Raw genomic sequence first — 118,719 nt, forward strand, 5'->3', positions numbered from 1 at the left:
GGGGCAGAGGCTTACATGAATGACAGAGGGGCGAAGCACCACACACACACACACACACACACCAATACATGGACGTGCACATGCACACACAAGCCTGCAACATCTCTGCTTTAGTGGAGGACAAACATGTCCCCACAGACAGCCAATAAGAGCAGATGCTGGATTAATCAGTCAGATCTGCCAACAACAATAAAACTATCTATAGGGATGAGAACTGATGCTTCATATTAACTCCATTGTTCTACTGAAGGTCTGCTTTCATCAACATGGCTTTCAACAACGGCATAAATTTTAAACATGGTTTTATTTCAAAAGTACACAAACAGGACCAATATTGTTCAATAAGGCAAAGCTCAAATATTAACAACCACTCACATCAGAGGACTCAAAATCTCATAGTCACAGTTTATGGGTACCACTTGCAAATCATAAATAAAACTCTTTTTTTTGTCATATATAGATTAGAACTTGTTATTTTTTTCTCATCATGAAAAAAAGATCATTAGACAAACATTTCAACACAACCCCAGCCACATATAATCTTCAGTATTATTATTATTTTTTTTTATCCTCAGAATCATTATTGTCCATGAAACGTCAGAGTGGGCCAGGGGAAGGTGCACCTGTCTTTCTCCACATGGGTGTTACGTGGCTCTAATGCCCAGTTCCAAGCCCAGCTACAGAGCCCAGCCCTTAGCTGCTACCTGAAAGGACTGAACGTAGTGGTGTGAGCGTCAGTGGGTTTTACTGGACCACTTGTGCAGTTTTTAAGCTACTATGTGCATTGTTAGCATTATTACTATGTTCAAAACTTTGTATCTCCCTAAAAATCTCTCTGTGCAGCTCACGTGATATTGATAAAGCACCTTAATGGTAACTACTTAGCAGCTGCTAACCATTATCAATCCTTTCAAATAAGTGCCTTGTAGGGAGGTACCTCAGGGCTAGGGGCTTTGCAGGTGGTGAGTTGGAATTGGGCGCAGTTTTGCATGGGGCAAAAGTGTTTTCTTCTGTGGCATCTTCGCGATTCTTTTGCATGCCGAGCCAAGCCGATCCAAGTCAAGTGCTGGATGGAGAGGCGTGGCCAGCTCTGGTCACCTAGGGAACAGCGCCAGGAGGACGCAGAGCAGTGTCGCTGCGAGAGATGGGGCGAGACCCTCAGCTCCTCCGCACTCCATTGAGTTCTCCTAGAGGGGGGGGGGGGGGAGCAAGATCCGGACAGATGTGGAACATTAAAATAAAGCACAAAAGCAGAAATAGTGAGGGGTGTATTATGACAGAAAGTACGACAATAGTGAGGGTGTGTGTGTGTGTGTGTGTGTGTGTGTGTGTGTGTGTGTGTGTGTGTTTGTGTTCGTGGAGCGGATACCTCTGGGTGAAAAGGGTGACAGGTATCGGGGCGCCTCCTGTCCTTTTGCATCTTCAACCTCTCGCACTTGAGAGATTCATTATGTGCAGCTGAAGTTAAGGCAATAACAGACTGTGTACCCTCTGCAGGGTGTTTTCCTGCTGGAGTGCACTTCTTGTTTATAATGGCAAGGAACGCGTGTTTATGAGCGCACCACGGAAAGAGGCTCTTGTGGATGCAGCGATGCTTTCGGGCACAGCGCGGTGTGCAAAAAGAAAAGGAAAGCAGACTCTGAGCGATGTTTGATGAGTTTTCTTTGGTCGCGTAGCAACAGGCTAGCAGGCTTTATGCTACAGTGAGCACTCAACAACAAAATAAACAGTGGTGGACATGTATATACAGTGTGACTGTGCTGCATGAAATCTCAGAGAAATGCACATTGCAGGAGAGCCCAGCTCGGCAATGTGGTGACGAGCTAAGTTCTTTCGGTCTGACTCCACTGTGAGCTGTGTCTGCTATTGATCAGGATCCCGTCACAGCGTGGGATGTTGTGTAACACAGTCCAAACACAGACACACACACACACAAGCACACACACATCCACACACACAGCACTGTGAAACAGACTTCTAGTAGAGTGTTGTCTCAAGGCCTCTGCTTCAGATCTTGTCCCTTGCAAAGCTCTCATGCCTTTCATCTACCAGAGGGGTAGAGAGCAAATAAACACCTCGAGGCTGCCCCACAAATTAAATATTCTGTTTCCTGCATCCCTCTAACATCGACGGACACGCACTGGTTGTAACTACAGTATTGTGATACCAGGAACAGAATAAATTCTCCATTAAAAAACATAAGCAAGTAATGGTTTGATTTTTCTCAGTGGGGGGGAAAGAGCCCAACTGGAAAGACTGCAGCAGACCAGCTGTTTAACACATTAAAGTTGCCCTCAAAAGCCATTCATTCATTTATTCATTCATCTTCTTCTGAGTCAGTTTATTGCTAAATTCATCTTTCACTTGAAATTGAGCTGTGACAATTGTTATTAGTTTTAGTGGCTTTTAATCAAGTTTTCTGTCAAGGTTTTCTGGAGCTGTTGCTTTTATTCGTCTTCACATCCCTGTCAAATCATCCTTCCCTCTCATTCAGGACACCAAGAGACAGGAATCCGCACACTGTGCTCAATCACCCCCACCTCTCCAGTTCTTGGCCAGCGAAGGATATACATGATTTCGATGGGGTCCATGGTGATTGGCTCAAACATGCTGCAGTCACACTTGTTGTCCACCACCACCATGAAGAGATTACTGCTGGGGATCTGCTGGATCACAAAGGACCTGCCAATCACAGCGCAGACAGCCAGAGACAGAAAAAGATGAGGAAGGAAGAGGGGAGAGGGAGCAAGGGACGAGTGAGAGTTGGATTGGCAAGGAGACAAGGCGCATGGGTATGATGTAAATTTCCATGTGTGTCAGAGGATTTGTGTTATGAGTGTTCACATTCTCCCCTGGCGGAGGGGAGATGCACTGAGGAGACTCCACTGGATGCATGTCAAGAAGATGACTTGCCTCACCGCCAGCTGTCAATAAACACACAGAGACACAGACAGACTCACACCAGCAGACACACATATATAGCATACACACATACTTCTCTAACTCACTCCATCCCCTCCTCTTCCTCTGTCTCTTCCCTTCCTTCTCTTTTGTCTTTGTTATGTCCTATCCAAGGCGAGCACCAATGAAGTGTTGCCGAATATAAAACACTCCAAAGGGAGACAAATGGGAACCACACTTTTGTGCTCATAGCTTCCCATGGCTGTGTTTTACTGGCCTGAGAGATCAGGCCTTGCCTCGGCCTCCTGGCCAGTGATTTACGACCGTGGATAAGCTTTATGAAGAAGAGAGGTCGTAAAGATGATCTCTTCTTTCTGTCACCCTTTCTTTCTTTATCTCTTGCTTCTCTCCCTCCCTCTCTCTTGCCGCAGCTGGATGATTTATCGAGTTCACTGTGAGGCATTTATCAGACACGTATGAGAACATGCACGTGTGACTGAGTGAACACACACCCATGCAGAAATCTTGCATACACGCACACACTTTCTCAACCCGTGCAAACGAGGAACTGAGACAAAGCGGGCGAGATCTGATGGGTCAAAATAGAACTGGTATCAAGAACATCTCCATCCGTACTAATTCAATACTATGACCAATTTAATCTGACCACAAACAGCCTCCAATCCCTGAGTAGCACCAATCCACCGCACACTAATACAGTTATCCCACCGTGACCAACCAAACCCAACCAAACCAGCCCAGCAAATAGGCCAAGCCAGTTCCAATCAGGGAGAATAGGATCTGCTGATGTTTAATAATCCGTGCTCACCCCTGCACAGCGCCGGGCCGGCTCAGCTCAGCCCGCTGATAGAAAGCAGAGCAAGTGTTCTTGGAGAAAAGACTTAAACACATCCTGACAGCACAGCTGCTGGCCTTGAACATACCCAGCGCTGGGAAGGGGAGCACTACACCGCATATGAATGCACACAAATACACACTTAGACACACAAAAGGATGTGCACAATACGCACGAGACAGACACTCGTGCACACACAAACACACACAGACGCTATAGACTGTGTCTTCCTCTTGACATGGCCTCCTAGTACTGTGGCTTTGGCCAGCAGAGAAACGGACTACAAAGACAGCCAAAATGTTTCTCTGAGAAAAGATAGAGAACGACAGGGAGAGACAGTGAGTGACACAGAGAGCCACAGAACGAAAGATAAGGCAGCAAAAGCGAAAGGGTGAGATAGATGTGGAGTATAAAGCTGCCGTGCTGCAGGAAAAGATAAAGACACACAGAGAGAAGTGGTGACAGAACGTGTCTTCGTTTCAAGGTTCTGACAAAACATATCACACAATCTGCAGTTGAAGCTGATAAAAATTAGCACAGCTTATCAACACGATTCGATCATGAAGGAAGACGTTTTATCTTTCCAGTGTCAGCTGTGCAGAAGCTCATTTCAGGGGGTCGAGCTAAGCTGATAATATTTCAGAACGCGTTCGACTTTACACGTGCTTTGCTTCTGATGCAGAACAGTAGCAATTTTTTTTTCTACCATTCATGGTAAAATCATTCTCTGCTCAGTTTTGGGGAGATGAAATAGTTTTGTGAGTCCTGTAGTGAATGTTCACATTTTTCCAATGATTTAATCATTGCATAACTAGCCATAACCATAACTGCACGCACTGTATGGTTTTCAGAAATATCTGTCATCACAGTTGGGAAATTTGACCAGTAATTACTGTGTGTGTAATTTAACAATTACTAATTCAATGAGTTGACATTGCTCCAATAAAATCTCAACAAACAGACTGGCGAGAGCAATGCTGTCATATTATTTCCACTTCTCTTATTACTTTTGGGGAAAATGGGCACCATGATCCCAGTATTCTCTTTTTAAGCCCTTTTACACACTTTACATGATTCCAGCATGCAGTATGTTCAGGGGGGACTCTGTCTGAAACGTTCCCTCATCTGCAAATTGCAGATACAAGGTTATAACAAAAGGTCCTGGTTGAGCAAAATGAGCCAGGAAAAAACCTGAAAATATAAACACGCAGTTAAAAAAAATGGAAAATGGCATCAAAAATCATCAAAAGGGCACTCTTTACCTTGAAAAGTTAGAAAGAAAAGGGGACAGAATAATTAGAATTTAATTTAAAAATCAACACTCAGCACTTAAAATACCCAAATAACATGACTGGTATTAAGATACAAATGTACATTAGTGAGTCCTGGTTCCATAAAGGTTAATACACCGGTTCTGTTTTCGTTGTCACACACTGTATAGTCTAAAAAGCACTTCTCTTCTGCAGCAGAAGCATTAAAATCTGTTTAAAAAGCTGCCTTACAGCACATTGGGAGTGACTTCATCCCAACATGCCCCATTATCTTAACAACACTATGATTATTAGTGTGACCCGGAGTGAAAAGATGTATAAAAAGACGTATTTCTAGAATCTCAGGAGAACAGATGAAACCACGTCTACATGTCTGACTGTAGTGCTTAAAATGCAGCTTAATGCAGCTTTGAAGCCTCTCTTTTCGGGACATTGCTGGTCTGGGACGGTCGAGAGAAAGAAAAAGAGCATGTGGAGAGGCTGGATATATGGCCGCGAGTATTGTCGCTAATAGTCCCCTTGAAGACCTTCTCTGGTTAGAGACATGACACACTCTTTGTCCTAACTCTCATGTTACAGTCTGGAGAAGTTGGCAACGCATTAATGGAGATTAAATCATCCTATAGGGCCACTTAAACTATTATATCATTCGCTATTATATCATTCACTAGATTTCATTGTTTCTTGTGCTCTGTCAGTCTATCTCACCCGTCAGGAAGTAATGGACAAATAGAAATACCAATATTACACACACACACACACACACACACACACACGCACACACAGTCATAATATAGTAAAGAAAGGTTTAACAGGCAAGAGCTTAGGGTATATTTCCTAGAGCATAAAGCACACACACACGTGGCCCGATGAAAATATGAGAGAAAGGCCTCAGTCAGCCTGTAACGTGAAACAGATGTTTATCACCAATATCCTCTATTACTAATATGAGCTATAAAATTCCACATTACTGAAATAAAAACTCCATTTTACTTTGTCAAATTCATTGTGCTTTAAAAAAGATTTATTTGAAGGCGACATGTTGCTCAGAGAGCAAAGCCCTGCCCGCTAATCCCGGTTCTGGTGTCATCATGGGAGATGAGGCCATTCTTCTCTGATGCACGCTTCTCTCATGTGTGTACGGGTGGGTGCTGTGAATGTGTGTGTGTGTGTGTATGCAGTATGTGTGTTTGGGGTCTGACTGCATCCCCAACCGCATTTCACTCCTAGCACCCAGGGCAGTGGTTACCCTGCTGACCTTGTGGGGCTGTACCGGCAGCAGACACACAAGGAAAACACACACACGCACACACACACATGCGCGCACACACACACACGGTTCTGAGCTTCCCTGGCAGTTCCACAGCTGGGAGCAATGAAGGGCCCATTGGAGGGATCCAGAGAACACCCCACAATTGCCTGACAGAAAAGCCCAAATTGTTAATGGGGACCACACTCATTTTCCCATTTTTAAAGGAAGCCTTTTTTTCCACCTCTCTCCCTCATCTCTAAATGCCTCGTATTTCAAACTGCCAGGGAAGAGAGTGAGTGTCTGTGTGTCTCTGATGGACTGCCGGGATAAAAGTGTTTTCAACAGACAACAAATGAGTTAAATGTGCTCCTCATTATCGTGGATTACAGAGATAAGAATATTTCACCAAGATGAGATTTAACGGGCTAATTCGCTGTTAGCATGCTTTATGGAGCGCAGGGTCCAGGTGATAGAAAAGATGTTTGATTTAGCATATATTTATACTGTTGTTGTTGTTATTAATGTGTGTTCACATGTGTCTGCATGTGTGTGGCTCATACTTGATGCAGCCGTCACAGTCAAGGTTGCCCGTGTTCTCTTTGATGGTTCTCTCGGAGATGAAGGCTGGGTACTCTGTGTCACATGGTACCTGCATGCTCCGACCCATCCTCTGAGCTGGAGGGAGGAAGTGAAGAGAGAAAGAAAGAAAGAAAGAAAGAAAGAAAGAAAGAAAGAAAGAAAGGAAGAAAGAGAAAAAATGAGTGAGAAAGTCATGGAACATCCACTTCAAAGTTAAATATATATTTAAAATACTTATGCAAATAAATTGTAAGCAAACACACCACATCCTTGCAAATATACAAGTTTGATAGAAAGCAGCATTTCTGAACCAGAGCTGCCTCTTGGATATTTCCAGTGTAAATCTAGGCCAGCCGTTTGTGCAGCATTGCTTGAACTCTCCTGCCACCCAGAGGTTTGAAACAGCTCTGCAGAATGGGTAGGACTGGTGGAGGAGGCAAAATCCTCCATTTGGGTCAATATTTTTTTAACGCAGGCTAATTAAAGAAGGGGCAACTGTAATCCACATTTGCATATTAAATATTAACATTTAGAGACATTTTATTTTTTATCAGGGTGACGTTCACACACTTTTTACAACAGATGTCTAAAGATGTGCGTGATTTGAATGGAGTGGTTTAATTATCGGGTCTCAGCAGTGCAGCATGAAAATGTGTGTGTGTGTGTGTGTGTGTATGTATGTGTGTGTGTGCGGTTGTATATAAACTATATGCATGTGAGAAACACAGCCTACATGTATAAACGTCTGGGATTAGTTCAGGTTGAGAGGCTGTGTAGATTGGGTTACAGGCTGCTAAATTGGGGTGTTTCAGCTGTGTGTCACAGGCCTGTGTCTCTATTGTAAAAAGATATAGAAAGTAATGCTAAGACCTGAGGCTAGCCAGCTGTGAAATTGTCTCGACTGCTTGGCGAGCAGCGATTCCCAGCTTCACTTCATTCGGGATAAGAGTGTGCAAGGAAAGCGTTTTATAGACTTTCATTTTGTGGTTCTTTCTCTCTGCCTCTCCCCGCTCTCACGTTCACATACGAAACATTTTTATATTAGTATTGGCGAGAATTAATACTACAATACGAAGCTGCTTAGCGAGGCTTTAATTTCAGACAGGCAAACAGCATTCAACACTCCATAAAGCATAAGACATCACAGCATTCGCAGCTTTGGCGGTAAGCATATGAGAATGTGCGTGCGTTTGTGGAAGAAAGTGAGACAGAAAAAGGAAGGAAGGACATAAAACCAGAGAGGGGTGGAAGGAGAGATAGACAGAGTGAGAAAAGAGAGAGAGAGCGGAGCCTTTTTTCTCCTGTTACAAAGCGGATATTGCTTCCCACCACTTCCAATATGACACACATCCTTACAGTTCATAAAACCATCAAGTATAACCCCCTCTGGACACACAAACAAATACAAATGTGCAGACACACGCACACACCCTCTCTTAAACTGAGGTCACTTGAGGTAATCTTGTGTTCTGCCGTTTTTACGTTTAGGGTTTGGATTGTGCCTCTTTATTCTGTTTTTCCAGTGGTCACACTGACTCAGACCAAGAGGAAATGAGAGGGGAGAGGGCGACGATGAAGACAGAAGGTCAGCGCCGAGGACGCTGCTGCTTTCTTCTGCCTTCCGTGTGACCTCAAGCATTAGGGTCAGCGTGTGGTTTGTCTTTAGATTCTTCATTTAGAAATAAAAATCCAAATATCAAAAATACATTTTGGTCGGTATTTTAAAAGATGTTAATGTTTCTAAGGGTGGATGTAAAACTGAAGGATGATTTCCTTTCTTCTTTGTGAGACAGGAAGGAAAAAAACCTTATCAAAACTATAAAACTACTACTTTAAAAAAAAAGAAAAAAAGGAAAATGAGGCCTTATTCATGGGACTCAATTTATTAAGTTAAAAACAATTAAGTTCACTTCATTTTGTTTTCCAAGAAAATAGTTTTATTTATTTCTTTTGTTTTACAAAGGAGAAGATCTGTTTCTGTCAATGAAAAAAAAAGTTTTGGACTTCAAATGAAAAACCTTTCGTTTTTCTTTTTTTATTTAAATAAACAAATGAAAAACATCGAGACTTTTTTCACATGTAATTACAGCCTGTAATGGATGCTGCTGGTGAGCAAAAATAAGCTTTTCAGTTGTGAAAAAAATGCATTTGTAAAAAATGAATTTCAACTTTCAATAAATTTCTATATTTAATAATAATAACTTCTATGTTATCTCTATTTTTTCAATAAGCTTGAACAAAGTTTTGTAGAAATTACACAAATGTGCAGCGAGAATGATCCTGAATCTTTTCCAAGATGTATCAGAATTATTGACAGAAATTATTATTTGTGGATCCGAATTATTTTTTCACTTTATTCATCTAATGTAACATCTGGGACTATTTTCAACTTCGGCAAAGATTTGAAATGAAATCTGATGAGCAGCATTTATAGTACATATAAACAGTGCTGCGTGCAAGCACCAACAGTATTAGGCGAGTACATAAACAATGATGCTTGTGTATAAACTGGTACTACAATTAGAGTATAAGCTGTATAGTTTTAGCGTGAGCATGTGTGAGTTTGCTTTTAACAGAGAACAAGCAGATCACCACAGAGCGCGTTCTTACCTTTAGCTGTGAGGTCAGAGTTCCACCAGCTGTACAAGTTAAACTCCACCAGGAATCTGCATGTGGAGAAAACATCGGCCATAACAATACACTCCGACACACGCTTATGAGATACATACTGTAACAGTCTCTGCTGCATTCCAACCATTTTTTACACACACGATAAAGGTTTCTCACCCATTACAGCAGAGGAAATAGTTTATTTTAAATCAACGCGGCACAGATATGAATCTTTGCTCATTGCCAGTTATCCCAGTTACGACCCCTTCGTGTTTATGCTTCTTAGATGCCTGAGAGTCTTTTAATTAAATCAACCATGAAAACTTTTTTCAAAAAGTGAGCGTTAAATATCGGGAGACAGGTTTGTGCTGAATCGGACTCTTTTTCTGACTAAAGTGGTAAATTATTACAATAACCATCTCAAATCTTTTTTTTAAACTTCAGTCTTGAACTTGACTTGCTGGTAAAACAGGTTGTTTATCTCATAAATCACATTGTGTGTACAGATGATTTGGTCAGATTTTCTCCCAGCAGTTCTCAGACAGACAATAAATAAATGCTCAATATGATGCTGAACTTGAAAAGTTCAAGTAGAAAAGTAAATTTGCCTTTTCCTAATTACACTAAATAGACGATCATAATGCTCCCATTATTTAGAGCTTACGATAGTGATAACTTACAGTACAGTCTGTGTGTGCTTTTTGTGAGTTGTACTACATGTGATTTATATTTAATGTGGCTGTTCACGAAGTTGTGAACTGTTCTAACTTTCACACGAGCCCACTCACTCATAGTATGTGATCATTTCTATTTTAAATTGATAAAGTGCAGCACACATGGAAAATGAAACACATTAATCAAAAGATCGCTGATATTTCGAAGACAAAAAAATGATCCACACCGCGCGACAGGCTGTAAAAATTAGCACAGACAACTCAATCCTCCCATGATGCACTGTGGCGACAACAGACCACCCAGGAAGACTCCGCAACCACAACATGGCATCGCAGGAGCACCCGCGCAACAGGAAACATCAGGTAGCCATTACTGTTCATGATCGCTGATGATCATGCCGACATACATGTGGAGGGACTCGTAAACAAACATACAGTTGACCTATAGTCACAAACACACAGTTAACCTCATCTGACAGGAGAGGCCACCGTACTAGTCCTCAAAAGCACGCGTATGCAGCGAGCGACAAACAGACAAAAGACACTCACATACACAGAAGTCTTACATGACAAGCTCAGTCAGGATCCACTTCATGGCTGAGAAGAAAGCAAAGTAAGGCTACAGAAAGGAAAAATGAGAGAGAAGATATCGATCGAACGTTAGAAAACACATAACACACACAGTCCCAGCTTTGCATCTCGTGGAGTGCAAACGAGGTTGAACAGAGTGACAAAATGCAGCACTCACATCCAACAGTCTGTGTCCGCTGTCACTGCTCTCAGAATAAACCCAGCACAGAGCCTGGTAGTCATACAGAGTGACCCTGAGTACATGAAGATGGCAAAGAGAGGACAGGGAGGGAGACGGACACATCAGAAAAATAGATAAAACGAGGTAAAGATAGATAGAATGTTTTTACAGATTCGACTTTAATAAGTAATGCATTAGTCAGGAAGACAGAGCCCACATAAGCCTTGATTCACACATTATCTCTGCTATTACATGCCCGCGGGGTCTTTTGGACTGCTGTGTGAGAGCAGGAAGGAAAGATCACACCTCTGCTATAAGTGCCGCTTTACCTGCGGATAATATATTGGATGGATGTGGCAGGAATGGGAAAAGGAAAGCAAGTGAAAGCCGAGAGCTTCCCGAGAGGTTCCTCAAAGTGATGTAGGAAGGTGGGTGTGTGTGTGTGGAGATGATTTGGGGATATTGAGGGGATATCAGAGGATTTAAGGGCTTAGTAGCCCCTGAGGGTGTGAGGTCTGGGTCCGTCTGGGAGATGTTATTGAAGGGGTTCCTAACACACACGTGCACACACACCTGCACACTGGACACTCTTTCTCACAGCCTGTGGATAAGTTGCTATGTACTTGACAATACTTTGTGTGTGAATGTGTGTGTGAGCATGTGTGTGATGAGTGGGCCCGGTCTATCCGCAGCCCTGGGCGATGTTCAAACCTCAGTCACAGTACCGGTGACACACAGCTCCAGCACACCGCCAGGAACCAATTAGCAGTAAGCCAGGCCACATAATGGTGTTAGCAGCAAACTCAGAGCAATGTAATATCTGTGCATGAGTGTGTGTTTGCATGCGTGTGTGATTACTGTAAGTGCGTGTGGGTGCTCTCCATTTGCTTTGCATGGGAGCACAATCTCGCTTTCGACCTCTTTAGTCATTTCTCTTTCTACTGCTTGTCTGAAAAAGGCGGCTAAACCAAAAGTAATTCAAAATAATTTGCGGACATTTGTCTTAATCAGCAGCCTTGATGCTGATCGGTAAATCCAAGCTGGCAGCTTGTGTCAACTTTAAGTGGTGCACTTTTAAAACGTCTTTAATGTTTTTTAATCAAGACAAAAACTGCGCTGCAACTTAGCACATTAATTCTCTGCAGATGGCACTGGGTTAAGACAGATCGCGCTGGATTCATTAGTGTTAAGATCCATAAGCTCCATTACTCATCATGCTAATGCTTCACCGACACAAGTCGCATTATTCATTCATCATATGTCGTCCCTGATTTTAAACGATCCCTCATCATCCGACATTAAAGATTCAGTGAAAGCACTTGTAGGCCTCTTTGTTTTTATGAGTGGGGCTGTAAACCACTCGCTGTCAGCTTTTTGAGGTTCATCCGTATGATAAACAGGCGTGGTTGTCTACTTGTGCGATGATTTGTCACCCGTGATTTTTATGCACTGAGACAGCATGGCTAAAATCTCCTCACCCACATCCCGAAGGCAGGACTGGATGCTGGGTACGGTCCTGGTGCCATGTTGGAAATGTGGTTATAAGCTCCTGTCCAAACGTAAATTTAACGTGCAAAATTCTCTAAAAATCCCACAAACGTTTGACCAAACAAGTCTGACTCCACAGTCAAACGACAATATGTGTCTGTCTGTGCCTGCTCCTCTGTATTTCTGCTCTCTAATGCTGGGAAAGTTATCCTCCTGGGTTAACTTTCCAAATTAATTGCAGAAAGTCACCACCCACTGCTGCTGGCGTTTTCCAGGAGACACAACTCTACAACAAGCACTATACGCGCAAATGTGTCTACGTGTGTGTGTGTGTGACTTCAAGTTTCTCCTAATTCCTTCGTTTCAGGAAAAGATTTTGCCGTAATCCCCTAACGGAGAACTCTGCTGAGCGAGGGGTCGGAGTTCAGCGCTGAATAGCTCAACACGATTGGCCAAGTTAAGAGCTGTCAGCGCAAGGGGAGACATGCTCTCATTCTGTGGCCTGTCTGATATTATGCACATACATTTACACACATGCATACACTCAAACATGCACTTGTGCTGGCACGTATGAGTACACACTCATACGCCCACACACACACATGCTGTTTGAAATACTTACCTCTTGAAAGAGCCCATCTGTAGAAGCTTACTCATTACAGCTCCCTCTGCTTCTCCAAAAAATTTCCCTGTCTGAGAAAGAAGGGAAAGAGATTTGATTTAATAAAACAAGTCATAACAAAATGTAAATGTTAAACAAACATAAACTTAAAGCTATGTGTTAATCATGCTCGAAGCTCTTGCAGACAGAAGTTGACACTTGCAAAGTCCAGATCAGACTGGATGAGAGACACAAGCCGAAAGCATGCAGACACCATCCCTCTCACATTGCTCAATGGTCTGTGGGGTCCTTCCTTCTGTTCTGCCAAATGACCAAGTGGCAATGGCCAAAGAGAAACATCAGTGATACAAACACACTGACTGCCTTTTTACGGACTGAACTGACATCTGCCATACATGAAGCCTCCCACAGCCATTTCCAAGTAACTCGCTCACATTGCATAAACACATGGCAAGCAGTTTCTGATTTTCTGCAATAAGAACAACCATCCTGTCTTTTAGCTGATCAAGCCCCCCTGCACTCCCCTCCCTCCCCACATTTCCTGTCCGTATCTAAAAAAGGACCCCGTTGAAGACCACAAGCCGAGGCGTGTCAAACTATGAATACATTTTTTCTTTATTCTACGTGAGTCGTGGCAGTGTTTGAACTTTTGAGACTCCCTCTCTTCTCTATGCACCTTGGAAGAAGGTGAAGTTGTGCCAGGAATCCCCAATCAAACCTAAGAAAGGCACATTTTCCTGACCACAGGGTGACATCTTCAAAGGTTTTGTTTTACCTGACCATCAGTCATTTACAATGACGCAGATCTTAGCATTCGAGAAGCTTGATAAAATACATGACATTACACAGTCGCTTCACTTCCTGTCTGTCCAAACTGCTCGAGGCAGGTGATGACACAGGGACAGGGCTATCAGACTGTTAGCATGCATTAGCCATATCAAACACAGGGCTGAGAGCTACACCCTCCATCCCTCCACATCCTAATTTTCTTGACATTTGGGAGGCAGAGAATCCTGACTGCTGCATCGCGCCCCTGAAACTTCTTCCAAAAAACAGCGTGAAATTGGCTGAAATGCCTGGTGGTTCTTCCAGCTCACCTCAGCAGACCTACTCAAGGCCCCTCACACGTTTAATGCAACGTTTTGCCAGACCACATTAATGTTACCTTGTTAAGTTGGTGGCAGTTACACAACATTACAATGAGTTAAACAGCTTGACAAGTGGAACCCTAAATGCTCCGTCACCTCCAAATTAAGACTGGATAACGTACAAGGAGCCAGCGAGTGAGAGACACGTGAAAAGAACATGCAGACGAGAGGAAGGGCAGTGACAGCCAGCGGACTGGCTTCTGGATGAGCCAAAGCCAGAGTGACAGCATGTCTGGTGACAGCTAAGCAGAGGGTACATGCTAGGGCAGCACCATGTCTCCTTGAGAGTCTAAACAACAATATGCATGAGATGCAGGAAAAACATTATGAAACAGGAAAACAAAAGCCGTAGATGGGCACCGTCGATTAAAATTTGGACTCCACACGTTCAGCCATCTATACCTGACTTAATGTAAACTATATATTTGCACTTTGCACTTGGGCTAATAGCTCCTCTTGACTTAAAATTACAACAAGTTTCCCACTTGTTTCCCAGTTGCACAAAAACCAAATATAAATGTGTTTATTACAACTATGACTACTTTAAAACAGACTATTATACAATTTGTTCTTGCCTTATTTGACTCTATGTGTGTATGTTTGTCTCTCTCTGTAGTGATGCCTTACCAAAGTATAATCCTCTGCTACCAGAATGAAGCCATTGTTGTCAATGAGGTAGCAGTTAATGTTCTGTTAAATAGAAAACAAAGTGTTAAAGCAGCTGGACGAAGTAAAAGTGACAAAATCATGGATGGTTGACAGAAAAAAAGAAGGCTGACCGACCTCGTCATCACAGCTTATGGAGCATTTCCCATCTAATGCTGCACACTGTAGGATAAAAAACAAAAGAAAAGATAGTTGCATGAAAAAAAAACCTTCACTGACTTTCAAAATCATGAAAGTGATTGATGACCTTCATGTGTTAAAAGTTCTACCAAAAGATGCAAACAACTTTCATGGGTCCTCAAGTCATTAAATAATTAAATCTATAGCATGTAGAAAAATGCCAAGTTGTTATTAAAGTACAGAAATATGATAAAACAAAGTAAATTAAATATGCTCACAACCAAGCAGTCAAAGATATCAAAATTGGTTTATTTATTTTTTTAATTTACTTGCCCTTGTCTTTAAATTATATGGATTTTAAACTACTCCAGCAGGTAGTGTAGTTGGTAGATACACTTTCAATATGCAAACATGCAGGATGTGTGTTTATGCGTGTGTACCTGTCTGCTGGCTGTCCAGAATTTCTTCTGAAAGAACTCCAGTTTCATCTGGATGCCCACAGCTGAAAGAGGGACAACACAGTCACTGAGACGCAGCAGCGGGACAGGATGTGTGTTATGTGTGTCGAAGTGCAAGCGCACTGTGATCTGTATCAGAGCAGAAGTCATCCTACAGGCAAGAGAGACATTATTAACATACACACAGAGTCAAAGTGCATCTTCCATTAACCCCAATGGAGGGAACACTTCCACTGCGGCAAACCCCTGCTGGACAAAAAGGGCCAAAAAGGGAATTACACCCTGCATCATACATGTGTCAGCTTTTTTTTTCTGGAAGGCTTAGTGTATGTGTATGTGTATGTGTGTGTGTGTGTGTGTGTTTGTGCAAGTAATACTGTACTATCTGCACACATGTTCACAAATGCCACTAACCACACTCAAAATGCAGTTTCACATGATTCTGAACCAGACCCCTCTCTCTGTGCCCACATGAAATCCATCTCATTTCTCAGTCTGCCTCCCTGTTGTTATGCCGACAGACATTTCCAGAGTTGGTATACAGAGCTGCTCTCACGTCCATAAGCCTCATCCCAGCAGGTCCCTAAATGCACAGATCTGACCAGAATTCCTTGCCTGGAAAAAAACAGTGGCTGACATTAAATGTGTCAGCTTTTTCAGAGTTGGCTGAGGAAAGATTGACACATTCACCACAGGGTTTAACTTCCCTCCACTCCTCCTCATCCTCCTCTCCCTCTACCCCCTGCTACTAAGACTCAGAGGACCCTCGCTTTCTCTCAGTGAGGGTTTGCCATGCATTTGGGGTCTGCAAGTCTTTCCAGGAGCAAAATGTAAAGCTTCATCCAAAAGGCAGAATAGTAGCAGGTAATAAACTGAACGAAAGAGAAAGTGGCATTCAGGTATAAGCCTATTGTTGTATACAGAGTAAATGATAAAAACTGCCATGCAACTATTGTTTGCTATATACTTTTTAGCTGTGTGAAGGTACGCTAAAAGAAGGAAAGAAGGAGTTGTGTAAACCAAAAGCATAACAAAAAGATAATGCACAAAATGTGAAATAGATGCATACATACATACATGCAATAACCTCCAAAAAAGAGGCATTGCTCTGGTCAAAAGTGCCTTCACACTGCAATGAAATAAAGTTGGTAACTCGGTAACAATGAAAGTCATGAAACCCCCTTTTCTGTAGCTGAAAACATGACGTTTTGACTCTTAAAGGTGGGGTGAGCCATTCTGGAGAAGGAGTGTTGAAAGTGCCATCTCTCTCCATACGATTACACACTAGCATGCCAGATTTACCATCCCTCTCGCTCCCCCTCGCTCCTCCTCCTCCCCTTCCCCTTGTCCTGTGCATGAGTACAACGCCACCTGTTGCTGATTGGCTGGAATAGTGTTGTGTGGCTCAGTCTGAGCCCCTTTGTTTGCTTCCCATTTACAGAGCCAGTGCTGTGTGCAAAAAACAGATCTTCTTTCAGTGCACATGTGGAACCAACAGCGCGCACATTGAGAGGAGATATTCACCGAATTTCAAATTCAGCAAAAATCAACACTCTTTCTCCAGAATGACTCACTTCACCTTTAAAAGGGAATCTCAGTCCTGGCTACACACTGCCAAACACACATTTCATTTTCAAACTGGATGTCCCACATGTGTACAAGTAAATTCCTCTGAAACACACACACACACACACACACACACACACACACACACACACACACACAAATAAATAATTAAACTATAATTATGTTGCACAAATGGTGATTCTATACACAGCTACACAAATAACTCATCATATTATTACAATATAGTGCATTTGCATTTTGGAATAATCATTAGCATTATCATGCTGTTGGTCATTAACAGTAGTATATATACTACAGTAGTTGCAGTGGAAGCAGTAATTGTAAACTGGTTAACATCCTAATGCGGTGCTTGCATAGAGGCACATTTGTGTGACTGTGTTGTTTCTATGATACCGCATGCAGAGAAACAGTAATGAGTTACTGAAAAAAATGAGGAGGGCACGGAGACGTGATCCAAATACGAATTAAAAAAATAAAAATACAGTACGCTTCACTGCATGTCAACACGATGATGACAACAAATATTCCATTGGTTTGCACTCCTTTCAGTGCATTTGCGTGATTGTTGCAGTGCAGTGGGGTGCTGCTGTGGCCTGTTTTAGCCCTTGCCCAGAGGAACAGGTGCAGATTATCCCGTCATAAGCTTTGCCAGATCCTTTCAGCAGCCCACCATTTCTACACCCACATGGAAAACCCAGGAGGAGAGGCTAATTTAAGATGCTGGGCAACAGCAATGGAAACACACATGGTCTAAAACCAGGGAGAACCTAGACCATTAAGCCAATAAAAGATATCATACTCAAAAAAGCTGTAAAAACAAAGGAAATAGTGACTGAGAAGGAAAGAAGATAAGGAGGTATAATTAAGCTGTCAGACAAAAACTGTGAATTCTGAAACATGAACCCTTCAAATAATTTAAAGATGTGAAAACACAATTCATTTAGAACATGATATAGTCCATATGACAATGTAAAGTGAATAAAACAATATTTTAAATAGTGTTAGATATAGAGGATGGCATATCTGTTGAGCAAGGAAAATAATTCATGGTACCATAAATCCAATATGAGCAGTACGTGGGGTCTGTGAAATTGTATTAGGGGTTAAAAGTGCACTGATGTTGGCTGCTACCTGGAAGTCGGCTCAGAACAAAAAGACAAAAGCCCAAATCTGTCTCTCTAATGCTCAGGAATTTTCTGCACTATGGGGGAACATTTAATTTCCCTAGGTATGATTTAAGAACTCGGGGCTGTTTATGCCCTGAGCTGGGTTTATAAGTCCAAAGATGAAGAGACATAAAATCCTCTCCAAATCCATCCCATCACCAATCTCCTATCAGTACAATCCCAGGCAGGGAGAGATGACAACCCGTTTAAATCCTACAGGTATTTGGGATTCTAATAAGGATCATGTAAAAGTGTACTTCCATCAGCGCAAGGGTGCATCTGAGTGTGCAGATACGTGCTCATGTATGTACTACAGCACACAGCATAAGTGTTTAGTGTGTAGGTGTGTTTCTTTTTGAGTGTCTATGCATCAATTCACATCCCAGTGACAGCAAAAACACCACTGGGACAAGCATAAGCTCACATGCAAATGTCACAAACACACAGAGCTGTTACAGAGAATTTGGCAAATCTGGTGGTGAATTCCATGGCTGCTGCACAGAGCAGGGGCGGATCATGTCAAGACGCTGAGCAACATTCAGAGAATGAGATGAACAAGAGGCTGTTGTTAAGGATGCCGGGCGTCTGCAGGACTTAGGCTCCACTGGCCCCTCCTGTGGAAGACTTGACAAACTGGTGTTGCAAATACAGCAAAAATATTCAGATTTTTTTAAAAATTATCAGGCAATTCAGTGCTTTAACTTGAAAAACTCAAGTAAAAAATCTGTAATGGCCAAATCTCAAACAGCTCTCTGAAACAGCCAGAAGATTGAATAAAAACTCCCACGCAAACCATCTCTGTAGTTTGCCCTTCAGGCCTTAATGCCACGTGCATTGAATGCATCACAGGAGATTCGCATGGTGATAATATATGACAATCTACAGAGAAGGAATAGTGCGCCATGTTTATTTTTTTCTCTCCATCTTTTTAATTTTTTGTAGCTTGATGCTGAACATTTTTAGACGTTGCAGCACAAACACAACAGACCGTCTGTACACATCATCATGGGCTTTTAGCAAATACAAAGGTGTCATCACACATTTGAGGGTGCATTTGCTTATGTATCACTAAAGTGTGTGTGTGAGCGTGGATGCAAATGAGTGTGTGTGTGTGTGTGTGTGTGTGTGTGTGTGCGCGCACGCAGGTGCATGGCCCTATATGTGCATTAATGCGTGCATTAATTGCTCAAGGCTGGTATCTTAACACATTTACCACTAAAAATGAACTAAATATAAGCTGGAGACACATATTGACTTCAGTTTTTACTGTAGATGACAGAATGGAAATAATTGTCATGCCCTTCAGCAGAAGAACAGATATAAATATGGATGGACAGCAGGGGAAATGCAAGGGAGGGCACTACAAGCCAAGGTCAGCTTGTAAGCTTAATCATATTCATCGTTAAAAATGATTTGATCATTAATCTCTTCCTGTCTCTTCCTTTGTTCATTTTTCGCTTCTCCTTCAAGTGACCCATAAGCTCGTATAAGCTTACCAGTCAATCCATTTATGTGTCACAAAAAAAAAAAAAAAGAAATCCATGTAAAATTACTGCAACAGCTTAATATCCTGCTGTGTGCGTGTGTGTATGTGTATGTGTGCATTCGTGCGTTTTGTGTTGCTGTGCTGGGGGCGTGTTCTGCCAGCCCTTCTGCCCACGGCTCGCGCATAATATCATCAGAGCGTGCCACAGCAACGGGCATCCTCCGACTGTGTTCACTGTGTGTAGAAGTGTTTGAGTATTTGTGTAGACACAACGCAATGCAGGTCTAATTCTGTCTAGCTCAACTCTTGCCAGAGCAATAGGAGGTAACGTGAATGTCAGCGTACGTGTGTGCACTGTGATTTAAGAGGCACAGCTGTCCGCTGGGAGATGACACACCGTCACACTCACCAATACAACTGGGGACGGGGGAGAGCGAGCAAGCAAAACAGAAATAGAGAGAGAGAGAGACACTCACAAACAGAAATGTCAGAGTGTTGATTTGGATTCAACAGAGGAGCAGAAATAAAATCTAATCAAGCAAGAGAAAAGGGAAAATACAAACAAAGGCAGAATAAAACAGCATGAAGAAAAATACAAGAGACAGACAGAAAGGCTGAGAGAGAGGCTGAGAGAGAGAGAGAGAGAGAGAGAGAGAGAGAGAGAGAGAGAGAGAGAGAGAGAGAGAGAGAGAGAGAGAGAGAGGCAGAGCTTCCTAACTCCAGTGATTCCCAGACTGGCTGGCTGCTGGCAGTAAGCTCTGTGCTCTGATCTGCCGGCTCTGATGGGGTTTCATGCCCGTGCAGGCAGTGCTGGGGATCCTGAGGGCAACACAGGTTTCTGCTGTTGATCTTGGCCTCTTTAATTCCTCCCTATTGACCATATCAGCGCGCACAGAAGATAGTCATGGACAGCTAATCCCAACTTTACTGATGGCTAATGGATCATCAACCAATGACAATCAATAGAATCCAAAAAGGGAGCTAAAAGACGATCGAACGCAAGAGGCCCAAGGACGACTGGCAGATATGAGAGGTAGGGGCTCCATCACCGGGAAGAAGATCAACAGAGATGCATTTGTGTATATGTGTATAATTGTACTGTATATGTGCATGGCAAGGTCGGCTGCTGAGACTAGTATGTTGTGTAAACTGTTGTATAACTGAGTGGATGCAACACACATGGCAGCTTTACATTCACACTTTTATGCTCATAGCTGTGCATTAGCATTGCCTCTGAGCGTCTCCTGTTGCAAACAGGCATTGACACTGGCACCAAGCTGATTTAAAGTGATACTTGTGGGCTCTGTGTGCATGTCATTGCAAGCTTCTCCGTGTGTACTTTGGGCTGGAGGGACACATCAGAGCGAAGAGCCATTCTCCTGTGATGACCTCATTCCAGAGCTGCTGTTAACAACACTCCACTGAGCTGATGCTGTTTATGCATGTCCATGTATGCATTGTATGCGTATGAGTCTGTTTATGAGTAAGTGCACACATGTGTAAGCACATGTGATCGAATGCATTCTTGCATACACACACTCTCATTTCACTTGCAAAGACGCAATTAACTCTGGGCTGTAGTGCAACTACAGCGCGCTAAATCTCAACCCAGCCATGATCTGACGGGTTGTGTTGAAGCAAGTAACATCATATCATAACAACACACTGCCATCGTACCAAACTAAAACCTGAGGTTAGACCTGGGAACACCTGCGCCTGGATATTTCTAAACCCATAAATCACAATCCACTGCAAGAAGTGCAACAGCCAGGCAAAGACAAAATGATGATTACATGCTTGTGAATGGGACACTGTCTGTCTAATTAGTAGACTGCAGTATGTTACAATAGTGTTTATTCAAAGAACGGGGAAGCAGTGGAACAACGGCTTTTGTATTTTTCCAAGTGATATTGCTGGTTAACTGCTGAATGTTAAATAACAGCACTGCTGCACAGTGTTTCCTAATATGATTGTGGAAATAGGTTTCAGTGATATGAGACTCACAGCTGCCTCATCACAAAGGCATAATTTAAGCAAAGATACAAGCAGGAGTTTCCGCCTGATACAGGAGGAAATGAGATAATTCTCATTTGTGAAAACACTCCTAATTAGGAAAATGGCTGCTGACCTGCTCAGAAGAACACTTTAACTGCTGTGCTTATGAGGATGAACATGGTGCAGCTGATCTATCTGTTCAGGATCTATGAGTGTAACTTGTGAGCTAGTTGCATGCCCGGGCTTGGGTCTGAGATTCATTTCATCAAGCCTCGAGCTAGTCCAGCCAGTGCTATAAATACTGCCGTAATGTTCCACAAGAAATGGACATGTGAAGTCATCTCAAAGGGAATCAGTCACCCAATATCTGCTGTGTATGGATTTGTGTGTGGGCGGAGTGTGGGTGAAGGGTTATGAGGCTTTGGTAAAGTCACCAAGGGCCACTGTCTAAGGGAGGGTGGGAGGTGGATGTTGGCATATTAGTAATAAGTGTACTTTTTTGTTTATCAGACAAACAACAGCAGTATCTGAGTGAAGACAAAGTAAACTGCATTCTTTCCTGAAGAATTCATTTTCAACTGTATTTATATGTACATTTCATATATTTCCGCCAAATCAAAATATCAAACTTGGAATTTATTTTAAGCGTCTTCTGTGGCATTTATGTACTTCAGGGAAGGTGATCATTTAAGTCAACCTAGAAAATAACTTTTAAAATACACATGCACCTCAATTTTTTTCAAATTCAGCTGCAAATACACAGATGTTTAATCCAATATTCCCCTGCCTCCACAGTGGTACTGGTGTGTGCCCTCCTCTCCCTCCTGTCTTTGTCACATGCCTGTCCAAAGGAGTGTAGCTGCAACAGCAACACCAAAGTAGTGGACTGCCGGGGGCGAGGCCTGTATGACATCCCCCGACGACTGCATCCAGACACCCAAGAACTGTATCTTCAAGACAACCGTATCAGGGGGCTGGGATCGATGGCTTTCCGAGAAATACCGCTTGTCCGCATTCTCGATCTATCTAATAACTCTATAACATCTGTTTCACCGACTGCTCTGCTGGGTCTCAGAACTCTACAGCGCCTCAGCCTGGCCCACAACAGCCTGAGAGAGCTTGACAAGCGGTTGCTTGGACCTATCCGCTCGCTTTCACACCTCGACCTCTCGCACAACAGGTTAAGCAACAAAACTGGAACAGATCTAATCTGTTATTCATCCTTTGCCAAACAATGCACACTGTAAACTTGATCGCACATAACTCATTGTATCCCATCTTGTTTCCTTGCCACGTCCCTCCCTCCAGCCTGTGGGGTTTCCCTGGAGCCATGGGGGACAGTTTGAGGAACCTTAGCCACCTGGGGCTAGCGCACAACAGGCTAACACGAATGGACCGCTCCCTGTTGGAGGCCCTAACCCACCTGGACAGCCTCACACTACGAGGCAACCCCTGGAGGTGTGACTGCCAGCTCATAGGCCTCAAACTCTGGCTGGAGACCTACCTCTTCAAAGGTTAGACCACGAGTAGCTTTTGGCCGTAGCTGGGGAATGTCTGCAATGTTTCCGGCATTCATTCATCTCAACGCCTTTTCTGCTTGGCACAGTAGAAATGATGGTAATATAACATTGAGAAATATTGAGAAAAGGATCCTGAAACTGTTGGTGTACTAGAAAAGAAAGAGAGTGGAGAGCCTCTTTCAGGGATTAAAACAGACAAACCCCAAATAGACATAATGTTTATATATTTTGTCCTTGGAGAGATTGACACAGTGGAGTTAAGACCAGGCTAAAAGCTCTGTCCAGTTATTAAAGATGGTGGAATGAGTGCGTGTGTGTGTGTGTGTGTGTGTGTGTCTTGTTGTTTGGGATGTAGCTGTGGAAGGAATTTAGATTGTTTTGGCTTTTACTCTATTATTAACATCCAATGAGTACTGTGTACTGTCCCCTGTTGGGTGATGTTATGGTGACGATTTACAACATTTATAGTGGAGTCTTTTTAATGACTGTTGGTTCACTCACTTTGCTGGATCTTAAAGCCTTGCAAAAAGTGCCCTGCAGCAATAAGAATCTCCTGAATAATGCTGTGATATCAGGCACTCTGTGCAGCAGCCCCTATAAGCGCGGTGGTTATCTCTACAGCCAGAGATAGAGCCTATATCTGTGATTAAGAGTTAAATTGCAGACTACATTATTTTCCATGGTAGACCAACCCCAGCATGCATTAGATAACAAAATAACCACTGTACAGTGAAAGCTAGGCTCGCTTGGAGTTGGCTGACCCGCCTACATGCCTACATTACCCTGACACAGCTTTCGTCTTACAGGCTGAAAATTCTAATTACCGCAGAACAGAACAATGGACTCAGATACAAGGATGTGTGCTTAATAGAAAGCCAGTGGTTAATCAAGCAGGCGGAGAGGAAGTGTGTGACCGAGCATGCTTGACATGGATACTGAGAGAGAAGAATAATAAAGAGATTTACGGGACAAACAGGGCAGCTGATGAAGTCCTAACTCAACCTGTGCCTTCTCCAACAGACTCCATTAATTCGGCTAAAGTGGTTGAAGTGTTAATCATATCACACTTGTTAATATGGGCCATTAAAGTCAGCCATTACACCCCAGATTAATAAATATTTGAAGTAATGGGCTGGTTCAGACTCAGCTATGATGATGAGGATTGGGTCCTTCTCTGTAGTAAACTGCCAAAAAGGAAATTAAGAGCAGGTAATGTGCTTATAACACACAGCTGACTGATGCATGCCTCCTTCTTCTTCCCTGCCCCTCTGTCTGTCTTTTAGCATCCCTCTCTGCTCTAACTATTTAACTCTGATCCCAAGGTGGAGTGGTGGATGAGGTGATTTGCTCTCAGCCAGAAGACATGAGGGACAGAGACCTGCAGAAAGTCCCCTATCAGCTCTTCCACACCTGCATGACCACAAGCTACCACTACCTGTTCGCTAACATACACCACCTGGAGTCTGAGAGGTTACTGCGAGGCCACACCCATGGCAACCACGCTCATCCCTCTAGCCACGCTCTCCACGTCCCCATGGCAATGGGGGAGGGCTTTGGCGGTGGGGGAGGAGGAGGAGGAGGAGGGGGAGGGAGTCTTCCAGAGTGTGAAGCTAAGCAGAGGCAGCGGCCTGTCAACTTGCGCCACGCAATTGCCACAGTGATCATCACCGGCGTAGTGTGTGGGATCGTGTGTCTGATGATGCTGGCTGCAGCAGTGTATGGCTGTGCCTACGCTGCTATCATGGCCAAATATCAACGGGAGCTAAAGAAGAACGAGGAGTTGGCAGCGGCGCAGGGGGCAGATCATGCCACAGCAGATGAAAAGGAACCACTGGAGAATGCTATCGCCTAGGATATGATAACATGAACCCTGGACTTCAAACTCGGGCCTCAACCCTTTAACCTAATCCTTTCTGGATGCCATGTACGTGTTAGTGCATGTGTGCTTGTGAGAAAAAAAGAGAGGGAGATTCTTCGTGTGTGTGTCTGTGTGTGTGTGTGCGTGTGTATGTTCACCTCCTTCCTGAGACTTGGGTAGCTAAATTCCACAGGTATTTGACTATGCACTGATGAGGAGAGTATCTTCTTCTGTATGCGGGTTTGAGGGGCAGGCCAAAGAATCCAAAAGGAATCAATTCCATTTTGTCTGAGAAATCGCTATATATTTATAATTGTGTATTTGTAGGTATAATAGTAAAGCTCTGGTATTTAAAAATATGGATTTCAGAGTTTGGTTGTCTTTTGGTTGTTGTTTTTGAGTCTGATTTTTGAGGTAATTTTGAAAACTCATAGTAGGCAGCTGCTGTCAGATAGGTTCTGATCTAAGTTGTCTGTATCTTTGGTGTGAGAGTATGAGCGAGTGAGCGTTTGTGTCAGTGTTTCATTTGTGCTTGAGTGTGTGAGTGCGGAGATGTACACTGTATGCACATATTTATAGAGGATTTAAGAGTTTGTGCCTAATAACGTGATGTAGTTTTAAGGAAGAAATGCGCTTTCGTAAAGGATATTTTTCTGACGACTGAAGTGAAGATTCGTTGAAGCAATAATGAAACAAACTAAAACGAAAACAACAAAACCTGGACTCAGCCTCGTTGTTTTTCTATGACTTCATGGGTTCATAAGTCTGAATACAGTCACACACAGTCACACCCACAAACATACAAACTTTTAGATCTCCAGTTTTTGACAATGGTTGAGTGTTTGTGAGTTGATGCTGACATAAATAATGGTAGTCGTGTCCTTCAGTATGTATTATATAAAATAAAGGGAAACATTTTACCTGATTGCTGTATGTATACTGGCAACTAGTTTGAGAAAGCGTGCATCCTTAAAAGGAGAAAGCATCTTTAAAAGAGGGGTATTTTGCAAAAAGAGTGGGAAGATAGTAAAACTAATTCATCAAAAAAGCAGGAAAATAACCCCACTTTTAAGGAGTTACAATGAAATAAGAAGACACTGCATGGGAGGGTTTATGCCCCTCAGTTTAATGTGTTGCTGGAACAGTAACATTATCTTTTTTTTATTCTTTCAGTTAATGAAGATTCTGTTGAATCATTATTATGTCAAATAACCTGACAAGAGACAATGTTCAAACGCACACGCATATTTCTATGAAATTACTGTGGATTGTTCTCGATGTATTAATTATTTCCCACTTGTAAGAGATTAATGTGAATATATGTTTCTATCTATGACATTATATTTCCCTTCAGGATATTTCTTCTTTTTCTTTTTCTGATGGAGTTCACTGCTACGGTCACAAGGGAATCTGAAAATATTACATAATCCAATGTCAGGGTCATTGGGAAATCGGATTTCTGTGTCTGTTTCTCTTAGAGGATATTCAGGCAATGTTTTTAGATTCTATTAAAAAAAACCTAGCTTTGTGTATACATTACAAACATCCATTATTATATTATCTATATACATCGATAACGCGCCATCAGCAGTGATTTTTAGCCTGCTCAGTGCAATGTGGAGGCGCATGAATGTACACAGATGCCTTTGGTCTTAACGCCTGACCTGAGTTTCATGGCTCTGTATATTATGGCAGCAGACTCACAGCACGTGGCTCAGGATGTGACCACAAATACTGAGACACGCGCGCGCACACACACGCACGCGCCGGCATACACACGTGTGTATGTATGCACACGGTAACATTGTGACTCAAGCGATGTCTGCAGGGCCCGTGGTGTGTGATGTCATCAGCCTGTCCTGTTAAGTTAGTGTATTAGCGTATTCACAAGTCTACAGCTCAGTGGAGCGCAGGGCAGTGAAAACTGGCCCTAACCGGCCCACGCTAAATTTGCATTCTAGCCTACATCTCTCCTCCCATCTGACTCTCTTATATAAAATCATCCTTACAGACATCCCCCGATCTGACAAGCATGATCGTCATCACTGTATATCAGCATCCAACGTAACAATAGGGTATTCATGAGACCTCTTTACTGATTAGTCATTTGGATTGCCGCTTAACGGGATTTGAGAGAACGATGCTGATCCTAAAACAATAGTGATCAAGTTGACAGGGTCAAATAATGCTGTGGGCTGGTGTAAACTGTGGGCTGCTTGTGTACCACTCTGCTAGAAATCTGATGCATGTTCTGTGTGCATGTGCGCTGTGGCACCGCACAGACTCTCCCATCTTTGTCCTTCTGCTCCAGTGGTTTCCCCCAGGCCAAGGGTACCCACAATGCACTTCTTTCATGTCAACGCATTCAGGCACCGTGAAATAATTTTCTCTTTCTCTGCCCTTTTATTTCTTCTCTTATCTCTGCATTTCCAAAAGATTTTCCTCTTTCTCCTCTCTTCAGTATTTTTTTCTTTCCTCTGTCCAGATCTCTTTCTGTGATTCCTCTGTTGACATTAATGGCCCTCATCTGTTGACAGGAGACTTTACATAGACAATCATCAGAGGAAGTTTTTAATATGAGGCAAAAGCTATGCTCCACATTGGTCCGTGCAACATATGTTGGGCGGTGGAAAGAATTACAATACTCCACATATTACGCACTGTATTTGAATAGAATAACTTGTTTATTCATGAGATTTGTACTGTGTGATCACTAAAGCTCTCAATGTAAAACAGGACTTCCAAGAGGCCTGCAGAGGAAAAACATAAAGAAAGTTGGAGGCACCATCCTACAAGCATAGCTGCTTGAGGAATAGCACTGAGCCAGAAACACATCATCTACTATTTGCGTGTTTTAGCAACTTTGTATGTATTTTGCTCAATGTGTCTGAAGCTGTAATAAAGACTCTCATTTTGGCAAAAAAGGTGCTTCCAAATTTCTTCATGTTAATTACTTGCAAAGAAAAATATAAGTCTGCCTCCAAACTTGTCGTCTGCACGATATAGCACCACAGTGAAAACGCTGCATTAATTACAAGACACAAAACACTGACACCTTGTGCCACTGGGGAGAGGTGGGTAATGAACGATGTCATATCACAACTGTCCCAAAGATAAAAGCATAACTTCTATGAAACCATGCGTCTACATCCACCACCCTTCTACCAATTTCTTGGATTTAATCTACAGTTCCTTTCCTCTTTAACCAAGTTGATGGCACACAGAACAAGGGCCACACTTCATACCACCATCTTGCTGATTGCACCAAGTTGCATTACATGGGAGTGACATTGTGGGCTTTCTGAGTCACCGGGACGTGAGATGAGGCCGACCACAATGAAATCCTCTCGGCCACAATATGCCTTAAATAAGCACAGGGGCAAACGAACGAAGGCGCAAAAGGCATTTATGAAACTGGTTTCTATTAATATATTTAGGTATAAATACTCCTGGATGCAAACATCTGTCCTATGTAGCACTCTCGCCTTCTTATGAGCATACATTCATGCAGGGGCAAGCGCACGGCCAGAAAAAGCAGCACAGTCAGAATGTGTGGGCAGTGAGTGTTTCAACTCAAAAAGGAGGAAAAGAGGTAAGGGTAGACAAGTGTAGACCAGGAAAACAAAGTCTAAATAGCAGTGTAAGGAAGAGTATTGCAGCCTCCGTCAATGCAGAAGTGTGTGAGAAAGAAAGAGCCACTTGAGTCCCCACTTACCCGCAGCTATGGGTGATTTCCTCTCATCCAGAAGCTGAATGGCAGTGCTGGCCAATACAACACTCTTGTTTTCTGATCCTACGCCACGCACATAAAAACACATACACACACACACACACACAAAAACACAACACACACACACACACACACACACACACACACACACACACAGAGTTCACGTTAGAGTCATATCATAATTCCCTCTATTAGTTCTGAACTGACCACAGGGTGATTGGAGAGAGAAACACTGAACATAAATACCACAAAGTACTATTTCATGGCTACAGCTAACTGCCACAGTCCTGAGAGGAAGAGTGCATCCAAGGCAAGTCCGGCGAGTAAATAAGGGGCTTTCAGATCACTTGTATTAGCTGGCACTAATGGAAAGCCTGAGGCTGAGGACAGATGAGAACACATTCTCCCTTTGGAGGAGAAACCATTTCATAGAGACATAGTCAAACTACATATGCGTGAGGTGCCTGTGTGTGTGTGTGTGTGTGTGTGTGCGTGCGTGCATGCGTGTGCCTTTTTTGTGAGTGTGTGTTTGTGTGTGTGTATTCTGGCCAAGTCAGTATGGAAAGGGCTGAACCTCTTCGTAACATATCTTATTTCAACCCACAGCAATCAGTCCTGTCCACAAGAACACAGCCCAGAATTAATAAGAGAGGAAGGGGAGGTAGAGCTGCATGGCGAGAGAAAACGACCAAATATGGGTGAAAGAGGAAAGAGGGGATAGAGGAAATCTGAAAAAAGGTTGTTCTAATACGAGTGAGTGTACAGTTATATATGTGCATTTGGCAAAATGTAAACGTCTTTTGATTTACCTTATAATGTGTCTTATAACTCTTGCACACTTCATTTTCAGTGAACCTCCAGACAATTGGTGGTTTGTTTCATTATATCAACTGAGTAATGGCTACTGTGTAGGACTAAAAAGGAATTTAAGCTATAACTTCATTATCTCTTGAAAATTCACATTCATAACTAACCTGTGTTGAAAGGTAGAGAGTAGACAAAGGTACCAGGAACTTGTTCTGCTGCTCTCTTGTACCACAGGGGGAAGTGATCGGCGTTGAACACCCCCTCTTTGTCTTCAGCTGTCAGGAAGTCTCTTGAAGCAGACAGGACAGAGAGGTGACGATGATACAGAGGGTGCACACACAACACATAATACTGCATATAGTCAAAGAAATGACAAACAAAGAGACAATCAACATGTGCACTCCAACGCTCATATCTGTGTATACACACATAGAGACTGAATGCATACTTACTGGTTTGTAAGTTCGTCAGGCACTACAAACAGGTTGATTCTGGACAGGCCCGTTCTTGTGCCCAGGTAGGCTATCTCCACCCCTTTGTCAGAGTTCCTGTGTCATGTGACAAACACATACATTAACCTGCGTTTGTGCAAAACTGTAAGTTTGCAATCAGCATCATTAAAACAGAACAGAGGCTTTTAACAAGTGCCTTAGATCCAAGTAATAATTACATATTGTCTGTGGCATCATCACTAAAATTATCACTTTCAGTTTGAATTTTTTTCCAGTTTGTGTTGAGTCTATACAGACACATTTTCAATCAGAACATGGAAAAACAAGAGTGGAGTGAGTGACACACTCAGACTTATTGAGCACGAGACTGGTCCAGTATGCCTCCAAAGGGGCGGTCACCACCGCGTCAAAGAGAACCTCCTGAATCAGCTCCTTGTCACCTAACAAGGCAAATATGTATACATTTTATACATCACAAAGGGCCACTGATCATGAGAACTAATTCTAAGAGCAGAGAGAGGAATGGAGGGTTTGCAGTTTATCAACCAACATTGGAGGTGGGGTTCATGTCCACTGAGGTAGAGTTTGATTGCCTCTATTTGGGACAGGTAGCGGTGCTCTGGGTGCTCGTCTGTGTTGCAGTATGTCCTACAATATAACAAGAACACACAATAGGGACGTTAGTTATAATACCATGTAAAACAATCATAACTGGTACCAGCTATTTGAAAACCGAGTGTTCAGATGACTCAGATTATAATCACAACTCAAGATCCATCATGTAATCTCATTGCTCTCAGTTGCTCTTTCATTGCTACAACTACAGCGTGATGAATAAAATGTGAAGTAAAACAAAGACGGTTTTCCCATTTACAAGCATTAGTTTGAAAAGCATTTACTGTAATTTGTTTAGATGTTGGTTCCCGATCCTGGTGACCACAAGTCATCTAGTGACACAAACCATCAAGTCAAAGTCCTGCAGATCCAAACGCTGTTATATAACTCTTGTATTGTAGTAAGATTACAGATTTCCTTGGTTTAATAATAGGGAGTTATTTTGGATATAGTCCAATCACAATGTCATTTGAGTAAGACATGAGGATGTCAGAGTGGAAACATACAGTGGTGTTGATATACTCTTACCATTCGTCTGCCAGTGCTACATCTGGATGCTCCAGGTCATGAAGCCCTGTAACAAAATAAGAACTATCGTATATATCTCAAACTAAATCAGCAAAAGCACTCAACTCATAATAATAGGGGTAGGCATCTACACCCCAAATGCACACACACCCCTAAACACACACACACACCAGAGGTGAAAAATGTGTTTTTTGAATGGATGTGACAGGTCTGATTAGATCAGGAAGAGCCAAGTCATGCTCAGAGGGCTCCGCATGATGGACATGTTTAGAGAAACACACAGACACAGACACACACACCACCACCACCACATGAATATTAACGTGCATGAGGCTGGACATGAAAATAGACACAGAGAGGCACACATAGGCAGGGGCAGACATGGACAAGTACAACACACCTAAGGAGCCACTAAAGAAATATTTAACTTCCTGACCAATCGTGGGTTTTTATTTAATTTCATTATCATTATATTACTGGTGATTGTGTGCGTGTGTGCGTGTGTGTGTGTGTGTGTGTGAGAGAGAGAGAGAGAGAGAGAGAGAGAGAGAGAGAGAGAGAGAGAGAGAGAGAGAGAGCTTTTGAACATTTTACTTTTCCACATTTATAATATTTCAAAGCTACAGTGACACAATACTTTGTAGATTTTACATAAATATGATCTTATGAAATAATCGTTCTGAATCAAACTGTTCGACATTATAAAAAGTAGATAAAGTTACCTCCACCTCAAGCAGCTACAACACCGAAATGCTGTTTACATGTTAATCCATCTGTTATAACAATCTTATAATATTACAAAGATCTGAAAAAGGGGCATTCTGCATGAGTATATTTACTTTGAATACTTGAGCAATATTAGCGTGGCGTCATCTATTTCCTGAAAATGCCCTCTTAAGCTTTGGAAAAAAACTCCTGGTCCATGCTCTTCGTTTCAAAAGTCTACTGCAAAAACTTTCATCATTAAAACATTTAAAAAATGAAACATAGTAACACAATAAACAAGTTAAATACTGCAAGTACATGAGAGACTGGTGAGGTCGCCTTGTCTCTATGGTTCTGATGAAACTAACAAACAACATGTCATTAATTAATTAATTAATTAGGCTGCAATCATTACTCAGTGACTGCAGTCATTAATTAAGCATTCTGCACTGAAACTCTAGAGCTACTTATCCTTAGAAAATTAAACACTGTAAAATATGAATTATATAAAACAAATATTTCTCTTTTCTATGAACGGCTCTAAAAAGTACAGTCTTCTGATAATACTTTTGTATTTTTACTTCAGTAAAATTGTGACAGCAGGACTTTTACTTGCAATGAAGTATTAATATATATCACATGGTATTATATGTAGAATGTGGTATTGCTGTATTCTTCCTCAGTAGAGATGTGAAAACCTCCACCACTGCAGCTGAGTGAGAAACGGAGACACGAGGACAATGAAAGAGTAAAAGTGAGGATAGCAGAGAAGGAAAAGGGAGGATTTCCTACCTTCCTCCACTGTGACATTCCCTCTGAAGAAAAACTTCCCGTGGCCTCTGGAAAGAGCTACCCCTAGGCTAAAAATAAGAATGCTTTCTAAAAAGACAGCTCACCACCAGCTCTTTGTTGTGCAAAGAAAACTGCGAATAGTGATGGTTCAGTCACTTCAAACTTTGTTCACTGCTCATAGAAATGTCTCCAGCTGTATTACCTGAAAGGAGTCCCCTTGATGTCTGTGTAGTAGTAATCATTATGCAACACCAGCACACGTTTCTGAAATAAAAGAGATTAATACGCTCCATTATACGCTACAGTAAACAGTAGGCAGTGCGATGGCAGTAATCTGATGTGATTCCCTGCAGTCTGGCTCCATCTAGTGGTGCAGAGAGTGCATGCCGTGGTTGGCAGTCTACCACATGACCTGTTACTCTGCAGGCGGATGTGTTTTTTTTTTTTTTTTTTTTTTTCAGTATTTCGATAGGGATTGTGAATATGCATGTGTGTGTACATTTGAGTGTGTGCGTATTCGTGTGTGCAGATATGTATTTACATATTGAATGCTTAATAATCAAGCTAATGTATAATGCTCTTTACCGAGCTTTGAAAATGCAAAGTGCACGCGTGCACAGACACACACAGACGCACACAATCACACACACCTGAGTGCCTCTCTCTCTCTCTCTCTCTCTCTCTCTCTCTCTCTCTCAGACAGGCAAGTAGCAAAAGAGAATCATTGGGCTGCTGTCTCTCCTGTATTCAGCAACATGTGCTCGGTGGAGATAAGGGGCTCACACACAGACACACACACACACACACACCCGTGCATGCAGAGCACACAAAATCTGAAACAAAATCCCCAAGTCAATCCTGTACATCACTGTGCCAAGTGTAACCACCCCTTGGCAGAGTGGATTCTCCCTGCTGCGTATTTTCTCTGGCACACCCTTTGGGACCATCAGAAAAGTGCTTGTTTGTCTGTGTGTGTTTGTGCATTTCTGAATTTTGGATTCCTCACCCCTTTGTCAACACTCTTCTTCACCTCCATGGAGAAGGTCCCTGTCTTCCTGTTGACCATGGCATTCCTCAGCTGGCAGCACAAAGCACACACCAAATCTCAAAGTTCAGATTTTTATGGAGAGGGGTACCGTGATGATGCTCAGCGTAGATTCACCACAAGTGTCTCACCGTGTCATCCTTATCCTCCCATTCCACCTCGGACAGATCCACACTGCTGTAGTTGGGCTTCCTTCGCTTCTTGCCATCTCCGTACTGAGCACACAGGCCCATGTAAACACACACGCATGCACAGACAGAGATGCACTGCACCGTACAATAGGGCTGCACTTAATCATTATTTTCACAATCTATAAATTATTTTTTTTTATTACAAATCATCATCATCATCATCATCATCATCATCATCATAATTATTACATTAATGTAAAATCCCTATCACAACCGCCCAAGGTGATGTTCTCAAATGGTTTGGTTTGTTCAAACCCAGTGATTCAAGTCTCAATAATATAAACCAGGTGAAAGCAGCATCTGAGAACCTGAAAGCAGCAAATAAATGACAAATGATAGTGCACATTAATAATTTACTTTCTGTCAGGACAGGAAACAGGAGACAGTTAGATTTGCATGAAGACTGGAAGCAGGGGGAAACAGCCTGACTCTGTCTAACCCCACCAGCAGCCTGAAAGCTCACTATTAAGATGTCATATCTCATCTACTTAATTAGTACACAAACAGAGGAGATGTACTTTTACACAGAGTTAGGTGCTGGCAGTGGCTTCCTGGAGTCTCGTTATCGCTGTGAGGTAACCAGGCTGAGCTGGCCTTGCTGCCTTCACATTTAAGGGACATGCATGGCGGTGGCATTGAATTTATGTACTCCCCAAAATGTCAAACTATTCCTTTAACTGACCCCGTCCCTGTCGGGTTACTTGCATGAGCCTGTTTGATATGGACATTAAATAAGGATGATAGAGGCCAGACTATTGAGTTTATTAATGAGTACGATATGTGTTTGTGCATCTGCTGCATGTGTGTACTTGTGAGTCCTCATCTCCATTCATCTGTCAATGAGGGCAGCGTCCCACCCCTCATTAGTTGTTAAACACCCTTCATTAACATCTTTAATTAGACCACTATTAAACCATCTGTCTGTCTGTCTCACTGTCTGTTAACTCTTCTCCTCCACGGCTGCTCTCCTCTCATCCCTCCATATCTCTGCATTTTCATCCAGTGTTGCATCCCGCTTTGTCGCCCTGCACCTATTCTCACGTTGAGCAGGTTCCTTGCTCTCCTCAGTCTCCCTCCCCTCCCTCTCTGCACTCTCTTCCCTCATCCTCTTGTGAGAGGAGTGAGTGAGTACAATGGAGTTAATCACAGCCATTCAAAAGCTGTATCTCTGTCTATTCACAGCACAGCGGAGGCCTGGAACACACTCTCCTCATCTACATACCACCACGCAGCCAAAACACACGCACGGCACATAGAGCACCCACACAACTACACACTAATTTTCTATGTCAATCGGCATCTTGATGTGACAGCGAAATCTGTAATTGACTTGACATGAACTCAAGAGTTAGTATTCCTCAGTCGCGTGTACAAAATAAATTAATACATTTGAACTTCAATCTCTATGCCCTAAAAGGGATTGTTACGATAATAAGGTTCATACTCGGTTAACTTGTTACGGAGCATTTGAATGGCGCTGGAGGTGATACTCACAAGTGGCCGCAGATCTGGATGGGTGAGGATGTAGCCGTTGTTGGTGATTGCAAAGGCGTAGCCGTGAATGCCCAGCTAGGACACACACACACACACACACACACACACACACACACAAAGCAGTGAATGGATGCATGACAAATCTACCTTATTGTACATCTTAGCTAATCAAGCTCTTTGTGATTTTTACTGGTAGAACCATTGTCTTTGTAGGGAAACTCAATTGCGCAATACAAGAGGATGGTGATATTCATCCACGCCTAGACAAATAACACACTTTCAAATGTCAAAATCTTAGCTACGCTCAACCAGGCTCCAGATCTAGTGAGTAAAAGTGATCAGCACAGGGGATGTGGCGGTGGACACTATCAGAAAGCCTTAGTATGCAGAGTGTATAATTTTATTATTATTGGATTTGAGGAAGGCGTGATGAATAATCAGGGTCAAAACATGAACAAAACCTAAAAAAAAATCTAAATTGTTTAACTTGTTTTAGGTCTTTTGGTTGTGATTAGTGAAGGTGTGATGATTGATCTCATATCCTTTGAGATCTATAATTTCTAGGAATAACTAAACGATGTTGGGACTTGTACCTTATACTTGGGGATGGTCTTGAGCAGCTCAGAGACAGGCACATCAGTCCCAACCACGCCTAGCAGGATGCCACGGTTTCTCTGGAAGCACACACATTACAAATATTCTTAACTTGCATTCGAAAGGTTACTTCCATAACACGGCCTTTTTCAGATCCGCTTTTCATGATATTAAAGATTCAATGTGTAATATATAATCAATTAGTGATGCTCTACTGTATTCTAATTTACAGACTCCAATCAAACTGAAATTAGTGCCCATCAAATACAAACATAATTAACCATTATTTCACAATTTGTATCTATTGTCAGAAAGCCTAATTCCGTGCGAGTTATGCAATAAGCAGTCGCACAGTTTTTCAATTAAACTGCAAATTACTGGAGAAAACAAGTTGGGGAAACATAATGGCAGTGACAGTGAATGTGCTATTGGTGCTGGTGCTCTGTTTCCACTTACAGTCTCGTTCTTGGTACTGAACACTGGCATTGCAACTGTGGTCATTAGAACCGGACCTTGACCATCATCCAACTGAGTGAGCCATGAGAGAAGAACAGTGAAAGACAGCGGTTGAGAGGGTGAGAAAGAGAGAGGGTGACAGAGGGAGGGAGAAGAGGGAAGCTAATGATGAAACATTATACAAAAGAAATGCAACTGCACAGCACATTGCACGGTATCATGCACATTATATGAATCATCTTGCTTAGTGACACTCAGTGAGTGATTATCTCAAGCTGCATAACACTCGTTCCTTAAGTAGTGAACCTGATAGGAATTCTGCAGCAGACCTAGTCACATTATCTTCTTGAGGGACCTACAAAACTTCCATGACATGTTTTATTCATGTTTATTATTTGCCTTAAAATGTGTTCAATCACAGTCTGCCTTTGATCTCTTGCAGAATAAGCTTATCCAAAGGCAGTGCTTCTAGTTTGGATGTGGGTATCTTCCCTCCCTAAAGACTGCTGGAATAATTATGATATTTATCTTTCCAGCGGCTGACTGTATCTGACGATGATCCATTAGAGATGAAAGCTTGGCACTGTTATGAAGATACTGGAGGAAGGCTTCGCACTCGGTAGAACATTGGTCTGACCTTGTCCGCTGTGAAATGTCGATGCTGTCTAAATGTCAGTCACTCACGCAGTTTATGTTCAAGCCACCCCAAGTAATTGGTCCATTAAGCGCAATATGGATCCCAGAACAAAATCCGCAATTGTGTTAAGTTAGATGGGGTGGCAAAAAACATAAATCATGTTGCACATGATCTGTTTCTGCTGCAGCAATCAATAGAGCATTATTCTGTTAGACTGTCTTGAATATCAGATCCCAGCATAGTACTTTTCTTAGGGAACCACCCCATTTAACCAATCCTCTTAACTGAACATTAAATGCCCCCTGTACACTCTCTTTCCCCTCGCGCTCCCCCCCTTTACCTCCAGTAATAATAGGTAATGACAGGAAACTGCCAGCATCCATTCTGTCTCCCTCAGACACTCAGGGAAGGGGAATTGGTGACCTGAGCTCAGACAGCTGGTAATAGCAATCCAGGACGCAGTATTAGACATCAAAGACAGAACAAAGCACACCTAAGTACAGCTGCTGTAACAATGGACAGCCATGCTGCTGAAGCACGAGATCGATCAAAGGACAGGAAAAACGAACAGAGGCTCATCTAAAAATACAAAATCTATTTCCAAGATCTATTGGATCATATATCACCGGTCTGAAAACGTATGGACTGCCATTTATTCTGCATCCCCGTGAACTGTTGCTGGGCAGCCTCATGAAATGTGTACCATTTGTACTTCAACGCCACTCTGAAATGTTTTTTTTTTTTGTATATGTGCATTCGGTGAAAATCAAGCTTGTCCAGCTGCTGTGGGAAATGACATACTGTAATTAAGCAGATAACAAGAGCTGCACAGAGAAAGGCAGCCAGCAACTGCATCTGTTGGATTCAAAGCCAACAGCACAGCTACAGAGGATTCGCACTCGCCCTACCCAGAGGAGGGAGGACCTTTAAACCTGTGCTTCATCAACCTGACCCACGAGAGGAAACTTCCTTGAACCCTAAATGTTGTCCTCCAACACGAGTCCCAAAGGGAGTGCTCTGTATCTAGAATCTGACTTTTCATACATAACCTGCAACCTGGAACACAAGGGCAGAACTCAACGCACACATTTGGGCCAAATCTGCATCATCATTGCCTCTGTGGCTTCATCTGTATCAGTCAGAGCAAATGGTGTGTGCGAGTCCTTTCCTCCGTTGTGGGTCAGAGAATGAAAAAGAACGCCTCTGTGCTCTAATACACTCGCTCCCCACTGACACAAATACCCACACACTTCCACCCCTCAGAGGGCTCAGATACACACCCCTGCCTCCTGTTTGTGTCTCACAGGACACCTCGTAATCTAGGTTGCTGTGACAAATTGCGTTCTGGTGGACGAGGTGACCCTTGTTTCCTTGGGGACCAGGTTTAATGATGTTGGTGTGTGTAAACCCTGAAGCCAAAGCTCCCTGTAGGCTCCTGGGGGAAAAGAGTGTGTGTTAGACATCCCCAACGGAGGGCAGAGCTGGCAGCGAACTTAGCACACGTTTTTAATGCACAGGTGTTTTGAGATATATTTATGAACTCTCAATTACCTCAATCAATATTAGCACTTCTGCTTTGAAATAGCGGAGCTTATATTAATCCGTCATAACATTTTAAACAGCTTACTGCTTCAATTCGTCATCAAGGTAATCAGCTGCTTCCAGCTTTCCCATTTGTCTGTCTTCATGCTTGACCAAGTATCAGTCTTGTTGTTTGAACTTCGGTGCAAAACCTTCTTCTCAACCCCACATCCTTCTTTTACATCCTTTGCATTTTCTTCAAAACTTTCACTGATATCCTTTCTCTTCAAATCTTTCTCTTCCTTCCTCAAACTTCTATCCGCCTCCCCACCCGCTCCTGACACATTCCTCTCACCTCCACCTCCCTCCCATCATCCCTGAGCTCCAGTGTCAGTTCATCCGACAGAGTGGGAAACAAAGCCAAATGAGCCAGAGAATGATGGATGAAGCTGGTGAGACGAAGGATAGGAGGGGGAGAGAGGGGAACAGGAGAGGAGGGGAGAGCACAGGTGGAGGGGGGGCGCTGGAGAGGGAGACGCGAAATGAAACAGAGGAAGAAAGGGGAGAAATGCTGGGCTAGAAAGATTATTGGGTAGCACTGAGAGGGATGGAGGAGGAGAGGAGAAAGATAGGATGAAGGGTACATCTGGAAAGATGATAAACATCAGCCCTGGAACACAAATACCAGATGCTCATCACTTTCCTAACACTGAGCCAATCCCAGGAGTTTTGCTAACTTCTTATCAGACACTATCACCACGCAGGGTGTGTGTGTGTGTCTTTCTGTCACCGTCTGTTTTACTATCAGGGGACTGTTGTCTGTGCGGGCTCCTAGCACCCAGGCCTGAGCTGTGCTGGAGTGATTACATGCAAAGAAACAGTGCAGATTCCTTGCTAATCCCAATTATCATGTCTGACAATGTGATATCTATTTCGGTTTTCTGCTGAGCCGCTTGGATGTCAATAAGCTTGGGTCTATCACACTAACAGTACTATGTCAGACATATGGCCTGCCAGCTGTCTAATGGGACTGCTCTGTGCTCAGCTCATGCTGATGGGGGGCAGAGCACTCTTCTGTTCTGCAATCATCATTGTTATGATTATAGAGCTGCTTATCTCAACCCACATATGATTCATAAAACACTGAAAAATAAAACACTGAAAATGCTTAAAAAAAAAAAGAAAAAAAGAAAAAAAAAGCATCAGAACAGATCATCCCGCCAGTCATTATAGGCCATTGGATTTTCACCCAGAAGATGACAAAACAGCTCATTCTGGAGAATTCTACCAAAACAAATAACACAGGCAATCTTGTTTTCACACCAAAATCACAGGCAAAAGAACAAAATGTAGCCTCACATTTACACACAAGGCCACACTGCCAGCCCTGAAGATACTGGCAAAGCACAGCCAACACAGCATCACCAATGATCAATGAGTGCGAGCGTGTGCACAGACGTGTGCGTGTGCTTCACTGGGCGTGCAGAAGAGAGTGATCAACTGAACCGATGACAACCACGATGCATGGTTTGAATCAGGAGGTTGTGGAGCGACATACGACACTGACACACAATAAAATGCCATGGGTCAGTATGGTAGTTAGTTCACCCAAGTTATGCCGTCATTTCGCAGAGACCAGAGACCAAAACGCACATGCACATGAAATGCACATGAACACACACCGGGCCTGAACACAGTACAATACAGCGATGACCTCAAATTTGATATTTTTTACCTTTTGTGCTTGGGGGAGCTAAAGAGGACAGATTAAGGAGGAGAGGAGGAGAGAAAGGGTCAATACGTTTGTGGATAAGAGTAAGAAAGCCTTTCTGTGCTGCTTCCAAAGACTGAAGTGCCAGCACCAGTGGGTGTGTAAAAAGCCACTGACACTGACTTTGATTGCAACTTTAAAAACAGTGACTGTGTCAAGAGAGGTGAGCTTTATGGCTGGGAGGGTCACAGCAGCGGAAACAACACTTAAGCTGTTACTGTTGAGTCAGTGTTGGGTGAATGTGCTTTCACTGTGATAAATGGATGAGGATAATAAGGGCAAAGAGAAAGGAACAAGCAGAGGAAGGCAGAAAAACTTTAAACATGAGCGATATGAAGAGGATTGCAAAGGAAAAAGAGTCCACTTCCATGCAGTGTTGATAGCCTGCACATATTTCTGCTGGAGGGCACTTGCCTTTGTCCCCTTACATTTTTGAAGCTCTTTCTCATGTTATCTATTCAGAAATAGTGGAGGACAAATGGCTGCTGTTCACACTTTATGGCCCAACACAATAACTCTAACAAAAGAGAAGCATTGTGCATGTGTGAATACTACAGCATACTGTGCGTATATTATGGACAGCAGAGGATCCTGTATTGTAGGTCAGGCATTATGGTATTTTAGAGACGTGCCAGAGAACTACAAAACAGAGGATTTGTGCACGTGATTATCTGAGAGTGTTGAGCCGTTATTCACTGCCATTTCATAATACGTGTTTGGCCAGGTTATGAGGTTGAGAGATCAGAGACTAACTCACCAATGTGCCCCAGTATGTTGTGTTCACGCTACACAACTCCCAAACTCACACAGGAGACTCATTCACTTAATGGTTCCATCTGCTGCTCACACACACTTTCACGCATTCAGTCTGAGACATACAAAACACATTATCAGGCCCCTGCTTGAATTTTATTCCTGCTATTCTCCTTTACATTATTTAATTAATCAGATACCAAACATGCAAATGTACTTTTTTAAATGATGTGCATTGTGGATTAAGCTGAAACCTATAAATCGAACACAGAAGATTCTCAGCCCATACTGTTCACAAACCAGTGGGTGTGTGTGGTTAGCGAGTACTGTGGGAACTAGAGTCCAGTGCCAGTGAGAGGTGGCATAGTCAACTCACTGTGCTATCAATGTAGGCCTCAGTCCACACCGTGTCGTGCTCCTGGTCGATCACCTTGGGACGACTCAGCACATGGAGGTACTCCATCACGTTCTCTTGCACATCTGCCAATGTGGAAATCTGGGTGAAGTAGCCTGTTGGGCAGAGAGAGGAAGAGGAGAACGATGATGAATCATTTAAGTAAGATGCTGGCAAACAGTGAACAGGTTCACTCTCATCGTTCACTGTGCTGCCATGAAGCACAGATCCAAAGTACAGTGTCTCTGTCTCCGAAACTGTTTCACATTGCAGCAAGTGTCACATCCAATATCAGCTTGGCTTTATAATCTTTTCCAAGCCATCACTCCCATTTTATTTACCTTGGTACCAAAGCAGAGAAATTACATCTGGAATACAGTACGGTAGGCAGAAGATATCTGCTTGATGAAGCAGATGGAGACCTGGATACATGTATGAGTAATAGCTGAAGAATTCCCTGCAGTGAAAGCAAACCAGCATGGGTTTGTGAATGGGTAAGTGCTATGTAAATGCAACGAAAAAGAACTCATCTCGGTTAAACCAAATGTGATGCCATTTCCTACGATGGTAATGCAACCATTATGATGCTAATGTGCATGTGCAGGGGGGAAAATACTGTTATCTCAGCAGGGGGGGGCGGAAAGGGAGAGAGGAAGAGGAGGAATTGGGACAACAGACAGACAGAGGGAGAGAGAGGACAAGAAGTGGCACAGAGAAAAATGGAAAAGAGAGAGACCACCACATTTTCACCCATCCGTAAAAACAGCAAACTGCCTCCATCACCATGAGGCAGTCAAGGAGAAAATCGCTGGAGGAAACAGATTTTGGGGTCATTGTTCCCGGCAATGACCTTTACTCCACAGGGAGAAGAGAGCTAGAGTCTAGACATAGATCGATGAAAGATGCCATGTATCCTTACAAATAACTTAGGATAAGATCGATCATTGCTGTTCTAATTTTAAATCTGAGCCACAGTCAATAACAAATCCTCATATTAACACTGGAATCACTGATACCTCATCATTACTGCAATCACTATAGCAACAAAAAAAAAAAAAAAAAAAAGCACCTGGCCCCGAACTTGACCTGGAAGTGAACCTTGACAGATTCGTCCTTTTTCATCCTCAGAGACATTTGGATCTATTATTCCAGCAGACAGTACAATGACAACACAGACTCGCAGCGCACACAAAGCAGCAAACTGCCTCAGTCTAACTGCATCGTTCATCACAGTGGTGAGTGAAGAATGACTACTCCCTCTGGAAGGCTGAGGCCGTCCTTCGGGCTGAGCCACCGGGGCGCCAGTGAGATGAGCAGGGGGGAGAAAAAAAAACGAATGCTCCCTGCTTTCAGTGACATGGTACACCTGTCGTACATACAGGACAGGACAGCCACCACCCGGTCTGGTCAGGATATATTTTTAAAGGACCTTGGTGTGGGTGAAATGTAAGCAAAAATACGCAACAAGGCGTCCTGATACATGAGAGTAATGGACGAGGTGGAGGTTAAAAATGATGTGAGGCTGAGCTGCATTATGTAGTATGTGGATACCCTCACATACACCCATATGTGACTGTTGCACATTGAATGAGGAGTCAAGCCCAAACAATAATTACACAAAAGTACTATCTCCAAACTGGGGTGTCCACATACTTTTATCCATGTGTTGTATGTTTGATATGTGTATGTTTGAAGGGAATAGAAAATCAACTGATACACATCTACACAAAAAAGTGCTATATCCAAGTGTGACAGTCACAGGTCGTCGTTTGTTATTTGGTTCGTTGCCAGTCACGCCCAGCAGACACATGGGGAGCAAGAGAAGAGGGAGAAGAGTGGAGTGCAGCTGACAGTGCACCTCTTTTAATGCTGTGATGGACAATTGATGATAAACCTCATCCCTGAAGTATTAAGGTTTAATTTCTGTCTGCGTCTAATAGTTACCCTAAATGAACTGCAAACAAACCCAGCTCAGTGCACAGCTGTTAAACCAAGAAGAGGACCAGAGAAGACCTGTCTGAGTTGGTCCTACCGCAGAGTCGAGTGAGCAACACTGCAGGGAACAAGTGGAGCAATGGTGGAAAGTTATTCCAGCGCATCCGGGCTTGGGGCAAGGACTGCATCGTTTCCTTGCTGATTGGAAAGCCAAAGGCATTTCTCATGTGCGGCCTGTTAGTAGCTGCTGCAGCCATAAGGCTTAGTGGTAATTAAATCCCCTAGACCAGCATTTTGAGAATATAAACAATATTCTTAGCTCCACTCAAAGGGAGAGATTTTGACATAACACCCTTCAGTGACAGGGCACACGAGGTAGCACTTTTTCACCTGCAAAACTATTCCTGAAACAGTGAGGAAATATTTTCTGCTGTAGTTTGGTATAGAGATGTTGTGCCTAGGGAGCTGAGAGAAGCCTGTTGTGCACAGCTCCTGCAGGCTGGAGAGGATGTCACTGTCACAAGCCTGAATCATCATGCGGCATACAAACCCGCACTAATGCGGCGCGACACACATGCGCACACACAAACGTCCCATCATCACCACTAACACCCTCAAACTGACTGGATGAGTTCTCTGATATCACTTTCAAGCAAAACTGTGGATGCCCTTGTCCTCTTATCTACACACATGGAACTAAAAACACACGCACACCCCTCGTGTGACCTATGGCTTGCTTGTCTTATCTACGGCAGCCTGAGGAAATGGAGCCAGACTGTCTCTGTCACCCACCTCCCAGCTAAATATAGAACCTGAAGGAAAGTGCTCTACACACTGAGACAACCATGACCACACAGAAAGCAGCTGGAAAGTGGTGTATCGCTAAGATAGTTTGGACTTTAGGCTTAAGAGGAAGATGTAATGTGACATATCTGGTCTGCGCAACTGGCACCAGCTGCCTGCTGTCGCATACACGTGCTAATACTGATGAGCCCTGACAAACACATGTCTGTGCAACTACATGCAAGCACGCAGACATGTTCGCCAAATACCCCAAACAAATCCTGAGCTCCATAATGTATTCGTTTTTGCCGGGCTGACAGCAGCATGCAGCAACTTTCTTCTGCAAAAACAGATTAGAAGGAGAGGGGGGAAAAAAAGTACAGCGGTCTATGCATGTGTTGTAAGATCACCTTTGTTAGCACATGCCATCCATTTCAGATTATCTGCGAAGGCTGACTCTCGACCAATCAGGTAAGGGAATATGCGGACCTGTGGAGAGAAAGCAGATAGCTTCCGTCAGTCATTTTAATCGCATTTTGATAGGGCCCACCACACCAACATATAGAAGATAACACTGTCAAAGCCAAGCAGAAGGCTCATTCTTTATCTGCCAGTGATTAGCAGACCCTTTCTCCTTGTTTAATAAAGTCGATTATGGACTCATTAAAGCCTGAAATTCGTCTTTTAGATTTTATTTAAAGTTTAAATAATTCAAATCATTTTTTATCAACTCAAGGAACTAAACAATTAAGGATTAGCAGAGGTTTCCCAAAACAAGATTAGCGTATCAAGAATCGGCAGTTTGAGTGAATGCAAATGATGAAGTAAATATTTGGAGTTGAAAAAGCCAAACTTGAGCTCCATGTGTTCAATCCAGAGAATCTTCTGAACTCTCTGCTGCCAAACCCATTTTTTGCCCGGCAGTGCTCAGTTGGCTCTAGCAGCAGGTGTAGTTGGCAGGTGTGTGTATGTATCTCTGTGTGTTTGTGAAGAACAGGTTGCCAGATTGGACCAGATGCAAGCCTCTGGGGGCACAGCTGCCATAGCTCCCATGCCTGCATTTTTCACTGCCTCCCTTCACCCTGACAGCATGTGTCTGTTTGTGTTTGTATGTGCGTGCATGTGCATGCACACACGGCTAGATGTGGCTATAATATGTGTGTCTTATCTGATTTTGGATGATTGGCTCTCAACAGAAGGGTCTGAAAATGGCAAAAATACAATCTATGAGTAAATGGAATTTCCTTTTTGAGGAATATTTCTGTATTAAATTATATTTATTTCATTGTTACTGCAGGGTGTCCAGATGAACTCCTTATAAATTACAGTGATTGTAACAGCTTTAGCTGACAAAGATATAAACCACAGACAGCTAATTCCAGGCTCTCGTTTTCCAGTGTGGATATTTTTGGTCTATTGTCGACTATAATGAGTTTCACTGTGCGTAAGTACAGTTGTCAGACTGTCATTTTTAAGCAGTCCTCATTATCTAGACCATAATCATCCTCTATTCATACAAATCTCAGCCATCTGAATGACACTGCCAGAGTGACAGGAAAACACAACACGGCCGATGTGAACAAAACTGCTCCATGTGGGGCTTTGGGTGAGAGGTGTCACAGTGGGATTTTCATGTTTATTGTTATGTGTTTTTCTTCAGTGGTTGCTAAGACAGAGGTCAAACTACAGCAGGCTGGTCATTAAATATGCAAGAGGTTTACAGATGAGTTAAGTTCAGAGGAGATGAAAAAAAAAAAAACACTAGTAGGGGCTCAAGCCACAGCATGCAATCTTCAACCTCCTTGACTGCACAAATTTTACATAGGCAGGAATAAAAATTCACATCTATGGAAAAAAAATAAATAAACGCATATGCAAGCATATACATCTGTGTGTCCATGCACACACAGACACCCAGGTACACCGTAAGTTTCAGGCTGATGCACACACCATACTGTCACTTTTAACACAAGTGTACATGCACGTAAAAATGTTTGTTCACGCTCCTACATTATGCATTCAACGCTCAATATTTCATGAACTCATTCTCCAGAGTAAACTTTCACACAAGCATTTAAAGACTGGCTGTACCTCTGTAGGGCTACATGTGCTTTAATGTCCAGAACACAGTTACATTTCACACTGTTACAAAGTAACTGCAGGCTAATTGCTCCGATGTTAATGGTCTCATGCAATAAGGAGCACAATCTATGACCAGTCAGGCCTCTTGTTGGCTATAAAACCCCAGCTGGTTTCAAACTGAAACTAAACAGATGTATATACTGTGATGATGTAATTGTTGCTGCAACTCCTAAACCTCAGAAACATGGTATAAGGAAGCATTATTTGTGGTTTGGAGATTCTGCTCTGCAAAAATAGGGCTCCTTGCTATGTGGAAAGAGTATGTACATTAATGTAAAAGCTGACTTTTCTATCAATAACTGGTACAATTTACAACTAAGTTACTACCATGGCAGCCATTGAAGCTTTTAAACATTAGCAGAAGACCCTGATAACCTTGTGCCACACTTTCTAAGGCAAGCAGCTAACACATCTTTTTAATCTATCGCTCGCCTTTAATGAAATTCCTTATCTCGAAGGCTGCTTTTCTTTTACTATTACTAAAAGCAGGTGACTGAGCACCTTAAATGATTACAAGCCCAACTATAACTCTAAGTTTTTACTCTAATAATATTTTATCTGAAAATCAATCTGGTATTGTTGAGACTGATTCTAGAAGAGCAGATTGAGGTGATATACAGTATGTTTGTGTGAGGGAACAGACCGCTGCTGTCTGAGTCCAACAGAATGTTGGACTTGTCTGTTCTAGGGGTGGTTGATTTTCTAGTTGAACAGTCTGTTCACACAGAGAAACACTGCTTTGGTGAAATGCTTATGAATCCTTGGCCTTAACTGGGCCAAGAGCAGGCTGAAGCCTTTTCAGAGGACACGGTTTGCGGGCCTAGTGGTGGATTCCCAGGTTGCACTACTGACCCTCACATGAAAGAGGCAGATACTACCTCTCACAATTCAGGTTGGGAGCCAAGGCCTTATGGAAACTGTTTCTCTGTCTCCCAGGGCTGATGGTATTACCAGTGTTGATTGTTCTTCTGGCCCTACTACACATGTGCAAATGTGCCTCTTGTTTGTAGGACTGAGCCCAAGGAGTCTCCCTCACAGGCTGCAGTGCTGCAGAGTAGTCTCCAGGTAATTATGGTTAGCCCCTCACTAGTGGGACAACAGAAACAATGATGGCAAATGACAGGTACTGTGTCCTCATGATGCACTGCCAAATGGTGGCGACAGATAAGTTATGGGCAGTGCAGTAAGGACAGGGCGCAAGCAGGCATGGGCAAGGTTTTGTGTGGCCCAGCATGTCAATCTCCTGAAGGGAAGTACATGTAGCTCATTTCAAAGTTTTTCTGTACCTTCACTGTCAAGGTCAGCCAATGCTGAAAAGGACCAGACAGCATGCAGCATCGTTCATCAGTTGGCAGGGCTGTCTAGCTTCCCCTTGCCTTTGCAACATGGCCCACGGTTGTGGCTATGGGCACAAAGCAAGCGGCCACAATCAGTGCTGGCCTGTGCAGTGATTTTGGCAACCTGGCCACTGTCTAAATTGCAAATCATGTGAGCCGCTTTGGCCCAGAAAGACTCTTTGCTGTATTACAAAGAAAACCATTAGATGCAATATATTGTACACTGGCCTAGACCCATATGAATAAATGACATTTCATGGCATTTGTGTGCAGGCAGTCGGTCGACTTGGCTAGAGAGAGATACGAGTGTGCTATGGGCCAAAAATGACGGAAGAACTTTTTCAGTGCATGTGCCCAGTCATCAGCTTTAATTGGCATGTATCTGTGCCATGTTGGAACATCAACATGTCCAGTTTTATAATACAGTAATGGCACAACCCAGGTTTTTGTCCCCGAGGATGGTCCACATGCCAAACACAGACAATCTGTCAGAAGATCAGGTGTCTGGGGACAGTCCAGCAGGACATGCTCTCAGGTGGTTGAAGGAATTTGGCGCCACTACAGACAGAAAATAGTCAACTGTTTGAATCAAGGGCGACCACCACTGCTGTTCTAATCAATGCCATATGTTGTCCAGATTTTCCTATTGTATTATTTGGCACTTTAAAAGGTGGTGAGTTTCCCAGTTCATTGCCATTAATTATTGACCATTTTAGAGTGTACATGAGGGTGCCAGTCTGCCAAAATTCAACTAAGATTTTCTTGTGTTGTATTTCTGCAAGCTGCTTTATGTGACTGAACTGTAAAAAAAAACTCATTACCTCACTCACACTTGCTGGATTAAGGATGTACTGCATTTTTCTCATCTCAGAAAATATACATTTTATTAGCAAGGAACCGTTCTGGGTTTGATTGTATCTGGCTCCTGTTCAAAGATGTGGATGAACGTCCTCTTTGGCCAAAGGTATGCAGAGTGCAACTTATTATCTATTATTATTATCAATCAAAATAATCACACACATGTGAGAAAATGCTAAGTCCTCTTTAATTAATAATTCTCTGCTTGTTTGGAGCCTGAGGGCTTTTCTTCTGTGTTTCAATGTGCTTACTTGCTCCATATTGTTCTGTGTAACACAACAATGACCTAAAATACAACGTGAACCATGATTAAGACAAAATTTTAATGCTAGTGGGCAACATACTGGGAAGAGCATCATTAGATGTCATTCGAGCTCAGCTTGCTGAGATTAAGGCTCACATGTGCTTAGATGCATGTGTAGGTTGTGTGTTTGTAGATACATGCACATGTGCGGGCACATATTGTTTGAATGGGTATGCACATGTGAGGTTCCAGGTGTGAGTGTGGCAGGGAGTGTGTTAATGTGATACTTTGATTACTTGTTTTAACTCAATTATTGGGATCAGTAATACACACGAGCCCTGAGTTACACTAAGTCAGTGTTCTTAAATAAATCACCACAATGGTTTTTGGCTGTACAAATGTTCAGTTCTCTGTATTTTTTTTATTATGTATATTATGCTTTTTGATGTCATGCTACTAAAGTAAAGACAAATGCAAAACAGTTTCTGCAATGTTCTTTATCTGCAAAACGCAGTTATCTGAAAACTGTGACAGTATCTCTCTGAAAATAATCACTGGCTCAACATAAAAGAAAAAGTCATTATGGAATGTATCTGAAGTCTTTCAGCAGTTTAGACTTTTCATCAGTAGATACTGTTTTTCATGCCAATGCTTTCTCTACGATCTTATGATCTTTTCTCTATAGCTTTTTGGAATAAAGGCCATCTGCATGCAGATATCCAGCAACTTATTTGCATTCAGCCTTTCCAAAGCATGCCTACAGTATATTCTCAGTGTGATGCTATATGGTGGTGAAGCTGTAAGGCTGGTTGGAAGGAAGCCATTAAAAACCAGCAGCAGTGGGGAGAGTGACAGAGACCGAAGACTTCTATTATCAGCGGGGCTTCTTCTAAATGGAACTATCTAGCAGCCTTGTCCCCTCTCCGCTCACTGTTGTTCAGCCTTGAGGCGGGAGTGAGAAGGGGGGCGCCGGCTGCAAACAGGGACCATCAGACACACAGAAACACATAACAATACAAGTGCAGCATTTATAATAACACATAGGCATCCATATTAATGCAAAGAAATAGATGCTAAAACAGACACAACACTTACCTGAAGCAAGTTGGTCTTATATATATAAAGTTTGGCAATATGTTCACTCTCTTGTTCACACTGAACTTAGTTTAAATGGGTTCAAATACTGTGCTGCTAAATTACAAAACACACTAAGTTATGTTCTCTTATTTCCTTTGAACAGATTAAAAGGTTGTACTTGTGTATTTTCAATCGCACTTCTTAATGCTTTTCTTAATGGTGAAAATGTAGATGTGTGTCTGTGAATTATCTGTGGATCTGTCTATAATGTACTTAAACTGTAGATGGTAGTTTTATTATTATTATTCTTTTATCCCAATCTAAATGTGACTACTTCTTTAAATACAGGATTAAATGAATATGTATACCTCTACAGGCACATGTGTGCATGTATATGCAGCGTGTGTTGATGGTATGGGCATCTACCATTGCCTTTAGTACAGTACTTCTATCCACAACCTTTTAAGGGTGAAGACCCTCTGGGCTTTCTTTTACAGAAGAAAATTACCTAAGAATAACCCTTTTTCTTCCCCTCCATCTCCTCTCTCCTCCCATTTCATTTCATGGCCTGTCAGAAGAGCACCACAATTACCTTGCAGGACAGCAGAGAGACAGCTCAGTCCTCAGAGACAGCAGAGCCATACTTAACTCTGTTTTAAAGCCCTCTGAAAGGACCCCTTACTGGGCCCGCTCAATACCTTCTGCTTGTCCAAAACTTTCTCTAACAACTCAGCCAAATACTAATACTTGGCAAAAACATGCTCTGAAATGTGACAACAAAAAAACTGTGTATCCATATGGTAAACACTGATGCACTTTGTTTTAGAGTGATCCTGTTTTCTCTTTCAGTCCTCTTGCTCACAATTTCTCTAGAAAGTGTATTTCTAATGTATAGAATTTGTAATCAATCCCCTGACCCTATGAAACATCCTCCTCCTCACTCTTTTCGCTGACAGCGATCCATAGTCACAGGAGGCTATCAGTCCACTGCTCTTCCTCCACTGTGATGGCAGGTTTCAGGTTCATGAAGTTGTGAATGAGGTGTAATGGGAAATCGAGCTCAGCTGACCTCATTTGACAACAGTCACAGAACTAGAATGGCACAACAATGACGTGTGTGTGTTTAATACACTACCTTCCTCTCTGGCCAGTTATACTTGGCAAAGATGGCATCATATGTGTCCACTGCCCCATCTGTCACCAACATAATGGCCTGGCTGCACTCGCTACCCCTCCCAGTCTCATTGAACTGGAGATAGAGAGAGAGAGAGGGAGAGAGAAGGAGGTTACGGCAGGTGAACAGAAACAAAACAAAGTAAAAAAAAAGTCAAATCTGCTTCTATCAAAAATGCACAGTACCACACATCTCATCTAGTCACTGTTAGAGAATGCAACGTGTCTTCACAGTACTTACCTTCTTGTCATGAAAGCTAACTGTGTTGCAAAAGCTAATGGAATAATACCACCAGGCCCTCTCCTATACACACATGGATGCACACAAGCTACAAGCCACCTTCAGAGTGCATTACAAGCAAAGATTAGAGAGAGGAGTCATTAAGCGGAATGGAGACACTCGTCATTGTAGTGTACACTTATGTTGTTGAAATATGAGCATTCAGAACAGGACGACAAATGCGTGTGTGTTCGTGTGCATGTGTGTTTGATCAATTGCTTGTTCATAATGAGGAGATGTCGAACCAGTAAACTGACTCATCAAGTGCCTTGTTTACTTCGTTTCTGCATGATTCTGTTGATTTAGCTATTAATTACAGCGCACTAATTAATTTTGTGCACAAAACTGTTTCTTTGCCGTGTGTGTGTGCGCGTGCGTGCGTGTGTCCGTGTGTGATCATGCATGAGTGTATTACTTACGTCACTGAGAAGATTGAAGGCCTCAGTCAGAGCGATGTCTAACATACCAATGCCTTGAGCAAACAGCTTGTCGAGGTGCTCCCGGAAATGCTGGGAAAATAAAGTTTGGGGAAACATTACAACCTCAGAGACAAGAAGCCAGAACACAAAGGGAGACAGAAATAGAGGTCATTATTGATTTTTGCTGAGGAAAAAAAAGGAGGCAAAGAGAGGACACAGCAACAGTAAAATGATAAAAACACAAAGATATTGATTTAATTTACTCATAACACAGAAAAACATTCACTGAACTTGATTTACCATCGTTTGTATGTGAACAGAGATCGCACCGGTGGTCTAATGGGCTCTTTAACTCAGCCGTGAGCCACTTTTTACGGCAAACTGCCACATTGTCTTGGAGCGAAGTGTCACACACTGACTGAAAGAACTAAAATGACCTGTTTTCCCTCCACTTCCTTTTGGCTGACAGCTAAGTGTGTACGCAGGTGTGTGTCTGTTCACAGGTGTGATCCTGTCACAAAAGGTACGTTACCTCTGAGGCAATTAATGATGAGTTTAATGTCAGCAACCCAACAGGTCTCATGTGCATGTCTCATTATTTGCAACAGCCTGGAGGTGAAACCCATTCACACACACACACACACACACACACACACACACACACACACACACACACACACACACACAGATGGACACAGCCCATTATCCAGTTCAATCTATTTATAACTGTTTAGATGCAGTTGTTAGCATTTCAAGCATTTCCTGTTGGCTCTATCCAGCTACCTGCAAAAAACATTTCCACCCATGGAGGTGAGCGACCCTCTTAAACACAGGCCCCGCACACAATATATGACTCTCACTTCTTAGGGTCTGGGAACACCCCAGACCTACACCCCCACCTAAATTATCATCTCCCCAGCCTCTTATTTTTCTACCCTTTTCCTTTCACTCACTCTACATTCACCTCCTCCAGTCTTCTGCTCCTTACTGATGGGAGGAGAAAAGTCTCTCAACACACAGCAGGGGATCCAGGCAGAGTAAGGCCATATCAGAGCTCGCTCGCTTGGGAACGAGCGCACACATGCAACACACACCCACCGGCGTAAGCACCAGCAACACACACAAAAAAATCTGTGCACAAAAACAACCTCCAGCGTCTCTGACAACTCCCCCATATGGCAAAAAGACACAACCTTTCCTTTGATGTGGATAAAAAGGTTAATCGCTTCCAACAAAAGGCTGCACCCTGGAGCACAGCAAACTTTACCCACTGCATGTGAATGTGTGTGTGTGTGTGTGTGTGTATGTGTGTGTGTGTGTGGGATATGATCGAAGTGATTTGTCTCAGCACAGTGGGCTATGTTCAATCCCTGGTGCAGCCGTGCACTTTAAGTGGCAGATTCAGAACGTGTGTGTGTACATGCAATGCTGAATGTGCTCAACCTTTTGTGCTGCACCACAAGGCTCTGAAATGTACATTGGACATCAAATCCTTCACTGCTGCAGAGACTTTTTATACTCACAAATGATCACAGCGGTCAGCGTAATGAAGCCTGGCCTCAGGGATGTAATAATGAATGAACAAAAATATCTTAAATTGCAGCTTGCTGAAGCCTGAGGTTTTGATTTTTTTATGGCAAGTTGTACATCTCAACATGGGGGCAGGTGCAATTCTCATAAATGCGTGGAAAAGAGAGCGGAAAATAGTTGTCGCTGAGTAAAAACAGCGAGCACTGTGTGGTGATGAGTGGGATAGGCCTGCTTCAACATTAAATCAACAATGATTAAATATGATTCCAAACATGTAGCATGTAAATAATCACCCATGGCTCTGCTGCCATTAGCTGATCATCTTGTTAGGTTTATTTCTCAAATCATTTCAAAAACAGGAATGGATTTGAAAATTTGCAGGTGAACAGAAATGAAGAAAAGAGAAAAGAAAAGTGAGCCACTAAAACTCAGTTAGTTGCTCCATCTGTTATCAGTTAGATGACTGTCCATCTGTGACATAACTGGAAACAGGCCACATTTCAGACGACTGCCCCAGAGATAAGGTTGAAAATCAGAAACGCTTCACTTTAAGGCGTTAAATTAGCCTAGAAGTATTATGTACATGAGTAATAATCAGACAGGATGGATTGCTGACAAGATGCTCGCTGACAAGTCTAATTAGACAGATAACTACTGGTTATGTAGACAGATGAATGTGTCTCCAGTGGAAGCTTGACAACAGGTATTTATAACCCAGTTGATGTTTGGGCATGAAATAACAGATTTTTGGAAAGACAAATCAGCAACTTTAAGTCTCCAGTGTGACAGTCACTTCCTGCCCCCAACCGAAGTAAAAGACATTAGCCTTATCTACTGGCACAGACTGCCTTCCCCTCTTAGCTGGCTGACTCACACAACATTAAACTACCATCTGGAATTGAACACATAATGCTAATCCATATGCATAAAGTGTACACTCACTTCGAAATAAACATAAATTAACTTAAACACTAAGAGGCATACGCGCAGATATGAACACACACGATTGTGCAGTATTTGCACGTGGTGCATGGAAAGCAGTCCATGCAACTGCTGGTGAAGAGCTGCATTCCCAAAGGTTTGGCCTGGACTGGAGGTAATAGAGGTTACTGAATTTAATACCGTTTATAAATTGAATTTCTAAATGGACTTTAAAAGAATTTGGAAGAGATGGAGTTTTAGTGGGCACCTGGAGTTGGACTCTATATTGTAGGCAATAGAGAGGAGCTTAGACTCAGAGATAAAGAAGAAAATCATGGCGCAGTAATAGAAAGGACTCTCACGGGTGCATTTTAATGAAATCATCTTGTACGAACAGTCCAATCAGTATACATACACATAAACTCATTCAAACATACAAACACTGTCCAAACGACATTCTGTGGTAACATTTAAATCACTCACCGCCTTCAGGAAGATCCAAACCATAATTTCAAAAATTATACTGTCAGACTCGCAATGGCCATCTTAAAGAAAAAAAAGTATTCAAACATCTATCAGCCCGGAGATATTATATGTGTGAAAACCTGGCACCTACATTACCCACAATGCAAAGTGGCAGCTGATTGCAGCTGACCTCATCAACAAGGCCAGAGACTACGACTGCGCCCCTTTTTGCATGACACCTTTTACTGGATTACTTGCACATTTCATATACGCCTAGACTGCATATGACGTCTCTTTGCACGTTTCTGCACAAACTGTAAGCTCTTCTATTTAAATAAGATATTGTACATATTTTTAAAATAGTTTTTCATATTTTATGGTAAACGTACTTACTTACTGGCCATGCTATAAAGTGAGTGACATCTTTTTACATTACTACTACTACATTTTTAACCTCACATTGTATATGGCTTGGTTTTAGATTATTGTATTTTTAAATTCAGAGTACTTTGGTACGAGAATTTCATTGTGCATATCCCTGTGGTCCCTATTCAGATAATAATACCAACCTCAAATTACTTTTTACTGTTGCAAATCACCTGCAAAAACAGCCTTTTTAAATTTTCTTCTACTGCACCTGAAGCAGAGCCTATGTCACAAAAAAAACATCAATGATTTCTAATTGACTCTAATAGGAGAAAACAATAGGAGACAAGGAAAGAGCGACTTACGTCTTTGTTGGTGACATCTGCTTGGACCAGAGTTCCATTTAAGCACGGCTCCACATAATGCAATTCCTCATTGTACTGAAAGAACACAAAAGGACCAATTAACATCATCATTTTTAGTCATTTTAGATGTACTGTGAATATAGAAATGTTTAATCTAATGTTTAAAAATGTTAAGGTGTTAGAAATTTCACTCATCTTGATGAAAAGTACACACACACACACACACACACACACACACACACACACATATGCACACGCTGTACAGTACACAGTGTACCCAGCGCCTGCCATTCTGTGATAATACTCACCATTTAATGCATGAGTATGAATTAGACTTCAAAGTCCAAGAAAGAGAATGGAAGTGTGTTCCTCCAAAGCCAGCAATTTCGCCCAAACGTGTGTATGTACAGTGCATACACACCAAGACAGACACAAACAGATGCATAAGCACAACCTCTCACCGTGTGAGATAGACTTTTTCTCTCACTGCAGACATTTGTGACAAAATCCATAACAACTTTTTGCACGACTGCCTGTCTTCTGCGAGAGAAATTCCTTCATGTATATAGAAGGTAACACAGTAAAAGAGGCACAAATTGGAAGAGGAAAGCAGAAACTAATGAGTCGAAATGACGCATCTTTTTAAAGAGTGTTTGGAGAAAACAATATGTTTCCACTTGATTGTCCAAATCCTCTTTTTCTTTATTTTTCAAAAGAATAATCTTCAAAACAACATGATTAGGATATCAAATGATAATGAAGACTTTGTTCTGCAGAGAAAGAGAATGGAGGCTGGCAAAGTCACTAGCTACATTTTGATGTGAAATAGCATCAGACACACACATGTGCAAGTGCATGGTCTCACACACACACACACACGCACACGCACGCACGCACACACACACACACACACACACACACACACACACACACACACACACACACACTTCATCAGACTGAGATGTGATAACAATGGTTTGGGAGCCTGAGGCGGGATCCAATCACAACTGTCTCTTTTGCAATTCAAATCTTCATTCAGTTGACTGCTAATTGGTTGTGAGTGTGACAGGAGAGAAAGCCGATTCGTTCCAGAATTTCCTCTGATCTAAGGAGAGGATGTGGGCCTGTGTGTTTGTGCGTGTGTGTCTCTAAAAAAACATATAGGTTAAGTGGTTTATGTACCCTCATCCCCCCACAGCTGTGTACACATCTGCGTGGACTTACAGCAATGATGTTAAAAAAGTCATCGTCTCCAAGAGTGTCCAGTATGGAGGAGACAGTCTGCCTTGCGATGGTCAGCCTGAGGCCTTTCATGCTACCGCTGACATCAACCAGGATGACCACGTCCTTCGGCGAAGTGGCAGCCTGGATGTACCACTTCCTGTTACGGCAGTCGAAAGCTATGACCCCGTGTTCATCTGGTTTCCACTTGATCCCTTTAACAGACACAGTCAGCATCACAAGTCAAAGATAAACAAGGTACTGCGATAGTGCTAGAGCTGCATAATTGGTACGAGAGGAAAACAAACTGTTACCTTGGCTGAAACAGAAAAAAAGGGAGCCAGGAAATCTGTTCTTTGAGCCCTAAAGGCTTTCTGCCAAAGCACGCTTCTTTTTTTCTGTCACAACAGATTTTTTTTTTTTTTTTCAAACGCATTCATCGTATGTTTTTTAAAACTTCCTCTGCACCTGCAGAATGTCATTTTTACAGATTCAGTTCACTCAAATTACAATAATATGTATTTTCTCACGTACTTCTAGTGGTATCTGGCCATGCAGATAGATATTTGAGATTTCTGCGGCCACCCCAGTACAACGGAGGTGAAGGTAATGCAGCACTAACATTCCTTGGTAGAAACTCTTCCCATTTCCAGATGACACTGAATAATCCACCAAACACACCGTTATGATAAAGGAATACAATACAATGAATTTAGCTGAGATTCTTCATGCAGTGATGACTTTGGAGGCCTCCAGGTCAGAAAACTAAAGTCGGACAGTGAGAAGACCTTTTGACATTCAGACCTGCACAGAATACGTAGAAGATGTAGACTAGAGATGTGTGACATTAAAAAGCATAATTACACGCAGGATAAAATATAAAAAGTAAAGAATGAAGCCTTTCCATTTGTTTTCTCATATCATGTGCCACATAGAAAATCTATTCACCAATTTCATTCATAGGCTACTTTTCTTAATTATACTACTTATTCATTCCACTTCACCTGAAAATGATAATTTTACCCATCGTCTTCACCCACTCTCTAATCTCTACAGACTCTCACCTGTCTCTCTCACCCCCCCTCTCTCCTCTTCTATCTACTCTCCCCCGTCCTGCTCTCTCTCACCCTGTTAGCCTCCAGTCTCTAGCTGTCAGTCACTGAAGATTCCCCACACACCCCTCGCTCTGCTTTAGGGAGACAGCGACTTAATTACAAACACACACGCACGCACACACCTGCTACCTAACACAAATCCACTTTCACAAACAAACACACACTTACCTGGGTATTGCCTGAAAAAGCCTTTGGCACTGCCAAAGTACTGCCATATGAGTGATGGATCTCTCTCAAAGTTATCCACAAACACTTTATTCAAGGCCTCAGACCAGTACACTCCATTGACAATTGCAGAGTCTAAGGATTGAGGGGGAGAAAGAAGGAGGGATAAAGACAAGCATGGAGAGGAAAGAAAAAACACTGTTTCAATAACAAAGGTTAACATTGTTTTACAGTCCAGGAGGTTGGAACAGACATTCTCTAGAGCCTGCTCAACCACTCATATTGTTCCATACACTGCACCCCCACAGATAACAATCAGAACCTCTTCATTACACAGAGAAACAGATAAAGTGTGAAAAAGAGTGAAAAGATTGGAGTAGAGAAAAATAATTAGAGAGATAAAAGAGAATATGAATGGGAGAGACGGTATTAGACAGACTATCCGGTACTACAAAATGTGGGAACAAAAGCGAGTAAAGACCTGAATCTGATGTTGTGGCAGCTGTTTCAAAGTTCAAAATGTTATGCCAGAGAAATATATTACTGCCGTGAAAACTCTAGCTGTGCAGTTTCTGCTTTCTCACTGCAGTGACTGCACCGTGGCTTGTGTCAAACCCACTGTGGCCACAGATAGTTGGCCAACTTACATCAAGTGGAAGCTGTGAGTCGACCAGACTTAAAGGACCTGTGAGTAAGATTTAGGGGGATTTACTGTCAGAATATGGCATAAATTGAACATAATATTCATGTTTTCATTAGTGTGTTATCACCTGAGAATAAATTGATAATTAACTTATACTGATTGCAATATAAATAATAATAGTAGACAGACAGACACCTAGCATGACAGAGATCCTATATTTAATTTTGATAATCTCTCACCTTAAACCAACTAGTTAAATGAACAGCTGAGAGAACCCATTGTGCTGGAAGTGCAGTCTGACTTTGCGTACTTTGTGTATGTGTAACACAGTATGTGTCTCTGCATGTACACCCATGTGCATCTAGACAATATGTGTTATAGCTTTTGCTTCTAATCCTATCCAAACTGACTGTGATATATGGTCAGGCATATCCAATCACTGAAGCTTCTTTTCAATTTACAGGCCAAGGGAGTGGTGAATGTAACTGGTTAGCGACCAGACAGCCAAGCTTATCACAGCTGCTTACCACCACAATTTTGCTTGGTTCAGATGGAGGGCAGGGAAGATGGAAGTGGAAAAGGATGAACAGACAGACACAGTCGTACAGTAAGACACACACACAAAAGCCTTTAGAGAGAGATAAAAAAAGAAAGGCAGGAAGGCAGACAGAAAGGCAGGCAGAAAATTACCGGGAGACAGTCAGACAGACAAGTACCTAATGGACAGAGAGAAAGAAAAGCAGATAACAGATTTCACATCATCTCCTATGCTGGCAACATTGTTCTGCTGTCAACAGTCATGCCAATAAGCCATGATTGAATTAGTCTTCTGGAAGCTAGCACGCTAAAGCCCTCTCTTGATAGTAAACACCCATCCACCTCTATGGAGTGGAGTGGAGAAGAGGTTGGATTTGATCCAGGCCCCATTTACACAACAATACAGTCACTTCTTGTGCAGTTTGAGTGTCTATTACAATCTGAGCTCGTCATGATGAGGCTGAGAGTATGGGCTCTACTTTCCCCCCTAAGCTGTCATTTAAATTCATCTAAACTAATGCACTCCTTAATTCAATCTGATCAAAGGAGCTCCCATGATTCTATGCATTCACACATGCACGTGTACTCAGATGAAAGCAGAACTACAGTATGTAGGTTTACCACATGATCTGAGCTGAAATTAACTTCACTTTATTAGCTGGGACCAGCAGCTCTATAGCTTGCTCTGTCGGTTAGTTAGGCCAATTGGCTGAAAGGGGGCATGACAGTGGCAGCGGCCTTTTACAAAAATGTGCATGACATCCAAATGGATTCACAGACTTGCACAAGATTTTGTGGAACGGTTGGTAATGCACCAGAGGACATCTGATTAACTGTTCATACCAATTGGCTAAAAGGAGTGTGACAGAGGGACTGGCCGAACTTCTAAACAGATTAATGTAAAATGACCACACGCACACACAGATAGACAGACATTAACATACAGACATAGACGGACATGGATGCATGCGAGCTATTGTTTGTTCACGCTTGTTGAGTTACTTAAGATGATTAAGGAGGTGGGTTTGCACAAGAGGAGCGAGGATGCATGAGTAGGAACAGGAAAGATGTGAGAAATGATGGGTGTGTATACGAGTGCAAACGCTCACACTCCCTCATGTCAGACAGTATAAAGGTAAGTGTGTGGACATCAGCGTATATCGACCTGCTGCAGATGTGCGCACGGCTTCACTGCGTTCATGGTACACGTCCTTGTCATGTAGCATCATGAGGTATTGATGGTGTGGGTTGTGTTTTGGTTGGTATGTGAGTTTAGAAAATGGATGTTTTGATGTGATGTGTTCCTCCTGCGATTAATCTGCGGGGACATGGAGCTCTCTGCTATCATGGATTTAACCTCTGATTCATCTCCGCTGCCGCCAAACCATTTATGAAGTGCACGAGCTACAGCTGGCTCTTCAGCACCATAAAAAACAGGCCTGGAGGACAGTGACTTGCTACTACGTGTGGGGAAGGTACAGCCATATGTAGACAAAGAATAGCTTAAAAGAATGCAGGGTCTTCCTTCATTAGAACAAAGGTCTCATCCCTGCTCTGCAACGCAATGTAGCATCATCCTGCAATTGCATTTGTTAATCAGATACATTCAAGCACAGATTACAAGCAGATGCCTTTAATGCTATCAGGAAGGCTTTATAGAGTATGTTGCTACGCAGTGTCCTGGCATCATCCTTCATGTCCACTGAAACGCTGCTAAACCTGGACTTCCTCGATCATATTTCATCTTCTCACCCGCACCTGTGGCAACACACCCACACCAACGCACACTGCTATTTTCTGTCTGAACACCTGCTAACTTCTTGGCTGAAAGCGAGTGAATGAAATATTAAAGACTCCCTGTTCACAGTACTGATAATGCCGTATTAATAGCCATACAAACTTTTGCAAATGCATTCCAAAGGAGTGATTTAAAAATGTTTCCAAAAGTTTTAAAGCATTGTTCACAAACTGTTTCCTGCCCTTAAGCCAATCCTCTCAGTCTCCTTTAGCAGATTTTTGCCCACCAACGAGCTCCCTGCAGTCCCAGCCAATACATCCAAGTTATCACTGCCAGTGAACAAAGCCTGCAGATCTAAAACTCTTAAAGCTGTGTGTGTGTGTGTGTGTGTGTGTGTGTGTGTGTGTGTGTGTGTGTGTGTGTGTGTGCAATTCTACACATTTGCCTGTGAATCAAATCAAAATTACTCTTCCTCTCCCTGCCAGCCTGCCAGCCTCACTCTCCAAGCTCTTTCATTCAATTTCTTTCCATTTCATTCTCTTTTCTCCTGCCACTCTCACTTGCTTTTTTCTCTTTTTTCCACCTAGCGGTAATTAATCGGTTGCTCAGACCTTCCATCAGTCTGACTTAACCTACTTTCTTTCTCATTTACTTTCTCCCTCTTTTCCTCTCTCGCCGTATAATTTCTTTGCCTCTGGTAGCTGGGTTAAGCCGACATGACATTCACTCTGTCCACTGAGCATTGTACAAGGCCATGACTTCATTGGTTGGACTTGAGTAGATGGTAAATTAGCAGAATGTCTGATTATTTAACTGCTAATTGAGTCAGTGTGTGGTGGGGATGATCCAGAGTTACAGTTAATGAACTCAAATCCTCCTCCTGACACAGGCGGACATCGATGCAAACTTACAGCAATGATTGTTTTTTAGATTGGTATTTCAATTACCCACATTATCGAACAGTTCAGCAAAATAGCTGTTCTTGAGGGGCGATGGCGTTCACCTTTTTTGCACACCTTTATCATAAACTGAGTCGGTGAACATACCTTTGTTATACATGTTGGTGGGCACCTGGACCACGCTGAGGCTGAGGTTGACTGACAGGTTGTTGAAGTGATCATTGGGTTGCAGGATGAACTCTCCTCCCAGCTCTACGCTGTTCCCCACCTCGTCCACCTCATTGATCAACACTGCATTGAAGTACTCATACTGGAGATCAGAAGGGAGAGATGAAGAGGAGACAGAAAGAGAGACAGTGATGAGAGCCCACATACAGTTAGATTCACTTATATCACAGCTGCCCAAAGAGGGGCCTGTGGGCCGATGTTGGCCCACCGTAAGATTTGAATCTTTGATTCAGAATCATGTACCTCAGTGTCAGTGTGTGAATTGTATTATCACTGAACAGAACGACTGGGTCACTTAAGTGCTGAGTCAGAGTAGTTTGAGGTAACCTGAATCCCTGGATCAAGCCAGACGTGCATGTTGTTGGAAAGCTGCTGAGTTGACAAATCTCTCCTCTGCTCCAACACTCCTTTCCTAGGTAGATACCGCATGTGGTGCTCTGCCTCCACTGTATTTTTAGTACTGCGCATACTGGGGAGACTATTAATAAATCATAGAGCTAGATAAATATAGCGCACATGGCTGCCTGCATCCCGAAGGCTCTGAAGTCTGAGATACCACACAGGGGCAGAACCTGCAAAGGCTATAGCCGATGCAGAACAAATGACAACGAAGAGATGAAGATACTCAAGTAAGTAAAGGAAAAAAATGACATTTTAGATTAAAACTGAAAGGCTTGCATATTTATGTATGTTTACATGTAAATGAACTACTCATACACACAGAGGCTGTAAAACATTAAATTGTGCAAATCTGAGCTGAAAGGAGTGAACTAAACTTTTTGAGGTGTCATATGTCTTTGTGTAAAAGTATTCAACTTTTTGTTTAATGAAAAGACTGAAGTGACTCCTGTTGTGGTCACAGTGCATCACTACAGAAGCTCAGGTGCTGTGCAGTCATTCCCACCAATCAGTGTGCTTTCAACTTATTTAAAGGTACTCTCTTCTCATTTAAAACTAAATTTTACTTTGGTGAAATCTGAAATCAGTCATGATTCACAACACTAAAATTTGCTTTAAAACATTGTTATTTTCAACATAATTTCAGGTATGTAGGTAGTTAGGATAACAAGTGCTGTCACAAAATGGGTGATGGAGAGCAACCTTTAGTCCGTAGTTAAATAAAAATACATTTTACTGCTCTTACTGTCAGTAGCGATGGCGGCAGCGGCGCTTCAATCTTTTGCGCAGGTGAACGGTGGTGATTGCATGGCTTAAGGCCACATTGATTTCTCTTGTAATGACCAAGAGAATAGGATTTGAAAAGAGGCCTCTGAGGAGAATGAATTGCTATTCTCAAGAGTCCAATACAAAGCCCCAGTACACGTGTTATCATTCAGAGGGGGACAGACACTCTCTGGACTTTGATTTTTGAGAGACTGACAAGACTGCAGGTCCAAGTAAAGGGTGAAAGGGCTCAGAGAAAACAGACTATACATTTAAAAGTCACCATACCCGATCTGTTCATCACCAAATCCTGACACCAGCCATATTTTATTGTCCCACCACTCACTTCGGTGGATGCTTTCCTCAATATGCCTGACTAACCACACTGCCTTACCCTCTCTATTCGAGTGTCCAGTAACCTTCATTTGGGCTAAATCTTCCCAGCTCCTCCTGAGGAACACCATCCTCCTCTCAGCCCGGTGCAAAACACAGATAAAGCCATCAATTAGGCTGGCAAACGTAGTGCCTATCGGTGTAATTAATCAGGCTTGATTAGGCTTATTAGCCTTTTATCAGGGGGAACACTGCCATTTCAAGGTGAGGGTGCACAGTGTGGCATATTTCTGCCAATATTTACCCTCATTTCTTTCATCTGATTCTCTCTACAGCGGTTTGGACTCAAGACACTCAAAAAATACATATTCTTTTTTTAAAAAAAAGTGAAGGCCAAAGTGCACAGAGCCATGGAGACATTAAGCACATGGCAACCTTTCATCTAATGCCAGTGGGTGCAGGACAAGTGTTTCTTCAGTCAGCATTTAGCTATGTCAGTCCAAGACATTAGTATGCAACTCACTTTTGGGTCTTGACCCACCGATTGTAAAAATCTGGTCTACATTGACCTTTACGATGTTTGGGATACCAGCCATTTTCCACAACCAGCATGGTACCTATTTTTATTTTTTTCCATCGCAATGGGGTGAACAGAATGCAAATTAGTTGACTTTGACAAGGACTTTTTTATTTGAGTTTTGCTGCCTTTTGGGGAACCACTTCAACCTTGTGCTTTTAAGGATAGACGGAAAAGTTAACAAGCAGGGAAGTGTGAAGAAATTTTCAAAATATCTTCAAAATGCCTCCTTTAAGCCTGACAGGTTAGCTCTGACAGTAAAAGTTCTGGGAAAAGGGAAAAGATATAATTATGTGGCACTTTTCAAAAGTATTTAGCATGGAATATTAAAAAGGCAGAACAGTGGCAAACAGAAAAGCAGCAAAACAGAAAAACATCACCACAAAAGCAAAACATAAGCTTCTACTGTCTCCACAGCTCGTCTATCTTTATTTACACCAAACAAAAGCGAAGAGGAGGAGAGGAAGTCACTGACAGGAAAAAAAGAGGCGAAGTCATAAGAGCAAGAAGAGAGAGGAGAAGAAAGGACAAGCGATAGATAACAGGCGTAGGACAGGACAGGACAACAGGATAAGATGGGATAAGACAGGACAGGACATGCAAGGATTATACAATACGATAAAGTGAAAAGAGAGGGCAGAACGGGAAACTATGGAATGCAACAGGATACGATAGGAGTGGACAAATTTAAAAGGACGGAACAGGATACGATAAAAGAAAATGAGTCAAACGGCTGCATCAGCTGTGTAGGTGACATATTTGGCTACTTTAAACCAGCTATAATCTATAGCTGCACATCAACAATGGCTCTTGTGACTGATTATCATGCGACTCTGCAGTTCTCTAAGCTTTATGCAGCATTCCAGCGTCTTTTGGCTCATTGTTTTGGGTTTCTACTCTGAAAATCCGCTGCTTTGGTTCAGGCTCACCACTATGGAAGTGTTGTTTTTGCCGCTGTTCTGGAAAAAGAGGCTCGAAAAAACAAAACAAAACACCATATCAGGTGAATGTGTAAATAAGCAACTGTTTGCTCACAAGTTTGCCATATCAACTTTAAAATGGTAATATGCCAGTGTTGTGTTCACAGCTTTGTTTCACTTGACCTGTTAGACAATTTTTGCAGGATTCTTGTAAGATTAAACAAGCGGATTACGAGATCCTGTCTGCATTTGAACCGTGATCAAAAAAACTGTTGCTTCTGAAATGAAAGCGGATCCAACGACAGAATCTGGTGAGGTTGCAGGATCAGCGACCTTCAGGCAGTGGGAAACTCTGGCCCAGTTTCTCGATGCAGAGAATTGCTTACGTGTCCTATTCACCCATGTCTTGCTTGCTCTGCACCTAAACTCTCTTTCCCTGGCAACCGTACCTATTTTTCCTGCCAAAGAGAGCCATGGTGTCCAGAGACAGCCTTAATTACACTCGATTATCACCTTCATAACCTCTCCAGGCCCCTTTCAGTATGTTCCTCTCCAGTCCAGAGAAATCCATACAAAATACAGATGAAAAGAACACATGAACGACTTTCAGTACTTTACTATCAACTCAAAAAGTGCCCTTAAGTACTCCTGTTCTTATTTTTGTGATTGCTCAATTATCTTTAATATTTCATTCAGTCAATTCTTTAGTTCATTGTGAGCCAAAAACATTCTTTAAAAAGCATTCAACAGCTTGAACAAGCACAAATTACCTCATTGTAAATGGTGTAATGAGCAAAATAGAGCTACTGGGAGCTGTAGAAAGACTTTTTCATGAGTCATGAGTACGATGTTGTCAGACGTGCTTGTCGGCAAACACAATAGCTGTCAGTGCAGAGGGACTCGTAAAGCCAATGACAAATACTTCAGAACAAAGCTTCGACCTCAACCTAAAATCTTCAGTGGCTGAAGGAAAATTTAGGGTACTTAAAAATTGGGAGCTTGGTTTACACAAAATGAACACAGATGACTGACACACACACACACACACACACACACACACACACACACACACACACACACACACACACACTCTCACAGGGTGCACAGAGGCAGAGCCAGCTGCACCTGCAGCAGACCAGGCCCTGTTGCATCTTCTCTCTGTTCTCTTTCTGCCATTGTTTTCTCAGTACCTGTTCTATCATTCTCACTCTCACTTCCCCCGTCTCTCCCTCCCGGCCTGATTTATCCCTCTCCTTCTCTGGCTTAGCCTGTTTCCTTCTACCTATTGTTCACTGGCTGCATGCAATCCTCATCAAGCTCCTCGCCACGCTCCGCCTCCCTCCTGTATTCAACTCAAATGTGCTCTCTTATGCATAGAGCTCTCATTGGCAAGGTTTGGCTACTATCAGCTCTATCTGTGAGACCATTGTTGCAATTGCCAGGTTGTCTCTGTCTGGTCCCCCTCTCTATCTGTTTGTCTCTCCAATCTCGCTGGCTGCGCTCCATCCTTCCTCTCCGTACAATTGGTGGAATAAGGAAATTAGATAAATCTCAGTTGCTAAATAAAAGCAATTTCCAGCAACTGTAGCTCTTTATGCCACTGCAGACAGTACAAAAGCAAAGTTAATTTGTTAAACGGGTAAAAAAACACATGCATATGCATCAGTATATACCCAATACACATGTACATTGGGTATATACTGGGCAGGCAAAGAAGCAAGTTTCATAATGGCAGTAACAATCTCAGGATCCAAGACAGAACAGTTACTAATGGCTCAATTAAGAGAAACAATTGAAGTTGTGCAGATGTTCTGGCTCTATACCCATTAGTAAGTGTCTTGAAAGACACTGAGAGAAAAGGCACAGACAAGAGAAAACGCCACCACAGGCATTAGCTGTTAAAAGTAGAGCAAATATAAAGTCAAGTCAAAAAAAAGTTAAACAAACAACAGTTAATGAGTCTGCTAATAGACTTGTTTAAATTCACAGCATGTGGGCTTTAATTTTGATTAAAATTGCACCCATCAGCTTTTAAGTTTCAATAGTGTGGGAGTGAGCGTGGGGGCGGGAATGGAGGCAGGAGCACACCACAGAGTGTACAGTACGTATGTGCGCGCATCGGCGCACGCTCCCGAGCATCAACCGAGGCTACGTGTGTGTAAGTGCAGGAATGTGTGTGTGTGTGTGTGTGTATGTGTCCAAGTGTGGGTGTATGTATGTGTTGAGTAAGTCAATTATGCCATTCCAGCATTACAGTGAAGGAGTGCCCAGTGCCACTAATGCAGTCCCTGATCATGGTGTTAACAACCTGATCTTTAACGCCGCAGTGCATTACACTGAGAGATCGTACATGCTCCACCAGCACCCACCCACTCAGTGTGGTACAGACAGAGAGGGAGAGGATGGGAGGAGGGGTTACTGGAGGTAAACAGTGGAGGATATTTCAGCTTCCTGTTTCAAAACATAAGCCCAAAGAATGGATGGATTTCAGGTGTTCCATGCATCATTTTAACATCCAACCACTGACACTGACATGTCAGCACACAGTGAGGAGATACATTCATTACAAGTTCTAATTATACCATCCTCTTCTTTTCTCTTTGTTTCTGGCATTCCTTTGGGTGAATCATTCTGAAATTCATTTATTTTTTGTAATTTCCAATGTAATGGAAGTGTTAAAAAGGCAGAATTCACAGGTGAAGCTTACAATGTTAGAGTGTTCATTGGGTCTAAAAGGTCAAACTAGAAAAAGGCAGTTCTTTATTTCATCAAGTTCAATTACCTGAAATAAATACTTACTGATCGTAGTGTTGAAACAATAACTCGATTACATGATTACTTGATTCATTGGAGCAATGTGAAGACCTCACCTGGGGCTCTGAGAAACTGGAATGAGCATATGTCAACGTTTTCTGACATTTAACAGAGAGAATAATTACTTGATTAATCAAGACAATAATCGTTAGCGCAGACCCAACAATACACTGTATATAACACTACAGTCTCTGCTGTGACGCTCTACGCATCAACAAGTGTTTGCTCACTCTCCTGGCAGAAATAAAATCCCTACATTGGGTTGAGAGACATCACATAATTCAATCTGCAAACGCTCATAACTGTTTTCTTTTACTTATGTGAAGCAATTCACTAAATTAATGACATTGGATAATCACAAAAACAACAGTAGCAGTAATTTAATTAGGTTTTTCAATCACTTTTGCTCATTTTTTTTGCTTTATCAGACTTTCCATTAAACATGTCTTCTTGCATATGCTCCGTCATTGTTACAGTTTCTTTTATGCCGCACACTTTGAAATCTACATTTTTAAACAATATTTCTATTTAATTTATCTTTGATTGATTTTCTTATATTCTTTTCAAAATTAAATTGTGTTGGAAACACTTTGAAAAGACCTCAGCAGGAATTATGCCATACTATATATACATTGCCATGCTTCCACATTGAACTGTCTTTTTGTGAGTGCTGAGTGAGATTTGTATAGGAAGGTATTACAATGAGTCACAGAGTTAATTCTCACTCTAAATGCTGTTATTTCGCAAGTTGAGAGGCTGTTTTTTTTTAGCAGTTTTACTCATCCAAGTTGCTGGAGTGTAACTTATTTATTGTAGGCTTCTTTTTAAAGGTATAGTATGTATGATTTTCGGAGGATCTATCGGCAGAAATGTGATACAATATTCATAGTTGTTCTTTGTTGTGTACTATCACCTAAAAATAAAAATGATGAAGTGATGACATTTTGAATACAAAGGGTCAAAGATCAACTTCACGGCGACATCATAATATTTTACAAAAAACACTTTTCTGTCTATAACTCAGGAACAGAAAGGGAGATTGTGACCATATTTCCCATTTGGTCAAATGCTGAATTGGTGACACTAATCTTGGGCGTCCACGTTGAAACTGTGGTGACTGTATAGATCTTGTGTGTGTGAAGCATCCACGTTTTAGAATTTGTATTATCTTTGCAGGAACATCCATATTTGAAGCACTGTATTCCACCACAAGCTCAGCAGTTTTGCCAGTATTGAGCATCAGGCGAATGCCGTTGCCCTCCTTCCAAGTCTTCACTACATAAATTATGAGTCTGCACAGAAATGGATATAAACCTCAACTTGACTGGTATAGTTTTAAAATTGTAGCTTTATGTAAAATGGCCAAAATTGTGGTTGTCACTGGCAAAGATGTGCATACAGAAGACACATTTGCTCACACTGCACTAAAAGCGTAAAGGCAGGAGTCTCATTTGCCTTAAAGAGGAGCGCCTATGCGGCTTAGTAGCCTACATACACCCAGTCATGCACATACAGTATGGAAGTGTGTGACCCACCCACATGCACATGCTCACATACAAACTATGTGAATACTCCTGTTGATTTTGATAAATACTCTTGTTGCAAAGAACACAACAGTGAGTCAACAGCCTCAAGGAGTGAGAGCGAGACAGAGAGGAGACCACATGTGAAGCGGGGGTTTGACCGTGACGCTCCACCCTCTGGTGTTCACTTTTAACTCTCATCTCCACTTCGAGTCTTCTCTTTTATTCACCCACATCCCTACTCGCTTTCTTCACGGTTGTGGAAGGGGGAGACACCACTCCCAGAAATGTGTGGAAATGTGACTGGGAAACAACCAGGGGGCATCGATGCAGGTAATCAGTGAGTAAACAAGACAGCAGATTGAGTAAATAACTTGGAGGAAAGGCCAAGTTTGAGTTCATATGCTGTGCTTAAAATCCTTCTTCATGCATCTTAGATTTTTTGCTCACCCACTCTGAGAAAAACATGGCTGAAGTCTACAGCAGCCAAGTGAGGCTAAAATGTTCATTACACACAGTGGTGTATGTGTGTGTGTGTGTGTGTGTGTATGTGTGTGTGTGTGTGTGTGTGTGTGCAAATTATTATCAAGTTGTATTTTGGTATTAAAGATTTAATGCATGGAAATACACACAAAGTAGTATGCTAGTAAGAATAAGTGAAATGCTTTTCAGGCACTAAGCAGTCAATGCTCTCTTAACTAATAATCTATTGGAAAACTCGGCACTTATCTCTCCAAAGTCTCTCTAGGATCAACACTGAATTGTGGAGAGAGACTCAGGAAAGTCATGCCAGGTAAGAGAGAACTTACCTGCTCTTACCTGACCTACCAGTTTTTCCTCTCAGAGCTTCTGTGTGATAAACTACATAAAATACAGGGGAAACACATTTCAGCTCTGATTGTTAGCTGTGTGATGCAGCGAGTTGCACTCCAACTCTTTGATGCTCGGGTTCAAATCCGGTTTTCTGGAAAGTGCAGTGTTGATAGTTTGGGTTGACTGCATGCTAGCTCATCGAAAAATCTGCTAGCAAATACTACAAAAAGTTATTGGATTGTTTTTCCCCTTCCAAAGGCTAATGCTTTTATTGTGTTATGATTAAAAAATCACGTATTATAAGCAATGGTACAATAAAATGACAAGCAGGAAAGGATACTGTAGGTTTCTTTTTGATCTGTCAGGTTCATAAAAGAACTCTTTGTACTGAAACTGATTCATTCTTTCAAATAAGCTTTCAAGGCGTGATTGGAGGTAGTACCCTATCTCTCTGTGGGGAACCTTTTTGAACCTTTCTCTCTGAGAATGAAGAAGAAGGTACCTTTAAATGCTTTGAGTCTGGGGTTGGCAAGCCGGCGAGAGATAATATGTGTCTGGATATGGAAGAAGCAGTGTGTCTGTGCGTGTATGCCTGTGTGTGTGTGTGTGTGGTGTATTTCTACATTATACATTGGACAGACAAGGCCAACTATGGCATAAATGGCTTAAAAATCCAGCTTCGCATCACTGGCCATGCATGCGACAATACAGTGAAGCACTCTGGATACGCAGGCGCACACACTCAGGTCAAATAATTTTTTGCCAGTAATAAGAAGAACAAATTGGCAAATCAACAAGCATGTGGCCACCTCTCTGCACTCTATGGTAATACCCTAGACAGAGGAGTATGAGAACAAAAGAGAGAGAGAGAGAGAGAGAGAGAGAGAGAGAGAGAGAGAGAGAGAGGGAGGAAGAGAGAGAGAAAGATTAAGCATTTCTCTCCCACTGCTCCCTCCAGACTGGGGCTACATTTTCAGTCAACATCAGGCTTGGCAATTGGCTGTTTGTCTCCAACCTCCAAGGAAGGATTTCATTGGCTGCAGAGGGCATGGGAGACTGCTCTCTGCTTTCCTATTTACAGTACATGAGCATTGCGGGTAAAAGAGCAAGGGAGGAAAATCGCAGCAGATTACCGTGCCAATTTCACATGGAAGCAGAAGAGCTCTGGAAAGGATAGATAAGGAAATTCCTATCAAACCGCTGCCAGCCAAATATGTATCCAATAGCAAAAAAAAAAAAAAAAAAAAAAAACACCACACAAACATTTTATCATAGACCCCCGAATAGTGATGGAGGAGGTTTCACCCTACAGCGTAGATGTGGTATTTTTAGCACAGCTGGTGATAATTACCATCTATTCACCACGTTCTGCAGTAAAAAGCACTATTAGAAATGCCACCATCAGAGCTGGGCAGACACACACACACACACACACACACACACACACACACACACACACACACACACAGACACACACACCACACACACAGGTATACACATACAGCGTTCACAATAATGTACAGTACATCCATATTAATATTCATGCATGTAGACAGGAAGAAAAAGAACTACAGCAGTTTGTGATCACAACTAAAGAATGCTCAACCATTTCACTTTCTGCTCAGGCAATTCAAAACACAATTAGCAAAGAGAAATTAATGGCTGCAACATCATTTGCCAAGAGGTACTGAAAAACCTGCTTAACTAAGGATAAATACCAACACACACACACACACACACACACACACACACACACACACGCGAACATGGAAGGATGATGGCCAGGAAACGACAGTCTGTTCTTATTAGTCTGATGACCGAGCTGTGAAGCAGGGACCGATTTGTGACGGGTGTCAGAACACGATGTGGAACCTCCCACAACTGGATGAGGACTTCGTCTGTGACCATCGAATTCTTTCAAAAGGCGTTCTGAAAAATCTGATGCAAGTATTTGTCAGTTCTTTATTTTCCACTGAAACTGCTGAGGACAGAGAGGACAGTTGCAGTCGCAGAAGTCAGAGTAACTTTTCAGGCAGTCAGTCTGACCCCGAGCAGCCCAAACTCACTTCAGTGGGCCGCGATGGGAAGGGAGACAGTGATGACGGAGAGGATGAGAGTACTGTTTGGAGAAGTGTATACCATTCTGTGTCATTGACTGATTTATAATGATGATGAAGCTGATGATTAGTTTACTATGCTCGCAAGTGGTAAAAAAGATTTTGTGGCAGTAACAGAAGGACCCACAGTTAAAAGTCCCCTGTGTAGGATTTAGGGGTAGAGAAATGGAATTATGTTCCTTGTTTTAGTGTATAATCACCTGAAAATTAGCATACACGGCCCAGAACGGACAAACCAAACACTGGCTCTAGAGAAGTTTTGTGGGTTATCGTAAACCCAAAAACATGAAAAACACAAAAAGAACTCGACACTCTGTAGATATAAAGAGCTCATTCTAAGGTGACCAAAGCACAATGACTCTTATTTTCAGGATATAACACACTAATGGAGTCATAATGATGAATATCAAATTCCTTTTCTGCCATATTCTGCCAATAGAACCTCCTAAAGTTTAAGATTTAAGGGGCTCGTATATCGGTATTTGTTCCGTGTGCTGAGATGAGCGTGGCAAACGAAAACCTGTCGTCCTACAGCCAATCAGGCAATGTCCTAAGAGGCTGCGTCTTCCTGGCTTAGAAATTAAGCTCTGGAATGAAGTAACACTGCATTGTACAACAAATGCATCTGCCGTTACGTTAATCTCTGATTAAAGTAGATGTTATTACTGTGGTCACACACCATGCCGACGAGCATCTGCCAGGTACATGTAATTGCATTATCATGTTCATATTTCTCCTCCGTCGTCTCTCTCTCTTTCCTCCTCCTCTTTCCCTTCCTCTTCTCACTCTCGCTGTTGCTTCTGGTATATTACATACATAATACAGGTATGCTGGTATAATATGCCATCGCCTGATTATGGTATCTCACTCCATCCCAGATATTGTGACTGTCTGCATTACAGTATAGGCTCTCTATCAGCCATTATCAGCTCCGCCGCTGTGTCATCAAAACTGAAACAAAGGGACAGTCACTTTGCTGGGCTCATCTCATCACCGCCAAGTAATTACTGGCATAAAGCACTGCTGTGAGCCCACACAGTGTTACTGCCCCTCAAGCAGCATATGAAAACACAAACACGCACAGACAAGCTTCACCGAGTGACACATACATGCAGATGTCCACAAGAACACGCAAAATTGCCATCACAGATAAATACATGACAAACACAAGTATGTATCTGTAAAGGGAGTTTTGTTGACATGCAAACTTGTCCTTGACATGGCGCATCAACGACAACACACACACTCACAACCACACAAGCACACATAAAGTAAGATACATCGAAATATACAGAGCACACTCCCATATAAAACCTGTACAGGAAACCATATACAGCATATGTGCTCCACTTGCATTGGATGTGTGTATTAATACATATCTTGCTCTGTTATACATTTCATACCTGTCAGGTGAATGGGTGGTAGTCTACACTCTATACACACACACACAAAAAGCAATGCTGCGATGAAATCCTGTTGCTTCAGCTGCTGATATACTAGACATTTTCCTGTATGGTGTTCAAACCCAGAGTGAACTCGTTGCAATCAGCTGTGGGTGACTGTGCAGGTGGAGCAAACATGATTTTAAGATGGTAAAAAAAAAAAAAAAAAAGAGCAAAGGTTTTCAAAACAAATCACAACACTGTGTCACTGCATTGCATTATGGTCTAAATTTAGATCTCTTACTTTTTGTTGGAAAATTGTGAGCACTTGCTGATGTTTAGGTGCACTAAATTTCCATGTGACATCATCTGTGTGCCTGTAACTAATGATAATTTTGTTTATCAATCAATCTGCCAATTATTTCCTTTATTTCATTGATTAATTGTTTGGTCTAAAATTGTGAAAAATAGGCGTTAAATATTCCCAATCCCAGCCTAGCGTCCTCTCCTTTGAAGCATTGTTCAGGGGTTACAGGGTGGAATTTCCCTTTAAAACACACAGTAGGAACTGTCAGAGCATGTGGAAAATCAGGCAGGTGGCCAAAAAAAAAAAAAAAAGAAGAAGAAGAAGAAAGGAAAGGGACACTACAAGAGGAAGATCCAGAGCTGGACAGCAGTCAGTGGTTAAATTTAGTAATTGATCCTCTTTAATGGCCCATGACAGCAGAAAACCTCTGGGCATTCACGATAATGCCTTAAAGAGCTGACAGAGTAAACACATACTCACCGCCACAGGCAGAGACACAGGCACACATAACACACACGCCACAGACTTTATAAGTAGTTTAGCAGCAAGTCAGCTTAGCATCATATTTCCTCTTTAAAAGTCAAGTTTCTGCTGTTGCTCCTCCTACTTTAATAAACTCTGTTCTGAGATGTGCACGATGTGCAGCGAACTCAGGCGAAAACATCACAAGTAGACTGTCTCTCTCTGTCTCTCTCTCTCTCTTTGGCTCTCTCTCTCACACACACACACACACACTCACGCACACACACACAATACAAAGCTGCACTCTAAAAATTAAAGCTGCTCAAATGGATTTGAGGCAGAACCATGAGAGCAGAGGCTGGGTTTGGGGGTGTGTATGCAGATATGATTAGCTGAATGCATTTGCCCAAGTCTGCAGAACTGAGGGTGGAACTTCTCGGGAATAGTTTAAAATGCCTTGTGTTTTTGAGTTGGAATATGACAGCGACACAATATCATAAATAATTCACAATTTATGTTTAAGACTCAAAATGTGTTTGTTACTGGGTAAATTCTGGTGTCAAAAAACATGAGCATTGATTGCTTCACATCTGACAAAATATATAACTCTTCCCATAGACCTACAACTTTATCTTTAGTTATTAATATTATACATCTATAGGCACAATTATGATGCTGTTGCTGAGTGGTAGATTAGTTCTACTGAGACTACTAAATATTAACCTCATCTGATGGGGTGGAGTAAAAGCTAACTCAAATTTGTCCTGGACTCAGGTTGGGCTAAAGACGAAGATCATATTCATACATATTTCTAACATTTTCACATGCATACTATGGGTTAGAATGAGGCTGGGGCTGAAATTACTACCATTTAAGTGTTTCAATATTCATAGTTAAGAGAAGAGTGACTTCATCATAGTGGCTAACAACCTATAGCAGCAGTCTAGACTAATGCTATGAAAGCTATACCACCATCTGTGTGTAGTTATCATAACTGAATCATGGCAAAAAAAACTACAAACCGCATATGTAATTTATAAAAAAAGTTACATTTTACATCAAGAAAAAAAAAAAACACAACATCACTTGTAAAAGCATTACTATTGTGTATGCAACACTGGATCCTATCAATGGAAAGAACTGTAGCCTCAGCCTCCTCAGTGTCTGCCTTTTGCTACCAAAAAAGACGATAGATCGGAGAAATGTTGTCTCAATTCATTAATAGCCATAAGCTGTTTTGGTTATGACATGTGCCTCTTCAGGATTTGAGAAAAACTCTCCACCACCTTCCAGTACTTTGCACCATTAAAAATCCAGTGCTCTGACCAGATGGCTCGATGCTAACAGGTGACTCTGCAGTGTGTTTCTGCAGTTTTCTGCAGATTCTGTCTTGGGACAATGAACATTTTTACATTTTCAGTTTGTGCATTCAGTTTATGGCATAAAAAACTCTCCTCACACACTCTCTCTCATTCTGATTTATCTTCTAAGCCCTGCATGTGTGTACATCATGCTCATGATGTAACTCAGAAAACCGCCTCTTAAGATTACTGTTTCATTGTGTAAGACCCATTAAACATGGTGGACCCATGAATGTGCAGGATGTGAAGACCAACAGGTGTTGAGGAGATGGGGTGGATTTCTTGTTTGGAGTTAGTTGCCCCAAACACTCATCAATTCAAAGACACTTGCGTTGTAGATTGTATTTGGATGCGTGTTTGTTGGCATGTCTGCTCCTGTGGAACTGTGAATACCTGACAGTTTGACAGCGGCAGGCCAAGACATATACTGACAAAATGATTATAGAGAGATGTGGACTAACACTCACTTTAAAAAGAGAAAAGACTCTTAAGCCCAGTCAAGCCAAACAGACAACAGAACAAGACTCCTAATGCCTTTTCTCGCCGTCTCTCCTCTGCTGTGTTTACAGAGGCCCTTGTCATTCGCTGGGCCTTTTCTCTCGCTAATCTCAGAAGCACTGCCTTCTGTAGGATAAATTACTTCCGGCATGATTTAATTATTGATCTTACAAATACAGGAATTGAACGTGTTGATTGTAATAGTGTTTGTGTGGTTAGAAATAGGGGTTGAGCAGTATGATGGTACATACCGTGCAACGGTAGAAACATGTCAATCGGCAGAGATCTGGCAACACCATTCCCACTGAGGGAGCTATCCCATAAAGCCTATTTACACGCTGTCATTCACAGTGTATGCACTGCTCCCCTGCTACACAGCGAGTGAGTGGGCGTGTTGATGACACTGCATGGCGCGGAGCTGTTTCGAACTCTTTTCTGCTCATCTGTATATTGCTTTCCAATCTTTCACTGAATTCATGTAGTATTGACATCAACACAAAAACAGTCATCACTATGGATGAGTCCTCCTCCTCCTCTACCCAGGTGCCATGGAGGATTTCCAGGAAGTGAGAACATGCCTGACACTGACAAATACGCTTTGTGTGTGAAAGGGCTCTGGACAATGTTCAGACCTGAATCTGCTTACATAAATTCTGCTGTGTCTGCTATACCTTCAGGCCAGCAGTGTGATGTAGCAATCCAGCTGCCTCGCAAGGTCACATGATTCAGGAAGCAGGACCTATATGGCATCTCTGTTGTTCTCATTTGGAGCCTTAAAGCATACTGTTTTGAGTCTGCTTTTAACTCAAGTGCTGTCTCATGTGAAGCAGTTGTTTTTGTTCGTATGGAAGTTCCAAATAAAATAAGGAAATAACCAAAATGTGATGAAGCAATTGATCCATATCACCCAGTCCTTGTCAGAGTACACTGCAGATCCATAGGACACACACACACATACCTGCAGGTTTGGATCCTCCTCGTGCTGTAGGTGGGCTTCCTCTGCCGCCATTACCAGTCTCTATAGGAGGAGAGCGGAGGGGAGAAATGGAAGTGTTTCAGTACAAAAGTGAATTGATTAGTGGGTCAAAAAATAATAGGCAAAGAAACATCCATGCAGAAAGCAGCTTTACAACTGGCAGACACAGATAGTAGACAAACATTTGGCCATCTCGTGAAAAGAGGCTATTTTCCTAAATGGTTCAGCAGTAGAGGTAATGACTGCCTCAGGTTCTTTGGACACTACCACAACAAACTCCATCATCTGTTCATGCTGTTTTACACATGCACTCTTTCTGTGTCATACAATCAACACACACACACACACTCTGTCATCACCCTCTTGCTGCTACAGCACCGTCTGCTGTGTGTGCCTGTAGGGTGATGCGGGTATCTGTGTGCCTTCGAGTCAACGTCATGCCCCCCTCTCTCTGTTATGAGAACTATCGTCTTTTGAAAGCAACTCTTTTTTTATTTTGGCTAAAGCAGGAAAAAATTGGCACTGTCATCATTCTCAAACGAAAGATAATCATGGAGAAATGTAAGCTGCAGAGGTCCTTTTAAAATTTTGTCCCTGCTTCATGGCCTGCATCTTTGCACAGTGGAAAACAGACAAATACGCAACTTTAACACTGACTATATGGCTGGTTTGCTTGAGAAGCACATGTCAATCAAACACTGGGGTATCTGCTTAAAAAAACAACTCAATGCATTTTTGAATGCATGAGTGTGTGCCATGTTATTATATCATACATTAGGACATATCAGTGAATCTATCATGATTTTATTGAAAGGATCAATAATTAACTGTCTGTTCTACCTTAACAATGAATCAATTATTTGAACCAATGTCAAAGTGAAAATTTCCAAAAAAAAAAAAAGTTTTTCCAGAGGCCAGGGTGACTCCTTCATGTATCTTTATGCATCGTTTTGTCCAACTAGCTGTCCAAAATCCAAAGACATTCAGTTCACAATATAAAAGAACACTTGGGACACACACAGTATACTGTACACATTCATGTCTGTACCCCACCCATACTTAAATACATGTACACTGTCAACAAGGCAGTTTGTTCAGGCCTGCTGTGGCAGAACAGCCAAAGCTCCTGCCAAAGCGAGCACTTCTCCATTTTTTAAATCCTGTATGTGTGCAGTGCTGTGTAGAGTGGGCTGAGGCGGCCATCAGTGTCATTTGTTATTATGAGAGCGAGGCGGGTCATGGCTCTGTTCATCGTGTTTAAAAGATTGGGGGTATGGGAGGTGGATGATTTTGGAGAAACTGTGTGTGGTGCTGATGAGGTTTTGGTGGAGGTGGTTAAAATGGTAAGGCAGCAGGGGGACCAGCACAAACGCATGGGTTAAATCGCGCTTTCACAACAGGAGGTGGGGATTGCCGATGAGTTTCTAGCCTATAATGAGTCACTGAAGGTGTTGACCAGTTCAACTGCTTTGCCATCAGGGGCTTCGGTGTCGGTGATGACGGTTGAAGATGTAACTGCCGGTAATAATCGCTGGCAAACAGCAGCATTTCAAACAGGCTCAAGGTGAAAGACCTCATGGACAGTTTCCACGCCCTGAGTAACAGCTTGACTCTTAGGGATCACACACACAAGCACCTCTTCCTACTTCCATACGCATGGCATGTTCTCATAGCAAGTCATCTCTCTCATTCACAGCTGGTCCTGGTGTCTATGAGTTCTGGTAATGCACTTCCATTTCCATTCAAATGGCTTTACCCCTAAAACTACTGCAATCAGCCATCTTATTTCAGCTGAACCATGTGTGAGGTTGTGTGTGTATTGTGTGTCGTGCTGCTGTGTGTGCAGCCAGGCTGTTTTGGGAAGTGAACGCTGTAATCTAGAGCCCGGCCAATCATTTCCTTCACCATAGCAACACACCTGGCCGCTGCATATCGTTGCATATCATTCTGCGCTTGGATCCATTCAGCTATTGCTTCGTGTGTGTTTGTTCTGCTTCCTTCCTGGTCTGGTGGAGAATAGCCCCAGACACAGCGGATGCCTCTGTGTCCTGTCTGGCCTGCACTTCTTCAGATCTCTCCTAGAATCAAACAAGAAACGCTTATGTGTGTGCACATGCGCGCGTGCATTCGGGCATCGAGAGGCAAAAACCTGCGGCAGGTGCATCTGCTGGAAATCCACAACAAAGCATGCTCTAGGAACACAGAAAGATAAGGATGGTGGAATAAAGGGAGATGAGAGAGGAATGAGAGAACAACATTCTCTAAAGGTCTGAATGCTTAGCCTCACACTCCCAGCGAAATGTCAGACGCTGCCTGTGAAGCCGGTGTCGATACAAACACACTTTTCAGCATTTGTGAGTGGGTGACGGTGTGTGTTTGCGTGTGCATGTGTGAGTGTTAATGTTTTTCTCAGCTGACACGTGTTAAGATATTAGCCCTTTGACCTATTCTGTCTTGCAGCCACTTTTGCAAATGCCAATCATCGAATGCGAGAGTATGCAAGTGTGTCAGTGCGTGCGTGATGAACTCTGCAATCTGAAATTGAATTTGAGTGCATGCATGTATTGTATATGTGTGCGTTTTTGTCAATATGCAGTTGTGAGATGCTTGAAAAAATGTCACATTGTGAAATGTAGAATTTCTTTCTTATGACTCAAAATGGTGCCTATTAATCTCATACGTGTATATAGGGAAAATATGATAAACAAATGCGTAAAAATAACACAACATGACATCATCACCAGACTGAGCTCTGCTGAGCATTTAAACAGTTTATTCCCACCAGTGGATAATCTATTGTGGCATATCATTCTGTGTAGTGTAACTTAGAAGTGGGAAGATGGGAGTTAAAGCTGTAGGGTAAAAATAACTTGCATAGTAGCAGGGAGTTTTTCAATTGGAAAAACAAACGAGAGATAAGTAGGAACTACTCACTCCTGTGAATTTCAATTCCAGTATATCACCAAGATGAACACTCCAGGTGGTGTATTTGTCCTTGTGTGTACATATGTTGTGTTGCTATGGGCATCGTGCGTGAACGTGTGAGCTGCCTGTCTGCATGTGTTTGTGTGGCTCTTGCATATATTCAAATAAGCCTGCCATGTCTCTTCGTCAATAGGTGGTCCTGCCAAAGTGTATGATGCAGTTTAAAAAGGAGAGAGAGGAAATTACTTTTTCTTTTTTTCTCAAGTCATTCTGCCGAGGCTCGGGCTCGGGACTAGTTGACAGCCATAATTAAACTGACACAGTCAGAGAGGCAGGCCCTGTTGTCTCCCTCAAAACACACACAGACACACACACACACACACTCCCACACAAACGTACACATTCACGAGCCTTCACTGTAGCTGACAGGGTAAAAGCTGAAAACAGAGCTAACAAGACTTGCCATGGTGACTGGATTAGATTTGTTAGTGCTGGAGTCTGGCATCTCTACCTGATTACAGATCCTTGATGTGCTTCTGCTGGTCTCTGCCTTCACTACGGAGCTTTGAGTCTCAGCACAAACCTGATTAGGCCCAACCAGACCGGTCTGGTCTGGTCTGGTCTGGTCTGGTTGGGCCAGGCTGGGTTCAGGCTCCATTTTCTTTGAATTCCCTTGGGCTAATTTTATTTGTCCATTTGTTTTGAGCCTAAATCAAACCACAATGTGTTGTGTTAACAAGTTGATGTCTAGCTTTGCCAGCACCTTCTGTGAGTCTTTGGAGCTGTCAGGTTGGCTGAGGTGATGCATATGGAGGCAGGAAATGACCAGTTTAGAATTTTTTGAGCCTAAACACAATCACATTTCCCCCTATTCCTTTGTGTTAGTTCAACCAATCTCTTCCATCCCAATTTAACACAATTTCTGTTCCTATTTCATCATCTTTCAAGCCGCCCCCTTCCTCCCGCCCAGTCCATTTCCCTGACATTTGCACTCATCTACCCCCTTTCATTATCTGACATCCTGTGATTATGATTTGCTTGACAAAGGATTCAGCTTGTTTACACTTTCAAAAGTTCATAAACGATCCCCCTCATTTAGCTGTCAGCTTGATTGGCTTATTGTTCTTGCGCTGTACTTGCTGTGTGGTAGGTTTCCCGATGGTTGAAGCCACTGACCTCAACAAATGCTTATCCATTATGAACAACACTAAAACCGTGAAAGTTAGCAGAATCAGTCATATATATTGCTGAACTATGCTATCAACTGCTAACAGAGAAGCACAGGCGAAGTGGATGAGGGGGGGTCACATACATTATTGAATGGTAACAGGAGTCTTGGACTTTTTTAAAGCAGTACATTAAGCCTCGCCTCGGCACATTTCCTCCACCGAGGGGAGGGCAGTGGCCTGAATCTGAATGTTCTCCCGAGGTAGTCAAGAACAAGACCACAGCCAACTACAGTTCTAAATAGACTTGCATAAAAAACATTCCCAGAGGTGCTATGTGCTGTTGGTTCAGCACGCATTTGTACTTTGACTTTAGACTTAACTTTTCTTTCTTCTTCTCCTCTTCTTTTTCCATGTAATCATCCTCTGGAGTTCTAATTCGTTGAGGGCATCTGAACATTTTTCCCTGAAAGTAGCAGAGCTGCTTTAATAAGCAGGCTACCAACAGTGATCCAAATGAAGTGAGCATTGATCAGCTCTGTCTGATTGTGTAGACAGTAGCTTTTTCTCACATTTAAATGTGTCTGTAGCCTACCTGTATAATGTGTATATGTGCGACCATACACGCAGAAAGCATACATGTCGTAAGCTAATGCACTTGAATAACTTGCTTCTGTTACTCATTTGTTAGAATAAATGCTAAATAAGCTTTGGCCTTCAGGATCAGGGCAGGTCCTATGGGTCACAGTCCTGCCAGAGGTCTGATCCATGGAGGCCTGAGCTGGGCTGAGCGGGATTGGCTCGGGTCAGCCCATCAATAGCACTGGGGACAGCAATTAATATTGTCAAACCAACCAGGGAAGAGTTGCAGCATCAACAAAATGGAAAAGTGCTCTGTGACACTTTGCTTCCTCTGTTTTTGCACATTTAGATTGGATACAAGCCAAGTAGACAGAGCATGGTGGAGAGATACAAAGGCAAAGTGAAAGAGAGACGGGAAGACAAAGAGAGGGAGCGAATTTTGAAGTATTAAGTCCCAATAATCAATACTTGACAAGTTCTCAGCAGTACTGCTGACTGAAAGGGAATATGGGAGGGAGTTTAACCCAGCGTTGCCATCCCTCTCTCCTCTGCCTTACACCATCTCTTTCTTCACTTTCATTTCATGCTTACACTTAACTTTGGTCTAATTCTTTTTCTTGACATTTAGCTGTCCCATCCCTCCTGCCTACATCCCTATTTCATCATTCTAGAAAACAATTCCATCTTTGATGTCTTTGTGACAGAAAAACAACCAGAAAGAAGACAGAAGAGACTATCGCTGTCCTGACAGCTACTGCATGATGCTGCCTCGTCATTAGTAGGCATCACTCTTAGCAGACATTAACACACAGACAGACGCACACACAGACGTGGCAATGGTCTGAGACTGAGGACAGCTAATGAAATGAGGGAAATGAGGAGAGCGGTGCTGTGAGCTCAGCGTGACAGCATGGTATGTCAGCGAGGAGGGCAGACAGGAGGAAAGGGCAGGACAAGACTGCAGGGCTGGATCACACCATTATAATCCCCAGCGGAACAATACACCAACAAATCTGGAAAATTCCTGGAGTTTAGCTCTCACATATGTCTGCAATATATAATGAACAAATTTGTTGCTCAGTTTCTCTGTTGTTTTAGGGAAGAGAACTTCATATCAGGCAAAATCTTGAATGTCATAAAGTGTATTAGGGTATAAATGCTGTGCATGAAACATGTGAGTCCCACTGAAGAGACACTATAAATATCAGATCTGTGTGGACCAATGAGGAGGCAGTAACGTTCCTCAAATTAACGCTTGAAACAAACATAAATGCCACATTTCCATCACACTGTCTACAAGGTTTGACTGGACCTCTTTTAATTACATCACCAGGCTGCACCCTCTTCTTCTGCAATGGTTTAATGTAACCTGAATGGAGAATTAGCGCCGCTGACTGTTTATCTTGATGAGGCCAACTCAAAATATTCACATAACAGCAGTGGATGGAAATGCACGTTAGCTGATGTTTTCTTTCCTGGAGTCTCATGTGAAATTTGTGGGACATTTATATGAAAACTTGGTTATTCTGTGATATTGTCCTTACAGGAAAATAGTGGTTGACTTCAACTTGGGTCTTGTTTTTGCAGTTTAGGCCATCGTTTCTGAGCCACTTCGACTGGAGGTGAACTCAAAAGAGAGCACTCCATCATGGCAAAGGAAAGCTGTGAGGACAAAAACGGCAAGTATGGTGGGACAAATTTGAAAGTGGAGGTTAGTCTTTTAACGGTGACGGATGTTTGCTGTCAAAAGGACAGTTTGGATTTCAAAGTTCATTTCCAAATATTCATCATCGTCTATTCCAAATAACTTTGTTCTTTCTTGCTCTGTCAGACTTCTTTTAGCAATGTTGTCATGTGCTCAGCAATTAAATTGCAACATTATTATTACCGACAGAAAAAACAGTTGAAAACTATGAAAATAAGACTCCAATCTTAATAAACCAGAATTTCTCTTTAAATGTTCATCTTAATTCAAATGATCTCCTGCAGAGGACAAGTTGTGCCACATTGCTGAAATGCTAAATTTGTGTTTGAAATTCATTGTGCATGTCAGCAAATGAAAATTAAAGTTCATAGGAGGTTTTTGCTGGCAGAGAAATTTCATTTAAAGTCCTACGTGCGCCTTTTATTTTTAACATACACCCATGCAGACTTCCCCTGCTCAACACTGGTAATCATGTTGAGGACTACAGAGGCGTAGCTGCCACAGGTAAATGATATCAGCAGGTACAGAGCATGCAGAGACCGAATGCCATTGCAGGAGAAACAGCCCTAGCAGCAAGGCATCCACTCTGCTTTGAAGTGCATTTGTCACATGAAACACAGCCGTGCTTGACTTCAAAGAGGGCATTACAATAGCTCCACGCTTTTCAACTTTGATAACATGTTTCACTGTTTCTTTAACCGTCTGCTGTTGCCACCATTTCCAGCCAGCAGACAAGCTGTTTTTTTTTTTTTCCCCAGAAGAGATAGAAAGAGGAGACAAGAGGAGAGAAGAGAGGAGAGGAAATGCTGTCTGCCAGATGATGATAACATCCCAACAAATAGCAACTCAGGAACTGATGAAGGTAATAACAATTAAAAAGTAATAATGGTGCGCTTATACGCTTGCTGAGGAATAAACACACAGATATACATACATGCCTATTGATTTACACAGGCAAACTACAAACAAGGATACACACACACACACACGCACGGACGGACGCACGCACACACACACACACACACACGCACACACACACCTACCTTTGCAAGCACATATTTACTTTGAAACATTGTTTGATTGGCCTCTCTTATCTTATCTACACTTGTGGAGTCACAATTAAATTGGCTGAAGCGATGAGAAGACACAACGGCTCTAGCCTAAAGTCTCCTTCTCTGTCAGACAGAGAGGAGGCTGTGCTTGCCACAATAATGTGGAGATGATAAGGGAGAGCGGACAGAGACATGAACACAATCAAACACTAATTCCAAATGCACATACATACACTCCGCCACCCTCCGTTACTCACACACAATACCACACCCATAAGCTGCAGGAAGTATAAAAACTATGAATTGAGCTTAATGTTTCTCTACCATATCATCTTCCTCTCTCCAAATCAAGCCCATTATCTTAACACGCAAGAATTCAATCACAAACCAACTCTCAGCTAAACACACTTGACATCGACCAGCATTCACACATATTTACAGGTGCACCCCTGTACAGCAGCATAGGCTGCTGTCTCTCGGCAGGTGGTGGTGAGAGATAAAGAGGGGGAATTGACGTGCAGACGGTCAGATAAAACCACGTTGACGGACGGGAGAGCGTCTGCACGGAAATTGAATCGCTGGAGCGCCACATATACTTTAGCAAAAAGCAGAGAGATGGGAAGAGGCGGAGTAGGGAAGGGGGAGACAGACAAAGGAGCGAGGGGTGCTTAAGGGCAGCTGCAGGACTGCACACTAGGCCAGACAGATGAGAGTTTGGGTAATAAAAGCAGAGAGAAATTGGAGAAAGATGGAAAAGAAGAGGGAAAAGGACTCGTGGACACTTCCATTGTGCATTCCAGACTAACAATTCAGCACAAGGCCGACTGGCAGCGCTGAAAATGAGCAAGGTGGAGGTCAAGTCGAATCACGGTGGCAGCTGACGAGGGTTAAATTACCCACGGATGTAAGCGTCGGGCCTTTTATGTCACTCTTCCACTTTACTTAAAATTCTTTCCTCTGACATTTATTCGTCCTGTTCCCCCCCCTGAATTTTCATCTGTCTTTTGCTAATGCCAGCATTCCTCTCTCATCTGCTCATCAACCCCCATAACTTTTTCTCCCCACACGTATGAACGCACACTGACACACACACACTTTCCCCCGAGATGTACAATTATCAGACATCCAGAATCCGGCCAGACGAGAAGCTATTAGATAACCGAGTCCTCATATCTCCATGGCTTCAACGCAAGCTCAAGGAGATGGCACACACAGACAACTATGTCACAAGACTCAATACGTCTAATCTCACAGCTCAATAAAAATTATTCTTGTCAACATGTCACTTTATCAGACAGTTGAAACAGGTTGACAATAATGACTCTCTGTCATGACAAAAATGAGTTATGTAAGTTAAATACAGTTAATGCTGGATTGGAAAGGGTACAGCAGTGGATTAATCCAAAAACAATGTTGATTATTATTAGAAAACTGATTAAGTCCTCCATTTTCTATTACAGGAGTTAATAACATTACCAGTAACAATATTCAATTAGAACGTTGCTTTCATGCCAGCAATCATTGTGGAAGACAGGAGTCATATTTTCAAAATGCTAGATGACTCATATTAGCATGAAACACTCCATCTTTTCTGTGTGCTCGGTGAAGACTGATGTGCATGTGGACGGGTGGAAATGTGAACGCTTTCAAAGTGGATGTAACACTGTGAAACAGGCATGGTCACGCAATCCGAGCAGGCAAAGGTATCATACATAAGAATAATAACACAGGCACAAGCAAAGCTAAAGCATGGAAATGGTTTGTCACTATCTGTGCCCCTCTCTCTCCCTCCCTCGCTTTCCTTTCAGCTTGTATCCTTGGACCAGACTCTCAGAGAGAAATCCAATTTCTGTTAACAGCACCATGTTGTCCTGATAGGATCTATCACCTGGAGCTAGAGCTGCAGCCAGAGAGGCAGTGCACCGTGGACACATCCTGAACTGCACCTGTTACAACACTGACAAACACACACACACACGCGCGCATACACATATCCACAGGCATGCAGACATGCACACGCACACAGATATGTGTTCATATTATACACGCACACACGTCGCGACAACAGTGGTGAATGAAACATTCAGATCTGTTATTTAAGGGAAATGTGTCCTGCATTCAAAAGTGTCAAATGTAAAAGTACTCATTATGCAGAATGGCCTCTTTCAGGGTTTATTTTATCATATAATTATGTAATAATTAGGTCTGATGCATTCATATTTTACTGGCATATGAATTCTATTTAAATGTTACTTAAATTAAATATATAAAAATCGTATTTGGATAATGGATCGTATGTTTTGCAAAATCCAATCTGCAAGTATTAACTCTAGCTGCCAAATAAATGTAGTGGAGTAAAAAGTCAATATTCCCATGTGGAATGTATTAAGAAAAAGTACCTTAAATACTTAAGAACAGTATTTGTCCTGCACAGGATACTAAAGACTATTCAGTCCAGTTTTAAAGATACACAAATTAAAAATTTAAATGATGTTATCTCTAGTTTGAGGTTATAGAGCTTTGTCCTAAAGTGGCATCTTACAGTAGACACTGCTGTTTGTTCTGAGCCGATCAATAAAGTGACACAGACACTGATGGGTGGATCACAGCCTCGCTCTGTCTGTCACCTCACCCACACCACCCGCTCTGTCACATATCCCTCTCACACATGCACATAGCAAATGCAAGATGTGTCCGGTTTCACTGTGGCAATGTGACACTACAGCACCTCTTCAGACATCCAATAAGGTCGGTCAGAAATAAATACTTCACCAAGTCATAGATGTGCTGATACAACTGAAAATCACTTGTTTTTTGTACTTATACAGTATTTATTTGCTATGTACTACAGTATATGTTATAAATACAACTGATAATCATTTTCTAAATAAATCTAATAGGTGATTAGATTTCATTTAGTAAGGTGGGTGAAGATTTGGGTTGAAAACCCAAGTACCTTCATTGCCTGGGCTTTCTTGTGAAACATCTCCTCCATGTCCTCTGCCAGCCTCTTTACCAGCCGCAGCCCATCGATCTCCTCCACCCGCACTGCCCGCTCAAACTCCTTGTATTTCTGAAAGAAAACAACACAATCATGTTATCAGGTTACAGTTACTGCAACAGTTAAAGAGGCTGTATTATGCTTTGGGGACTTTTACCCTTCCTTTGTTGTGTTATATTGCTTTTTGTGCTGCACATGTCTGCAAAGTTACAAAGTCCAGACCAAAGAGAGTTATTCTCTCCTACAGAAAACACTGCCCCTGAACTGAAATCCCTTGTCAGTAGTCAAGTCTATTCTTCCGTGTTGTCCCCAGCACCTCGATGAAGATGTGGAAGGAAATGTTATCAGCAAAGCAGCCAATGTCTCTGTTGTTGGCTGCAACAACCAACACAAAAGTCTGCATCTACTCCTATCATCTGAGCATGTCAAGACACAGTGGATTAACTTTATTTTTGATGGAAATGTGACAGAAATGTCTGCAAAACGACTGGAAAACTGTGCATAGTAATGTTACTCGACCGGACTGCTTTGTCAGCGAGGGCAGGTGACAGCATCAGTTCAGGGAGGGATGGATACCAGCTGTCTGTGGCTTCAAACTTGGAAGGTGTGAGTCTGTTTAACTTTGTGTTAGCATGTTGCAAGGATAATGTGGCTACTCCCACAGACTGGGAGTGTTGTTGAACTAATAATGTAATACTGAGTGACAGTCAAGAGAAACTGTGTGAACGTTCAGCCTCATTTCAAACCGGCTAATTACCGAGAGCAGCAAGTTTAATGCCAGTAACTTCATGCTTGAACATGTGTGATAGTAAAGTTTTTAGATGGATGGATGGATGGATGGATGGATGGATGAATGGATAGATAGATAGATAGATAGATAGATAGATAGATAGATAGATAGATAGATAGATAGATAGATAGATAGATAGATACTTTATTCATCCCAGAGGGAAAATCACATTATTTTGCAGTCATGAGAGTAATTAAATAACAGAATACAAAAGAATAGTTTGGTGGTATTTTTTGGAAATGAGCAAACTATAAAGTTTATTTATACATAAAATGGCAAGTTCTTCAATTAAAAAAAAGAGATTAATGGGAAAAAAATGTTGGAGCCCCTGAGGAAAAAGCGACAGACTTCCTCCTCTAGGATGGTCAGACATGCAATAGGTGCAGCAGCGGTAAAATAACAATATAGAGAAACATAATTACAGTACACAAACTAGGACGGGTAGCAATTCTAGAAAGTACTATGAATGCATTATCACTGGTTCAGAAGTGGAATATAGCTCAGCAGGGGCTGCTTCCCAAAACTAATCTACATATAAACGAAACAAATCAGCTCAGCCAAGAGAAATTATCAGCCACCTTCAAGTTTTATCAAGCACACATTAAGCATCGATGACACACCGCTGCCCTCAGTAAATCACATTATTCTGCTAGAAACCAATATTAGGGTGCTTAACTTAACCAGTGCCTTAACCGAGGACAGTGACATTAAGTCTCGCTAATTCCACACCCATACATGCCACACACACACACACACACACACACACACACACACACACACACACACACACAGGCAGAGCCGATCTAAGCACGGGGGTATACTTGTAGAGAAAAAAAAGGAAAAGAAGAGGAAAATAAAACCATTTTTGAAATCTGTGCAAAGCTGAAGGCTGCTGTGTTTCACTCTTGGGGGATTTAACAGAAGATTACCGCCATATCAAATAGCATGCCCTCTCTAATGTTATGCCAACCTGCTTAGACGCATGCTCTTAGCTGCTCCTGTACAGCAACACACACAAGGAGCGAGGAGGAGGGCGGGGGGGGGGGAGACATCACGGTGGGAGGAGGAATGGGGACAGCATCAGACACTCAAGCAGCAGCTTTTGGATTTAGGCAGTCATCTGAAAAACTGCAGGACAAACTGAGAGGAATACTTTTTCTGCTTCACGCCAAAACTTTTTATGAGGGTGAGTTCTTCAGTTGTGGCTGAAGGTGGCAAGTGAAAGCAGAGAGGCTGAGCAAAATGTTCGGCCCCTTGAGAGGACTTAGACAAGTCAGTGTATTGTGCAATGTCACGGCAAGAAAATCAAACAAAAGAACCGTTCAGTGCAAACAATCAAGCACGAAAGGGACACTGAGAGGGTACACTGGATTTGATCAATGATTATTGTCTTATTGGAATTATGGCCTTTCTCCACTTCTCATCCCAAGAGAAAGCCACAGCCAGATTGACAAACAGACGAGAAAAGGAAGCGAGAGATAACTGAAAGCTAAAAGAGAGGCGGACAGAGACAGAGTAGAGAGAGTATAATAGGGAGAGCAAAGACTGTGTGGGTGCAAAGAGGTTGAAGAGATGCAAAGACAGGTAGGATGAGGAAGAAAGGGAGGGCGGAGGGATGCCGAGGGTGAAAAGTGAAGGCAGAAAGTGGAGGAATAGGATGATGGATGAACGGAGAGAGCATGGAGAGATACTGTTGAAGTGGGAGGTCAGAGGGGGCGTGAAACGCTATCTGTATTTGGAGAGCTGCAGGTAGGCACAAGTAGAGGGAGGCAGGTTCAAATCACTAAATTTAAATTCACTTTAATATTTTACAACACAAACAGCAGGCAGAAAGACTTACACTATGCAAGGTAATAGATAAAGGTCAAATCCATTGATTACTACATTCATCATTACAAGCAACCAATTATAAGGAGTGCAAGGGCCAGACAGCCTGAAGGTACAACATCCCCGCGATGCCAGAATGATCATGCAAGAGGGAAGTGCTTGGAAAGGAATTAAGAGCTAAGGTAGGAGGGATTTTTTGAGAGCAATTATAATGATTAGAGGAAAGAGGGCCTGATTCATCAAGGTATTTTTGAGGAGACGAGTGTCCGATTTACAGTATAATGGAATCTGGGGAGAGAGGGGGGAGGGGGGAGCAGGAACAGCGACGAGCTAGTGACAGCAAGAAGCCAGGGAGGGTTGACTAAAATCAGGTTCATAAAGGGAAACTGTCGCTGTTTCATCTTTATCTCCATATCATGGCATCAACACTCTGTTCACAGCCATAACACTGATCAGTCTGTGCGTCTTTGAAATGCTGCTGAAGTGGTGCCTCCGCTGCCAAATTCATTTGCATGTCATGGCAAAACAGTCTGGAGCATCAAAATTGTCTTCAAAAGCCCCCGGTGCAGCCATCCAAAAATGCCTCTGTTTCGCATATGGTAAAGATTGGATCAGAAACAAAGAAAGAAACAAAGACAGAAAGAAAGAAACTATTTCCTCAGAACGGTTCTGCCTAACAACTACCACAACCACAAGTTTGACATTTTCTCAAACAAACCTTTGTCCCATCGCCCAACAGCACGGCTAATTAATTGCAGCCTCAAGTAACGTCTTCTGTGGCCAATCAAAGTGACTGGCTGATGACTCAGAAGCCAAACCACAACAACCATAACCTTACGAAAAATCAAGGCGATAATCCCACTGGCTGACTGACAACAGCTGCGTGTCACAGCAACAGAAAATCCAAGTTTTAAGCCAATCCTGGTTCCTGGCTCGTGGTGGTGGGCTGTTAAAGCTGACAGGTCAGCGGCAGCTCAAACCTGAACTGGCTTGACTGGTTTCTTCACCAACTTTCTCTTTGTCCTCTTCCCTTCGCTGGCTCACTGGAGCTTTTTCTTCTTCTCTCTAGTTTATGTATCTCCTGCTTTCCTCTTTCATCTCCCCTCTTCTGCACCCACTTCCCTTTCTAATTATAAAAATGAATGGGCTGGCTTTATGGACGCAGTCATAGCTTAGAACTGTTCTCTCTATTCTATTAAAACCAGTATATTTTTGTCCACAGCTCCACTAAATCCTTTCCATGAAACTGGCCCAGAACCGACAGATATTGCACACTTCACCGAGGCATAAGGAAAGCACCGAGCGCCCACGGCCTGAACTAAAGTGTTTATGTGTCTGTGATCACGTTTGTGTGGTCAGTGAGAAGCTAAGAGGGTCCAGCTGGCCACAGGCTGTCTGCAGCGCTATGTTCTGTCAGGCTGACCAGAGCAGACCAGAGCAGACCAGACCAGGGAAGACTGGGCCTAATTAGCCTGCAGCTATCCTCTTCACATCACATCACCATCACATGAAAGCCAACTGACACACATCCAGATCCACCATTTCCCAGTATGGGGGAGAGGAAAGACTTCTGCAGTGGGTCTCAAGTTTAACAGCAAGATGGCGATGCAGTGAACAGGAAGACAAAAACAAGAGATTCTACTATCACTACTATCACCTGTTACCAATGAACCTGTTCACTTGTGGAATGTTCCAAACAGGTGTTTTTGGAGCATTTCACAACTTTTCCAGTCTCTTATTGCTCCTGTCCCAACTTGATGTCAAATGTTAAATATATTGTCTCTGTACTGCTTGCAATTGAGTCAATTGATGTCTTTTAGCTGAGTTTCTCCCCGTCATTCTGGTATGTTATAAGTTAGGATTGGTGCTTCCTGGCGTGAGCATTGACTGCGTGCATGTCATGCTGCCCTGCAAAGTGATTTATAATTAGTCACAGTAATACTGTATACCACGGGAAAATGTGGGGAAGGTTTGACGGTATCAAAATTTGGATACCGCCCAACGCTAGTGTAGAGTTACTTTACGTAATTGACTTGGTATTTAAAGATTTTGCACATGAAATACAATTGGTCCTTGTCAGGTGAGAAGTACCTCACAAGTCCTGAGACTCTTCTTCTTTGGAGGCTTACAGGGATGTAATGCTAGGCTGGAGCACCTGTTCATGTCCACTAACCCAGCAGCTCATCTCCTGCTGAACCGAGCACAAAATAATGTTTCCTTTCACTTTTCCCCGAGGATTGTCACGCGTCAAATGACTCAGGTTTGTGCACCTGCATACTGGCCTGATTTACTAGTTGTACATGTACTGCTCATTTCAGCAGCGGTATTTCTGCTAACCTACAATATGGGCTGAGCTTCAGCTCAAACGTTTCACAACTAGCAAAGAAGCTTGACATTCTTTAAACAATCCACTGCTCTTGTTTTTTTCCCATCATTCTATAGTTTCAAAAACATTTTATTTGCCAGCTTAGCTGCTGAGATATAGTATGGGCCGTGGGGCGTTCACTTTCAGGGTCAGTTCTTGCATAAAATTTGCGTTTAATGTGCCTCGGTTTGAGATATCCATCTCTCAGATTTCTGCTGCCACCCCAATACAATGGAGGTGAATGGAGTTTCATTTGTGCTGCTCACAGCCTGAAATATTACATATAAAAAAACTAAGCAGCAATGCATCTTTTTAGAAACAGTGTCCTTGAGGGGCACAATGAAAAGATGCGCTGCTGTTTATTTTTTTTTTCTTTGACACTGTGAGCACCACAAACAAAATTCCATTCACCTCCATTGTATAAACCCTTCATGTTGGAGTCCATGTCAAACCCCAACACAACTGCTTACAGGTTGTATTGATTGGACAGCAAAAAAAAAACAAAAAAGATGAAATGCAGATCCAAACCACATTTGGAGGTGGTTTGAAATGTGATCCCAGTGGTATTTCTACACATGCACGTCGGCCCGGCTGCTCTCTCAAATCGGTTTTCAAAGTGTCTTCTGCATCACTCGTAATGTGACATCTGACGCATCAAATCCAGAGTGATGGAAGTGCATCAGAGAACAAATGAAAAAAGTGGACAGACACTGAAATAAACTGTCTGCTGGCACTTTGGGGGGAGGCTGACAGATGATGGATCTCCATTTTCATGCTTCTGTATCGGAAAGTCAAGTCAAAAGCATACAAAATTAATGTGCTACGTCGCTAACGCAGCAACCCGTGTAGATAGGTCGGTGTGTCTGGACACACAAATCTGATCTGATTACAAGCAAAAAACAGCGCAGACAGTATGTCTTAAAGATCTGACTTGAGTGCAGTCTGAACAAAGCCTCAGTCTCTTCACCGCAGAGCAGCTCCAACAGGGCAGCTAGAGGTTAAAAACCAAACGGTGCATCTCCAAGCCAAAATAACTGTGTGTGCCGATGAATGTAATTACAGGCCAGTCACAGATTTATTTCTACCCGAGCAAAACACTGAATATATTAGGCTGCTGGGGCTACCTCATGAAAGTATTTTAAACTGCATTGAAGACAGAGACAAGCAGCGGTGACACACACTATATGTTCTACGGTAACTCAATCCCTCTCTTCCTCTCTCCCCCTCACCCCTCTGCTGTGCTGCATCACATGAATGAGCTGATGCTGCTAATCTCTCTCCTACACAGTGTGTTCTGACTGTAGGACAACAATCAGGGGCTAGAGTCCTCATGCCCAGGGTGCACTTTAGCATGCGGAAAAAGAGACATGTGCAATCCTGCATGCACATATAAAACTCAACAAATAATACAATAAGAACACCGCAGATCCAATATGTAGAAGAGGGCAGATCTGATACTCATGATTCTTCTGTCGTTGGCAGGATTTACATGCATTTACAGTAAGCACTATTTTTCTTTGTCTATCTGTTGGTCATGATGAAGCGTTAGCAGTTAGTCAATGACATAATGCTGTATGTATTTAATCTATGTATGTCATTTCCTTGGGGTTTGATAATAAAGTGATTAATGAAGGGGAAAAACTTCATTTCACACTAAGACTGAACCCCAATCCCCCAAATCCCAGCTCATTTTACGCGTCACCAGAGCCCACTTTACCTCGGCCCACTCTCACAGTCTCACAGCTGTTTGAGTCTTTCCTTCTCTCTCGCTCTTCCTCCCTCACACACACACAGCATTTGTGCGCACACACAAATATATAAACTTTACTCATCGGATTCTTACGTATTAATCACTGAATTTCTTTGAGCGCCTACATGAATTACATTGTTATGATGCTGATGGGGCAAATCATGATTCATAACTAACTATAAACTCATGAGACATGTGACCTAAATGTAAAAGCTACAACACAAACAGTGTCGTTGATTTGATCAATTTGTTGCTACGGTGTTTCCCGCCTCTCTGGCTTACTAAATCAAGCTGAACGTTCACAGCAGAAAGAGGCAGAAGCATGTGCCAAGTAGCCAAGCATACAACACTGAATTACAGGTCTGGGTGCTATAGTATCCTGTCTCATTCAAGCTGTGCTATTTGGTTTTCATTCACAAAAGCAGCCCTGTTTGTTTTGTGTGCTTGTGAGCCTGCTTGTCTGACTACAAATGGATGGGTCTGGTTTGATGAACAAAAGAGACACGGCTCAGAGAGGCAACTGCGTGTGCGTGTGTGTGCTGGAGGAGACGAGGGACAACACTGGGACACAGAGACCAATAAGCCCACTTAACTGACTCTGTGATGTACTGAGCCCTTGAAATAAGAAAACATGTGGCACACACACACAAGAAACTCTCATGTCCATGGCAAACACTAAGTAAGGGAAAAATGAAAGACGGCGTTTGCTGGACGGTGAATATCAATATCAAGGATTAGCGTCCACTCATATGTTACTGAGTGAAATTTCGAAACGCTAGGCTGCGGCTGCAAATCACAACATTTGCAATATTAAATGAAATATGTTCAAAGTATGTAAAATGATGCTCCAAAGCAGTAAGATTAAAACATTTTGTAACTGGCCATTAAAATCATTAACCTCTTTAGCAGCAAGATGATGAGCAGTAATACACAGCGGTGGAACACACTGTGAAGTACATTTACTCAAATACAACATTTCAGAGAGAAATACTGTACTTTCTACACCAGCGCATTTATCTGACAGCTGAAGTTAATTTCCAGATTAAGATTACAGATAACACAAGATTAGTGTGGAGTTAATTTTAGCCACCTAAACCAGCTTGGACATTAAAATACTGCTCACACATTAAATCATTAGTATTAATAATCCAATAATAAAAAATAATTAAAAGGCACCGTTATGTCTACCTAATGAGTTCTGTATGTGAGGAGGGTTTATTTAAAATTTCAGGTGTGTGAATTTCACTGGTCATGGAATTTTTTTCTATTGTGGCATTAAATACATCTACTACCACTGTGCAGCATCTATATACTGTGTATATATATATATATATAGATATATATAGATAGATATATGTGTGTGTGTGTGTGTGTGTGTGTATATTGTAACTCTAGCTGACATAAAACACTCTAAACATTCAATTCAATCTTTTCTCAACATGTGGAGAAAATCATATTTTTAGAATACAAAGTGGAAACTTTTCAACTCCCCTCCCCCACATTTTCCCAGTGGCATTATTGATGGCGTTGCTGTTGCAAAGACAACTGGGTCGCTTTCGTTTTGTCACAACCTAACTACCAACTACACAGGACGCGGGCACAGAGAGAAGCGTGCTCGCTGAAGACGTACAGTGAAATTGCCCCAATTTTACATGGTGTAATAACAGTTTGAGAATCGCTTTGCACAAACAAGTAACTACAGCAGGGGTTGGCGTCGGTTTGAAGGGCGGAGGAGAGGAAAACATTAGGAGAAAAAGCACGAGTTCACGCATTTATTTAGGCTATAATGGAGGCATGAAAGCAGATAGAAATTCTTTAGTTTGTGTTGAGAAAAGGGAACTAGGTTGGTATCATGTTAAAAAAACTGCACAACAGAGATGGCGATAACATATTTTGTGTCCGTTGCATTTAATATGAAGTAGATCGATCCATTCAGCCTGACTGCACGACTCTTCGGCCACAAATCGAGTCTTCATTTTCCCAGTCGATCGTACCCGATGGCAGGCAGAACTGCACAGTGAAAGCGAGACTTATAGGGAACCAATCTAAACACTGATGGTGTCATTACTCTATTGCCATTACATTGTGCAATCAACGTTTGCTTCATAAAGACAAGTTAAAGCAAAAAAACTTGTCTACTGCCAGTTTAATATTTGTTGAAAAAATGTTAAATATGTCAGACACAGACCTTGCTGAATTATTCAACCAAACCCCAGGACAGAAATCCACAAATGGGAAGTCATTTCCCTCTGGAGGAAGTGCACTCTCTCTGTGTGTGTGCACGCTTTCAGGTGCTTGTATATGTTCATTAATGCGAGCTACATCCCTGTGCCTGCGGTGTGCAGAGCATGTATTCACCTAAAACATGTTCAGGAGGGCAAACGTCTTGCAGTGTCATCATTTCATATAAAAAGGCTGCTGATTCCCCAAAGCCATGTTTGTAATTACAGCCAACATCGCTCGGGGAGAAGGAGGGGAGCAGGGGTGGAGAGACCGGGGAGGAGGCGAGGAGGGAAAAAGAGAAAAGGTGGGACCTGCAGGCATCACGTGGTTGAAGTTAATTCTACTTTCGGCCACAGTGTCACCGGGCTAGTACTGAGTGTGCATCGGCGTGCAGAAACGAGGGAAAAACAGAGAGCGAGGGTGAGAGGCTGAAACAATTGCACTTTGACTGATGTTGCACTGCGCCTCCTGTGAGACACTCAGAGTCTGTTATTTGGGCGGGGGACAGGAGTGTCAGCCCAAATCCACAGCAGGAAATCACTGCTGGATCACAGGATCTCCAAGGAACGGCAAATCGTTGCTGTGCCCTCCTCCTTTCATACCCTCCCTTGTATGCCAGCCGACAAATTGTTCCCTCAAAAGAAGAGCGCTGGCCGGAGATGAAGTGGAACAATTAATTTCACGCTTGTCCTCCCTGCCTCAAAAGCATGTTGGTCTGAGTCCCGTATCTGGTGGCACAGAGACACTCCCCGCGGATTGTAAAGCACACACACACAGACAAAATGTAAATTAAACACTTAGTGTAAATGCTAATCACACAGACATGAAAACAAGACATCTTTAAACACAAATAAAACTCAGGGATCATAAACTCTTCTCGCCTGACTGGTCGCACCTTCACCGCCGCTCCATTCACCACAACGCAATCTATCAGTGGGGCCGAATATCGTATCGATCATAACGCGGAGATGTCTCGAAGTCAGATCAATGCGTTGTGAATGAATGGGGAGGATTGTGAGAACACGTGCGCGCGCACATAGTTTTGACGGACCGCTCAATCACGCGGGGAGAAGAGGGGAGCTCCTGATAGGAAACAGAGTGTGCTGCAAGAAGTGAGCTGGGAAAAGTTTGACTGTGGTCTGTCGCCGGGCCCTAGACATCCACCACACGGTCAGAGGCCGATAGAGCCGGAGCAGGACGGCAGATTGTGGAGTGACATGTTGATGAACAGCTGGGATCCTGCTCTCAGTTTCTCTTCTTACAAAACCTGCACTTGCTGAGTCACTTCTGAAGGCAAGCACTTGCTGAACACACACTTGACCACGTACAGTAAAAATTCCAAACTATCCCGCACAAATTTTTTGCGTGCCAGATGAACACACCGAATCTTTTAAAGAATCTTTCATGATTCCAATGAGAGGTAGCTGAATTTTCTGTCGGGCTTAATAACGATGTTCCACATCTTTGCTTTTGATTGATGACTGCTCTGTTGAGTCTAGACAGATAACAACAGCTAAATAATGATCGTACAAGTCTTTCTTTATCATCACTGTTGCACGCTGGTTTCCTATTCTTCACTGCATTGACAGCAGTGACAGCAGCTGTAAATGTGTTATCATGGGAAGAGCTAAACTCGGAATTGAGTATTGAAATCATTAAATAGTTTCGTTTACAACTGAAATGGGGAACTTAGCAGGAAGTCATCAAGTGGAGTAAAAAATATGTTCATTATCTCCCCCGTGTGTGTGTGTGTGTGTGTGTGTGTGTGTGTGCACATATACAGTAAAGCTAAACTACAGATTGTCTAAATGTATAAAAAGCAAAGCAGTAGACTGAAACTTAAAACTTGGAGTCACACGTTGGGATGAAACATTTCAAGTTTTTACCCTTTAAAATCCCGAAACAATGAAAAATGAGCCAACGAGAGGCAAGGTTTGCATATTCAATTATTTGACCGCCGCATTGGATAGACTTTGTCTCAAATACTGCAACTACGAAACACAATGAACATTTTAATGGTCAGCATTCACACCTGACAGACATCTTGACTTGTAATTTATTCAAGGAGACAAACGTAACGAGTTTGAGGTTAACACGAACGTTTCTGCCACATTTCACTGCAATCCAGTGGTGTTTCACTTGAAACCACAAATGTCAACCTCAAGTCAGGGGATCACCAAAGTCAGTCGGTTTCATCCTCTGGGAACCTGAATTTCATGACAATCCTCCAATGGTTATTGAGACAAACAACCGTATGTTGGGTATGAGCCATAGAACGTAACTAAATATCCTTATGTATACTCCATGCACATCTTCCCTGTGAGCAAAGGCATGACATTCATTTTGTCCATTGAAAAAAGCCTAAAGAACGTGATTCATAGTTTTTTGTTGCAGTCATTATGGTAAATGGCCAAATGTTCTCGGGGCAGGGATTCTGTGTGGCGTGACTCTGCTGTTTGTCTGATATTATATCCTGACAGGAGTTCTGGGACCTGACACCAGAACTCTCTCTATTAGTAATCAGGCAGCAGCACACCTTGAAAGTTAATTAAATAATCTCCTCTGTCCGTTTTCATGACTTTGATGAAACCTGTCTGCTGACAACAGACATTTAACCCCCAACAAGCCATGTTGCTCCTTTTCATTCCAGCATAATTGAAACCACTTACAAACCTCACCCATTTCACTCCTCACCATAATTCATGCACCCACAGCTTCTGAGTGTGTGTGTGTGTGTGTGTGTGTGTGTGTAAGAGGTTCTGCAGTGATAGAGTGTTTAACAGCTGCCTGAGGGCTATTGAGAGGAACGGTAGAATAACAGCTGTACGCTAACACCAACACACACACAAGGCCTTATGGCATAGCTGGTAGCGATGCTCAGGAGTTCGTCCCAGGGTGCACTGCGTCTGTTGGGTATGCACCATTGCCCCTCAGAGTGGGTGCCAAATGCCTGCTCTCTTTAATGACCACCATCTTTCAATGTCCTCACATGCCTTGCCATCATGGCGTAAACCCCACCTACACACGAACACACACAGAGAAGTTCCTAAAGGGCTAAGGCTGACATCATTGATGCCAGTATGAGAACACATCTACCCTAAAATAATTTCTTTATAAAGCCAAGGCAGCCTTTCCCTTTCAAAACAAAAGAAGTGAGTACAGGAAGTTGCCTCTCGACTATCTCCAGTCTACTTTCTCTTTCATTCAGCCATAATTCACTTGAACAAAAAACATAATAGAACCAAGAGCAGGCCTAATCTGTTCACATGGAACTGATTAATAGTCCACAGTCTATCTGTAGTTGCCTGCATTCAGTTGGTTTCAGTAGAGTTGTGGAAAACATTTTTCATGCTTAGCAGCATGTACAATGTGGCCTGCTGCTTCCCTATTCCACTCCATACATTCTCACAGTCTCAAATTGATTTTAGCAGCAGCCAGCGTGAAAGTGGAAGGAGAGAGCAAAACATTGTGGAGGATGTATAAAGGTAATATTTATTGTTGCAAGTGGAGATTTATTATGGGAAGTTACACTTTTTGGACTGCAGTTTCATTTGAGTTTGCTTTGAAGGCCTCACACAGAAGTGGGTGGAATAAAGGAACAGTGGAGGGGAAAACTTTAGAGAATCGAAAACCACACAAGACTCCCTCAAACATCAGGGGGCAGCAACTTTAACGTTAATGTGGAACACAAAATGTAAAAGATGCACAGATGACATCCAGTCCAACGGCTGTCAGACGTGCTGATGTTGTTTCACATCACAAACATACTTTATGTACAACTCCATTATTTATGTCAACATGTGTTTAAATTCATTACACCTGTGCAACTTATCTTGTGCAAGATTATATATTTGTACCCTGCTTATATATTTTTACTGCACCATGTCTTTTCTTACTGTGCAATGGCCCAAACACATTGGATTTTATTATTCACATTTTACACATTGCAATTGCAGTGCAATTCAAAATTCACTGTGAAATTGAGCCATACTTCACAAGGCAATATTTTCTAAACCACCTCAAATCTATCTAATCTCATGTAATCTTTCCTTTACAGCGGTGCACTAAGTCCAGACTCACTGTCAGCCATTGTCTGTAAAAAACAGTTAAGCTAGCTACGATTCAGATTCCGATACAGGTCTATCTGTGTTGGTACCGGTGCTTGGAGGGGCCAAAGAGGACGAGAGAGAGTCACATTTCAGCAATGCTTTCTCACATTTTATAGAGCAAATAAGAAGATGTTATGATACATCATGTATTAAATAAGTCTTTATATTATTATTATCATTATTATTAGAAGATTACTTTTTTGTTTGTTATTTGTGTGAATTATATTTAAAGTTCAAGGAAATCCACTGTTAAAAAAGTTCAATAAATTCATGATGTTTCCAAAGTCAATGAGTAATCGTGTTAAATAACCATGTCTCAATATTGACCAAAATAATTGCGGTAATGATTTTTTTTTTCATAATCAAGCAGCCCTAGTCTGTACTGAACATGATATGGGCCTGACCAATTTAACAGTCATCCTCTATCAAACAGGAACTCTGCCACCAGAGTAGACTCTTGAAGGCTCAGGTTGAGGGCAATACAAACTCCACAGAGATATCTACATAAAATCATGATCTTCTGGTGTCCCATCCACACTATTAACATCTTGTCCTGCATCATTTCATCAGCACTGGGCTGAGCTCAGGCAACTGTGCAGCTGAGTGGAGTAAAATGATGTCCCTATTGCACTCCCAGAACAATCCTCAGATGAGCTGCTTTGGGACTATTTGAGAAAAGGTAGCAATGCGGAGATGGATGTGATCAACATCAGTGCGAAGAAACACTGTGCCATTCAAGTAAAGGATGCTTTCACAGTTGTAAGAAAGCCAAATACCATTCCACACACCACAAGACCACGACAAGCTTGTACTACTGCGATCCGGCAGGACATTTCTATGGAGTGCCATCAGTGTATTGTACCAAAACTTTGTTGACCGGAACTCAAATGACTGAGTGAATACAACAACAAATCACATTCACAGCAATTAATGGGAACCCTGCATTTAAACAGCCACCAACATGGTCGACCAGTCATTGAAAGTGTATTGATTTTCTATGCAGCTGCATTGCCAGTCAGAATAAAAAGGCCACTCATTTATTACGGTTAGCAAAAAAACAGCTGGCCATCTTTAATTTTTGGCAGCCACAGTTGATCACATTCTCTAAACTAACTTGACAGGATCCCAAATCCTTCACCAGCCATTCAAAACAGCAAAATTATGACAGAGACTCATACAATATGCAGTGCAATCTCCTTAGTATTTAATCAGACTTGCTCCTTTGTGAGGCGGTGAAACAGCTCAACAGTTTCTTGGGCAACAGATCCTCTTTGCATGGTATTCTATAAACCATTATTGACGTGTATTCAAACACAGGAAATGAAAAGCAAAGTATTTTCAATACATTTCAATCTGGACACACAGTTTGAGCAGAAGCTGCACCATCCCCAGTGATCAGAGTGATGTGGTCAATGTCCATAACTGCTACTGTGCTTCAATCAGCCGTGACGCCCCCGACATACCTCGTTATTGACTGCATTTTTAATTGAAACATCTAAACACGTCCGAAAAATTACACTGGCATAATAATGTCAACAAATCTAGGGTTAAAATACATTAGATTTATCAAACTGACAACAATTTGTAATCAGAAAACTTTGTTTTTCATGACAATATCCAGTTTGAGCTTAAGCAAATTTTCTTTGAAGTATTACAAAGTCAGTCTTTATATCTCAAGCTACATGATTACCTATGGAGAGTCCACCACGTGTGCGAACAACGATTCTACAGCACTAACTTCTAAACCACTATCTAAGTTTATGTTTGGAATAAGCAAGCCTGGCCAGCAATAAATAAAACTTTGGCAACTGAAGGTTTAGTTGAATCAAACTCACAGGATACATAAGTGGACTAAAACACTAGATCGGTTTCATGCAGCTAAAAAATGGACAGTTCCTCTCTGTGGACTAAATGTGAACCTCTTACCTTCAACACATATCTGTCTTTGCTCCTGCATGTCAACAACCCTATGTAATCAATGTGGCTCAACATCGATCCATACTGATCCTCTGTGTCCAAGTCATCGTTTGTCACTTACTCAGTGTTCAGCATTACCACAGTGTCATCTGCACATTAGCCGGCGCAGGCTTCCAGCCAATAAATGCATTACACGGCCTGTGGTCTAAAAGAGGCACAAAAGGAAACTAAAATAAAACGATAAGAGTGTGAAACGTTTTTGTGAAGTGTATTGAGGGAGAGGTTGTTCAGCGAGTAACAGAGAGAGGCTAACTCGAGTGCATGTGTGTGCGCTGACGTGTGCCCTCACGCTGCTGTTTATGCATCACAGTGTTCCTCCACCCTGCGTTTGCAAGTGTGTGTTTGTGTGAGATGATAGCAAGTGCAGGTGAAGGTCATCAGGAGGAGGAGCCACTGTCATCCCACAGAGCTGGATTTGGCAGCACTCTCACAGTCCATGGGAAGTGTTGTGCAAATGGGGCGCAGTGCGGGCCTCCATAAAGTACAGCCAAACTAAGCGTGTGTTTGCGCGAGTGTGTGTGTATGTCGGCAGAGTTGATGCAGAGGCAGAGCGGGGTGACTCGGGACACGTATTGAGGCCGCCCGAGAGTGCACAACTTTGTGCTAGGCCAGCGGAACTAGTTTTTTTTTAAGGGTGTGGGCACCAACACTTGCTCCAAACACTGGCGCGTCCCAAGATCCCCTCCCATGTATTCTTTAGTGCCGTAGCTGCATCCTATCCATTATTAAAGCAGAGGGATGGAGGGAGAGGAGGAAAGAAACATAGAGAGGGGACGGGAGAAAGGAAGAGAAATAATTGGGGGAGGCACAAGGGCGCAAAAACAAATGGGTGAAAATGTAGAGGGAAGAGTTGACAGAGAGGTTGAAGGTAATAAAGAGACAAAGAAAGAAAGAGCTGGGGTGCCAGTTCATCTTTAATTCTGAGCACAGCGTAAGAACCAGAATTATCTGAGCATGCAGAGGTTTAGGAATTATAAGGAGGGATTTGTGATTGATGGAGCAGCTGTAATGGGTCTGCTGTCCTTTCTTCTGTTCAGTGTATTGCTTTATGCGGGCCATCGTTACCTACAGCACACGGGATGGACCCAAACAACCGGCATGGATGATTGATGTGGACAGCAGCAAGTCACAGACAGTCCTTCACACAATGCCGCACACGTTAATGTGCTTAATAGTACTAGTCCCGCCCCTTTACCAAGTTGGCTAATGTTTACTTTCTGCATGCAATCGAGTCTGGAGCGCGCCAGGTGAACAATCTGTCATAATTACAGAGATCTGTGAGAATGTGTGTGCACGCGTCTATACTTGTGTGTCCATTAATGTCCGGTGTGTAGCCACGGTGAGATGGTCTTTATCTGCAGGCCAACAGAGGCAGAGCCAGACCTGAACAGCCGATGACAGATGACAGTGGATATTTGTCTTCAGTGTTCACATTCATCATCCTAACAGCACAGACACATAAGGCGTTACACGGTTTGAAGACATTGTGTGTGTGTTTATGCATGTGTGTGTGTGTGTTTGTGTGCATCTGCAAAAACTTCAGGAACTGCGAAGAAAAATCAAGCTCCTTACAACCACAAATTAACTACTAAATCACACACTTTTCACGCTGGCAAATGAACTTAGTCGGAGAGATTGGGGATAAATCAAACAGTTAAACCACACAACGAGTCATCAAAAGACACTTGATTTTTTTTTTTTTTTAAGCCAACAAACACAGCGTCAGCATTCGCGCTCTTCAAGAATTTAAGTTCTTTAATCCGGTAGCAAAGGGCCCCGCTCCCTGCTCCTGAGCTCTCTACAGTAAAGGCAGGGTGTTTGATTCACAGTGGCTTTTCTCATGCTTTTCTCACCAACAAAGCACTAATTACAGTATGAGTGAGTGGCTGTGTTGGCTAAAGCTGGCCTGCTAGGACATGAAAGGATAGCAGCACAGGCTGCACTCCCGCCTGCTAACGCTGTAATTAACTCTGTGACACGACATTCCTCCTTCTTTCCCCGCTCTTTTTCTCCCTCTCTTTCTGTCTTACACTTACACTTACAAACACACACACACACACACACACACACACACACACACACACACACACACACACACACACACACACACACACACCTCTGTCTCTTCCCTCTGCCTCTGTGTGCAGTGGAGGAATCAAATTTAGCAAGATCATGCTTTGGTCAATGAGAACAAGAGAGGGAGGGAGCCAGAAGCACGGGAAGAGATGGGAGGGTTAGGGGAGGTTAGGGAAAGAGGGACAGTCATCAGTACACACCCCTACACACCCCCTTCCCTCACCTCATCGCCAGCCGTGCTGAACCAAACCTGACAGCTATTCAATTTTCCCAAAGCTAAATCTAATCTGAAGCCGTCTCCCCCTCACTGACACACTGTTACACTGGAACGCCTCAGCCATCACCCACTCTTGGCAGCAGATTGGCACCATCACACATAGTCAGTCCCCCCCCACCCCCCCGACCGACTTTTACACACACACACACACACACACACACACAGATATACAATGTCATCCACAGGGCAAGAAAGGCAAAGAGAGGCCAAAAAGAGAAACAAGTAAAACTGCACTTCTGATGAGTCTGAAGGACAAGTGATGGAGTTTGACCGTGCAATTTTGAACTGGTACCATATTTTTCTCTACCAGGCTGAAACACAGCAGCTTTCATATAGTCAACACCGGCGTTGTCCAGTTTCCTTCAGCACTACCACCCTTTTTTTTTTTTTTAGCCCAAAAAAGTCTGTAAAGCTTTCTGATGATGCATCCCCCCACAGGATGGTCTAAAAGCCTTCTCCAAGACTGTAAGTCTGTTGGAGAAATAAGCTTAGATTTTTATTTATTCGTTTAAAAACACCTAAAAATGACAGAAACATCCTAGAAACTACTCAGTGTAATTTATGGGTATTTTAAAATGCACACATTCTCCATAGCGATACTGTGATCCTGACCTCAGTAAATCCAGTACTGTGGGTGTGTGTGGCACAGTGCATAGATTGTTGTGTACATATGAGCTATGATATTGAAAGGGTCTGTTACGTATAAGAAATAAAAGGTACTTCAACTACATCAATTATTTTTTAAAAGTATGACAAATGCATAAGATTTGTAAATAAAAGGGAACGCCAAATCAAATTAAAACTTTAAGTACTGTTTAATAGGAGTACTGAGTGGAAAATATATTAAAAAAACCTCATAATGCAGTTGTGCACACAGCAAATCATTCTTCCACTGTTGTCATCCAGATATGTAATTAATTTTAAATGAACGTGAAAAACTGAAATGCATAATCATTTCCACTTCAAAATTAGATAATTAGTCATGCTCTTAAATCTGGTTAGTGTGACTAAAATACATATTCAGAGCAAAAATAGATCTTTTTTTCCCAAACCAGACAAACATGAAACCGCCTTCTGTAGAAACATTTAATTATGCTTTGGTGAAATAAGTCTTGTTCAAAGGTCAGCAGTGGATCAGAACACATCGCTGTTTGCAAATCACTTAAGTCATCGTGCGAGACAAAATTCACTGATCTTGTTGAAGCCCATTAGATAGTGACAAACAAGATATTTGCACTAACCTGCATGAAAGATTTTTAGCAAAAAAGTTTGACTGGAAGGGTTGGAAGCAATTTTTTTAAGAAGTGACTCTGGTAGCTTTTTATTCCCAGGGTTTTTAAATCAGGCAGTGAGAATATTATATACTGTAAAACTACGACCATATATGTACGTATATGTTAAGTTTATCAAGACAGTGGTTAAAAAAAAAAAAAAAAGGAGAAAAAAATACAGAAAAGCTTTGCATACGTGTGTCCTGCAGGACGAGAACTGCAAGATGCAGTCAGAAAAAATGCATAATATCTTACATTTCCTTTTTTCCTGACTAGCATTCAAGATTTTAAAAATACATTGGTTTGATGTAAGTCACTTCGCAATAACAAACATATTTTATAGCAAATGCTGCTGACTGGTGTCATCAGTGGGTCCAAATTTAAGGATGCTCATCTCCTCCCTCTCTGCACTCCATAAACCAGCTGGTGCACATTGCGCATCTCTGTCTAAGCCTTTTTCCACTTCACTGGACGACTTTAATACTGGTATATATTTTTCATCCACCGCTTCTTTTTGAGGAACCACTCCACTCTGTCTTCTTTGGCTCATTCTTTAGGAATATAGTCAGCGGACGTGTGTGCGTGTGTGTGTGTGTGTGTGTGTGTGTGTGTGTGTGTGGTGGGGGGGCTTTCCATAGTAAAGGAGAATGGTATGGCTCCACTTTGTATTAAAGACCATACATACACACACACACACACACACACACACACACACACACACACACACACACACACACACACGCAGACACACACTCTCCTTCCCCACCCAGGCAAATCGATTCCAGCATACAGCATACACTTGTCACACATCATTACACCTTCCTATCATCCTCTGCTCTTATGCTCTGTACATGTGCCTATGAGTGTGAGGGAGGCGGTGTGTGTGTGTGTGTATGTGTGTGCGTGATTGAGCGTGCTTTAAGTAGGTATACAAACTTAACACACACATACACACACACGCTGCAAGCACATACCTCTACTGCCTGTCCCTCGCCCTCAGGTGCTGCTTTACGCGTTTGAAAATAGGAAAGCAGAAAGTAGCGAGAACAACTTTGAAGACAGCAAACGGTGGCGATCCCACGGAACGATCTTTTGTCTTGTGTCTTCCATTACTAAGAGGCTTGGAGTTATGACAGCGTGGCAATAATGTCCCACTACTTTGATTCCAGAAAGGCATAACATCAGTGAGGTGAAAACTAGTCCAGCCAACAACAGACACGCAGACACGCAGACACACACACACACACACACACACACACACACACACACACACACACACACACACACACACACAGACACAGACACAGACACAGCCATCACAGCCAGGCTGGCTCATATAGACAGGTTGCTCAATGATTCATGAAATTAAAGATTTGAACAGAATAGCAGTGAAGAGGGTAAAACACACAGAGCTAATTCCAACTATCAGTGGGAGATGTTTGATGTGTCTCAAGCAGACGTCTGCTGTCTTTTGTAAGGTGCGTGTATATATGGAGTGTATACAGCATAGTGTAAAGTGTTCCGTGTGTGCATGTATTTTAGTGATGAGAATACTGCTAACATCTGATTTGAAGGCGTTATTGATCAAGTTTTTCTTTTTTCTTGAGGGACACACAAGTGCACGCGCACTAACACACACACACACACACACATATATGCCCTGACTGGTATAACCTTGAAACAAGAGCTGTTTCCAATGGATACAGGATGCGGGCTGTGGCATGGGGAGGGAGGACAGATTAGGACGGGAGTGGAGAGGGGGTTGAGGGCGAAAAGCCAAATCTGGTTCAACTGGATTTAAAAAAAATGAATGTGAGATTTTTAAATTTTGTCTCTGAAAACAAAGAAAATGTTTGCTTATTTGAACAAAAGCCTTTATTTTCATATATTTGGATTTATATCATTTAGGTATCCTATAGGTCCTTCTGTTTTGTAACTTCTTGCAGTAATTTCATTGACTATTTCAAGTCATCAATATGTTCAAAATTGACCCTGCGACCCTGTTTTCATTCTGACAGAAACCACTGAAAGCTTCTTAATGAATTATCTATGAAAATATTCAATCAAGCAACTAATGTATTTGGATTAGGGCCATCACACATTTAAAAAGAATTTACTGCATGGCTCTACGTTATCAATTGTGATTAATCACACTTTTGCGCGTTTTAAAGAACGTCCTCTCATTGAAGATGATTAAATTGGAAGTCAAATCGAGCATCAAATTAATGCAGAGTCAACGGAGAGGAAGCACCGAATTCAAATCGTAGCATTTCAAGTTGGAACACAACACAACAGGTGCAAGACTTAAAAACTGGACAGAAATTTTGACAAAACAGAAGACCTGAGGAGCACACTGTGGTCGCTTGACTAAAGATCTGAGCATTGTACCGATTAGATTACTGCACCGTCATCAGGCAGCTTTTACTGAAGTAACTTCCAACCTGCTGTTCCATCGTTCTTCCTTCTTAATGTTTCACCAAAAAAGATGGTATATGCTGTACAGTGTATTCAATTAATGTGTCTTTTGGCATATTTGTAATGTTTCTGTGTGATGGTGGGAAACCTTTTTTTTTAAATAAAACACACTATGATAACGCATGAACATTCAAAGAATCCTCGTTGTTGTGCGTGTGTGTGACTCATGCAGAGGTATGGTTATTTCCAAGGGAGTTTTGTTACGCTGGGGTCAGAGAGATAACTGAGGAGAGACTGAGTCCATCTGTCCTCTGCCCAGGGGAAACACACACACACACACACACACACACACACACACACTTAGGTCTTTTCTATTTAGTACCATCCTCCTCTCTATGAACAACAGTGTACATCCCTCATTCTTTCTATTTAAAAGCATATGCGCCCTCAGGGGAACTGTGGTCCCTCCTCTGCTTTTCTGGACAAGAACTACTAGACTGTACCACACACACAATAGGGCACAGCATACAGGACACTGTGACATGTTGCCAAAGCCTGCGAGTGAATGCATGTGTGCACTGACACATCCCGCACCTCCGACGATACGATCCAGCAACATACCAGTTTGGGGTGAAAGATGCACTTTTCCCACAAAGAGGTCTCCAGCCTTTTCTTTGCTCAATTAACCCTGCGGCCTTCATTTGCATTTCATAAAGAGGTCGTCACTCTGTGGGAGGGTTATCTCCTTTTTGGAGGCAGAAAAAGATGAGAAGGGGGAACAGTTTTTATCCTGTCAAAAAGATAAGACACCATTCGCCTGCCTTCTGAGCGGCTGATGAAATCCACGCTATAGGCCCCATATGCGACCGTGCATGTGAATATGCAGTGTGCATACTTTCATGTATGTGTGTGTATGTGTCTGTATGAGATTCTACATGTGTACATGTGTAAGTGACACAGGTCATGGTTGTGCATCACGGCGCATCTCTGCTGGCGTACGTGATGCCTGCAGCCACACACCACAGTGGGTCTCCTGCATCCACCAGGGCCCTGAAGTGCTGGTCCCAAGCACAACATTGTGTCTGTGCACCTGCTGAGAGGTTAGCTCCAGCTTGGCCCTTTATCCACCGGCTATCCATTAGCCAGTTTTGACTCATGCTTCATCAACTGACCCTCCATTACGAAAATTTGCATTCCATCACACTCAAATCTCAAATTAATGCCACAAAGCAGAGTGGAAGAGGGATGAGGACAGACTGCAGAAGAGGTATGAAAAGAGGTAAGGGGGTGTGAGGAGCATTCAGTTGCTTAGCAAAAAAAAAAAAAAAAAAATTTTTGCTTCCCAGAGAGTATATCTGTGTGTATTCCTTTGCGTGCGTGTGCGTGTGTTTGAATTCATCTGCCGGAGTGGTTGAGAATTGGACACTCATTTAAAAGGCACATGTTCCGAATAAGCTTTTAAATCTGTGCCTACCTAGTCGACATGCATTACCGATTCTCAAGTGGCTAAAAAGCAGAGGTCCCGCAGTTTAAGAGATGACATTTCTCTCAACTCAAAAATTACTCTACAGCAGTTATTTCCTCTTAGACTGTCATTTTAAAAGTCTCTCAAAGGGGGAGTTTTAAGCTTTTAAATAAACAGTTACTTTACACACTGCATCGCACGATTCCAGCTTTGTAAAGAATATCTGTAATACAGTGTGTGTCTGTGAGTGTGTACTGGAATGGTGTTAAAAAAAAAAAATCACTGGAATAAAAAGCATATTTTAACGGAGAGTGGAGGTCCATTTTAAAAGACGATTTCTTCTCTCCTCCTTCTACTCTCTACTCTAGTGCCCATAAGAAAACCCTGCTCAAGTCGAGTCAAGTGGACATTTGAATAATATTTTAAGAGTTTTGAGGTTTCAGGTGGTACTTTCGATTCGACACCTGAAGTCGTATTCGGACAGTAACGCTGCTCACCTTCTGCAGCAGCTGGGAGCCAGAGTACTTTGCCGAGATGGACTTCATCTCCCCACCAAACGCTGAAGCCCAAAGCTTCACCCTGCAGACAGCGAACATGCACACAGCACACACAGATGAGCACGAAATCAGAAACATTTTAAATATATATACATACATACAGTACAGGCTACAACTTCAGTTATCAGGCTGACTTAAAAACTACTGACTGGTCTGCTTTTGGGCTGATTTTGCAAGAACACTGGAGTGCAACCCTGCCAATTTCACACCTGATGTACAACAAAGGCAGATAAATTTGGAAAAAGGACGAGGCATCACACCCAATAAGCATACCATTACACAGCAGTGGAAACCATTCAAGAACAGATCGCAATAAGCAATCAAATAGGTTATTTTTAGTAGAATCACACAGCTCGGGCGTTTGTAATCAACGTTTGAAACTTGGAGAATCAAGTGATGCGCGGCACCTTTGCGTAGAAGAGCATCTACTTACACGGACGGAGGGATGCTTTGGTGGCTTCCTCCCACCTCAGTGACCCTGGAGCTGAGAGTTGAGAAAAGTAAAAGCAGACACGCACACCACGCACTGGAAACCACACAGCTCCGATCCACCTGCATCTTGGGCAAAAACTCCCTCCCTACGCGCTCAGTGCGAGTTTTTGGGCTTTAAGCTGCCACCGTGGACTCTTTCCCCCTTCAGAGAATCCAAAAATATGAAAAGAACAATGGGAGAAAAATGGAGGAAATCAAAAGTCACCTATGCTGACTGACTAAATCATTCATGGCAATGTGTTCAGCTGTTCTTGGTGCGGGACGCGGATGAGCGACGCGCCTTGGCGAACGGCAGGATCCTCAGCTGTGTGAGTTCTCCAAAGTGCCGCGGTGTGGCCCCGCTGACCGGCGCGGTGCACACGGCGCTGCTGCTCGGCGGAAAGTCGAGCTCGACTCCTCCGGCAGAGAAAGTCCGCTCAGCCGCTTTGTTTGACCGACCTCGCCGGCAGAGAGCAGAGAGTGGAGGTTCAGGGGGGAACCGGGGAGATCATCAAACGATGCAGCGCACCACAGAGCACGCCTACTCCTCTTGAGTGATGCGACTAGCCTCCTCTCTCACTCCCCCCACCCCCCCAATCCCCTTCTCTCTCTCTCTCTCTCTCTCTCTCTCTCTCTCTCTCTCTCTCTCTCTCTCTCTCTCTCTCCTCCTTACTCTCACAATCTGAGGATAGGCTACTGAGGATGCTGTTATTGTTGTTGTTGAATTACGCCATACTTCTGCCTCTCTCTTTCTGCGTCCCTCTCCCCCCCACTCACATGCTCCAATACAGGGCTATAATAGCTAGCCTTTAGCTTTCATGTCAGATCAAGTCATGCACTGTATGCCCAGTTCAGTGAAGCAGGACTTACTGCCAAAGTGCTGACGAAAGACAGCGGGAGAGGAGAAAAGAAAGTGTGTGTGTCCAAAATGACACAGGGAAAACTGGGGGTGCCCATCCCCCTGGTTGAAGGAGGGAAGGGCCAGATGACAAGTCAGTTATGCTGCATAAAAGCACGTCAATTGAATGCACTCTGCAGCAGCGATGTGGCAAAGGCAGCGTGTGGGCATATGGGTTGCGAAAGAGGATGAGAGCCCCCAGGCGACAGACCCCATGCGATGGATCGCGTTTCACACAGAGCTGGAAGGATTCTGGCAAAGCATTGGAAGAGGATCAGCGCAAACTTAACAGCCTATCTGTACCGCTGCAGAAGTGGTGCCCCGGCGATTACAGGCCTTCCTCTTTCACACTTCAGGACTCACCTTTGACATATGTGGGTCAAACGTTACTGCAGAACAGCCACTCTTGGTTCGTCAAAGCCACAAAACAACCACGGTTGGTTGAGACTCGTCACAAGAGCCAGAAGTAGATTCAACATCACATTTGGTGGGATTACAGACTTTTCTATTTTAAAACAACAACTGTGCATACATTTGGAAAAATGTACATGATCGTATTGCACACGGGACATGAACTTTTCCCAGTGACGTCCCCACAGTGGAATTCAAAGAAAATCAAGTTAAGGAAAAAAGCTCAACTCATGATGTGTCTTGCTCATATTTTTAAGGTTTTTTTTTTGTTTGTTTGTTTGTTTAAAAACAGCAAAGTAATGACAGTCAGAGAGTGATGCTGTGGTCATTGCTGGGCTTCACAAACATGTCCACATGCTTTAATAATAAGAGAGAAACTCTGAAGCTAAACAGACGCTTTCCTTTATGCTGTTTACCTTCTCATTCCTGGGCATCACCGCTTCCTCCTGTTCCTGTCGCCACGTTCATACTGTATCTGGAGTCGCCTGCTGGCACCTGCACAGTGTGGAGAAATCACCTTTCCTGAGGTAAAGAGACGACACGCAGCATTTAGGACAAGTTTCTTTATTCCTGGAAACCTACAAGAACATCAGCTGTGGTAGTTGAACTGATTTTCTTTTACTGAACGGGAGTTTTCATCCACAAGGCCTAAGTCTCCCCTGAGAGCCGCAGAGAGAGAAGTGTTACTGCGCAAAGGAATATCAGCGAGCAAAATAGGCCCATTTCACTCGACAGTGCTATGCAGCCTGAATATCAGTAAGTGGAGCAAACAGCCAAGTAACAAGCAACATAAAGTATGAAATAAAGAAAAATATCGCTGCAGTTCAGCTGAAAGAAGTCTCCAATATGCGTGGACGGGATAAGGAAAAGTTATTTATGTGCTCCTCCGTTCTTTATTTTCATCCCATCCTGGTCCTTTTGCTGTCGGCCCCTTCAGGCGTTCGCGCCACCCTCATCTTTACTCATCGGACTGCATTTTGGGAAAATAAGCCTTTACATATATACAGCTGATTTTCTGAATTTAAGTTGAGCAAATACTCAGAAGCGGCTCCAAAGTAAACAAAAGTCTGACGATTATGTTTATTAAACATCCAGCCCTCGTCTCTTATCTGCTCCCAAAGCTCGTTTCTTCTGTCTCAACCCCTTTGAGACAACACTGTGTAGTTCCATACAAGTCCCATGGGACCCCATACACCATCCATTAGTCCCTAATGATTTCCAATCCATTGTTATAATAGCTTGTAGGCATGTCCAAAAAGACACAGCTAGTTTGGAGAGCAGTTCTAGTTACTATCTAGCAGACGGCCATTTTTCCACATAATTCCTTATGATAGATTCATGCATGTGAGCAGGAGACATGTCCCAGGAGATTTTCTGGATGGATGAGGCGTTGAGGGAGGAGGCTAAAGTCTGGATTAGCAGGGGATTCTTTTACACAGTATAGTCAACCTTGAAACCAATGTGTGGCACGCAGTCGCTGTGGGGATGATGTTATAAATGTGGTGAGCAAGACCTGGAATTATTAGAGGACACAAACAAAACAACGCATTGATAGATTTCCTAATATATTCATAGATAATAAAGTGCTGCACACACACATTTGTGTGGAGGAGAATTAGTCATGGGTCACACCAGCAGGAGAAGAAACAAAAAAAAACAAAACATCAAAGACTAATGACCCAGTACTCCCTTCTATCTTCACACAGGCACAACCCCGAGTTTCTCCTCTAACTCTCCATTTCCTCAGTTCTGAATGGTGTAATCACACCTGACTTTGAGAGCAGAGTGTACCTAAGCTGGCGGCAACTGGGCTGCACCTGACATTTCAACGGAGAAGAAGAAGAAAAAAAAAAAAACGTTCTGAAAGCTTTGATGGTGCACTTTCTTTTCCATCCAATGGTGATAGCTTTCAATCCCTCCTGTGGCGCTCCAGTGTAAAACCAGCAGCTTAAAATATGACGTAAACCATTATCCTGATCACGTTTTTCAATATACCTTAATGAACAGATCATTAGGGGCATTATTATTATTATTATTATTTATTTATTTATTTATTTTTTTGGTCTCTCTGCTATCAGAAGCATTCTGGCATCCTTTTGTAGTCCGAGTAGTATCAACCAATCACGTTTGAGCAGGCTTTGGTTGGATGTAGGTTGTGTATCCTGCCTAATTAGTAGTGTGATGTGCGTCGGTCAGGTCCTAACGTTTGACCCTCGCTGTTCCCCTTGATCAGGCAGTGACATGGACAAACAGTCTCTGGTATTAGCTTTTATTTAGTGTTTTCTATTTTTAATGTATCTGCATTCATCTGCAGGTGTGAGTTTATTGAGATTAGCCGAGATTTAAAGTTGTCGAGCTTGAAAGTCAAGTTGGTCATCGGTCTACAAACAATAACCAGTGCACAGAGGAGGATTTCTTGACCTGGATTTACTGCTGTTCATTGTCCAGATATCTGCTAGCTACACTGGAAGCTCCACCCCTAAACACTGGCCACTGCCTCCAGCTAAACTGTCGTCAGACAATAGCTGATTTTTTACGACTTCTTAATAGTCCCCAGATGACTCATCTCAACCCGCTGCAATTATGCTGAATTAAAGACCTATCTAAAGATTATTTATCTAAAAACATGTTTTTTTTGCATTAACCGTATATTTCTATCATCATCTCCTTTGTCGGACAGTCAAACTTCTCATTTCAGCTCTGACAATATCATCAGTCATTCTTTGAGATCATATTAATATACAGACGAGATTATGCTGTGCGCTATAGGTGTATTTCATGTGCACAGCAGTGGATTATATGCATTTGAGGGTCATTTTACACATTTGATGACTGTAGTTTAAATATGGAACGAGTGTGTACGGTTGCACTAAGAAGTTAAAGTATGTTCTGCGTTGTTGATCCTCCAGTGTTTACAGACTTCACCAATGAGACGCTCTTGATGAAAGACGAAAATGTCTTCACTGACTACATGAGACTATGAAGAGCGTGAGAGCTTCATCATCATGGCCACGTTCCTGTTTCTGTTGTCCCTAGTTTGACCTCATAGGCTAGCAGCTCTCCTGTATCTCTCGCAGCTCATTAGCACCAAGGTCAACTCCGCATACTGCTACAGAATCAAGGATCAGTGGAGAAGGTGCAGGCGCCTTCACGATTGAAGTGGATATGCAGATACTTCCATGAGCTTCATGTATGATTTTTCTTTGTCATTTACTGGGGTTTACTGGGCTACTGGCAACACTCTTATAACCGGGTAGGCATGAGAAAGGCATGACTAGTACCTTGATAATACAGCGCCTCTCTGTCCAGGCTGGTTTGTATTTACACTAGATGGTGGGAGGCAGGAGGCGGGAGATTATGCCTGTGTGTGAGCATCGATGTTCTTATCCGTCCGGACAGTGATGGGCTCAGTCCCATTAGTGCCTGGGAATTTCAAAGCACACCATAAATAATTCTTTGTTACCAGGCTCAGAACTCACCTTGCTCCAGAAATACCTCCCTTAATTCAATTAATAATGAGATGCCAAAGTCTTTCCTCCATCAGCACTGGCAGAGAAACAGACGGCCGTATTTGATGAGATGGAACACAGCTGCCTGTGGAATATGCACTGTCATGGATCAAAATATCCAATGCATGCAAGATTCATGGGTCTGGAAAACAAGGACGAACTGCACCAAGCTTTGCCATGATGGAACAGCGAGGGGCGGCGGTAGCCCGGGCGAGAGAGGTGAGCCGATGCCTGGCGTGTGACCTGTGAAATCAGGACAGGAAATGGTTACTGGGCTTTCCTCTGTCGCTGCAAACTGTGTCCTTGAATTAAACATTTGATCTCTAATGTTGGCACAGGCTGACTGTGCTTGTACAAGTAAGTTCTTTGAAAAGGAATGTTAAAGCAGATGGAAAGTGAATGAGGGCTTTTGGGAGAAATCATCTTCAGTAGAGGCTGTCAGAATACAGAACACTAGGTTGAATAGATGATTAAAAAGCGTATGCTCGGAGATTGACTTGGAGATTCCTCCGGCGCTCGTGAAAGGTAGCGTAATTTTCCAGACTGGCATCTCTTCTTCAGAAAATTGCCGTGGATGTTTAGATGGCATTTTAGCACATTTAGAAAAACTGAGAAAGGTTTTCCCCCATGGGGTACGTTTCGGTCCCATTTAGGAAACTGTTCATTATTTATTATATAACATCTAATATCTACGTTAGGCATGTCTAATAACCTAATGCTGAATAAAAGAGATGCTACACAAATGCATGTAATATACTTTTTAGTTTGCAAGATGAAAAGAAGTTCCTGAGTGATAAAAGTTCAGCTATTCCTACTTGGATAAATGGTGCAGGAGACTATCAATCAAGGCTAATGTTCCCATTTTCTCAAAAACCTTCACCTGAGAATATCTGCATAGCCAGCCTAAGGCATAAGCAGAATACAGTTAGCAGCTGCTTAGGGCCCCAAAACCTCCAGGAGCAGATTTTAAACTCAAAGTCCTCCATTCACTTTTTTTTTTGAATAATTTAGACATTTAAATTAATTATCTTTATTTTACTGTTTTATGTTTGCACTTTAATGAACTTGCCTGCTTAGACTGGAAGCCTTTTCGTTAAACACTAATATCCAGCTGTGTAATAAGCGCTTGCCTAAAAAGTCAGAAAAACATTTGAACACTCAGAAGTGTTCTTCACGGGACATCTCAAATATTTACTCTATTTAAAAAGGTGGGAAAAAAAAACATGAAATATTGAATTTTTGTCACTGAATACTGGATATTATTCATTATCAAAAAAAACATATTAAATGTCACACATTTAACAAGACAAAGCCATTTTCTGTATTTTTCTCGTATGTTTGCATGCTATCCAAGCAGAAATCCAGTAAAAGTTAAGACAAGCTCCTGCACAGCAGACAGATCAGGAGGGGACGCAGAGACCTGTACAGTCCTGCATCTGGTGTCTTCTGACAAGCAGTCAATAGCGAGAGAAAGAAACGGCTTGTTCAGCAAAAGAAGTGCGAAATGAAGGGGGCAAGATACATCCTGTGAAAAGCAGCAGGAGGAGACGAGAGTGAAATGAGTGCTTCAGGCTCTCTTAAAAAGGACACCAAAGATTAATTTGTCATCGAAAAAAAGAAATCTACAGAATGGGACGCATGTTAGTGAACATAATTGTGTTTAAAAGCAATTATACACCAGCCATTCATTTCCTTTGTTCAGAGATAAGAATCAGAACATTGAGCCATTTATGAAACAGAAATGAGCTGATGGAGGACCGCGAGTCCCATAATGGACAAGGGAACTGTGGTGTGGGTGACCCACGACACAGGAGCTGACGAAGAACATCAAGAAACCAGGAAATACTGGCACGTTGTTTAATTTAAAAAGGGGCTAATCTGCCTTCTGTGTCATTCAACACTAAATCGCTTGTGCGTTTAGACAGTCATCATACACTTACCTGTGAACCATTCTGCAAACAATCGCACTGACCATGACCTTCACATATATTATAAAAGGCGCCCAGATATAGTTCCCCTCCACCAAACTGTGTGGCAGCTACAAGAACCTCAATTAGCCAAGTAATTAGGTCATATATCAAAACAATGAAGCGCCTGGGTGAAGAGGGACAAAGATGGTCGGAGAGGAGATGAAAGAAGCCGAAGAGAAAGAGGGAGGGTAGAGTTTAACGAGGAAAGGGGGAAACAAGGACGTACAGGGAGATTAAAAAAAACCACAGGGCTGGAGAACAGGTGAAAGGAAGACATGGAGAGAGGGAGAGACTAGAAGAGACAGGTGGCAGCCATCTGCTTTTAAAAGGCTAAAGCTTAAATGAGAGAAACAAGAAGGTGCTAAAGAAAGACAGGCCAGTAAATTGAAAGCAACTGGAGCACAGTATGACAGAGGCAGAGAAAGAGGAAGATTTGTCTGGCCATATAATCTGGTGTTTAGAGTGTGCCGGGCTGGAAATTGGTGTCACCCTGGTGTCAAATCGGCATGGCTGTACGCACTGTGAGGAAATGCAAGAGCCAGGCTGTGTCACGGCGCACTCCGAAGAATTGTTTGGCACATTTTGTATCATTTCTCATCTCATTACTCTTCTGCAATTAGGACTCACGTTTTGAAGAATCTGATGCACAGACGAGAACTTTTAGGACTAACTTTCTAACTTTTGTAAGAACAGGAAAAATATATTCCAAACGCTCGAGAGAGCACTACATCTGGCCGAGAGGATGT

The 118,719-nt window shown here is 42.5% G+C and overlaps 2 protein-coding genes across 3 annotated transcripts; one reads left to right on the forward strand and one right to left on the reverse strand.

Moving 5' to 3' along the window:
- Positions 1 to 285: 285 nt before the first annotated feature.
- Positions 286 to 111,757, reverse strand: cacna2d3a (calcium channel, voltage-dependent, alpha 2/delta subunit 3a). Of its 2 annotated transcripts, XM_076741240.1 has the most exons (37): positions 111,148 to 111,757; positions 110,655 to 110,736; positions 87,568 to 87,684; positions 77,164 to 77,223; positions 61,854 to 62,016; positions 57,893 to 58,024; positions 56,613 to 56,824; positions 55,389 to 55,463; positions 51,742 to 51,831; positions 51,005 to 51,118; positions 44,622 to 44,700; positions 41,476 to 41,609; positions 40,311 to 40,328; positions 36,418 to 36,489; positions 35,961 to 36,041; positions 35,368 to 35,442; positions 33,814 to 33,897; positions 33,644 to 33,715; positions 32,840 to 32,901; positions 32,638 to 32,705; positions 31,141 to 31,186; positions 30,548 to 30,645; positions 30,344 to 30,437; positions 29,998 to 30,093; positions 29,713 to 29,834; positions 28,724 to 28,801; positions 15,379 to 15,440; positions 14,936 to 14,980; positions 14,780 to 14,842; positions 13,005 to 13,075; positions 10,892 to 10,967; positions 10,710 to 10,762; positions 9,470 to 9,525; positions 6,841 to 6,955; positions 2,567 to 2,682; positions 1,370 to 1,449; positions 286 to 1,187 (listed from the first exon to the last, which is right to left on the reverse strand). In XM_076741240.1, exons 1-37 carry the CDS (start codon positions 111,270 to 111,272, stop codon positions 1,095 to 1,097), a joined length of 3,279 nt encoding a protein of 1,092 aa, XP_076597355.1. In that variant the 5' UTR covers positions 111,273 to 111,757; the 3' UTR covers positions 286 to 1,094. The 2 variants fall into 2 exon arrangements, with proteins under 2 accessions (XP_076597355.1, XP_076597356.1); XM_076741241.1 differs by lacking the exon at positions 40,311 to 40,328.
- lrtm1 (leucine rich repeat transmembrane protein 1) lies at positions 20,342 to 27,920 on the forward strand. Its single transcript, XM_076741243.1, has 4 exons — positions 20,342 to 20,668; positions 22,426 to 22,810; positions 22,939 to 23,144; positions 24,473 to 27,920. The coding sequence occupies exons 1-4, from the start codon at positions 20,662 to 20,664 to the stop codon at positions 25,000 to 25,002; spliced, it is 1,128 nt and encodes a 375-aa protein (XP_076597358.1). The 5' UTR covers positions 20,342 to 20,661; the 3' UTR covers positions 25,003 to 27,920.
- Positions 111,758 to 118,719: the final 6,962 nt, after the last annotated feature.

This window comes from Chaetodon auriga, chromosome 10 (assembly GCF_051107435.1).
Source record: "Chaetodon auriga isolate fChaAug3 chromosome 10, fChaAug3.hap1, whole genome shotgun sequence".
In the NCBI taxonomy this organism is placed as follows: domain Eukaryota; kingdom Metazoa; phylum Chordata; class Actinopteri; order Chaetodontiformes; family Chaetodontidae; genus Chaetodon; species Chaetodon auriga.

Bases quoted from the DNA above. Each gene is read 5' to 3' on its own strand.
- lrtm1 (XM_076741243.1), top strand. The intron at 22,811-22,938 runs GTTAAGCAACAA...CCCTCCCTCCAG, and splicing joins CTCGACCTCTCGCACAACAG to CCTGTGGGGTTTCCCTGGAG. The intron at 23,145-24,472 runs GTTAGACCACGA...TCTGATCCCAAG, and splicing joins GGAGACCTACCTCTTCAAAG to GTGGAGTGGTGGATGAGGTG.
- cacna2d3a (XM_076741240.1), bottom strand. From the start codon at position 111,272: ATGCAGGTGGATCGGAGCTGTGTGGTTTCCAGTGCGTGGTGTGCGTGT. The intron at 41,610-44,621 runs GTGATCTTACAA...TCTGCCCAACAG, and splicing joins GATGGCATGTGCTAACAAAG to GCTACTTCACCCAGATTTCC. The intron at 31,187-32,637 runs GTAGGAAATCCT...ATTTTGTTACAG, and splicing joins GAATGTCACAGTGGAGGAAG to GGCTTCATGACCTGGAGCAT.